At 47.2% G+C, this 129,139-nt stretch overlaps 1 protein-coding gene and 1 pseudogene across 8 annotated transcripts; one reads left to right on the top strand and one right to left on the bottom strand.

Moving 5' to 3' along the window:
• Positions 1 to 21,318: 21,318 nt before the first annotated feature.
• On the bottom strand, positions 21,319 to 61,123 carry Wscd1 (WSC domain sialate O sulfotransferase 1). 7 transcript variants are annotated; one of them, XM_087570483.1, is made up of 9 exons: positions 60,728 to 61,123; positions 50,142 to 50,825; positions 44,633 to 44,747; positions 42,692 to 42,876; positions 39,604 to 39,725; positions 28,162 to 28,321; positions 27,196 to 27,360; positions 24,325 to 24,525; positions 21,319 to 23,110 (listed from the first exon to the last, which is right to left on the bottom strand). In XM_087570483.1, exons 2-9 carry the CDS (start codon positions 50,557 to 50,559, stop codon positions 22,758 to 22,760), a joined length of 1,719 nt encoding a protein of 572 aa, XP_087426609.1. In that variant the 5' UTR covers positions 50,560 to 50,825; positions 60,728 to 61,123; the 3' UTR covers positions 21,319 to 22,757.
• Positions 61,124 to 109,889: 48,766 nt separating this feature from the next.
• LOC102547395 (uncharacterized) lies at positions 109,890 to 111,848 on the top strand (annotated as a pseudogene). The gene has a single exon (XR_015632421.1). The product of XR_015632421.1 is annotated as an uncharacterized LOC102547395 (transcript).
• Positions 111,849 to 129,139: the final 17,291 nt, after the last annotated feature.

The raw sequence follows: 129,139 nt of genomic DNA, 5'->3' as shown, positions 1-129,139 counted from the left end.
ACTGACGAGGAAAGGAAAATGGAAGTTTGATGGCTATAGAAAGTACCAAGGTGGAGATTTAGTTCTGGAAAAAAAATGTCCAGTCTTCCTTCTTCCTTTTTTTTTTCCATGCCTAAACTCCCATTTTATTAGAATTATTAATAGTACAAAGTTATAAGTTTTGTTATAAAATTTCATATATATATTTATATATATTTATTTATATTATATTTATATTTAGCCATCTTCAATTCTGTATCCCTTGTCAGTCTCTTCCCACAGATCCAGTATAGAGAGGTCTGAGGCAGAACGATTCCCTGATAGTGAAGACTGTGGAACTAAGCAGAATTTGTACAGGTGCCCAAGGATGCCACTGGCAAGTTAAATTCCTTCCATCTACCTGCTCAGTCATCCCAAGGCATATGGTTTTGCCCTCACTGACACAGGTTGGCTAGCTCTTCCACATACGTGTTTCTGGAAAGAAGACAGAAGTGTCTCATGAAGCTTTGTCTCTCCGTTCAAGAGCTGATACCCTCACCAAGAGTCCCATCTGCCTTTCCTTGGCAAGAACTGAGATGTGGACACATGGCTGCTCATTGCAGCAAGGGAGTCTGGAAAGAAGACTATTTTTCCAGGGCATATTATCACCTCAGTGGAATCCACGACTGTTGGGTACCAGCTAGCTATGTCTACATAGCATCTATTAACATCTTTGATCCTTACAGTAAGCCTATGCTATGGTTATCAGTGAATGCAATTTTATGAACTAAGGGACTAGTGGGACAAATGAGTTTAGATCATTTCCCAAAGTCTGTATAGTTATTAATTAGAGTAGCAGGGGATAGCATGCTTATTTGGGCTCCTAAGAAGCCTGAGGGCAAGACTGTGTTTTTGCACATCTTCCTGTACCTGCATTACTGAACATCCTGGTCAGCAGGAGGATTGAGGGCTTTCTTGACATCTTAATGAGAATCTATAATGTCCACCCCCATCTCAATACACAACAGCTGCCAGAAAGAACTCTGTCCTGGCATGATTTCCCTCTTGGTGTAAGGCATCTGGGACTAGGGTGTCTTGGACTCAGTTTTGTTGGTTGCCAACCTGGCCATGCTGAGTTGAGTACAACCAGACTCAGTTTCAGGGAGTGTCTTCTCAAAGTGGTAAATGCTTTTCACTGGGTCCTATCACTGGGTATGAAAGGCTGAGTGATTCCCAAGTCTGTCTCAGCCAATCACAAACATGCCTTCCAGGATGGTGCCCAAAGTGCACTTTTATTAAAGAAAACTGTATTTGATATCAACATATGGCAAAACTGTCTTTCATTCCACCTGTTTGCTGGCTCATATGGTCTGAGGAAGAGAAAAGAAGACAAGCTCATAATTACTATAGATTTTTTAACATACCCACAGATAATTACTCTTGACTGTAAACAAGGGCAGTTGTAAGAATGATTGTCTCATCTGTACTTGGTTTGCTTTAGGATAAGAAATATTGAATGACCTTGGAATGTCATTATTTGTGTACACATTTTTTTCTCTCATTTAAATGGATAGGATATGCCTCCTCCCAGATTACAGTCACACCTAAAGTGCCCTAGTGCCTTTGCTAAGTTTTAGCACAAGGGCACTTCACTAAACACATGAACAAATGAAGGAAGGAAGAAGAAAAGCTTCTGGAGGAAATACTTTAAAAACCCTGAAGGTAAAATAGTTCTTGTTTTTGTTTATCATCTGTGGTTATCTATCAGTCTGGGTAAACATTGGACTTGAAAGAGTGAGAGATTAGGCATTTGAAGTACTTAAGTTATATTAGTAAAAAGAAGTGTTGGTAGTGCTACATAACAAATAACCCCCAAATTCAGTGATGTAAATAAAACCAGTGTACTCTGTAAATATTGTGCATCTGCAGGTGGATGGAGATGTTGCCTAGCTTGGCTAGATGCATCTGCTTCATGTTATTGCTTGGCTGCCTTGGTTCCAGGGCCCAAGGCAGGTTCAGACCTATTCTGAATATTTCTTCTGGGATCTAGTATGAGTGGTAGCATCTCACTGGCAGATGATCTGTAGTGGATCCTAGAACATGGACCAAAAACCTCAGCTATATCCAGACATTTCACACTCTGATTTCATCATGTTCACCAGCTGCTTTCTAGTGTAATCAAGCTGTATAAACTCTGTGAAAGTCAAGCCAGGAAAGATTGTTCTGTAGACCACGGATCCAATATACAAGTAAAACTCCACAAGAGAGAGAAGAGGCTGTGGAGATGGCTCACTTGGTAGAATGTTTGTTATCAAAACATGAAGATCTGAGGTCAACCTGCCTAGAGCCAGTGAAGCACCAGATATTTGTCATCCTGGAAGGAGATGGGGACGACCCCTAGGGCTTGCTAATCAGCCAAAGAAAAGACCTATGAATGTCAGAGTCAGTGAGAAACCTTATCTCAAAAAATAAAGTTCAGAGTGGCTGACAAAGACACCAAACATTGACCAAGGTCACTGTGAGGTCCAAATTGGACCTCTACCTGGACCTCCTGAAATGAAACTCACAGAGGCGGTGATTAATGCAAAAGCAAGAGGAGTTTAATCATTCCAACATGTTGGGGTCCTCTCACTTCAAGAGAGAGACTACCCGAGCAGATTTTAACAGGGGGTTATATACGTTGCAAACAATTGGGGTAGAATTCAAACAATTGGGGCAGAATTTGCACAATGGTAACTAAGCAGGGTACTATGTGCATTTGGCAGAGTGAAACAACTTTCATATCAGACTCAGTGTACCGTTCAAGACTTTCCCAAGGTGGGGTGGGGGGGCGTCGGCTGGAAACCACAGGTAGCTTTGTGTGATATTTTGGCTTGCAGATGTTCCAGGAACTGAACCAGCTTTTTTTTTTTTTCCTTCCTGGAAGGGAGGGGTCCTTGTGCTCAGAGGTTTGTGGTGGGAATTCCCCACTGGCCTTAGATTGACTCCAACTCTGGCTCTTTCACCACTACTACCCCCAACTACAGAAGCAGGAACGAGTGGAAATGGACCACAAAGGAACCTCTAGAGATGTATAGAGTAGGGTGTAGAAAGTTGAGACGGCAGAGAGAATAAAGAAGTGCTGAGGGTAAGGAGAGAGGAGATATGTGGAAGCTCCATCTAGGTTATATGTTACTGAGTTGGGGGTCTTAATATTATGAAAAGATAAGATTCCCTCCCTCCCCCGTCAACCCAGCCTCAACCATCACAACGATCCCTCAATGAAAGCGAAACTGCTGCAGAAGCAAAAAACTGCACTCATTAAAAAAAATTCCGACTTACAATTTCCCGAGTCAGTAGGTCTGCTGATGAGAGCGAGGGCAGAGATGTGGGATAAAACGCCCACCCCAGCTCTGAGACTCAGTCTACCCCAGATGGGCTCACCTCTCCTGCTAATCCCACTGCTTCAGCCCAGCCACAGATCATGCCATCCAACCAGCATTTTTTTCATCAGTGCCCACCAGACTTACTTTGGTTTTAATCGTCTGAACTCTGTGACACTTGTCAGCCAGTTGCTTTCCGAAATACCCCCGTGCTTTTGAATCCGTATCTGTGTCCATATCTTGGCCCATATCTATGTTTCCCTTCTGTCTCCCTGCACATTTCTTCCCAGCAGCTTTTCTAGGCTCATTCGGATTTTTGAGAAGGAAACTACTGGTGACTGAACGAATGTAAAAATGCACTTGGCAGTCAGTGATCCCAGCACCTTCGCCTTGGAAGCAACCAGGGCTCCGTGCTGACAGTGCCTGCTGTAAGCTGGGATACAGTGAACTCGTCTGGATCAACTGCCACAAGGAAACAGTGACACCCACTTCCAACCTGAATTATAATGCCCACACAAGTTCAATCCACTGCTGGGTTGTGTGGCATCTCCACCTACTCTAGGTGGCCTTGAGCCTGCATCATCGTCTAGGTCTCTTACAAGGACCCAGCCAGGGTCTGGCAGACTGGTGTGCTGAACTGATGTCTCTTCATTACCTGTGTAGAGAGGAAGGCAAGTATGACCTTGGGCTACACATTTAATCTGTGCTTTCTGTACCTTGGTCAGGACTTCAGACCCATCTGTCTTCTCCATCTGTCACCACCCTTTGCCTACTTCCACACACTAAAGTCACCCCCATACTAGTCTGAATGAGCCTATCTCTAGCCCCACCTCCTCCATTATTCAAGGGTCAGCTCAATGCTACTCTGTACAGAGAGCTTCTCAGATTTCCCACAAGGAAGCAGCTTCTTCCTCTGAAAGACTGCTCACCTCTGTCTCTTCTAGAACACTGGTTACGCTCAGCCTGTATCCCTGTCATCTCTGCCTGCTGCTTACCTGCTCCCTTGCTTGATGGATGTCCAGGTCCGTGAGTTGGGATTTGTTTTGAAATTTGATTTAACTCCAGACTTTAGCCAGTGATTTAAATCAAACAAATTTTTAATGAACCAGTAAATACTTGACCACCAAATTGGGGTAGAGGGGCAGTCGGGAAAACACTCCTATCTCAAGCTTGCGCTTTTGGGAAAGAGAAGGGAGAATCCATGTTTGTTGAATCCACCTCTTTGCAGAATTATTTTTGTGGTCTCTTTCATTGGGCCAATTACATTTATGAAGATAAATTATGACAGGCGAGAACCCACTTGCATGGATTACTGTGTGCTAACTACATAATTAGCGGCCTCGTCTAGGAAGGGAGTTTGTTAGATATTTCCATAAGAAAAAAAAAGACATTATGATCCATAAAAACAATGAGCAATGATAATTTCATTTTTATTGGTCATTTAAAAACATTCACTGATAATTCTCCCCATGCTTAATAGGCATATGTGTGCTTCCTTCAGAATACCCATAAATGCATCGCAGAAAGCACTCTTACATAATCGGTCAGCCTCGCTTCCATCAACAAGGACTTTCAAAGACGGAGAGTATGGGTTCAGCAAGGGCATTTGAACAGGTGGTTCCCATTATCCTGAACCACAGCCCAGTATCTGGGGCAGGCCCAGCACTCACTCCCACATTGTTCTCAAGCCAGAGGAGTTGCACACCTGAAAGCTCTTATCCCTTGGCTTTCATTCGAACTAGCAAACAGCCAAAAGCCACAAACTCTCTCCGTTTATGATAAATAACCCTGATGCCTCTGGAAGTCCTTCCAGGAGACCTGGTTCCACAGGCTCAGCGGAAGGCAGGGATGATTAAATCTTAACTGTGTGACTGAAGGAGCAAAGGACTGGCGAGTGAATGAATGAAGTTGCATGATAGGCTCATGGGCCAGTTGGTCTGGGTGAGCCATTGCCAACCCTATCCTTTGAGATTCCGGCAGAGACTTCAGAACTAACACCACTGCTTCTCAACTTATCTAGAAAGAGAGCCCAATGGTTGAGCACCCTGGGGACTAGTTGACAGCCTCTTATGTTCAGAACAACAACAAGAAGATGCTTTCATGTGTTTCCAAAAACACTTCAAAAATTATTTCTATATCACTAGCTAAAAATTAGATTCTGCACATGAACTGTGTGTATGTGTGAGAGAGAGAAAGAGACAGACAGATGACAGACAGACATAGAGAGAGGGAGGACTGCTAGACTCAAGATATACTTGTCCATCATGTACAAGACCATTGAACCATTGAGGTAAGGGGATGGAGTTGCTAATTGGTGGCCCTTCGGAGGGAAGAGCTCACTGCCTTGGCAGTACGCGACTTCTTTCTAGAAATGGTATCTGTCCATTAACCAAGGCTCTGAAGCGCTTAAATGCCTCCTCTTCTGCTCTTTCTCCCTCCCCTCCCCTCTCTCTGTGACATAAAGGTATGTGTGCAGGCACCTGGGAACATGTGTGTGCATATGAAGATGTGTCTTATATGTAAATGTATGTAGGTGAGTACTTGTCTAAGTGAGGCAGAAATTGTGTGCATGTATCTCTGTATGTGTGCACATGTTCACATACTAGTGTACATGCACGGTCTGTATTTGTATGTGACTATGTGTGAGCTTTGTAAGTTTGTGGGTGAAACTAAAGGTCTTATATGCATGTGTGTGTGTGCAAAGGTGTATTTCTTCATTACTATGTCACCAGAATTCTCCCTGTGCAGAGCAAGTGAGGCAGAGGTCACATAGGGAATGCTCTTGAACCCTTCCTTTGTATCAGGAGCCTGGCCTTTGTCTTTGTGCTGCCTCTGGATGAGCCACACATAAGATCCTGTGTCCTCTTCAGGATCTGCATCTGCCATAGTTTTCTGTGGGACTTACAGTTCTATGACTACTGTCACAGTTTTGTCTCTCTAATTGTTGTATTAATGCTTCCTGCGGCATCTATGGTCTCTAGTGCAGGAGGAGGCCTGCTCAGCATCCACCCCTTCTCTTATGCCCTGCATGCTATTGGCTTGCTGACTGCACTATCTATCCTATGACATTGTATAGCAGCTTTGGGAGAAGTTTGTCCTGGAGGATAGTGTAGCATAACATGAAGGAGCCCAGTTAACCCACCTGTGCTGGAGATAGGTACAACTCTGTAGTCCAGCTTCCTGAGGATAGTCAGTTTCTTCTAGGCCATAAAGAATGAAATCCCTTGGCATGTCTTCGAAGTGACAACCATTATTGTGGCTGTTTCAATAAGTGCCTTGATGGAACTGCTACTAGTCAAACAGAAGGCCCACTTGCTTTCACTGCTTGGATTCTAGAAAATACCTCACTATAGTCAGTGGAATGGAAGCTTCTCTAGTGGGTTACTTTTGTCTTATTACTTATTTTCCAGTTAGCATGTGTCTTTATTCATTAATGGCCCCAAATGAAGCCACTGGTTGCCATTTGCGTTGGGGAACTCCATTGCTTACCAGTTAAATCCAAGTCATTATACTATCTTCCTCGTGGTATTGTGCTGAGGGACTGAGGACAATCACATCCTTACTCCAAAAATGCCTTCTGTTATTACTGCCTTTAATGTTGTCACTGTTACCGAGTGACAGTGGGGGTTACACAGCATGGGTCATGCCCATGAGGAATTCACAGCCTCGTTGCCAAGGCAGATAAGGAGCCAGAGGCAGAATGATGGAAATGAGCCTGAGGGGATGGATGCCACAGGATAGCTCCTTCAATTCTGCCTGAGAGAGAAGAGTCTCCCAGGAGAGGCAGGTCCATTCAGTTCAGGCCCTGAAGGATGTTTAAGAGTTGAATGGTCCGAGAGGGAAAAGGAAGATGTTTGAAGCAGATGGGAGAGCTGCCATCTAGACTGACTGAGGCAAACATGAGAAATTACACGCACGGAAAGGAGCGCTATGAGTGTGTGGTGCAGGTCTCCAGTGTCAAAACAAGTAGGTCTCTTGTGTTTTCTTCCACAGGTCATGGAATTGGTTCTAACATCTTAAGTGAGGAGTGGTGGTCACTGCCCACAGTGAAATCTGTCATTGTAAAAATAAATACATTTACTTAATACTGAGAAATATTTGCAGGATTAAGAGGTCAGCTTTTTTGTTCTTTGACCACGTGGGTTGTTTTCTGCCAAGGGTCAAGAAGGATGGCATTTTAGAGGAAGTGGGACTCTCATGTCCTGAACACACAGCCAACTTGAGCTTACCGAGGACCATAAAGAAGAAAGAATTTAGCACTATTTGAGATTTATTTTTTCCGATTTCTGCACCCCTGAGGGCCTCTGAGGGGGAATTACAGGTAGGAAATTAAGGCACACAAGGGGAATCATAGAAGTTACAGCCAAAGCCTCAGTTCTTTTCCTGCAGTCCAGCTCCTTTTGTCACATTGGGGACAAACAAATTCACTTTTTTTGAAGCCCAATTTCCTCATCCGTCAAAAGAGACTAACGCTGGCAGAAGTTTCACAGAGCTACAGGATGGTTCCATCTGGATGCTGGGCATACAACAAATCCTCAGTCAAACAGCAGCTATTACAAAGGCTGGTCACACAGGCCTTCCAATCCCGATGAACTCATTCTCCCTCAGCTGTACTCAGAGCAGGATGTGTCTGACTGTAGGATGTGCAACAGTGAAGAGGGCAGCCCCCTACCAGGAGCTTATAGCCCGAGGAGACCACAGCATATCACGTATCCTTCAGCACTTCCGATAAGAGACCAAGAAGCATATCATGTGTCTTTTTCCTCCTTTGGCCTTTGAAGTATGAGCTATAAATGGGTAAAAACACACCAACCACTCTCTTCATGAATATTTATTGAGATAGCACTTTTAATACAGAACCATTTGAAAAGTGAACCTCGGAGGAAAACTGCTTCTTTTGCAGCCATTGATCTTAAAATATTTTCTACGAATGCACTTGCACTTGAAATATGACACCCTGCTTTTTCTTATTTGTTCTGGGTAAAATCACAAGGACTTGGCCTGGGTGGTTTTTTTAACAAGCTGAACAGTATGGGCGAAATCATCATCTGGATCAAGTTCGACTTTTATTCTGGTCTTTGGTTTGTTAGTTTCTGTCCGTTTTCCTCAAGATGTCTCCGGGACTCACAACAGCTGGTAAAGGGGAGGCGGAACGCACGCCCCTAACAGGTGATCCCTGGTACTTGCTGGTGAGATCACCTCCACCAGGGCTAGAGGGGTTTTGAAAGTTATCTTGTCCAGTGCCCATCCTCACAGGTGAGGATGCTTTTAAAGATTCTCTCAAATAGAATATGCTTCACTGTGCTCCTGCTGCACAGGCCAAGGTTAAAGGCATAAGAGCCTTGAGGTCTGTGTGAGGCTCTGAAAGTCAGTGGAATCCATATCTCTACTGATGGCAGAAATATGAATTGTTATAGACATTCAGGGTAAGAGGCCACGTTTTGATTAATATGAAAATAGCATATGCCCTTTGAATGTGCAGTTTACTTTGAAGACTCCAGCGTATAACAGCCCCGTGGAGTAAGGCTGGCTGTGGCCTCTGTTGTAAAGGGTCTCATTTCAACATCAAGAAGCAGCCTGGACGTACACCCAGACAGACAGGGCGGGTGACTAAATCATCCACCGATTCTGCAGACTAGTGGTCTCAAGCCAGCACGTTTGACTGCTATTTGATGAGAGTGCACACCTCCAAAATACAGATATTTACTTGCACATATTCTCTCTTACTGGCAGGATGAACAAACGCACACATAAATTTTAAAGAGTTGAGTTAAAAATAAATAGGGGTCAGAGTTTGACTTTGTTTCTCCTCGTGCCGGTGGGGTGGAGTCACCGCATCAGAAGCTTCACCTGCAGGAGATCAGGCTGCACAGTAAAGGACTGAGAACACATGATTCAGCAGAAAAGATAAATTTGCTTTGTATGATCATAATTTTATTTTGAAAATAAATGCTGTCTCCCTTAGTTCTGTCTATTTGTAGCTAGAGGTAGAAGCAGACTGAGGGGAGCTGGTTACCACTTGTGTGATATGTGAGTTTATACGAGTGCAGAGAATGAAGTGAATGTTATTACTGCTTACTCTAACGAGCTAAATAGGAAAGTGGGAAGACAGATTTGGGGAATAGGTTTCAAAAGGTTATTGACAGTGAGAAATATTAATGAAAAGATGCTAAATGAAAAGAATTAGAAGCTATAAATAGATAGGCTCATGCCTATAATCCCAGCCCTTGGGAGGCAGGGGCAGTATGATTACCATGGTCGAGACCAACCTGGGCTACACATATAGTGAATCCAAGACCAGCCTGATGTTCAGACTTTGACCATGTCACAAAACAAAACAAAACAAAACAAAACGAAACGAAACAAAATGAAACATCTATGAGTCATTTTAGCTCATCTAAGTAAAAATAAGTTGTGGGGCGGTGGGCTGTGAGAGGTACCTTGATTCCTGTTCAAGATAGGTCGAATCCCCAGGAGACCCTAAAAGGGACGGCAGGTGCATTCCCAGTCTCCCAGGATATCAGGGCCTCACGTAGCTGTGCCCCCCACCCAGGACCCCTGTAGAGAGGTTTGAGACAGACCAGTCACATAGGGCAATGCCCCAAGCCCCTCCTCCACAGGTGAGGATGTGACTACAGGTTACATAGGCTCAAGATAGATCAATCATAGAAGCAGGACCACACCTCCAAATATGTAGATGAGGTCTTCCTAAGCTCTCAGGCCAAACCAATAGGAAGTACCTGCTGTCAGACACTGACCCATCCAAAAAACTGTATTTAGTGTTGTGTTCAGAATTAAAGGTGTGCAGGGATCATTCCTTTGTCTAAGAGTTTCTGTTATAAGAGCTGTGACATTGCCTCTTGGGGAAGAGATCTGCTCTCCTGAAATCATTGCAGCCAGAAGCTCCCCAGCAACCCTCTCTGGCTGGTCAGTTCCTGCTGGCTCATCCTGTTTGGAGAAATCCAAACAGCAGTGGCAGAAAAGAGAAGGACTGGCAGTGGGAGTAGCGGAAGCAGTCCCCACTCCCTCCTGAGTTCTCTCCCCCTTGCCTGAAGCCACGCACCTAGCTGGGCAAGAGATCTTTGTGAAGATCCCCCCTAGCTCCCTGGTGCCAGAGCCCTACAATAAGTTAGCATGAAAAGAGATCAAAAACAAAATGAATTAATGAGAAACCTGACCTGGTGAGGTGACAGTGTTTGTCTTGTTTCCAGATTGTCATTTTAGAATTATAGGAAATGTCTCCTCTCAGCACTTACCCACAGAGCACTCAGAAAGACCATGTGATGGGCTCCATGGGCCCGAGATTCCCATGTGTTCATTTCACACAGCTAGAAAACAGGCCAGGGTCCCTCATGTCCAAGACCAAGTCAACAAAAATAGACTCCAGTTGCTTCAGCCTAGGTTATAGGACTCCAAATGGCCCAATGAATGCTGGCCAGGGAGACATTGCCATGAGGTCAAATCCAATGTCTGCTCATGACCATGTTAGAGTTGTCCTAAGGGAAGGAGAGGGTGTCTTCCAAAGGCGTCCAGATAATTAGTGGTAAAATCAGTTCTAAATCCTAAGTGGGGGATTCTTCCACTCATTGGAGATGTTTCATTTTCTACTTCCCAGGACTGGTCACTCCAAGAATAGCTTGCTCATTGATTGACAAGGTCAGGGTAAACAAGAGGAACTGTCATGAGGCATCTCTGGGAAAGTGAAAGATTAACCCACAGGGCAAATGTAGTTTTTAACTAATAAGGATAATGATGGTGTCCCTGCTCGCCAGTTTTCTCAACTCCATACCAAAAATCATTTGGGAAGAGGGACATTCAGTTGAGGAACAGACCCTATCAGATTAGACTGTGGTCATGTCTGTGGGACATCTTAATTAATTACAGATATGGCGAGGCTCAGGGTGGGGCCACCTCTGGGAAATTTTGAAAATTTTCAGAGCAATTAAATATTAATAAGAAGGAGATTAAATAATTTCCTTAAAGATTACCCTCTACCACCCATGGTCAGGTAGAAATTGGAAGTAATGTAGTGCAAACGCCTGATCACTCCGGTGAACCCTAAGATGGTTTTGAATGGACACTGGATTTAACCCCATGACTTGTCTCCCTGCCCAGGGTTCTTTGGACCATTGGAGCCTTATAACTTAGGCTGAAGCAAGTGGAGTCTACTTGCTCATGGGTGGTCTTAGGTCACATAAGAAGTAAGCTGAGCAATGCATCGAAAGCAAGCCAGTAAGCAGCATCCCTCCATGGTTCCCGCCTCTGCTCACACTTCAGTTCCTGCCCTGACTTTCCTCAATGGTGGACTGTTAGTGGGGAATATAAGTTGCTTTGAGTGATGGTGTTTATCAGAGCAAGGGCAAACAAACAAGGACAGAAACTGATATAAGGAGGGGAACCTTTTCTCATATTGCCGAGCTATGCTGTCCTGACAGGACAAAGGGCTTCCTGAGATGGGGCCTTCTGCTGAGTATAAGAGTAAGAGCAAGTATGGGTGAAGGTGTTGCCTCTGCCCTCGCTAGGAATAGGACAAGTAAATAGCCACATACAGCCCTAGCCATACCAGCACAGGAGGATGGGCCAATGCATGCTGTCACTGGCTCATTTCTATCTACTGTTCAAAATTGAAAATTTGCATATGGCATCTCTGGGCCAAGGTAGCTTTCAAGTTAGAAGGTTTGCTCCCTGCCATCCCAAGCACAATTTGTTCTATATAGCATCACATGGATCTTCATGTAGCTCGTCACTCTGAAGTGCATCACCAAGTCAGTCCACTGAGAAAGGAGGAGGATGAGCATGGAGGGACCATGAGCATGGAGGGACCTCTGGTCGTACCTGTGGAGTGAATATCAGTATCATTGCTCAGGGTACTCAGAGGAGCAGAAGCCAGCACCAGGCCTAGGATGCTCCCCTAATCAGAAGTCAGCCAGAGATGGCCCTACTGCCCTTGGCTACTGGGCTGTTTGAGAGGAAAATTGAATTATAATCTTAACATCCTTTGTACATTTGGAAATTTGTCAGAACAATTAAATGCTAATAAGGCGAGGGAGATTAAATGGATAGTTTCCTTAAAGATTACCCTTTACTACCCAAGGTCAGGTAGAAATCAGAAGTAATGTAGTGATGGAGTCCAATCACTCTGGCTGAATAAATGTCACATGAAAGCAGGGAGTCATTCAGTTTTCTATATTTGAATATCTCATTAGAGTCTGTGTCATTTAAAGATGTATTAGGTGGCAGAAAGGTGACATTTCAGGTCTCTCATGGTAAGCCAAGCCCTTAATTATCTGACAGAGGTTAATGTGTCTATGGTATGGGAGAAATCTCGGCATAAAAGGGACTAATGGATTTTGTTAAGAATGGGTTTCATGGTGGGCCAGTAGCATGGGCCATCCACTAGAGTGTCTACCCAGAGTGATTCTTGCTTTTTGGTTCCCTGACACGTTGAGGTGGAGACTATGGAAGAAGTGATGACAGTGCTGGGGGGATAGCTAGTGGAGAAAGTGATTGCTGTACACGTATGAGGACCTGAGTTTAGACCCCCAGAACCTCTATAATGACTAGCATAGTATTCTTGACTGTGAGAAGAGAGGCAGAGGCAGTCAGCTTTGCAGTAGCAAGTGTGAAGAGGTTTTGCCTGAAATAGGTTGAAGGTGGAGACTGAAACTCAAAGCTCTCTTCTGATCTTTATGCATTGCTTTGACATGTAATGCCTGTATATGAGCCCCCCCCCCAAGGTTGTAAGAAATGAGGCTATAGAAAACCATCCCTCATTTTCAATAATGATTAAAGGCAGGCACCCAGCCACATTACTTGTATGTAAAAACTCAGCCAAAGATGCTGAAGGGTGTATAAGGGTAAGGTGAGGTCCAGTGCAAGAAGCCTTGGGTTGGGACAGGACTTCAGGCACCATCAGTGGGTAAGCAATAAGTCTTGATGTTGAATGCCCCTGGAGTCTGTGTTCCTCTGTACTCCTGGACTGGGCTGGACAATTTGCTTCCGATGGGTACAGTAATAATCTAAGCGATGTGATGCCATTTCCAAGAGCTGGCTGCAAAAGACAGAAGCTTGTGGCTTGCTCGCTGCCTCTAAGTATTACGGATTGAACCCAGGGATTTGTGCATGCTAAGCAAACAGTTTTAACCAACTAACTACATCCCAAGCCTGAAGGGAGACTTTTATCGAAAGAAAAATGTTCTGCTGCAAACTTAGTGACTGGTTTTAGGTAAGGAACTGTAGAACCATGAGAGGTAGGGAAGTTGCAGATCCTCACCTGTCCCCAGGCAAACAACCACAGCAAAGCTCTGGTGTAGAGCCAAGGCAGATAGGCTGTCGTTAGACTGTCTGGACATCCATGGACAGGGATTTTGCCAATTTATGTCCTGTTCTTTTCCAAGAGTTAGGAACAGATGGTTGGCCACAAACTAGTGTGGTGGCTCAAAACCGTCTTCCAACACAATTTGGTGTATGCCATATTTCTCTTCTATTCACACCTGCTGCTCTGAGCAGTTACAGCATTGATCCGTCTTTGAACGATTTAACCAACCACTGGTGGTGACAACTCATCAACTCTTGTCCACAGCATCTCCTGAAGAGCAAACGCCTGGCTCTATTCCTCAGGATAGTATTGTTATCTTAAAAACTCCTAACACTCAGATGATATTGACTTTCCATTCATTTCTCTTTTTATTCTACCTGTATTGTCTTGGCCTCCTGTGTAAACCAGGTTTTGTGCTGGTGGCTGAGGTTACAAAGATAAATACAGAAATACCACACCGCCCTTGTCTCTGGTGGCTTAAAACTCTAATGATGAAAATATATGGATACAGCCCTTCGAGTGAATGAGAAGTGTTGGAGAATATACTTATTGAATTAAAACAAGCAGGAAAAAAAGTGGAAGGAATAAAGAAAAATTATCACTAGTATTTTGTTTTGCCCAGACACTCTTCATTTGGGGAAACCTGATGAAAATAAAGAAGCCAAGCAAATAAGAAGAAGTTTGCAGTTTATCTGCTGCAGAGTCACCGGTGGGGTCCTTTGTTTTGAAGGGCTACAAGAATCACTCTTCTTCACATGCTTATGTTGATGGGTTAAGCCAAATCAATTTAGAATCTACAAACTGGATGGTGATTTACATGATTCTTAAACTTTAATTGTTTTTAAAAGAAGAAATTCAGTGAGGGGAGATACTTGCCCAAGACCCTCCTCCCAGATGGGAGCCCAGGTCTTCTCAGTCTGAGTCAGCATCTATATGAGGCTCCTAGCATTTCTGAGAGCTTCAAAGACCTGATATCGTATGCTTGGCAATAGATTAGTCACTGAATTAATATATATATGTATATATGTATATGTACATATTATATATATGTGTATATATGTATATATATATATGACAAAATATATGTTATGATACTAGGCCAAGAAAGCACATGCTTCATTCCAAGAGTCACTGGGGCTTTGGCATTGGCTTACTTGACCATTCTTCCTCCAGCAGACAGAGCTGCCATCCCCATGTGATACAGTGGTTCACTCCCACTTTGGAAGGAAGGGCACACGTCTAGCATGTGTCTGGATGTGGCCCAGAACACTTTCCTTGAGCAGCTTTCCAAGTAGTAGGAAATGGCCTTAAGAAGGGAACTCAAGGACTCACTGTAAAGTATCTTGGCAATGGATTAGCAGTGAAAAAAAAAGTGTCACTTCCAAATGAGCCTATAGGCACAATTATTTAATTTTCGTTGAGTTATTGTGTTTTGTATTTGCGTGTGTGCACATGTGTGACAGGGGACAACCCTTGGGCGTTGTTTTTCTCCTTCTGCCATGTGAGTTCCAGGGACTGAACTCAGATCGTCAGGCTTGCCAGTGAGTGCCTTTGCCCATGAAACCATCTCGCTGGACCTCCATTAACTTCTTGAAAAGGTCTCAAAGATGTAGTGTGGAGGTTGTGGGGTAGTTAGGGACAGAACTACCTTCCAGTCCCCCCATCCTCACAATTTCACCTTATATAGCACCCATTCTGAACCTCGTGTTTTCATCTGTAAGTTAAATGGGCTAAACTTTGGTCAAGCTCAGAAGCAAGAGTTTCTCTTTCCCCACATGGACACAATGTCTACCTCTCTCAGACACAGTGAGAACTTGGTGACCCATAAGACCAGTGATGTCATTACTATCTGTAACTCTACTTTCAAGCCAAGAATGTCATCATTGATGTCTGAACCTGAATACAAGAGATCTCAGGTGCTAAGGGGATAATTCATTCAGCTCATGTTGTGCTTACAGGCTCAACTGGAGTTATTGTCACTGGTGTTTGACACCAAGAATCTTTATTTTATAGAAGCAAACACATTCGCAATTTAGGGTAGATTTGCTCATATTCCCATGTTAGAAGCTGGGGTTCCTATGATGTTTCTTCACTGTGGGTAGTCTCAGGAGGGCCTGGGAAATCTAGCTTTAATGACAAAGGGGTAACTGAACAAGCATACTCACATTGACCTCCTGATCTTTGCTCTTCCTCTACACATCCAAAAGACCTCTACCCTGGCATACTGTAGACATTCAGAGCTCAAAGGAAGGGGCAAGATATCATTTCATTTGTCCACAATGGGGTTACAGGAGGCAGGGCAGAAGAGAGGGCTCCAGTGGCTTCACCTCAGCTCTCCTTCAATGACAGCACTTCGGCTCCACCAAACTTCCATATTCCTTTTGGCAAAAGCCTACAGCTCGATGGTTCACCACATGCTGCATTATCCATTTACTGTGACAACATACCTGTCAACGGTAATTTAAGGGAGGGAGTGTGCATTTTGGCCCACAGTTTGAGGACACAGGTCATCACTGAAAGTGTAGTGGCTGGAGTGTGAGGCAGCTGGTCTCATTGCACAGCAGTTAGGATGCACAGAAAGATGAGCGTTGGTGCTCGGTTTGCCTTTCCCCTTCACCCAGTCTGAGATCCCAGGCCATGGGAGTCAGGCCAGGTTTTCCCTTCCCAATGACCCCAACCTAGAACTTCCTCCTAGACACGCCCTAAAATTTGTCTCCACGGTGATTCTAGATCCTGTCAACTTCACAGTCAGTATTAGCCATCATACCTACCTCTCTTTGGAAGGCAGTTTATGGCCCATGACGTCACTGTTGTCTGCTATTTCTTGAAGTGGGCTTCACCTGCAATCTAAGTTAATTACCAAGAACACGCTCTAATACCACATGATTTTCTCCACCAAAGTATTATGGGAAACACAACAGGGCCAAGCTTTTACAGTCATTATAGTTGTTATCCTGTCTTATCTGTCAAGCAGAGACAGTAATCAAGTAGTAACATCAAAGGGTTTGTGAAGACTAACTGAGACAATGGACAGTCTAGGCTAAGTGTCCAGGGGAATTCTCTCCTAAGGATATTCAGGTCACCTCCATGCACTGCCTTATACATGCCATCCATCTTGGCACAGCTTCCTACTAAGTCTTTCACACCTGGCCTCATGTAGAAGAAAGCAATCTTCCAATCCTAGCAATTTTCTTCCTTCCCTTAGGGAGAGTGAGTCTATCAGGGTCTCAAGTCACCTGGCCACCCTGCCTCCTCTTACACATTTAGTCAAGGCTGATAAGTGCTGCCCAATATTCCCAGAAGTCTATGAACTTAGCTCACATGGTTGCACAAGGACCAGTCACTGTAGCCAGAGATGTGGACTATATTGTTGATGAAAGCTCAGGCCAAGAGTTCTACTTGACGATGGTGAGCATCTTTGTTGGGGTTCTATTGCTGCCGTGAAACACCATGACCAAAAAGAGAGTTGGGGAGGAAAGGTTTTATTTGGATTACACTTCCAGACCACAATCCATCATTGGAGGAAGTCATGTCAGGAACTCAAGCAGAGCTGGAACCCAGAGGCAGGAGCTGAAGCAGAGGCCATGGAGGGGTACTGTTTACTGGCTTGCTTTCCCTGGCTTGCTCAACCTGCCTTCTTATAGAATCGAGGACTACCAGCCCAGGGATGGCACAACTACCATGAGCTGGGCCCTCCCCCATTGTTCACTAATCGAGAAAACATCCTACTTGGATCTCATGGAGGCATTTCTCCTTTCTCTGTGATAACTCTGGCTTGTGTCAAGTTGACAGACACAACCAGCGAGTACAGCAAGAGTCAGATTATATGATAGTCCAGAAAAAAATAAAGGGGTTTGGGGACAGAAGAAGAGGTGAGCAGACATCGGGAATGAAGTCAACTGGCACCACACCTCTCATTTTTTGGAGAGATAGAAAAGTGCACAGATCATCCTGACCATCATACTCCCTGTTATTCAAATATCTATCTACCCATGCCTTCTTAAGACCAACACACCCAACAACCAGTGACAAGCAACATGGGGTCAGAGCCATCAGCTCCTCCCTAGCTCTCTATGGACAGCTTTGGATAGATTGGATTTTAACATCCCCCGTTTCTGAGTCTAAGGGAAAGTTGAGCTTTAAAGACTTTTGCAGGGGTTGGGGATTTAGCTCAGTGGTAGAGCGCTTGCCTAGCAAGCGTGAGGCCCTGGGTTCGGTCCTCAACTCTGGAAAGAAAAAAAAAAGACTTTTGCAGCCATAAGGATAACCTTCGCTTCTTCCTCTCCTTGCTCTTGGGGCCTCCTTCACGAGAACCAAAGATCTCTTGCTACTTTTAAGAGGAAAAACTGCATTCTGATGTGCAAACACGCTCGCATATTCATGCACTCAAAATCTAATTTTAGCTGCAAGAAGCTTCATTATAAGATGTTCACATAATTAAGCAGTTTTCTTCCCAGGGCCCGGGAGCCTGTCTATTCTTCTCCCTCATTTACACATCACTGAGATTATCAGAATGTGTTTTAGTTCTTTAAAATTATATATTTTGGTTTTTCCAAATTGATCCACAACAGGAGATAAAATCCATGAAAATTACATGTTTTAAACACAGGTTTGTGCCACTTCCTAGCCTTGCTACGAGAGTTGGAATCTGTAGTTGCTTAGGGTTTTGTTCTAATTGGGTCCTGATGCAGTTGTCACAATGCCTGCCTCCCAGACAGATTGGCTTTTATGATTTGGCTGGTGGGTATGGCACCATCCTCTACAGAGAAGCTGAGAGCTGCAGATGAGTCAAATGGACTTCTCCAAAAGGGTGGGCAGATATTCCCACATATCGGGGTACTGCTGAAGGTCAGTCACTACTTTTATTCATCCAACACAGGGTACCTCAAGGCTGGGTGAGCTGGTGGACACTGTGAGGCACATCACCCCAACTACCCAGCTAAACTCTCTAGGACTGCTACTCTCCCAGACTCCTGGGGTGGTAGGGGAAGTCTTGGCTGTCATACCCGGCTGCAGACACTGTCAGGTCTCCCTCCACACTTTGCTCTTCTCAGCTTTCCTTTGGGGATCTATTGGGTGCTAGCAGCAGGCCCTGTGTCATCTTCGGAGGAAGCTAACTACTTGCTTTCTGAAGTCTGCCATCATGTCTGCTACTTATTTGAGACTCTGAAATGCAGGTGTTTCCTGACTCCCCTTCAAAGTATCATAGACACTCCTAGGGCAGGCCTTAACTGCTTCTCCAGAGTGCACCACGGAGCTATCCCGAGCCAGTGCATATTGATGGAGACTCTAACCTTCCCAAATTTATGTTGAACTGAGTGATCCTGAGGGAGGGTCACCCATAGGTTTCTTAGATTTGGCCTTTGCATGGTGCCTCAAAGATCCTGCACATCCCATTTGCGTGATTTAAAAAAAAAAGGTATTTCAAGTAATTTCTTTCTCTACTTTGTCTTCAAACCCCCAAAACTGTCTTCCGTGTATCCATTTTGCTGACAAAGCTTTCCACAGAGCTTCTTATTTGATTTGATTTTTTTCCTTTCATTTCCAGTTTGATTTCAGTTTGGATTTTCTTTAGAATTTCCTCCTATTCACTGAATTCTACTTTCATATCCTAAATTGTCATTTCATTCAGTGGCTTGTTCTTGTCCCACACTTCAAATGTTTTACTCTTAGGTTCTTTGAGTCCATTCAGGTGTTTATCTGTGTCTAGTTTAAAATTTTTGAACATGCGACTTTCGTGAGCTCCGTGTTTTGTGTTTTCCCCCCTCCCTAGGTTGTTCTCATTAGGGACAATAATTATGAACTTGGCAGTTCTTGTGGGGGGCAGATTGTCTTAACTCTTATACCGATTATACTATTGCAGTGTGCCCTGGGCATCGGAAGTCAGGTTGAAGGGTGACAGCCTGCTTGGCTGAACAATGCTAAGTCTAATATCCAGGATTTCTTAAACAAAAATTCTAGTGCCAGATATGAGATACCTCCTTATGAATTGTTGGCCTTCTTAGTTAGGGTTTCTATTGGTTTGATAACACACAATGACAAAAGCATCTTGGAGGGAGGAAAAGGTTTATGCCACCTTTCAATTTGTAAGTCCTTCACTTAGGGACAACACTAGATTTTGAACTAGACTTCGTCACAGTTTACTTCAGTTGTCGGCTTGACACTCCTGGAAGAGGGAGCTTCAGTTGAGTTTCCCCCGTAAGATTAGCCTGTGGTCATATCTATGGGCACATCTATTTTCTTGATCACTAATTTGATGTGGAAGGGCTCAGGCCATGGTGGGTGGTACTAACCCTAGGTAGGTAGGCTTGGGTGGCTTAAGAGAGGCAATATTGGGTGAGTAAGCAGTAAACAGCATTCTTAATGGTCTCTACATCACTTCCTGCTTGGATTTCCCTCAAGGATGGACTGTAATCTGTAAGGCAAAAGAAACTCTTTCTACCTCAAGTTGCTTTTGGTCATGGTGTTTACCATAGTGACGGGAAAGCTAACTAAGACAGACATTGATGACTTTACCTGAGAACTCCACAAACTATGGTATCAACCTACCAGACGATACATGCCTACTGGCGCAGTAACAGCATGGTGGTTATGGGGGCAACCAACCACTCTAAACTTAGTTCTGATGCCCACTCTAGAAAAGGGGATCCAGGCCTGGTACATTAAAAAGCCAAAACCCATGACTAAAAAGGTCTGAGGCTGTAGGGAGAACTTACTAGTATTATTTAATTAGGTTGATGCAGAATCGGACTACCTTCTAAATGTGTTTATACTCATAGGTAAATGCTACGCAGTTTTAATTGGGAAAAGTACTTTGAAAGGTGATGGATAAAGAGACTCGGGGCTGCTCAGGACATTGAGAATAAGTGACGGCCATGTACTCAGCCCTAAGGAAGATGTTCAAGCTACCTGCCCTCTCTAAGCATCAGAGAACAATTCAGAAGAGGAGGTGGTAAGACTCCAGGAACTGCAAGTTGGGTAGAAGAACTATAGAGCTATGAAATGCTGTCCTCTGACCATGACACAGACAATGATCTCATGGCTCAGTGGTTGCGTACAGTGGGTCAGTACAAGACTAGGCTTGTTAGTCAGTCAATCATAGATGGGTGTGTGTCCCAAACAGCTCTACTCCTTTATGATGAACAATGGGCTACTGATGGGTCCTGAGGATAGGTCAGATACTCAGTACTCATTGTGAACTCACTGATGAGCTTTCCAGGTCCCAACAAATAGTTTCAAGCCTGTGGTTTCACAGATGGCCCTGACTAAACTTAGTGGGGTACAAAACAAAATAAAAGGAGACAGATGTGGGAACAGGGCTACCAGGCAGGCGGTGGGGAGTGATTTCAAAAGAATAGATTCTGCAAGAAAGGACATGGAGGCTTAGGAGTAGATATGCAGCTTGGGGAGGCAGTTCTGTGGTAATACCCAAGACTCCAGCCCCCATGGTCTATCCAGGGAGAAGGACTGGGCCTTCCCATAACCATCCTCCCAACTGTCTACAGTGCATTTTCTTCTCTCAGTCTTTCTGAAACCACACAGCACACATGTCCCTCTGTGACTGGTTTCCATTGGGACAACCCCACAGCTGGTGAGTTGGGTAGGAAGGGGCAGGAGGGAGTTGTCACACCCATCTTCTTCCCTTTGAGTAGCACAGAGGGCAGAGTGGAGGCAACTGAGTAAGACTGTATCAGTATTTTACCATCCTTCAGTGATAGAAAAGGACAAGGAGAGGAAGCAAGGTTGGCCACAAAGAGAAAGACCGAGAGTGTGGCAGAGGCAGTGACTTGGTGGCGATGTCAGAGTGGATGCAGCATCAAGGAGAGCTCTGCTACCTGGGGAGAGGCAGCAGTATGCCAAGCTTCGCCAAGGGATACCTAGCACACGTGTGTGTGTGTGTGTGTGTGTGTGTGTGTGTGTGTGTGTGTGTGTGTGTGTAGTTCAGCTAGCCTCAAATCCACTATGTAGTTGAAGATGACCGTGATCACTCAATTCTATTGCTTCCACCTCTTAAGTGCTGAGCATGTGGGAGGATGTCTCTATGCTTGGTTTTAATAGAATCTGTGTGACTTTCACATGGTAGGGGCCTGCTAACATGTGGGGCAACTGGTCCTAGTGGTCCCTGAGGTCTAGGGCCTCCCACGTCCACCACAAACCCCTCCTGCTGCATAGTCTCCTGTGACTCTGGAGATCCCCCAGAGGCCAAGCCCCGATCCTTTTCTCTGCCCTTCCCCCCCTTATGGGCAGGGTTTTGATGCTCTAGTTTCCCAAAACAGTTGGACAAAGAAGCATGTGGCCTTCTCTGAGCTGCCCTGATGTTAGTTGAAAAAGAGTAACTAGGCTAAGCTGAATAGTAGTGGGTGTCTTAAAGTCAGCATGTGGGCTTGTTGGGGGTTGGGGGGCAGTACTGGGCTCCATACTGCTATAGTGTGGCCAGTCACCATCCACGGAGAAGAGAGAGGCAGAGACAGTGTTTGCAGTGCCCAGGATGTCACAGCACACACATTTATGGGATGTCAGACAAGCAGCCAGGGTCATATGGTACCCATCAGCAACAGTCTGTCTGTGCACCTTCAGTCCCCAGAGTACTACACATATCAACGGTGCCTCCCCAGTACAGTATTCCAGAGCCAAGGGCCCCCAAAAGCCAGTCTGTGCCCAAATGAACCCAGGAAACCCAGGGCCTCCTGCAGCCTTGAGTGTATGCACATGTGTATGTGTGAAAGCAGATAGCCAGTCTTTGCAGGTATACACCCTGGCACATGTGTATGTGTGTCTGTCCATTTCTGGCTGTGTGTGCAAAGCTGGGAGTGTCTGACCCACCCCACTCAAGTGGCTTAGGCACATTAAAATGGTCACTGTGAGAATGGGGTGATGTCTACGTGTGTCTGAGGATGCGTAAGTGTCCGGCAAAGAGTGTCCTATGATGCGCATCTCTCTGGGTCAGCCTCGTTCTGCTCAGGATCCCCCGCACACAAAGCAGTCCCTGCAAGAACACGCTGCTGACTATGTGTCAGCCCCCACGCATCCCAGGGGTCCACAGATCAACGCACTAGAGCAGTGTCCAGCCCATAAGTGTAACCGCATCTCAGCAGGAGCAGGAAACCAGGATGGGCCTATCATCTGGGCACATACTCCCTGGGCAGTCCAGCCCAGTTGTGGTCACGCAAGGCCTGGTCCACTGTCCTGATATAGCCATTGATCAAGTCCTTCATCTCAGGGGTGAAGGGCTCCTGGTCGTGAGGGTGCCGGCCACGCCTCCTGAAGCTGCCCTCTTTGTTGTTCTCCACACAGAGAAGCCGCTCCTCACTCACGGACACATTGAGGAAGGCTACCATCTCCCGAAGCGTGGGCACCAGGCTGTGCCGCAGCTCCTCATAGTGCACGACCAGCAGCCGCTTCCCATACTTGAGCCAGTCTAGGACGTGTGAGGACCACCAGGAGGCATAGCTATTCACAAAGTCCGGCCATTCTGGAGATGGGAGAGAAGTATGAGTCAGGATTGCCTCTCCTGGCTACTCTCTCTGGAGGGCCTGACTAGGAGCAGGGTGCCTCCAGGTTTAGACTTCTCACTGCCCACAACTGACCTATTTGGGAACCAGTGTGAATCCAGGGTTCCTACCAGGTTAGACTTGGAAGAGTCCTAGGTCTGCCTGGAAAACCGAACGTGGGTGCCAAGTTCAGACAAATACAGTCTGCCACTTGACAAGCGAGAACTGGCTTTCTCCTGTATGCTGTGAGTTTATTGCCCTTTTGGGACTTTCCTAGACAGTGGGGAGTCTGAGTGAGCCTGTGGGACCCAGAGCCTGTTGACATAGCAGGATCAAAATTCGATGCGAACCCAAGCAATCCATCTCAAATCAGGAAACTAAGGTGGTGTAACTGAATGTTTGCAGCACACATCGAAGTCCCTAGACCCCAGTATGAGTGTAAGTATAGAAGAGACTTTGGGAAGGCAATGAGGGTTAGATGAGGGTTAGATGAGGTCATGAGGGTGGGGACCTTGAGACGGTATTAGTGTCCCTACAAGGAGAGGACCTCTGCCAGGAGGCCATGGAGTGAAAGGTGGAGAAAGGCCTCACTAAACACTCAATCACGCTGCTTCTAGAACCACGAAGAATAAAGAATTATTATTTAAGCATCCCTACCTGTGGTGCCTTGTTATAGTAGCCCAAGCTGACTAGGAAGCAGAGCTTGAGACCCAGCACTGCCAACTACCACCCAGCTATTCTGGGCTTATCTGGAAAATTATGTGGATTTACGGTGATTTTTCCTTAGATACAGTAGAGTCAGTGAGGGCAGCCTTGACAGGACCCTGATCACAGAGCAGGCACACACATCATCTTCCCATTTCTGAATGGCATGTGGGTATGGCCTCGTCTTCTAAAGGAGGGTTTAGTTGATTCAGACAGAGGGGCAGTCAGGGCCATGTGCATCTAGAGCGGGCTCAGCTCTGTGTGAGCTCTAGGTATACATGACCTTATCACACACCTGAGGGTGGATAGAGGAAATTTTTTGGCCTCCCATCTGCAGTCATAAAAATCATCACACCGTGTGGACAGAGCAAGCTTAGAGGAGATGGGGAGGAAGTGAGAGCAGCAAGACCTCCACAGCCAGGAATGTATATTCTGATCTTGTATCACTCTGCCACATGCCAGTCCCCTGCTCAGGCCACCCATCCCTCACCTTTGCTCTTCCAGTTTCGGTCAGGGGCGTAGCCCAGGTGTCCAGCGCATTTCCTGTTGAATTCAGCAACTAAGGACCGGTAAGGGTTCCGGATCAGCAGGATGGCTGAGTCAAACATCTCAATCTCCCTCCGGCCACTCTCGTGCGTCTTCACGCAGATGGTGCGCCGGCTCCGCCAGTGGTCCTTCTCACCCTTGAACCCTGCTCGGGAGGAATGAGAGGACCTTTGTGGAGGAAAGAACCCTCACTCTCATATGGGGTGATCCTACTTCTATAGTAACACAATATCTGGTGACATCTGAAGAGGTTCTGGGGGACAGAATGGAGCAGAGAGGCCTCCATGGGGGTGACTCTTGTCTCAGTGAAAGTATGCTCAGGAGGTGTCTACCAGCGAGAATGAGGTCATATCAGCATGAGGCAAATTACTTCCTGCAGTCTCCAGGAGCAGGAAGTCCTTAGGGGCAGGGTCCTGACCATAGATCCAGAAGGTGACACACATGTCCAACTTTCCAGGGAGACAATTTTAGAGTATTGTAAAGAATTTTGTCTTGGGGTTGGAGAGATGGCTCAGCAGTTAAGAGCTCTGCTCTTCCAGAGGACTCGGATTCAATTTCCAGCACCCACATGGCAGTTCACAATTGTCTGTAATTCCAGTTCCAGAGCTTCTGACACCCTCACATAGATACAAGTACAGACGAACATCAGTGAACATAAAATAAAAGTAAATTATACATAAAAGATGTCTTTTAAAAAAAGGATTTTGTCCAAGAGGAAGACTGAGGCTCAGAGTTGGTGTGTGACCTGCACAATATCACACAGCAGCCTGACAACTGTACAGCTCTGTTCCTATGCCCTTGGGTGTTCCTGTAAAGCCCCTATCTTCTAGCCAACTCTCGCTGGAGACAAGACAGCCATCATCAATCAGTGGCTGACCTCATGCCATATCCTACCATAGGTCCCTGAATTATCATATGATTAGAGATTCCCTACTATGGGCTCCAGGGCAGTTCTGTTGAAGGCCTTACCTGCAGCATTTGAGGACCCATGACCCAGTTACCATGAATGGGGAGTTGTCCCCCAGACCAACATCTCTGCTATCCCCATGCACCCTCCCTTGGCTCCTTGAGAAAGCACTGTGCACTCAGAACCTGAGTGACAACTGGTTGAAAAGACCAGAGTGTACTCATTGGTCCCCAGTGACACAGGATTCCATAAGTTGTATTGGACTTTGGATCATTTGATGGCTGATACTGTCAACTCAATAAGCTTGGACTTGGCTAGGGGACAAACCTGGGGGTGGCGGGAGAGGAACGCCTGTGAGGGATTATTTAGCCCATGCCTGTGGGGGATCATTTTGATTGGGTTAATTGAGGGAGGAAAACCCTAAAAGAAGGTGACACCATTCCCTGAAGTGGGGTCCTAAACCCCATAAGAGGAGGAAACTGGCTGGTTACTTCAGTTCTTCCTGACCACAGATGGACACGGTGTGACCAGTCATGTCAGTCTCCTGCTCCCTTGACTACCCTGATGGACTCCATCTCAAACTGTCAATCAAATAAGCTCTTGTTCTCTTGAGTAGCCTTTGCCAGGATGCATCGTTTCAGCAACAGCAAGGGTAAATACAGAAGCAATAAAGGAATAAAAACAGACCCCACTTTAGAGGCTATGGCCTAGAAGGTAGTGTGGCTCACATGCAGAGCACAGGGCCTCAAGGGACAAGAGCAGGAGAGACTGGAGAGTGGGATACTATGGAAGGTCTCTTTGGAGAGATGTTGCCTGGAGTCCCTACCCCATAGGTTAGCCTCACCCAGGACACCCAGCTCAGAAGACAGGCTCCATAAATCTCCACAAGCTTGTCTTGGGAGTTTTAGAAACAAGAGTTCGGATGCTTCCCTTTGGCGGTGGTCACAAAACACCCATTTTTACAATGGCAGCGGGGCTTCCTGGAAAATGCAACTCCCAAACCAGAAGTGGGGACTACCCACCAAAACTCGCTACTGCCATGGGCCAAATACCAGAAGCCTTTGCCTTGACTGACTTTACCAAACAGGCTAGGATGACAGCTAGGACTATCAATGGCAGGTTGTTGTCTGAGAGCCTACAGCCCGGGTGCCTCCTGGAAGCATTGAAACTGACTATTCCACTCTTCGCAGCCCACCTCCTCCATCTACTTGTATATCCAGGCAGCTAGTTGGTATGGGCCTTCTAGGAAAACACTAGTTACTGCAGTCTGGGCACAGGGGCCAGCTAGAGAAAGCAGGACCATGTGTTAAGTTGGCAACTGCCCCCACCCTCGCCCCATCAGCAGGTACCCTTCGCATCTCTAGAAGATGCAGCTGGGTTACACACATACACAACCAGTTTGAGAACTTGCTGCCAAACACAGACATATCCATCCCTCTAGGTTGTTTTTGTTTCTGACGGTGTTGGCAGTTTAGCAAACCAAATTCCGGCTAAGAAACCCAGAGCAAATACTGTGCCACTTGACAATTGAGAAACACATTTTGCCAAATTTAGATGCCACTTGACTTGTCTAAGGGTCTTCCTTCTCCAGCAGCATGCAGACTTGGGCCATTTAAGTTAATTTACTCAGTATAACGAGGCCTCTTATTTCTCCAAGGAAAGATTAGAAAACATAAAGTTCTTGACCATTTCTGGACCTATTTAAATAAATGGTTTTTGGTGGTGGTTGTTTGTTTTTTAATGATGATGAGCTACCCCTTTGCCTACGAAAAAAGAGGAATGAACAGATGAACTTTCGCCCTTAATGACTTGGGGGGGCTATGGCAAAATTCTAGTGCTCCAAGGAGGGCTGGCTTGTGAGAGGGACATAGATTGTCCTCTGGCCCCAACACTACAAGTCTGGCTTACCTTTGTTGTACAGGGTTCCATCGAAGTAGTAGCTTCCTGTGTAGAAGCCAGTGGCATGTTCGATCAGGTGCCTTGCCCATGTGTTCCCAGCTCCCGGGAAGCTTGACAGAGCCACAAACACCTTAGACTTGTTGGGCAGGAACTTCCTGTCTGTACACCGGGTGTCTGAAAGTCCACAAGTCACCATGAAGTCCCCAGCACTGTGATCTCAGATTGATTGTTGAAGTCCTCTGGACAGGGACTGAACATTAAGGGACCTGCCACCTACACCTTGCTCTGCTGATCTGATAAGGCCTCCCACCCCCGATGGCTAGGAACTGGGTGCTCCAGGGATCCTTGCCCCACTCTGTCTCTATGCGACAGCCAAAGCCTCTTGATAGAACTCCGAGGACTGGAGGACTCCAGGTTCTGCTAGGGGAGGTGGATAGGGCCGTGTCTGGACCCAGCCACTGCGGTTCCATGTTCTGTAGCTGGGCTAATTTAAGGCCAACACATGTGTTTATGTTCCCTCCCCAGGGCTGCTGGGAGAAATACAAGTTGTTGAGGGATGATCCCTGGAGGTACTGAATGACAGAGGGGATGCTCCTCCCTATGACATAGTCCTCCCTATCAGCCCCTAGTCCAAGACCAGCACAGGTGATGTGATGATGCTCGCCTTGGGGACTGCCAGGGCATGGGGGCTTCTGAGGCCTAAGCATCCCTCCAATGTCTCTGAATCTTAGCCCTTGCATTATCCCCCAGAGCCTCCCTCTCTCTGCTTTTCCTCTCTGCCTCTTACACTCATAGTTTCAAAGGGAGCCTGGTCTCACCCTAGCTTTGGTCTCCCTCATCCACTGAGAAGAGACACTGGAAACTCTATATACCCTATGCCCTGTGGTTGCACAGTCAGGCGTACCTATCCTTTCTAGCTGCACAGCTCTATGGCCGCATACCAATGGCACAGCCCAGGAAGTATTTAGAGCTCACCTTGCACAGGTGTCTGGTAGACCTCACAGTAGCCAGGTAGCCCTTGTGCCTCCGTGCCTTGGCTGCACAGTGCTCCATCCACAGCGTCCCGCAGGCTGAATTGGGGGGTAGGGTAGGCACAGTAGCAAGCCCAGCCCCGGAGGATGGCTAGAGGAAACTCCTGTGGAGAGAGAGAGGAAGAGTGTGAAGGAGTGGCTTGTGTGAGCTGGACCCTGTGGAGGCGCTGCCACTCATACAGAGATGACCACTAGGCTCTGTGTTCAAACCAGGGACAGTCAGAGAAGTGAGATGTGACTTCTACCCTGCAGGAGCCCAGAGTGGACAGTGACAAGTCAAGAGTCACTACAATGTGTGAGACACCATGGGAAGAGGCGAGCAAAGCACAGGAAGCTGGGCAGGTCCTAGGACTGGGTCCCGGATGTGGCTAGGCATCTGTCAGGAGCAGTATGGTGGGTGAGGACGTCAGGGGAGAGACTTGCATGCATGAGTGAACTTGTGAGGACAGGAAGCCAGCTCTGCTGCCACAGGGCAGCTCAGGGTGTGTTGTGTCACATCATTAAACAGACCTTGAGCCCCTATTGTGGGCCCAACTACCTTGGTCAGCTATGTCTCCCGGAAAGGGACAAACCCCTATCCTTGGCCTGGAGGTTCCACAGCCAAGTTGGGGACAGGTCCCTGTAGTCTTTTTTCCAAAGGTGGAAGATTAGAGAAACACAGGTCACACCTTCCTGACATGCTCTGAAAATGGAAAGGCTCCGCCAGGTGAAGAGACTGGAATGCCTCCTTTTGAGGCCCCAGCCAGCTCTCAAGTGGGTTCTGGGTCCTCTCTGGAGTGTCCACATCATACAGTAGAGAGAACATTCTGAGGACCTGGATGTGAGTTCTGGCTCACTTCACGTGCCACAGTGGACAAGACGCTTAACCACTCAGAATCTCACCGAAGATAAAGGGTAATAAAATGCAACAGGTAGGCTGAAGGCTTGATGAGAGGGACCCCAGTGGCTGCCATCCAGTAGGCATTCCACAAAGGCATGGCGCATTTTCTGCTCCTTATCCATTTGAGTGGTAACCACAGCTTATTAAAAAAGATGCACCCACTTCCCTCACACACGTCTGTGAGCACCCACTATGTGCCAGGAAGCAGATGGGACACACAGCCCCACCCCCTAGTATCCCAAGGGGAGTGGCAGGTCTCGTAGGCACTGAGCCTGCATAACAGAGGGAGGCAGTGGGTGGACGATGGTGTTTGCTGAGACGGGAGCTGGCGCTGCACAAACCTTTTTATTTTTTGCCCACAGCAAGAAATCTCATAAATAAATAAGGAAAATCAATAGCGTTTTCCGTGCGTGGCTTGGTAAAGCTGGGGAGCTATGCACTCGTGTTAGACAAGAGATAGTGTTGCAGCCAGGGGAGGTGAAGCAGAGCCTAGGGGATACAACCAGGAAGAAATGCTGATTGCTGACCCTCACAGTCCAGCAGTCCCTCTCCTCTGAACCCAGCAACCTCTGACCCTCACCCTCATCTTTCTTCATACCAGGATGACACCATGCTTACTGGCATAAGGGGCTGACAGATCCAATCATGTCTCTTTATGTAGATTCCACACGGGGCCTCCACACTGCTTCACAGATAAGCCCCTTTGGTGGCCCTGGCTGGGCCGACTCTCAACACAACTCAGCCAGCTTTTCTGGAAGCAAGTCTCCCTGTAGGTGTGAACTGACGAAAGTGGTGTGAACCTCTGAAGTTCCCACCATCCCCCTCCAGCACATCAGTGTCCTGCCTCATCCCTCAGTAGTACCTTCGTCCTAGCAGGGGCTCCCAGGCCCTCATGATGCCTTTCGGGAGCACGCAGTAGTGTGTTGGTGTCTGGCTCCTTCCAGCACACACAGGCTGTGAAGGTGGAGTTTCAGGGTGAGACTCCTTATAGAGTTAATCAAAACGAAGCCATTTCAGTTGGGATGGCCCTTCATTGTGATGGGTGTCCTCATGGACCCAAGCTCAGGAAAGACAAACACCTAAAGACAAGTATCTAAGGAGAGACTTTAGGAGAAACCAAGGTTGTGGGCACCTCCGCCTTGTGGTTCTAGTTTTAGGGTCCAGCCTAGGTTAAGGTTAATGGGTGCACTGCAAGTGGTGCTGATGCAGCAACCGTGATCAGCTAAGACTCCCTTCCTTGGTTACTGGGTCAGGCTCCCATCTCAGGCCACTGCACCTGCTATCCCAACTGCAACGTTCCATCCCGCACACCCTCTCTTGTTTTCTTCCAGCCACCATCTCAGAGAGGCCTCCTCTGTCTACTCCTTCCCAAACTACAGTTCCCTCCTTTCTCCTTTGCTATGCAAGAATTCCTGACCAAACACTTTCACCCCAAATGCACAGCTTGGTCAGCCTTGACGAAGAGACCTGGAGACAGGCAACACTTCGAGGTTCTACTGTCCTTTCTCCAGCATCTTTCTCTCCCTCGAGCTAAGCAGCCGCTCTCCTGCTTTCGATCACCGCAGATCAGTGGCGTCTATTCCTGAGTGCCGTATAAATAGAACCACCGGGTGCGTGAATTTTTTTGAGCCTGGCTTCTTTCATTCAGAAAAACATTTGTCTAGTCTGTCCTTGTTGCTTTACATGTTGGTAGCTCATTCCTTCTCCCCAGACCATAGAATTCCACGTATGGACGGACTGTGTGTTGACCGACTCACTTTTTGGTGGCTATCTGAGCTGTTTCCCATTCTTAGCCGCTGTGAATTAAGCTGCTATGAGATGTCTAAGGCTGAATATCTATCTCAGGTACAAACCTGCCTGGTTCTTCACCGATGTGCTCACTACCACACAGCATACGCATACTTTATTTCTTGTCCCGGCTTCTTGTCTGAGAATGTAAACAGGGAAGAGATTTCTGTGTCCTGTGTGTGACCACATGAGGTTCTGAAATGGTATCTAGTGTGCGGCAGGAATTTTAATAAAAATGTTTTAAATATGAGTGTATGTATGAATGAATGAATGAATGAATGAATGAATAAATCGAAAGCTCTTGGCAACCAACCATGCCATATTCTTTCAAGGCCAAGAGCATCAGGGGGTGTGAGGGAGGAGAAAGCGATTATATGAGATCAAGCCCTCCCAAGCCCTGCTATCTGGGATTCTTGCTGAGGCCAGCAGTCTCCTAGCCTAAGCATTCTGCTGAGGCCCATGGGCTGCTGGGCCTCCACAGTGACACTGGTGCTGCCGTTCACTTCCATTGTCATATCCCGGGGCTGCCCATCTCATATGCCCATCGCAGCCCCCCTACCAGTGACCCGAACCTTTCTGCTTCCCCGAGTGGATTAAACTGTCAACTTTCCGGGTGTTTTCAGAGCAACGGGAGAGCTGCAGACAGTAATGCAGTTTTATTTACAACACAACCGCCTCGGCGACATCACTGGATTCTGAAAACACAGAACGATTTTCAGCCCCGTGGGATTTCGAGGACACGATTTCCATAAAAATTAAATATTGATGAATCTTATCTTTCTGCCAACTTCCCAACTCTACCAGGCCCCTGCCCCCACTCCAACTTTCAATGAGAGAAAAAGACAGAGGGATGGGGTGGGGGGTGGGAGTTGAAAAAAGCCAAGCAGAAAAAGCAAGCAGAAAAGCCAGAGCACAGTGTGGGGCTTTTGGAATCAGGCAGAGCTGGGAGAGCTAGCTAGGCCTGTATCCTGGGACACAGGATGATTCTGCACCTCTGGGCATGAGCTAAGGTACCTGGGGTGGGGACTCAGTGGGAGTGGGCATCAGGCAAGGACCAGGTCTTGAGACAGAAGAGAGCTCTGTGGCTTGCAAGGAGCCATGAGCAAAGGCCTGGCCTCTGGCTGTAGGACTCTTCATTCACATGGGGTCTAGGGTCTGAACTGATCTCAAGGTGCCTTTCAGAGAGTACTTAACAGCTGCGATGGTAGGAGTGTTAGGGAAGACTCAAAGAAGAGTGCCAGGGGCTTTATCTGCAAGACCTCCAGCACTTTCTCAGTGCAGGTCCTTCCCACACATCCAACCTCAAGATGCTGGCGGCTCACACTAAACTCCCTCCTATGCACACAGGTAACTCTGAGCCTGATGGCTTGGGGGAGAAGTCAGAGTGTCCCCAGGGGACCTATGGGTATCAGTAGGGTGCCATGGCTTTGGGAAGGCCTGGGTCCACAAGAGGTAGACAGATTAGACCACCTCCCAGAGAATACCTTCCAAATAGAGCGCTGGCGAAGACCCACCCGCCCACCAGGAGTACAGGGGCCCCTGCTATCCATCCACCAAGGCAAGAACCGGCTTCTCCAAAGTCAGCCTCTCAAATGTCCCACCATCTAAGGAGCCAGGGCAAGCAGAGGAATCGCTATTGACACAATCACTGTCTGCACCGCAAACATCAGCCACGACATCACTGGATCCATGTCGTCTTAGAGTAGGCATTCTCACCCCATCCAGCACAAAAGGTGGAGGATGTGGGTGACAGGACCATCCAGCATCACAGATGAGGAGGTAGCCGTAGCTGGCAGGGCCTAGGACTTAAATGATCACAAGTTCAAGTCTTCTCTGGATCAATTTGAGAAGGACAAAGCACAGTTGGAAAACATATCGAAAGTCTTCCACGTGTACACATGAGACCACAAATCCTCAGCTCCCTTGTCAGCGGAGCTCCAGGAAACAATTGCGAATGCGCTCATAGGTAAGGAAAGAAAATAAAGAATACAAAAGAAGCGAGGAAGTGGGTCTGAGATGGAGCCCTCCCTAAAGTGCTTGTCTGGCAAGTCTGCGGACATGAGTTCCAGAACCCACACTTCAAAAGGGTAAATGGGGTGGTGAACACTCGTGATTCCAGGATGGGGAAGGAGAGTCAGCTTGATCCCTGTGGCTTGCAGGCCAGCAAACTTAGCCTACTTAGCAAGTTCCAGGCTAGCGAGGACCCTGTCTTAATAAAAACCCAAGGTAGATGACTCCTCAAGGATGATACCAAGGTTGTTCACTGGCCTCCAGGTCATATATGCACACATGAGCTCTTGTGTGTGTGTGTGTGTGTGTGTGCGCGCACATGTACACAGTCATATACACAAGACAAAAGAAAGGAGAGAATGGAGGAGGGAGGGGGAGAAATAAAGGAATAAATGAGGGAGGCAGAGTGAGAAGAGGTGAAAGGATGGGAAGGGGAGGGAAAGAAGGATTGAAAGCCACACAGCCAGAAAAATCACAGCATGGCGACAGAAATGCATAAGCCTTATTAAAGAAGAGGATGGATGCAAGATACAACCACCCAAAGTGTACATTAGGAAACAAAGTACTTGCACGCACACCTAGAATAAGGTCAAAAGACTGCTTATGGTTTTAGCTGTATTTTTCTAATGCAATAAAGTTATAAATAAGATTTATTTCTATCTTTTGCACCTTCAACTTCTTCTGTAACAGATACCCCTTTACCTTTGCAACCCTCTTAAACAATGCATGTTTTAAAATCACATTCGTGGTTCAAGATCACAGGTTTTGTACAGACTTTTAGGTGACTCTGCTATGTGCAGCACTAGGAATGGAGCCAGGGTCTTATACACCCTAAGCAAGGGCTAAGTGAATCACATCTTCAAAGCTCGCTCTTTAGAGATTACTGTGTAACTCAGGCTAGAATTACACTTACAACCAACCGGTCCCTGTGTCACTTGAGTGCTCGGATGGCAGGTGTGCAACACCCTGACTGGCCTAGAGCACCATACCCAAGCTGCTACTGGAAAGCACATATAAAAACGCAGCAAAAGTAACTCCCTTTCTGTCAAGGCTCACAGATCCCAGACTCCCACGGATGCGGCCATTGACAAAGACAAGAATGCTGCCCAGTTGCTGGGGGATCTCCCTGGGGCAGACCCCTCCCAGCTACTGAGACTCAGGAGGATTTAGTCAGAGCAGGTAAACTGAGTGGAAACAGGTGCAGAATCATGCCTGCCTTCCTTTCCAGTTCCCCAGGCAATATGACTTGGGGACGGCCACACCTTAGTAACCTGCTGCAGACGGTGTCAGACTTCACTGCTTCCCACTTTAGAAATCTCACTCCCACTACAGTCTCTGCTCCTGCACACAAATATCAGTCTTCAAATTAATTACCCTAGACGGAACCAGTGCATGGCAAGCCATCTAACCTCCCCCACCCCGGCTGCTTCCTTGTATGGAGTGAAGGCGGCATCAGGATCCTGAAAAGGAGCAGGTTTCCTTATATCCAATATGAACATCACAAATTAGACAAGATTGAGTTGCAGGGCTTTAAAAATGCATTATTTGGGGGAGGGTAGAGAGATGGTTGAGTAGCTTAGAGCCCTAGCTGTTGTTCCAGAGGTCCCAAGTTCAGTTCCCAGCATCCAAAGTGGGAGGCTCACAACTGTAGTTAAGTACAGCAGGGGAATCTGATGCCCTCTTCTGGCCTCTGTAGGTACTGCACTCATTGCACAGACCTCACTCAGACACATAGAATTAAAAAAAACAAACAAACAAACAAAAAAAAAAACAAAAACAAAAACAAAAAACCTTTGTTCTGTGTAGTCACTGGTAGGAGCCCTGGCTACTATAAACAATGCCTTGCTCAGGACCCTGTAAACAGCCCTAATGAAATCCACTGGGTCATCAACATAAATAAAGATGGGAAGGCAGAAGAGACCTGGGTGTCAAGAGAAAAAGGATCAACAGAACCAGGAGGGAAACAGGAGGTGGTGATGGGGTGCGTTTGATTAAAACACACCATTTGTACTGGGAAGATGGGAGATGAAATCCATTATTATACATAATTAACATATGCTAGTGAAAACGGATCATTAAGAGAGGCTGATTTTGCTCTCAAATGTTCTCCATCCTTTGGTCATCTTCTGGAAGCTTCTTAAATCCATGTTAGCTAACTACTGCAAAACTAGGGATCTTTATCTATGAACCCACAAAGAAGCTTTATCGGGTAGCTCAGAAGCGGGGGCACGGCAGGGAGGACCTTGCTCCTCTGCTTCCGAGCACCATCCCTCACATCTACTACTCTGGGCACACACACTCAGACTTAACGCTGCCCCGTTGAGCATTCTGCTGAGAGCATCCCCACCACAACTCGCTCCCACGGAAGTCTGGACACATTTTCACTGTCTGTAACACAGTGTACTGCATGGTTCTGGTAAGAGTTTGGCCATTCCCACTGCGTGTGGCATCTGAACTGATTTTCTGGATCAGTGAAGAGGTAATGAGGTTGGTGCTGGACAGTCCTGCCGAGCCACTGCCACTGGGCTGTCTAGGGAAGGAAGAACTGCGGACGGCCAAGTGTTTCACTGCTGCTGTACCACCACCACTCACCTTGTACAGGACAGAGGTCAGGAAATGGCTCCAGGAAATGCTCAGGCCAATTTCCAGTGCACTCCCTACCCCAGGCCTTCATGCTGAAAGTGGGATTCAGTGCCGTGGGGAAAGCAAGACACTGCTGTACATTTAAGTTGGCTCTTCAGGGCTGTGGGTCTTAACCTCCACAGACCTTGGTCAAAGTGTGTGGTCTGAGTCGTGACCCTTGAAAGGAGAGCTGCTATTGGCACATCATGGTGGGAAGCTGGGGTCCTTGCTAATATCTTATAATGCAGAGCTCTTGAAAACAATGAATTCTCCAAACCTCAAGATCTAAGGCTTGTAAGAGGGAGAGAAAGGAGACAGGCTAGCATCCTGGGGACCAGGGGTGTTAACTCTGATATATCCATCAGTGGTGTTTTACTGGCTCTGCTATGGCCACAGCTGGAATCCTTCACTCCTGAGGTGAGCCGAGCCCTATCATAAGTTGACCTCAGTGGCAGCTTTGCCAAGTGTCTCTGAGGCTCACCCTGAAGGAGCTGCCTCCAAGGAGGCTCTATGGGGGACTCTGGTCAGATCAACTCTCCACCCACATAGAATTCATCATACCTCCAGGTGGGTCCCACATCCTCTCAAGGGAATTTGGCTGACGTAGCACCTCTTACCCCTCCTCCATCAACTCCACTTGCCTCTCGGGTCCAAAACATCCTGTTTACAGATCGAGTGTCAAGCGACTCCTAGCACCTCACCCCCTTCTATACCAGCGGCGACTTCCTGTTTCCCATTGTGGAAAATTAGAAGCAAAACCAAACGAAACCAAACAACCCAGGGGACATGACACTAGACATCCAAGGCTCTTCGTAACTTGTCTCCACCCTATCTTCCTCACCGATTCCCAGATGCCCTCTTCTCCCAGTGGACTGTCCACTTCCCTTATCCTTCTACCTGCTTACACTGCTCCAGATCCTCCCAGAAGTTGTGGTCCTCTTCCCCTTGAAGGTATCTCCATCTCCCTCAGCTACCAGCCTCTCAGTCATGCAGCTTGGCTCCTCCCCAGCCATAAGCTCTCTCTTCCTAACCGTGTGCTGTGCTACACTCATTGCTAGGCTCTCCTGGCACCCAGCACACGATTTTTACCGCTGTAAACGTCAGCCTCCGCAATTTGGCCAAACCCTGCTCCGTGTGGGTTGCTAAAAGCCATTTCCAACTAGAATGCTATAAAAGGTGACTCTACCACAGCTGCAAACCCCTGCAGCTCTCGACAATGAGAGTCGAGGAAATGTCCCTTCCTGCTCGATCTGACTGGGAGGCTGGGGCAGGAGATGAATGGGCTGATTCCCACGCTTGATGTTGGGAGGACACAGCCACGTCCGAGAACCTCAAGCACCTTTTCCATATGGCTCTGGTGAGCCACGCCTGCTGCAAATGCTAACGCCAAGCCAGTAACTCGCCCTTGAGATGCATCTGCAGGGGAGTCAGACAAGGTGCTAAGGTGCAAAACGGCTTATGATACCGGGAGCCTGCGGGGATCTTCTGGCACACATCACTGTGAAAGTGTAGTGGTGTGGATTTGTGCCAGTAAATATGAAGGAGAGCTGAAAATAGCAAGGAGCTTCTCATCTTTAAATTATTGTCTGTAGCCACCGCGCAGAGAGCTCTCTGGGTTCTAGAGGGCTGCCCAGGGGGAGACACATCCACAACACTGAAACATTTTCCCAGGACGTCTGTCCCCTCCCTAAAGGAGGGGAACCCTCTAAGAGTGGCTGTGTCCCCGCCCACATCTCAGAAAGAGGTGTAAAGTTAGTACAACCTTTGCCAAGGGCAATCTGGCAGCCGAGACTGAATAACAAAGCCACCTCCTGAACCCAGCATTGCCTGGGAGAGTGTTTTGGTTTTGGTTCTTGGTTTTTTTGTTTTTTCTTACAGATTCACTCATACAAAATGACCTAAACGCAGTCTTTGCAGCACTGTTTGTAAAAGCAAACGACTAGACACAATCTAAAAGCTGAACAGTAGGGGATTTGGTTAAATAAATTATAGGACATCTGTGAGGCTGGGAAAGACTGGAGTTCACTTTCTTACACCCATATGGAGCGATCTCTAAGGGGTGGTGGTGGCAGAACCGGGTCAGTTCAGCAAAGTGCAGGCATTGTGGTACCAGCAGCCCTGGGGTTTGTAATAAGACGAGTCTAGGAGGCAACTGTTTGAATATTCAGTTTCTGGAAGTGGCTGTGGGAAGCTGGGGCAAAGAGCCGCCTCCCAGGGAGAAGGCTGGGAGGAAGAGAGGCAGGAGACGAGCCATGTGCCTCGGTTATCTCTTTCCTGTGTCCTACACAAACATATTACTCAAAGCTACCCCCGGGCGTGTCCAAGCCTGCAGTCATGGTGACTGAATGTTCCCTTTTCCCTGTTCTTTTTGTCATCTCTCCCTCACCTTCTGTCACAAGGAGAGGTTGCAGTGTGTAAAAGCACAGATGGCGGATTCAGGAGTCCTATCGGTGTCTGTGTCCAAGCTTACCCTTTTGCAAACCTGAGCTGCCTCCCACAGCAACGGGGGAGGTGAGGAGGTCCCCTGCTGAGAAGATTAAAGCAGATAGTCTTTGGAGAACTTCTGGCCCCTCTAAGCAGCTAATGCCCGGCTTTTCTCCTGCTCTAAACCCGTGACATTCCACATTCTGGGAAGCTGGGGTTAGGGATCCTCTGGGGGAATGGCTCAAAATTTCAGCAGCATTATTTCTTTTTAGCCACAGGCGGGGCTGGCGGTTATTTGGGTGTCCTTATTCCCGCCCCTGCTGAATTTTGTTCCCACCATGAATACGAGAGGAGAAAGTAGTTTCCCAGGCTACATGCATAAACTGACTTCTGGAGGGACTGTACTGTGTGACCTACGGACCCTGATGGCAGTGGCTTTGAAAATGCTGGTTACAAAGCAGAAGTAGAGGAAAATGCCTATAAGAGCTTGTTCTTGTCTACCTGGCAAGGGAAGCACTTCCAGAGAGCTGAGGAAGCAGGAAGAGGGCGGCACTCAGTGAGGTTGCAGGGGTGGGTGGGGCTGAGAGTTTGTGACCAGTTCACTGCAGCTGCCCCTGCTCCATCTCCCCCACCCCCAACACAAACCCCCCAACACATACAACGGGCCATGCAGCTGCAAGTTCCCAGCTCCACCACTACTACCTGAGCCTGTGCAGACAGCTTGGGTGCTCTGCCTTAGCTGCCTTAGTTTCCTTACCTCCCATTAGGCCTTAGGAACGTGAAATGAGTCAACGCAGGTAAAATGCTTGAAGTAGCACCGTGCATGGTACGTGCAATTTGTAAATGGCTGTTTCTGTCTGATCACTGTCATCGTCACCACAGGCAATGCCCTCTCCTCCCCTTAGTTCTGTTCTGTCACGCTGTCAAAACCCACATAGCACCGAGGCTCCTGGGCCCCAGCACAACGGAATCAGCCCCAGCCCCCAGCCTACCATCACCTACACCCAAAAAACCACACCATCCACCCATAGTTTGGTGATGGCTGAATCCCAGCCTAATACTCCTGGGCTCTGTGGACACAGAACTCCCTACCGCACCTCACATACTCCTGACTTTGAACTTCGCAATCCCCACCTGCCTTTGACAACTCCTCATCCTACCACAGAGTGAGCAGATAGAGTGGGGACTGCGGTGTCCTCCCCAGCCCAGACAGACCTAGCCGAGTTCTACTTCCCTTCTAAAGCCTGGATTGAGCCACCAGAGTGGTATGGCCCCTGCAGTCAGCCGCAGACCTCAGCACAGACAATAGAAAATCCATTAGCTGTCCTTAAGGGTTGAACTGGCATCTCCCTGAGTTGAAATAATGTCAATTTAACATGTGACAGGTGCCAAGAGCTTCCATGCAGAAAGCCACACAGACACATTCTTTCCAGCTTTAGGACCTTCCCTATCCAGCCTCAGACCACAGCAGGTGCTACCCGAGAACTGTCCAACACACCCTGTGTGACACTAGATCCATGCCTTGGCCCTGCCGTCTACTCCTTGGCTCCCACCTGGGCTATCAGAGTGGATGTGTGTGGTCCAGCATGGACCCTGGCCCTGCTCTGAAGACCACCATCACACGGTACGACTGAAGCACCACACAACGGTAACAGTTCTTACTTTCTGGGAACAGAATCCAGAACACGTCTCCACAGTCACGTTGGCCTGTGTCATGGAGGAGGAGAAGGTGCGGGTGATATTCTCAGGCAGCGGGAAGCACCCTCGGTAGGTGGCAGTCCACCCTGCAGGGAAGGAAATGGGGTGTTGATGAACAGTGGCAACTGTGCTTGGCTTTGGGTCTTGCGACCTATGTGACTGTACTAAGGAGGGGCAGGGATCACACGAGAGAGGAGAGCAAAGTGTCCAGATGGGATTGAGTCAAACATCTGAGAAAAACCCACATGGGGACCATGATCACCAGGGACTCTGACAAAGGTTACGTGGCTGTAATGCTGTATTAAGGGATCACTTTTCCTACCACAGCTCTGGTTGCAGGGATGAGGGGGTGAGTAGCTGTCTTTCTTTCCTTCACTTTACATTTTTTTCTTCATGTTAGCTCCCACAGTAGGTGATCTGACAGGCTGATAATCTGGAAAGTTCTACGACTCATGAGAATATGCCTGAAGGAGGAAGTGGAGCTGCGTATGTGGACTGCCACTGTCTCTTGCCGTGCTGTGGCAGACAGAGCACTCAGGAGCCTCCCAGCGTAGCTGCCTTCACTCCCACCTCGAACTCCTGCTTGGATTCTAGGAATACTCTGCAATCCTGTGTCACAAAGGAACCTTCTTGCCAAGTTGTTCTTCAACCTTCTGGTGGAAAAGCTCAGTTCGCTCTTTGGTTCCCTTGGTACTGAGCAAACCTTCTGGAATGTTCCAGCACCAACTGCTTGGGGATAAGTTTCTCATCCCACGGTCCTTTTCATAATAAGGTCTCCTGAGGCTTGACATCTTCTTCAAACTCGTCCCACCTGTCACATCTCCTAGCCAGCAGCACAAACTCTTCCCAGCCTTGGTCAGTGTGGGAATAACTTTTCCTTATAAACAGTCAAGTGCAGGTAAGATCTGGATGCAGAAGCCCATCCTGATTGACCACAGAATCAGGGGTTTGGGAATCAGTGCATAGAATTAGGAAGGCCACTTGTTGCAGAGACAACAGCTAGCTTTGAGTCTTCAGAACCTGGGCTGTCCAGCCCATCACTAACCCTGTGTCACAGACTAAGGCACCCTTCCTCACCTACATCCTCAACTCTGAGGACTGTTACGGAGACACTGTATATCCCAGTTCCAGATGCTAACAACGGTATCATCTCATAGTCACACATCTGCTCAGGACTGGTGCCCCAGCCAAGGGCAACAGCATCCTGCCCCCAAGGCTCTGTGCCACCCTGTGCCAAGGTCAGGCCACAAAGAACAAAGATTTCATTCAGGCCAGGGAGCTAAACCACTGGCATGGGACAGACACTGAGAGTGCAGGCTGAGGGGCACGTGGGAAGGGAGGGCCATCAGGGCAGACAGAGCATGGAGGAGGACAGTAACCAGTGACCCAGGGAGTCTAGGCCATGGCGGGGTGGCGGGACAACGGAGACCATGGGACTCTGGAATGGAGCACTTCAGAAGGAAGGTGTGGCAGTCCTCTTTGGTTCCCTGCATGTAGCCTGAACACTGAGACACAGCCAGCATCAAAGGGTGCTGAGTGAGTAAATGAATGGAATGAGGGGGTTCAGCAACCTATGAGGCTTGGCAGTCACAGGAGTGGTCTGTGTGCACCACTGACATAACGGTTAGTGGATACTGGCATTTAGTGCAAACTATTCTGTAGCCCCAGCTCTATGTCCTCAGGTGAGAGCCTTGGGACCATTTAGGGCAGAAGAACACTGTCCAAGGAAGACACTGCTAAGGTGTCGGCACTGAGCCTGATCCCAGCTGGAAGGTAATGGAATGTTTGAGCATGTCCTAGCAGCCACAAAGCTGCACTTTACAGAGGGCGGTCACCTGACCACCCTGGCAGCCTGTTAGTAGAGCCCCCTTGGAGAGGAAAGCAGAGCACAAAGGTCAGCCACACAGCTGGCTGTAGAAACGGCATCTACACCACTGCCAACATGAACCATGACAGCAGTTCCCGCCCACTCAAGGCCAACGGCTGGCCCAAATGACCAGACCGTCTGTCCCTCAGCCAATCAGAAGCAGAGGCGAAAAGAGCTGTCTCCAAGTTAGTGACTGAGCACAGTAGGAAGCTGGTAGGGTGGGCCAGAGTCTACCTCAGGCCTGGTCCTGCTGGGGCTCAGGTAGGAGGGATAAAGAATCAGGCCAAAGAAATAAAAGCTCTGAGAAGCTAGCATAAGGTAGTCCAGTCCTCAGAGAATCTGTGCGGGTGTCCAAGTGACAGGGTAAACTTCATGTCTGGCACATGTTGGGTACTGGTAGGTTTTTGTTGAGTTAATATACGCACTAGCAAATCCTTGAGCTCGTGTTTATATAGTCCATGTCTTCACATCAGGCCACTCCCTCATCTAAGCCCTCTTGGCACCCAGGCACATCTGCCTGAGGCAGGAAGCACCTGAACAGTGGTCAGTCATGAGTCACTCTCCCCGTACTCTGGCCCTATTCACAGTGGCTGTGCTCCACCATGGTCCTCAGGACTGGGCTAGTTCTTCTCAAGCTGTATAATCGTGAATTGTATGCTCATCTTTGGTGAGAACTTGTCTGGAGAACCCTCGATGCTCAGGTTTGCTGGCACAGCTCTCCTGAGAGAGATTTTGTATTTGTTCCTTTAAGAACCTCCCAAACCCCAGAACCAACTTTTGTGTTGAGCTTGCAGACCTCGGCAGATGAACCCCCAATTATTCACAAGTGCACAGCTGTAGTTATACGGTCTCAAGTCTTCTGTCTCCTTGAACCAGTTTCAGATGGTCCAGCCACCACCCTGCTGTTAGAGGTCTAGCTCTATTGAGAGAAGTTAGCGAAGAGAGAAGTGAAACGAGCCTTCTGCAGCCACAAAGCATGCCCAGTCTTCCTATTCAGCTCGTCAAAGGACAAGGGAAGGTGCCTGGTCATGAAGCCAGGCAGTTAGGTTTGGACAGCCCTCACTCTCTGTCTGCAGCATGCAAGGGGACAGTCAGGTATGGGTGACAGGGAAAGAGGGAATAGATTCTGGCTTATAGGATGTGGGTTAGGTGAATGGGACATTGACATGAGGTTGGGACACTCACGCTTCTTGGCTCCTGACTGCTGCAGCCCCACACTATACACGGAGAGTCGGTGGAGAGCCCCACACATGGAGCCTTTCTCCCCCTTGCACTCCTGGTTGCACTCCTTCAGGCTGACACGTGTGGCCGGCAGCCTGTTCCCACAGTAGCACTCTGCTCCAGCCTCCAAGCCAGCATAGACATAGGACCTGCAGGGGCACAGAGTGTGGGTGAATCCAAGCTGGGCCCAGAGCTAAGACTGGAGTCCAAACTATGGAGAGGTCAGAGTCAGGTGATGGCTGTTGGATCTCAGGGATGGACTTGAAGTTGAGATGAGGTCTGGGTGAGCAGACAGGGGCACAGTCATCGGCATGGCCTAGAGCAGTGGTTCTCAACCTGAGGCATGCAATCCTTTTGGGGAGTCAAACAACCCTTTTACAGGGGTTGCATATCAGGTATCCTACATATCAGATATTTACATCACAATTCATAACGGCAAAATTACAGTTATGAAGTAGCAATGAAGTAGTTTTATGGTTGGGGGAGGGGTCACCACAACAAGAGGAACTGTATTAAAGGTTTGCAGCCTTACGAAGGTTGAGAACCACTGGCCTAGGGAATCAGGCTCCATCTAGAGTTATAGGTCATAGAAGTGTAGGGATAATGTTTTCTCATCAGCTTGGAGAATGAATTTCAGTCTCATCTATGGCCTCAAGTTATAAAGGATTACCCAGTATAAAGGATGTGTGGGAACGTGGTCCTCAGTAGGTGTGCAGAGCTCTGAAGTAGAGCATTTGCCTCTTGCTATGGTATAAACACACAGATGACCTCAAGCTGCCTAAACGCAGATCACAGGTGCAGATTTAAGCGTGCTCAGTGCCAGCACAGCACTGGCCTGAAGCCCACACAACAGATGAGACTATGGGCCCTGTTGGCAGCCCCCTTCTCCTCATCCTTACTCATAGGCACCACTACAGCATAATAAGAACAGCATAGGAAACAGAATCTATAGAGTATCATACAGGGCCACAGCTACAGAAAGTGGACCATGGGAGAGCCCGGAGTGAAAAATCACAGAGTAATGAAGTCCCATCCGGCTGCTGTCTCTCTATAGAGTGATAGAAGACGTCATCACTTGCTACCTCTGAGCCTCAGTTTTCTTAAATAGAAAGAGGCTAAAATGAGACGCTGGCATCCTCATGTTCAGCCTTACCTTTCTCTCAGCTACCAAGCATGGGGAAGGCGGCCCTGTCATTGCTTTCTCCAGGTATAAAGTGGGAAACAATTCATGACTACCTAAAAGAATAGGGGTGGGACTTGACTTACAGAAAAAACATAAACGAATCTAAGGTGATAGACATAGGTGAAGAATGCTGTGTGTTCATGCTCTCTGCCTGTCTTCTGACGTGAACGCGCACACACACGTGCATACACACATACACACATATGCATGAGCACACATGCACACACACATGCACAGATGCACATGCACACTTGCACACTCGGGCACACCAGCTGTGATTGTCCCGTTAATAGGGACAGAGAGATGGCTGAAAACCACTAGGAAAGCTGACAGTATCTAGAAAAGTAAATTGTGTTGTAATACAAGTAGAAATGGATTTTCTAACCGCTGGACTGGCCCTCGACTTTATTTTAATTGAGGCCCATTTGTCCCTTTATTTAATTTTAAACAGATGAGTAAACTAGTTTTCGATGGCTCCTCATCCTCAGCTATAGCCTGCTCAAAGAACTCCACGGGTCACAGGGCATGTCCCTAGCACAGCAGGCATGGAAGCCAAGAAAACTGCTAGCATACTGATGCACTTTCTCCTGGAGATTAGAGTCTGATGAATGGATGTGTAATGGCGTCGGGATGGCCAACCGACAGCCGTAATGTCCCTTGGTTCCAAGACTGCCTTCTAACCTCTCACTCCAGCACAGTCAAAAGCCCGGATCAACACTCACCTCTCAGCACAAGCTTCCTGGCAGTGGGACACAGTCATCTTTCTCAAGTCGTAAAACACTGCCCCCTTCAGGGTTCTCTCCTGGCCCTCCTCACTGAAGCATCCCAGGTAATTGCCTGCAAGGAGGAAGCACAGCTGAGGTGATAGGCCCAGGAGTCAGGGAAGGCCCCAGCCAGGGGCTACCATCCCTGGGGAAGTCTGCCCACCCACCAGTGGGGGAAAAGCTGGGGTCTCTAGCCATGGCTGGCCCATGTACTTCCCCAGAAAGGAGAGGGGATAAAGGATCCTCTTCTACTTCCTTCCCCTCAGCACAAGAGCCAAGTGGGCAGCTGGGCAGCTTTCTGCTCCTTTGCTCAGTTAATAGCCTACTGTGTACATAGTTAACAGCCTACTGTGCACCCAAAGGTAGTGCCAAGAACCCATAGTCAGCCTGACTGCAGCTTTTCTCTACCACCCCTCTTCCCTGTGCTTGGATCTGAGTTTTCAAAAGAAATGATTATTCACTGTATGTATTGGTGGGATAGATGATTACACATGATTCAATACATGTGTAAAATGGCCAGATCAAGGTAGTTAGCGTTTTTACACACTTGAGTCCTTGTAACATTGACTTAATGAACTCACCCTCCCTTCCCTTGCTAGGCGCAGAGGGGTCTTCTGCCTCTACTAGGGTCCCAAGACAAGGTTTTATCACCTGCACATGAGCCACAGGGAGCTTAGAACCCAGGGAAAGTCTGGAATTAGTTAACCTAAGAGTTTCCATAAGCAGAGGACTCTTTAAAACAAATCTGCTGTGTTTTCCTAGCATAAGGGTAAACAGAGTCTGTCGGTTTTGAGGCAGGTGTCCACGTGGAACTGATACAGCCTTGTGACCGAGACGCCCTCTACCATACCCTTAGCAGTTCTTCAGTCAGAGACACTTGGGCATGATTCCAGAGGGTAGTGTCACTATTGATCCAAGCATGCCGACACCAGTGGGAGTTGCTGGTACGCCTACCCTGTCATGGACAGGAAGGAGATGTCTCTCAGACTTTCGGAGAAACTTGGAGAAGGCAAGCGCAGCCCCAAGCGTGTAAATGTCACACGCATCACTGTTTTGAAGAGATGGCATTTGGGAATTTGCAAACACACTCTCACATGGTCTGCAAACCGGGAAGGCGCATCCACAGCCGCTATGTTGGGAACTGGATAGGACACCTGCGCTGAAGCTGTACACAGCCTGAGAGTGGGCTCTGCGGCTCAGAGCCTCTGAAATGGTACCTGGAGTGTGCACCAGGCTCTCTAGCAGCCTCACACTGGCTAGAGAAGGAGGTCACGATTCCTCCGAAGGAATAGTGGCTTCTGGAAGGAATAGTGGCTTCTGCTGCATAGCAAGGGGAAGGGTGCCACACCATTCGTTCCTGAAGCAGGGGAAGGACTCTGGGATTCTAAGGACAGGTGAAAAGCTCTGGCAAGATAGGAGGAGGGAACTGATCCAGAGCAAAGATGCGCATGCATCCTCCTGACAGTTGGGGAGACTGAGGCATGACAATTGAGATGATTCAGCAGAGTCCAAAGCAGCCTTTACTGTAGAAGCACTCCCAGACAGAAGAGCCCCTCCCTGTTGGAAACAACGGGTCAGCTCCCACAAACCATGCTGGAAGTCCCAAGGCCTCAGGAGTAAGAGTAGAGGAGCCCCCGCACAAAGAGGGTGTGCCAGCTGACCACATCCCGATCTGAGTCTCAGGGGTCTGAATTCCTAGAGCAGATGGCAACCATGAGAGCAGAAAGCTGAGCTTTCACCACCCAGGTCTCTGGGGATCTCAGGTCAGAAGATGCCAGTAAGAGGAAGCCAACAGTCTGACGGGCGTGCAGAGGAAGCCCCCACCCCACCCCCAGGCATCCCGCAGCCCCCATCTTGGGGTACAGCCAGGGCTTGAGACACAGATGGCCCCTCTGGGTTGTGGGGGAGCAGAGGAGTCTTTGTCACTTAACATAACAAATGACTTTTCCAAATCCCTGACAGAGGCAAGAATGTGCAGAAAAGCAAGAACTTTGGAGGGACTCGCTGGGACGCTCCTGAGGTGGATTTATTACTGTGGGCTGAAACGAAGGGCGAGCAGACGCATTACCGCCTGTGACTCTGCATCTGTTCATTTGCACATCAGAACGGACAAGTCGTGAGGCTATTAACGATGGCTTTCGAGATATTGGAATGCCTTTGGAAATTACTATCAATAAAAAACAAACTGGCTATGGAGAAGTTACTATTTTTCCCCTAGTAAACTTACTGACATTTTATTCCATTATGGATGTTGTCCAAGGTATAATGAAATGCGCTGTGATTGATGGAGACTCCTGCAGCTTCCGTGGCTTGCAGGATCCCTTTCAGGGGATGGCGGGATGCCCAGGCTGCAAAGAGATGCTTGCTTTGTCTGCAGTCCTAGCAGCTGGTCTAGGGCTACACTGTGGGGCACTCTCTAGACCAAGGAGGTTGCTTGGCCATGCACGCTCAGAGAGTTCCCTAAGAGAAAGGCTCAGGGGTTCCAAGGACAGTGTTCTGCCTTCCTCTGGGTTCTCTGAAGATGTCCAGCATGTCAAAACATCTCCCTCAGATGCTGCTCTTTTAGAGTCTGTAGGGAGACCAACTTTACCTTTAAAATCCTGAAGAAGATTAAAAATATTTAATATCTCATGGAGTGATAAGTGCCCATTGACCATTCGAAGTCCTCACTGCCAAGCCCTGGCCCTAGACCTTGGATGCTGCTTTGTACAACAGTGCGGCCAGAGTTAACCCTTTATTTGTTTGGTAATTGGGGTACTGCAGGAATCACGGGTAGGGGCTATCAACAGGTAAGGAGAATCAACAGGTATTTTTATTCATAGCCGAAACCATGTTGTTATACAGCAGGTGATTCCTGTCCTGCTTACATCTAACTGTGTTTTCTCCTGCTTTTATAGGACCTCTTCCATCAATACTGCGTCTTTGGAGATAACTAAATGGTTCTCTTGGACGTAATATATGTATGGCCAGAACCAGATTACCAGGCCACTTAGTTCCTTCTCTGAAGACAAGCTATAAGGCCTTCTCTACCTCAAGTTCCATGCCATGCCTTAATCCTCCTTCAGGAAGTCTGCACAGGAACTCCTGTACAGTAGTTATTTAGAAACATAACTGACTCCACCCCAGACAGAGCACTCAGGGGTCCAATGCAAAACACATATGGGAACTAATGCATAGTGAAGACATCTTGAAGACTAATGGCCTTCAATAAATAATGACAGAAATGAAGAGAAGACTCCAGGTCAATTGGTCCAAGGTCATAGAGCCATGAAGTGGCAATAACAAGAAAGGAACTCAGCTCTGTCTTCAGCAAGGATTCACGTCACAAAACTTCCTCTCAGGAAACCCACGGGCCCTCTCCTGGTCATTGGCACTTTAGTCTAAATTAATTACCCTGGTAATGTCTGCTTAGAGACCCAGTTTCTTGGTGTGTTGGAGAGATTGCAGAAGGCACACATAAAATGAGCTATATCACCAATCCCTCTGTCTCGTTACATATAGGCCATGCTAAAGAATCAGCATGAAGAAGATCAGCTAGATGATGTCTGGTCTGAAATGCATCCTTCCCTGGGGAAAAGAAACCACAGCCTTCTAGTCTTTCCTTTGATGGACCTACTAAGGCATTTCCCCGAGACAAGAGAAGCTTGGATTTATGATTCTCAGAATAAATCAAGGATTCGGGATGTGATTCAGCCACGGAGGATGTGCCTAGTATCCTAAGGTCTGAGATCCGAGTTCCAGCAGCACACGGATCAATCAGTAAGTCGATCAATCAACCAACTAATCAATCCCAAATCTTAGGCCTGGCATTTTCTCTTATGCCTTCCCTACCATAAGTCTGATGCTCTACTTGCCTCATCTCCTACAGTCTTCCACTAAGTCCTCTGGGCTAAGAACTCTGTACTCTGTACTCTATACTTAGTACTCTGTGTGCTATGCTTAGTACTCTATGTGCTATGCTCAGTACTCTATGTGCTATGCTCAGTACTCTATGTGCTATGCTCAGTACTCTATGTGCTATGCTTAGTACTCTGTGTGCTATGCTTAGTACTCTGTGCTATGCTTAGTACTCTATGTTAAGTACACTATGCACTATGCTTATTACTTATGATAGGTGCCCTATAGACTACGCTTGATACTCTGTTTAGTAATTCATGCACTTTATTTTAGGGACAGGAGCACCACCTCCTCTAATGACTTAGGGCACAGAACCAAATAAGTTGGTAAGAGGATGATCAGAGATGACTGAGTTCAGCTGCCACCCAGGCACAACTTTAACACTTACTGTGTGCTCCCCAGGCGCCCAGCATGTTCCCCGGGCCCTGTAGAGAGAATCTACAAAACTCAGTGCAAAGAGCACTAGGCCAGAGAAGGCCATCTTGACTTGGGAGTCCCAGCAGTATGATGATGGATCCCATCACCACCCGCTCTCAGGCCTGCCACTCCCGGGTGCCCTGAGGTGTGTTCTGCTTTGGCTCTACCCACCTCCCACTCAAGCAGGCTCCTTCCGCCTGCTCCTGCTCCATAGTACGCCTCTCCTGGCTGCCTTCCTTCCTGGTCTCCCTGCTACTCCCCAGCCAGGGTTTCCTGAGGTCATCGCCTAGATCTACTCTGCCTGAGTTCTGGCTGCAGGGTTAGGTTCTAGAGACCCCAAACTGTGAGAATGACCTTCACTTAGCCTTCCCATGCAATGTCTTCCTTGTGAACTGAGGCAGTGACGGTGTCAGATACAGCAGCTTCACAGCAGAGCAGCACTGTATAGACAAGCTATCTTTACCCCAGTGATATCAGAGACCAAGTCATACATGATGTTCCCTTGCCTAGTGGTTCTTGGCTTATGAGTACACCAGGATGACCTCGAGCCATGTTTGCAACGTGTGGGGCGAGACCCTTTTGAATGACCCTTTCACAGGGGTCACATACCAGACATCCTGCCTATCAGATATGAGCATTACTCTTGACAAGAGTATTAAAATTACAGTCAGGAAGTAGCAATGAGGTAATTTTGTGGCTAGGGGTCATCACACCATGAGGAACTGTTTTAAAGGTCACAGCAGTAGGAAGGTTGAGAACCGCTGACTTAGAGAGCAGATCCGGGGATTGTTGGTGGCAACCAAAGTAGGAGATTGTGCTCTGTTCAATGTATAAGAACTTGGGACTGTACTGTCACCAGCTCCTACAGGCAACAGCTGCTGCTGCTCTGGGACCACCCTTGACACCCCGTGACACACTGCTCCAAGCTACTTTAATACATTTGCACAATAACCCTGGGGTCAGTGTCTCTGTCTCTACTGAGAGGACCAGAGACAAGTGACATAATCGAAGTCACCCAGGAAGCTGCGACTGAGCCAAGATCAAAGTCAGAGCTCTGAGGGGACAATATCACACCTCTCGGCTACCACAGGGCCAAGAATAAGATGACACACATAACCCTGAGCAGGGCTTGTTGCAGCAGCAGGAAACCTACCTTGGTTATGGCTGGCTGGTCCAGAGGCCTCTGGGCCCAGGGTGGGTGGCCCCTGCGGGTCACTGGTCAGGTGGTGGAGCCAGCGCCGCCGCAGTGAGCTGCGGTTTCTCCGGGGCCAGCGGATTCCAGGTGGCACTCGGGCCAGAGGACTCCTTAGTGTGTCCACATCAAGTAGTAGGTCAGGGCTACTATGGGGGTCATGAAGGCTCCTGCTGTCCAGCAGACCCACACCCAGTGCCACAGTGGCCACTGGTAAGGCCTGCAGGCTGCCGGGAGCCCGGAGGGCCTGTGGGAGGGCCACTCTGGCCCGCTGCAGGAGCAGCAGGCTGCCGGTCATCAGGTAGGCGGCCGTGAGGAAGAGAAGCAGGAACTGTGTTCTGCGGAGAAACTTCTGGAGTCTGAAGAAAGGTTTGGCCATGCCCCTGGGCAGCAGGGCTCCCAGTTGGAGCCTGGGGACGGCTCCTAGCACCTGGGCAGGGGGGACACCAGGGCCTCCAAGGGCATCATCCCAGCATCCTGGCTCTTGACACCTGTCAGCACACTGGTGGGCTTCTGTCCCTGTGGGTTTCAAATGTCACCATCACTTCTTTCTGGCAGCCGCAAGCCCCTTGTTGGTAGCTTCTGCCCAGGGGCCACCATTTCCCCCATCCCTTAGCTCTCCTTGCCCTCGTCAGTCTCAGGAACCTAGAAAAGTGGAGAAAGAACATTAAGATGCAACAGGATCCATTACCCTCTTCCTGGGACAGGGTCCTCCCTGGCCTTGTGACTGATTTACCAAAGGGGTAACCTCTGTGTCAGGAACACTGGACAAAGGTTTCAGATCCCACTTCTGCTGCTGGCCAGCTGTGTGACCCAGGAGAAATTGCTGAACCTCTCTGGGCTTCAGCTCCATCTGTGATGTGAGGATGATACTGGTTTGGACAGTGGCAATGACGGTCCAGGAATGATAACAGCAATAAGGAAGGAATCAACCATGGCTTCCATTGAGTCCCCAGTGACCCCACGCACTCAGCAAAGTGAGTTATGAAGTCATGCCACTGTACTCTCACCAATCTAATGGGATAGATATTGTAACATCCCAATTATACTGATGGGGAAAAAAAGAGAAAAGAAAAGAAAAGAAAAAAGGAGTAATTTCCTGAAACACCACAGCTGGCAAACACAAGAGCCAACATTCCAATGTTTCTCTCCAGATCCGTGCCTCAACTACTGCACAGCACAGCCTCAAACACAGTTTTACTATAGAACGCAAGTATGCCCCACACAGGCAGGTGCATACTGAAGGTGCTTAATAAATGCACACAGCGGGCTACCTCCCTGTGATGCTGTGAAGCTGTGATCCGTATTCCGGGAGCACCTTTACAGAGGCTGGTCGCTGACTCTCACGGAGGCAGAGGCAGGCTTGCGCGGTGTTCATGTTGACATTAAGCTGTGGTTCCCGCTGGCGGCATCTCTAAAGTAGCTATTAGGGTTGGTGGGGGCTCTGCAGCTGCCTCGAGCTGGGCTGCTGTGTGAGGAGGGCTCTGAGCACAAGGGCAGGCTTGTCCCAGAAGAAAGGACCCTGGAAGCGTGACTAAGCCGCTGGCCGTAACTAACACGGCAAGGGCAGTGTTTCAATGGCTGTTCTGTGCACTGACACGGCCTGCTGGGTGTGAGAAGAAAGACAATGTTTTGGCTCTGGGGCCCAGCATTTCAGGCTGTAAGGAGGCTGGGGGCCCAGCAGACTGTCCGAGGGGGCCCAGACCAGCCTGAACCTTCCGGATTAAGTTCTGAGAGCTAAGGGGGCTGAGACCTCCAGGAGGATAGGGGTATGGTTACACAGGTCCTCATCAGCAAAGGACAGTGGGATCCAGCTGAGTGGGGAAGCCTTTGCAGATGGTCTCGGAGATTTTCCTTTCTGTCTAAGCTGGTATGTCGCCAGAACCGCCCCTGCCAGCCTCAGATTTGTAAAACCATAGAGAAAATCCCGAGAAATCCGGACTGATCTGTCTGTCCCCAGCTTGGGCTCCTCCAATCCACAGCACACAGGCTGCCAGGGTGAGCCTCCTTAACACGCGAATCTGATCATGGCTGGTGTTCTGCTTAAAACCTCTTTTCAATAGCTCCCTGGAGCTTGGGGATAAACTGCAAGCGTCTTAGCATGGCACACGAGGTCTCCTTGTGGTCCAACCCACTGAGGTCCATTCTCTATGCCTCAGTAGCTCCACCGTGCATTCATAGGCATTCTCTAGGATTGCAGCAGGGCCTCCTGCACACAGTGTCTCAGCCTCTAATCCCCCCACCTCTGTCTGGTTAATCTCTGTGTGACCCCTAAGGCTTAGCATAAATGTCACTTTCTCCAAGCTTTCCCTGATCACATCCACCCAGAGAGAAGGAGAGAACTCTCTGGTTCCCAACAGCCTGTGCTAAGCCCATCCCAGAGTGCACCACTTTGGTGCAATTAACATCGTCTATCCACTTTTCGGTCATCCCCAAAGGACTCTGATCAATTTGAGAAGATGTCATCCCCTATTTACTTTTGTCACTGTCACACAGCCTGCACAAAGTGACACCTCAGTTGTCTTTGCCAGTGAAGATATGTGTGTATATATATGTATATACATATATGTGTGTGTGTGTGTGTGTGTGAGAGAGAGAGAGAGAGAGAGAGAGAGAGAGACAGAGAGAGAGAGAGAGAGAGAGAGAGAGAGAGAGAGGGAGGGAGGGAGGGAGAGAGAGAAGAACTCTTGACAGCAGAAGCATGTTCCTGAGGAGGAGTCTGAGAGCAGTGAAACCTCAAACTCCATTCATCCATGGCTGGGAGGAAGCCTGAACCAGAGAGCAACCTGTGCAACCATCGGTCTCAGGATCACAAAGCTGCTGTGTAAGGTGCATGTGGGTTATCAGGGAGCCCTCAGCGTTGGATCTCTCCTGTGCTATAAGGAGGTTCTCAGGTGTGTTTGTGGAAGGGTTCTGGATGCAAGAGATCCTACTAGTGTAAAATCCTATAAGCTAAGTAATAGGCGAAATGTAGCACATCGGCTGCACCCCTGCGCTGTGACTTCCCTCTTACGTAAGAGCTTGGATCTGTATACATGAGACAAGTGGGGTAGCCTCCTTGTCTACAAGTAGGATAGGGGGTGAGAGAGAGATGTCAGGTGTCAGAGATGAATCCATCAGGACTCAAAATCACCCAAGCTTTTCAAGGTCCTGCAAGTCCTCTTAGAGCCTGCTAGACCCATTCCTGAAGTGGTTTTTCTAATAGAGGCGGCGGTGACCATCACTTACAGGCCAGAGTTCCACATCCCAGGGCCCCAGAACCAGATTTTCATTCTCAGGTCTCAAAATGGCAAAGCTGATTCCCAGGTTGGGAGGGGCCACACACTCAAAGCATCAAGAACTTGCCTCGTCCTGATCCTCCACCACACTTTATGTAGTGCCCAGCCCTGCTTATCTGTTAGGCTGATGAGGTCCCTCCAGGTCACAGATCCTACCTGGTCCATCTCCATCTCCCCAGATCCCAGCATACAGCTAGTCGAGTAGCATCAGCAAGAATTTGTTAGCAGAACTTGAAAGCAGTCGAGTCAGGGTCAGGTAGATTTGCAGCATAGAGCTCACAGACAAGCTTAGAGGTGTAAGACAGCAGAGAAAGCTGAGACCCAGCAGAAATCTGGCCACTTTTCGTCTGCAGTGGACGTGGATGTCCATTGGCTGGCCCACTGTATCCCAAAGTCATTGGGCTTTTATTATTGCAAACCTAATCCCAGGGCAGGACCTCAGGCCCCTTGTCTGTGCATAGGTAAAAGTGAACGGTTGTAGAACGGTTGCCTGGACTGTGACTGATACCGGTTATGAATGCCAAAGAGGCACACTGGAGCCGCTGGAGGACAAACCCACAGCAGGTGCTCCCAAGAACCTGTCTCCTTCATCCTGGACCTCCTATTCCCAGAGGGTCCAACAGCCTCCTCTTGCTTGACGTTGAACTAACCGCTGTTGGCAACTGCTTAATTTTCAGTGACACCGTTTATTAGGCTCTTGCGGTGTGAATAAATAGATTAGGTGACCTGTGTACCTCACGGGCCCCTGGATCCTCATGGGAGGCAGACAGCTTGCTTCCTATCAGCTGAGAACTGTCCCCATACCTGGAGCCATCCTGTGGCCAAAAATCTCACTGCCCCTTTCCCCAGTTGAGTTCTGGCTCTGCACGTGGTAAGATTTATTCTTAAAAACTTAGTGTGTCTCCATCACGGGTTTGAAACTATGCCAGGCAGAAGCTCCTCCCGTTCTGGCCTTTCCAGTCAAACCTAAGAGGCACTGCCAAGGGCAGGCTCTGAGATTGCCTTTGAGCTCTTTCCCCTCTTCTGGAAGTCTTCCACATCCCCCGAGTCTTGCTTCACAGCTGCTTTCCTTGATCTGGAACCCTCGGGGAGGGACTGCCAAGCACATCCCCTGTCCCAAAACCTCCACTTGAGGCTCTGTCCAGATGGGATGGATGTCCATCTGCCACCTTGCTCAGTGTTCTATACATCCTTGGAATTATTTTAGGGCTTAGGGAAAGAGTCCCTGAGATAGCCCAGGAATGAGAGGCAAATAATTGAACCAAGGCTTCAAGGAGTCTCAGAGAGGAAAAGCAAGTTCCTAGTGCAAGGGGGACTCAGAAAACCTGGGCTTTGAAAAGGGTGAGTAGCACCTACCTGAGGGCCAGGTTGGGGTGGGAGCCCTAGGAGTGCTAGGAGAAAGAGGAAGGGAAAAGAGAGGAGTAGGGATCACCAAGGCTAGCTAGGACTGGTCCCTAGGGTTCAGTCATGTGACTCCACCTCCCTTCTACCTTCTGGCTATTGACGAATAGCATTAATAAGAGAGAAAATGACCAGTGCCCCCCACATGGATCCCAGCCACTGTGGCCACCAAGAAAGGGTGACTCAAAGCTGTCTGCACATAGGGCAGCATCCTAACGACAAAACATAGGTCCAGCAGGCTGCTTCTCAGCAAGATAAGGACCTATGCCACAACTGCTCAGAGTCCCAGGTCACTGACCAACTAGAAGCTAGCAGCTCTGTGCTTTAGGGCCTCAGGGAAGGTGTAAGTGGGGCTGGGCTGCAGTGTTCTCCCACTCCTCAGTTCACCTTCTCCATCCTCTGCTGCTCTCTTCAATGCTTGTCATCTGAAGCCCATCGCTCTCCCAGAGGCTGTGTCCTCCCAGCATCCCAAGAAAGCATCTACCCTACTGCATAGCACTAATTATGCTACAGCTTGCAGGGGCCACAGGACGAGGAGGAACTGGCCCACACTCCTCCACTGTCATTCAGTGTGTTGTCTTGGTCTCGCTCCCAGCCCCCTCCCTCAGACTACTCGTTACAGAACCCTATGTCCAAACCAGTGCTCCTGGTCAGCGGGAGATGTTTCAAGCTTCCTTAAGGTGCATATTATTCAACTAGTCGGGGATGCTCTTCCTAAATCACAGGCCTGAAATACTTCCCCACCCTCAAGGCTCAGCTCAATAACACTTCCTCCTTAAAACCTTTTCAACCCCTAAAGCAGATTGGTTCTCCAGTACTGACACAGACGCTAGATGCATGGTGACCTGTGGCTGGGCTTTCGTTCTACTTTGAGTCTGCCTGTTTGTTAATATCTCTACATCCTCTCCCAGCCTGCGAGCCACTCCCAGGCATAGTCAGTATCTCTGACTGCTCCTGGGAATACTGCCCTCCCTCCAGGGTCTGAGGCTGGAAGGGGGGGGATTGAGATACCCACAAAACACAAACCTGCAGGCCCTTGCTAAAACGGGGTAGGGATTCCATTTTTGAAGAGGTGAAAATTCTTTGAACTTCAGAACTCAAGAAAAAATTCAAATAAAAATGTTTCTTGGGGCTTGGGGAGATAGCTCAGTGAGCAAAGTGCTCTCTTGGGAAGCATAAGTTCCTGAGTTCAGATCCCCAGCGTTCTGGCAAAAACCAGGCATGGTAGTGTTTCTATAACCCCAGTGGTCGACAGGGGGAGATAGATGGATCCCAGAGACTTGGTGACCAGACAGTACAGCTGAAGCAACAAGCTCGGTGAGGTAACCTGGCCTGCAAAGTAAGACAGAAGCCAGAGGTGGTGGCACACGCCTTTCATCTCAGCATTCTGGAGGCAGAGGCTAGCCTGGTCTGCCAAATGAGTTCCAGCAAGCCTGGGTTGTAGCAAACCCTGTCTCAACCAAAACAAACCAATACTGCAGAGAACAACAGAGAAGACCGCCCAACGTTGACTTCTGGCCTCTGCAGGTGCTTGCGCACACAGATGGGCACACCCACATACAAAGTTTCTCTAAAAGTATAAAACGTGATAGTTACTTAGATTAATCATTTCATATTATATACATAGGTCCAATGTCACAGGGTAGCCTGTTAAAATGTACCATTATGACTTCTCAATCACAAACAGTAAGAGTAGTATTACTAAGGTCGAACTCCATTTAATGCAAGTGGGGTATATAACCGTCAGGGGACTCAAGGCTGAAGTCCTTATGAGCAGTAAAGTTTTCGATGTCACATTCGAGGTTATCCGTGGTTTCCCCGAGTACCATGTGTGTACCATGAGTAAGCAGATAAACAAATGAATGAGTGATCTTCCCACGGGCTCATGACGTTAATTTATGAGTCATGATCCCTGTTACATAGAAGCAAAAGGTAAAACGCCGGGGGCTAATTAACTCGGACAGAGATGAACAGTCAGTGTAGTTGGAACTCCAGCCTTCATCTCCACGGCGTCAGATGGAGACCCTTCTGTGCATTGTGCTGGAGTGCCATGGGCAGCTGGGACTTTTTCCTCTCTATTTGGTTGACCCAGGGCCACATGACACAGCCAATCACAACCCCTTCAAATCAGCACCCTAATGTGTTCATCTCCCTCCATGTTTCTATTGACAGTGAGTCCCTGAGGGTGGTCTTGGGCCTTGTGCAGAGTGCAACAGGTTAAATGGGTGTTACAGCACATTTCAGGCTTGGATAAATCTGGACACGTGAGCCAGTTAGCCCTATCTTTCTCTGACTCCTTTCATGCCGAAGGACAGAGACTCAAGCTATGGGAGAAGGCTCAAGACACCTTGTACATCCCTGTCCTTCCTTACTCTTGGCCACTTCATATCAAGGCAATCACCTTCCGGGAGGGAGCTCCCATCCTAATGGAGAGGAGGAGCCTCGATACAGAGGCACACAGCATTGCAAGATTTACAAAATGAATCCTGTCCAACTGCCATCCACTTCTATCCCCTCTGGAACGAAGTACACGTGTAGAGTTTCTCCCTAACCATGGCCACTCAAGGGGCACCATGGGGATTGTGTTTTAGATACAGGTCGACATGGAGGTTATTAAGTCAAGGTGTGGAGAAATTAGGGAAGAGAGGGAGAAAGCAAAATTAAGAGGTCCAGAGAAAGATTAGGTCATGTCCCCCAAATAAGCAGTGCTGACCTCGGGGACGCCACCCCATGAGTATGACTGCCACTCCTGTTGTGTGGACATAGATCCCCAAGGTTGAAGTGCTGAGCTGCCAGCAAGTACTTGGTCTTGATTTCACAGAGAGCTGGTCTCAGGGAGACCGGCCAGGATGGAGGCAGATGGGAGTCCAAGCTGGGAGTGTCTGGAAAGAGAAGTCTCTCTCTCCCACTAGACCTTGCTCACATATGGCTCAGCCTGGACCTGGAGGCTGTGGGTTCCCAGGCTCTGCTCAGTGACTCTACTAGAACCATCGGTGAGACTCACTGATGTGTGCTGCGGTCTTTGGGTTGAACTGGCCAGGCTGAGGCTCACATTGAGCAGCAGGCCAAGTGATGGCCCAGAAGGTGCCACCTGCTGGGGGAGGCAGCTAGGAGAAAAGGACAGGGGTCTCATCTTCTGTCTAAATCCAAGTTGTTCTCTCCACTTCTGGTCAGAACATAGGACAGTACTGCCTATGCCAGGACTCCAATGCCCACTGAAAAGAGGGATCCCCTCACCCCTAGATAAGTTTCTTCTAAAGATCTATGAGGACAATTTTGGGATGGCTGGGGTGGTCATGGTGTCGGGGGATAAAGGGACAGTTGTCCTCACTACTCCCAGGTGGGCAGCTGGCCAAGCTGCCCTCAACCACTACTAAGGAGATGCCTGGCTCTTCAATGAACCTGGGGGCTTGACAGCCCCTCCTCACAGACATCTTTGGAGGGGATTTCAGTTAAGGCTGTGTGTGTGGTAGGAGGTCATGCTTGGAAGAAACGAAACCTGCTCCTATACCAAGAAAGCTCTCCCTAGCTCTCTGCCCAGCACGTGTAGCCATTCAGTTAGATAGCCACCAAGTGAGGACACTGTAGACTAAAGAGCCACCCAGCCCAGCACTCTAATTCTTACACTCCCCTCCCATAGAGAAGGCCCCTCCCTCTCCCCTATCTGATGCTGGGATCTTGATCCCCACCTATGGGTTCCTACAGAAGCTGGCCCCAAGTGTCTCCCTAGACTTAAGTATGCTGTCCCGGCAACAGGAGAGAAGAGGTGACAAAAGTACAGTGGAGTCCCGAGTTTGTCCATTCTGTCTGGAAAGTAGTCCGCTACAGAGAGTGAGGGCCGGGTCCCAAGATAGGGCGGTGGGGGCTGGAAACTGCCAGTCTGCCTTCAAGCAGATGGGGTAGAGGTCCTCTTCCGGTTCTGACTTCCCATGGATTAGCTGGTAGGACTAAGACCATCAGCGGAGTACAGATACCCAGAAAGGCAGTTAAGACAAGCTACCCTGAAGCAGCTGACCCAGCCAGGGATGCTTCTGACTAGCAAAGAAAAACACCACACACAGCATCCAGCCACGAGTCTCCTTCATCCACTCCTTAGGAAGAAGCAAAGCGCAACACCGGGTAATTCTCCCAACAAAATACATACGTTTCGGTTTTGTCTCAGCCTGTATTCAAGTTCATCAAGAGAAAACCCTTCGCTGACCGGAAGCCTGGCTTAGGAACGGAACGAGAGAAGGGGGAGCAGCTTCTGGCGAATGTCTCCACCTAGGAGGAAGGCAGTGCGCACCCCAAATTCTGCCCTCAGCCTAGCCGGTGACTTGGACTCGGCGTCCCCGGTCTCCTGGAGGAGAAGCGGCTGGTGCAACTGCCTGTGCACATGCAGCCAAGACCAGACGTGGTGAGATGCTCCCCACACATCCGCCACGGTCCTGGCGCGCCGGCCCCAGGAAGGTGCCTCGCCAGCGCGCCCCGCGCCCCGCGCCCTAGCAGGTGCAACCGCGCGCGCTCCCAGTCGCATCTATACAAACTTGTTTGCCCGCGGCGGGGGGTAGATCCAGCTCGCAGCCTGTGCTAGGGTCCTGGCTGGGAGACCCCGAAGACAGGACTCACCCCGGGATCACGGCCGGCTGGGGCACCCGCCTTCCGGGGCGCCAAGCCCGCAGCCCCGCAGTGCCCAAAGCTCAGACGCCCGCACGCTCCCGGTGCCCGTGGCAAGCGCACCCACGATCCCAGGCCCACGTCGCCCAGTTCCCCGAGGCTGCGGACTTCCGCGCTGAGCAGTGGCGGAGCGGGCGGGCGCCGAGCTGAGCCGCGGGCGCGGAGTGCAGCGAGTGGCGGGCGCGGAGCGGGCGAGCGGGCGCCCGGTCTGCACATGCTCACTCGCGCGGCCCGGGGACAGCGGCCGGCCTCCGCCGGGTCCTAGAGGCTTCCGCGCACACCCTCTGCTAGGCTCCCAGGAAGGGTCGCAGCTTGGCTTCTTAGCCGGAGGTGTGTGGGTGATCTTGCGAGACAACGCATACACCGCGGGTGACACACACTACTCGCCACCGCCAAGATAAGACGCAGACACCACTCTGTTGCACCCTCACAGCCACTGCCTACCACTGCAGCCTAGCTGGCTCCAGCAGGCACCATGGTGCTCACACCAGCCGCACACAGGAATACTCTGGGCATTGCCACTCGCAGCACGCCGCCACACTCAGATGCAGACGTGGTGGCAGACGCACGGTGGCTGATACAGATACATACTGAATCACCAGACACCCACACTCACACACTCTGTGGCTCTGTTCCACTCACTCAGAAACAAGCTAGGACACCGACAGGTGCAAACACGTACACAGCCACGCAGTTTGTACCACTGTAATGTAAATACCCAGACACACACTGGATTGCTGTCCCAAACTGGGGGACTAGGCACATTCACTTAACCCTCTTTGTCACACACACACACACACACACACACACACACACACACACACACAATTTGAGACAGTACCACAGAATTACAACCTCAATGGCAAAGATACTCACACCAGCTCCTTACACACCTGGGCTTCTGCCAGTAGCTTATCACCCTGCCCACATCGACACCTTCTTGATATCCTGTGTAAAGGACACTGCCTCACCAGTACGTAGTATATACACACACACACTCACACGCGCACACACACACACACACACACACACACACACAGAGAGAGAGAGAGAGAGAGAGAGAGAGAGAGAGAGAGAGAGAGAGAGAACAATATAACCCCTCTCTTTAAATAAAGGCTTACTCCACTAAGAAGCCCTGCTCCCCATCTCAAAGCCCCCAAGTCACAGCATCTACCCTGCTCTTCCAGGAACAGCAGTAGACCTAGTTCTCACCCAGGACTGACAGCCGAGATGCTCCTGGACGCTGAGAACAGGATGAGAGGAGGCATCAGGAGCAGGTAGCAGTGGCTCTAACCGACTTCCTTGAATGGAAGTTTCTTACTGCCAACTTCCGCTAGGGGCAGAGCTGCTCAGCCACTCAGAGAAGTGGGCTTTCAACAGGTGCAGGGCAGCAGTGGGACTTGGAAGGGGACCAGTAGGAGTCTTTTGGCAGGCAGTGGCAAGGCACCCTGGTGGGCAAAGGACTTGGTGAAGTTTACACAGCAGAGTCTTGGGTCTGGGGATGAAGGCTGAATTCTCGAGCCTTGGGAGTTTGGTGTAGGAGCAGAGGGAGGGAGGGGTTCTGTGTTATCTCAGCATTCCAGCTCTGCCCACCCTCTCCACAGCCTTTAATTGTTATCAGCTGCAACTCGCTGCGCCCTCTTACAATGTTGTCTTGTGTTTGAACCCTCTTCAGGACCAACTGCATAATTTATAGGGTCCAGTACAAAAGGGAAATGTGCTTAAAAAATGGTTAGAACTTCAAGACACAAAGGTGTAACTTTTAAACAACGTTTAAGGTCACTGGGAAACAGAGAGTCTTGTGTCTTGCACAGGCCTTAGGTCCATGAAGTCACCCATGGCCCTTGTATATCCGTAGTCCCATGTAATAGTTTCAGCAAACTACCTTCACATGCATCCACTTCAAAGATGTTGTTCTTGGTGCACAAAACAAGATGGCTGCCCAAGGGTTGCAGCGAGGTCAGCCCTGGGGACCCCCAGGTAAGGGTTCTGGGCACTCCCTTGCAGCTGCTGCTACTTGGGAGGAGATGTCACCTAGCACAGCAGCCACCTGAAGCACTGAGCCGAGTTGTCTGTGTGGAGTTTGTGAAGGGTGGATGGGATCTTATGGGACAAGTTCCTGGTCTGACTGCACCTGCAATCCGCAGCACCTCCTGGTCTCCGTGTGTGGAGTCCAGTAGGTATGCCTGCCGTCTCTGACAAGACCCACTAAGAAAGGAGGTGCACGGAGGGACACATAGAGTAGTTAGTTGAGAAGGGCGTGGGAAAGGCAGTTTGGGTGTCCAAGTGGGCAGGAGTATTTCTGTGCTGAGATGAAGCCCTCCTCTTTAGCACTGGCTGCAGATAAAGATTCAAGAAGTCACCTTGGAAATCCCTGATAGCAACGTCCCTTTCCAACCATGCCAAGCCCCTCCTTGTGCTTAGATCTCCTTGCTTCACAGCTCAGATCCACTGGTCGTCTGTACCATATCACCTGTCCCCATATACCGAAGGCATTCTAATGCCCCAGGGACTTCTATGATGGTCCCACCACAGTTTTGACACAGATCCAGCTATTCCGGAGGAATACAGTCACCCCTGCTTCCCCTGCAAGGCTGAGAATTAAAATAGTCTCAGCTCGCGCTACTCCTGTCTCTCTGTGTCTGCCTGTTTATTCCATCTGCTCTTGTTTGTGGGTTTAATCATTAGATTCCAATATATATATATATATATATATATATATATATATATAGTCTCCTAAGTTAAAGCCAGCTGCCAGGGGTTTCCTCTCCCCTCCCCTCCTCCGCTGCCCCTTTCCTTGCCTTGCCCTCTCCTCCCCTTCCCTCCTCCCCTCCCCTCCTCTTCCCTTCCCTTCCCTCCCTTCCCCTCTCCTTCCCTCCCTTTCCCTCCCCTTCCCTTCCCTCCCCTTCCTTTAGCTGCCCTCCCCTCCTTTCTCCTTTCATGTTGTGCTTTCTTTTACTCACTGAGAGAGACGCCCATCCTGTGTTAGATTCCTGTTGAGTACTGGATACTGTTGAGCCAGTCCACTAAAGAAACATCCGGCATGGGCAGCTGGACAAGGAAACAAACCCCATATCTGGACCAATATGTGTGTAAATAAAACACCACTGGACACAGCATGCAATCTATTTTTGTAAGTATCCCATGCAGGGGTTTTTCCTGAGGACCAGAAATGCCACGTGCTGTTCAGTGTTACCCAAGCCCTCAGATCTGTAGTGTCTTCTCCTTCTCCGAATGGCACATTGCCCAGGAGGCAAGGGAAGTCCAGCTAGAGCACCCACCCACTGTCCCCTCCCCAGTCCTCACAAGATTGACCACTAACTTCACTTTAAGGCTTGGCAGGCTCGTAGTCCTTTTTTTAACCTTCAAAGGCCCCACAGCTAAAATTTGAGCCACCAGACAGCCAGGGGGAATCTCTCTCGTATAGAGCTATTCCACACATAATCCTTAGTGCACACACATACTCACTCAATATTCATTAAGACTTATTTGTTCGTTCATTCATTCATTCATTCATTCATTCATTCATTCATTCATTTGGCTTGTGAGACAGTTTTACTTCATATTCCAAACTTGCTTGGAACTCACCCTATATAATCCAAGTTAGTCTTGAACCCACCAGCATTCTCCCACCTCAGCCTCCCAAGTGCCGAAGCAGTGTTCTCAACCTATAGGTCACAACCCCTTTGAGGGTTGAACCACCCTTTCAATATTTACCAGATATTTGCATTACAATTCATAACAGGAGCAAAATTACAGTTATGAAGTAGCAATGAAATAATTTTATGGTGGGGGGGTCACCACAATGTGAGGAACCGTATTAAAGGGTCACAGCTCTGGGAGTGTTGAAAACCACTATGCAAAGGTGACAGGTTTGAACCAGTTTGATGGTTAACACCGTAAATTTGATGAGCCCTAGAACCGCCCATCAGTGTCTCTGGGCATACTTGTGAGGAATTATTTAAAGTAATCCTCTGGACCTGGCTGTGAACAACTGTCAAGATGATCTTGCGATGAGAAGACATATTCTCAGTATGGGTGATGCCATTCTACTGGACAGAACAGCTATAAAGAAAGGAGTGATCTGAGCACCATATTCAGTATTCTCTGTTAACTAAAACTCATACAGAGTCTCCACCCGCTTCAGGTTCCTGCTGCCATAGCGTCTCCACCGTGAAGAACTGTCTGCCTCCAAACCATGAGCCAAAACAAACCCCTTCTTCATCGAGTTGCTTGTTCCACATTTTGTTTTAGCAGCAAGATAATCCACCATGCCCGACTCAAGCACAATCAATTTCTAAGGTTCAATGTGTGTAACACGACATTTTCCAGGAACCCTGGTAGGTCCTTAATGGATGTTGTATTTCTTCTGAAGAACTGAAGAGACTGCTTACTCTTGTCCTGGCCCCTAGCCATCTCGTGATTGGCTACCAGAATCAACTAACTCCAAGCCATCTTGTGATTGGCTACCAGGATCATCTAACCACCAGTGAGACTCTGGAGAAAAGGAGGTGGCTCGCTCTATGGTATCTACCTGTTGGGAAGGAGGCTGTGCCAAAATGAGCAAGCCAGTGTCCATTAGCACTTCGAGCTGCCTGAGGCTTCCCTCTTTACCCATGCAGCTGTTGCTCCATTGACCTAGCCTTTAAGGTCATGTGGGGATGTTAGTCCTCAAGTCGTTTGGAAAGGTTGCCTTTCAGGCCTGTACGTTTTCTGTGGATGTGACCTTCAAGGATGGAGAGAACCTTTGACAACATCTCCGAAGGGAGGACACAGTTTCCTTTGTTCCCCCTAGTTTTTCGCACGGTGCCGTAAATGCTTCTTGTCTGTGTGTACAGTGAGCTTCAAGGCTGGCTTTGACACTTTGCTGGGCTGTAAGTATTTATTTGCTTTCTCCTGTGAGTGCAGCAGTGACTTAAATGTGCCTCGGTGAAGATACCAGCTACACACAGACAGCAGTTGCACCCCCTGCTGACAGGGGCCTGCAGAATGCAGGGCTGTGGGGGTGTGCAACAGGGCAGCAAGTCTGTGCTTGCCTGGGACCAGGCAGCCTCCCTAAATGTTAGTCTGACTTCAGAGAAGCTGGATCCCCAGGACAAGACTTCCTTTGTTGGCCTGATCTGAGAAGGCTGTGGTGCCTGGTACAAGCTCATGCCTCGGGATCCTGGTGTCTAGCTGAGGAAAGCATTTTACTTCTCTCAGAGGTAATATTTGGGTTTAGTTTTGTTTTAATTTCATTCCCATTAGCACAGTATCTAGGCTGCAGCTCAAAGATCCTGGAGCAATTTCAACTTTCAGTCTTACTATTTAAGAATACTTTTCTTTGAGGCTATGGTTGCTCCAGCTGTGTTGTCTCTGATGGACCCAGGGAAAGTCAACCAAGAACTAGAAAGTTTTCGAGGTTCTAGGTCCCATTGAGAATGTTAGTGATCCACAGAAGAGGTCAGAATAGTAAGATTGGCTAGAGTTTGGAAGGAGCTGTTCTACATCTCGTGGATGACTTTGAGGAGTTCAAGACAACAGTGGCTGTGGTGGTGGGAAAAACTAGAGCTGGGCAACAAGAACAAGAAGCTTGAGGATGAGGCAGTTTGCTCCAGTCTCTGATGAACAAAGCAGTTTCTCCAGATGGAATCTGCTCTGGTGACCATGAGGTGATCACTGCTAAAATGACCAGGGGTCTAGAATGTCACATTACCTTGGCTGACAAGCAGAGGTGGGGTGAGAGAGGGTTCACTTTGCTTTGGAGGGAAATTCTCCTATGGGGGAAACACTACAGCATCGTGGTGCAGGCTGCAAAATGGGAGAATGTCTGATGCCCAGGTTGTACTTCTAGAAGAGTACAGAAGTAGGAAACCCCTGATGATTCTTCCAAGTCCTCATCCCAGCACCGAACCTAACAGCACAGCGTGTACTGGAATGAGAGTCCTTAGACGGGGTTACAGACATTTGGTCCCATCTTCCATTGGTATAAAGGCAGAAACTGGGTGAGTCGGAGGAACGGAAAGCCATGAAGAACGTGCCAGCGTGGGCTGGAGTAGGAATGAAGTCCGCGGTGTCAGCTGTCAGCCAGAAGGTGCAGTGCTAGCAAGCAAGCCCTGGGTACAAGAGGATAGGGCACGTGCCTCCACCCTGTTTTATTCTCTCTGCCTGTCCCATCTGCACCCATCAGACACTGATGCTTAAAGAAAAAGCAGCTCAGCTTTGTTCCACTTTTATGGATCTCCCTGTAAGTCTGTCACCAAAGGTCTTGAACCTGCAAAATGATCTCAATTAAGCTACTGGCATACTTCTCGAATATAGCACTAAAAGTATAAGTATAGTATAAAAGACCATGTTTCAGTTTCGAATAAGTTAAACCTCACAGTCAAGTTGCAAAGAGAATGGAATTCCCCCCATACCCCCATTCATTTTTCCTGGGGGCCAGCGTCTTATATTTCTATGGTTACTTTTGTCAGAACTAAGACCTTGACTGACATTGGTACATGGCTGGTAGCTAAACTCTGAACTTAATTTGGATCTCACCAGTTCCCCCATTAACGTCCTTCTTCTGCCCCAGAGTGCCATGAAGGGTTTGCCGAATGCTAAGAGTAGTCCTGTCTGCCCAGTGTCCTTGGTTGATGGTTTCTCATGGTGCCTGGGCTTTACATGACCTTGACAGCCAAAAGAGCACACTGTTCAGGCAGAATTTCCTCCAAGCTTATATCACTGGGTATCTCAAACTAAGGTGGTGGTTGAAGCCCCTGGCATGTTTCCATAGACACTGTCTCCCAGGCTCCAGGAAGGGAGAGCAGGGCAATGTCTTGAGGAAAAGCAGGGGAGAAATGCTTCGACAGAAGAGGTTCTAACAGAATCAGGGCTGTCAGGGGGCTGGAGGTTGAAATAATATTCTGGAGATATCAAGTTCAGAGTGTGCCGCTGGCAGATTATCAAGAGATATAGCCAGGAAACAGGCCATGTCTTCATTCCCCATGCCTCCTGTACCCCAGGCATCTTCAGGGCACAGGTAGGGATGCTCATTCTCTCCCTGTCTCTCTGTATCTTAGGTGACCCAAGGGTACTGGTGGGGCCTTTCGATAGAAAGATCAACTCTTTCCAACCTCCATGTCTAACTCTGACCTTTTACTCCCTGTGGAAAGATCCATCCATTTCCTCAGTGATGGGGCCTCTTGTTTTCTCTGTGTATCCACTTATATCTCCAGTCGTCCCTTCATACATACTTCTTCCTGAAGTCTCCTCTCCATGGAAGACTTCTCCTAGTAGACCAGGGAGTTTTCCCCACTCTCTCCTTTCCTCAGACATCTAATTGACTATGACAGAAATCGCCTCCTTCTTCTTTAATGCCAGTCAGAGGCTAGCCACTCCTTTCTGATGCCAGTCCAGGGAGGCTTCCCGGTCCCTTCCCACACTCTGTAGTGGGGTCACTCCTCACTGCAGTCACATAAGGCTCCGATATCCTCCACTACTGACTTGTTCCCTGTCTCATCCGCTGGTTCCTCTTCTCTTTCTCATCCATAAGGATGACCCTGAAAGTTCTGTCCCTGATCCTCTTTTCTGTTTGCTTCTCTACACTAGACCTATTCTTTTCTCTACTTCGACTCTACCCTCAGCCACAGCTGTCTACCCAGGGTCTCTTCTAGAAGGCTCATTGGCTTCTAATACCTCTCATCCCTAACCTTGCACTGAGCCTCCCTTTCCAGTCCCCAGGTCTCTTCTATCCCCTGAATACCTCCCTGGAATCATGATTCTACCATCCTCCAATGACCTGAAGTAAACTCTCAAGTGTTAGCTTCCACGTTTCCTCCTCTTTTACCCATCATCTCATCCATTGTCTCATCCATACCAGACTCCTAAATGCTGTTTGAATGCCTGTCACCTTCTCAGACCCTCTCTCAGTGCTGCCTGTTCAACATGGATGAGGACTTGTCAATTCCCATGTACCCTTGTGGTGTTCGAGATGTGCACAGTTAAGCTCAGCTTCCAGGGCAGGGCCCCAAGCTCATCTGAGTTGGAGACTTAAGGGTTCTTTGGAAAGCTGTTTGGATGATGTTTTGCTGAGACAAACACGTGAAGGAACGTTTCATTAAAGTGGACACAGGTGCAAATGGCTAAGGAAGACTCTTGAAGGAACATTTGGCTGAAGCAGACACAGGGGGAGAGGATGTTCTGCTAAAGCAAGCACACGAAATGACACATGATGAAGGATTCTTTGCTAACAATACTCATGTATTGGTCCTTTTCACATTGTGTAGTTGAGCTGCTTTTGTCGTTTGGTTCACCACAGAGAGAAGCGCACCAAAAACCTTCTGGTGGCGTGCTGCAGTTTGTTGCCGCTTCCACAGATTCCGACTGATTGGATGCGAGAGCTGAGGCAAGACACATGCTGAAGCAGGCCCAGGAGAGAGGATGTTCAGGTACATCAAGTGTGTGAAATGATGCACACAGAGGACATTGGAGGGTATAACTAAGACTCCACGGAGTGACAGACAGAGCCAGGCTTGCTGGTACAGACAGCTAGCTGTGCAATGCTTGTGGGTCTCCAGTTTTCGTTGATCTTTGCTTCCCTGAGAGAGGCACAGCAGAGAACTTCTGGCGTTCAGCTGGTCCCTCCTGATGACTCAAGCGAGGCTGAGGCCTGGCTGTCTCTGCTAGGTGGTGCCACCGCGGTTGTTAACTTGACTCTACTGAACTGGACTGCTAGTGTATCAGTGAGGTGTAGGTGTTTGCAAGTGGATTGAGCTGCTGCAGCCTGCTAACCTGTGAACTGAACTGATGATTACCAAACAACACAGATGGGAAATGCTACAAAAAAAAAACAAAAACAAAAACAAAAAAACAAAAAACAAACAAAAAAAACCCAATCCTTTCTAAACAGGTCCACTTCCCCCATATTGTTTCTTTTCTACTACCTCTGATGAGTGGTGGGATACAAGGGAGGTTAAAGCACTTAAGAACCATCATTAAAAATAGGATTTGAAAAAAAATAAAGTTAACTCATCCTCTTTAGTCCCTACTCCCCAGAATCCTGTGTTCTTTTTCTCATTTTCTTTCAAACAGCCCATGATGCATGCTATCTGTTTCTCATACTCTAACCCCCTGTTCCTTCTGCCTGAAACCCCATTTCTACACTGTCTTGATCTCTGAGACTTTCATCTTTCAGAGTCCTGGGACACATTTCTATCTCCATCTTATATATCATCCCTTCAAGACTCTGTAGCTGCAATTAAACCTCTGCCTCTCTATCGGTAGTTTTATGCTTAGGCTAAAATGGAGAGACACAGGTATCAAAGCAAGGAGAAATGAGGTGTGTGTGTGTGTGCATCTGTGTGTATGTATTCAGTATGTGTGTGTGAGTACGTGTGTGTGCGTGCGTGCGTGCATGTGTGTGTGTGAGTGTGTGTGTATTGTAGTACTTGGTGCTGGTCTTTACTATCTAGAAATACTGATTCCTCCTCAGTCATGAGGATAGGGGGTGCATTATTACTTAAGACAAATCCGTGGATTGCCGGGGTTCTATGGGAGGTGTTTTCATGTCATTTGTTTTGACTCTCCCCAAAGCTTTATGCAATGCAAGCTTTTTGAGTTCCTTTGTGCAGAAAATTGCAGCTCACAGGAGAGGGGCTAAGTGACTAAGCCAAGACCGCACAACTAGAAACTAGAAATGCTGTGTAACAATTAGTGTTATTATAAATTTATGCAAGAAACTAATACAATGGCCATTTTTCTTAAACCTAGCTAGTTTTTAATGACACAAAAACCTTATGACTACAAATGCTGGGGCTAGAGAGTTTGTGTACTTGGATCCAAGAGGGTTCCTTCCCTATGCGCTCAACCTTAGTCACTATGTTTATCCACACACTTACACCCGTGCCATCACCACTGGGGCACAAAGGAATCCTTGTGGCAACTCCAGAGAAGCCTTGGGCTCATTCTCTGTGTAGTTAGCTTCCAGGCAACACAAATATATCCCTCCCCATCCCCCGCCAATCTCTCAGATTGGGAAAGAACCTCAAGGGCAAAGGACTGCTGAGTTCTTACTTACCAAGGGCATGGTAATGTCACTGCCTGAGTACAGGGGACCTGGAGGAGGGAGCTATCGGTCTCTTAGAGGTCACTGAGCTGCTGTCTCTCTGGGAAGAAGGAGACAGGAGCTGTGGAAGGAAGACATGCATGCAGCCCCCTGCTTCATATCCATCAGGTGCCAAACCCCAGGCAAGCAGAAGCTACCCCACAGCTGGACATAAAGATACTCGCCCAAGGGAAAGCCTGCCCCTCCTTTTCCCCTCTGACTCCTCCGTGTTCTCCCTGCTTTTTCCTAGAACAAGAGGGAAAGGCAGTGAGGACCAATGGAGAGGAGGTGGCTGAAGGCAGTCCTAGGATTACAGTAGACCTGGTGACTCTGCTACTCCAGAACCACACGACAGTGTGTCCTCTTCCAAGTCCCTTCTCCTAGAGACTTGATCTCCTCACCTGAGAGATGGGGAGACGGAGATTAAATGGAAGGAGGTTGGTTGGGTCCTTGGCACTCACTGTGTCACCAGCCTTTGCTTATCTCTATTCTTGTGGACATTTTATCAGACTTCATGGCTCTATTTTCATCCAGAAACCTGCTAGTTAACATCTACTTACGACTTGACTTTAGGCTGCCTTCCCAGGAGAGGCTTGCTGGGTTTACGGCACCTGCTCCCTTGCAACCTAAGGCTGCATCTGCATAGATGGGACACAGGGAAAATATGTCTGTCCATAGCTGGTGCTGCAGGGATCTCTCCTCGCTATATTTCTGCCCACACAGGATTATGTATGAGGCAGAGATGGGTTCTCTGTGCTGCTGTGAGATTTGACCACCTGCTGGGTACTGAACTGACAGTGGGCGACGGCTGGTGGCAGGCAAGGGACCTGGGGACACAGAACGTGTCTGTGTAATTCAGGAGAGCCTTCTGGTCTTGCTTTCATTGGCCCAGGCAGCCCCAGAAGAGAAAGAAACACGTTTTAAAGGCAAAACAGATTTTTGAGAACGTTTAAAGTAAAAACTGTCTGAAAAACAAAATTTTCGCATTTTTATTGTGTGTGTATGTGGGTACCCCCCCCCCTTTGTGTGTGTGTGTGTGTGTGTGTGTGTGTGTGTGTAAGTCAGAAGATAATGTGTGATTTGTGGGTCCTACCACATGGGTCCTGGGGATTGAAGTTGAGTCATCATGCTGGTGGCAAGAGTCCTTACTGCTGACCATCTTCCTGGCTCATGAACAACATTCTAGAATGATTCAAGGAAAGTGTGGGTCCATTAGAAGTGGGAAAAAATTTACCGTGTTCTCAGAGGAGGACAGGGGCAGCCTGGCGACAGACTAGGAAATGCTAGGGAATTAGAGTTTCTCCCCGAGCTCAGAGCCTCAGCACGTCTTTTGTTAGTGGTCAGGAGCCATGATCTGAAGAAGGGAAGGATGGTGGGTCCTGACTATCATTCCTGGGCCTGTCTGACTGTTGCCATGACAACCAGTTGTGGGGCACATGGAGAAATACCTTTCGCTTTTGTATGAGGGTGATTCTCACAGTTTCAGACTGAGTTTGGGACCAATGTCTGAGGTTCCCACTTTCCCCCTTGAAGGGTCCCTTGGGTTAGGAGCAGTTTCAACATTCCATTGGCAAAGCACAGGGCCCTACCTGGTATAGGTCAGGAATGATAGGGGTTGGTGTAAGGTCAGACTCTCTGGCCAGCCTCTACCCAGTTCTATCTGCCCTGCAAGGAGCAGGGAAGTGGGAGTGACAGAAGGTGCCAGAAATCACCAAGACTCTGTCACCTTGATTTGCAGGCAGACAGAACTGCTCTTAGTAAGTAAGGCACTTCAGAGACTCTGTGTCCCTAAAGGATCTGCCTAGGACAAGCCAGACTATGGTTCAAGTCCCTACTCTGTCTCTGTGCCACCCACTCCTCTCACCTGTCCCTGCGTACTGTCCTCGACCAGCTCAGCTGTTTCCCTGGAACACCCCACCCCCACCCTGCCGCTGCTGCCCCGTGCAGTCATAGCCTCCTATCTATCTTCAGAAATCCCTTAAATCGCACCAGAACCCTCTTTTATTGTCCATAAAAACACCTGGATTTTCTGTGGCAAACCCCAAATACCCTTTTACCCATCTTGAGGACCAGTCTCCTAGGAATAAATAACTCTTCAGTGTGTTTTTTAAAAGATAACCTTTACAGAGCTGGCTTATAATAACATCTAACAATTATAGGGTCAGACTCCCAGGAATAATGAATTACTCCATCTGTGTTCAATGTCTTTGTTGCCTTTTATTTTCTCTGACAGATTGAGAGGTTTTCAGGCTGCAGCATCTTTCTCCACACAGCATTGTGTCGCTTTCTGAAACTGGCTAGACAGTGCCCTGCTTGTTACATGACAGACCTGGGAAGGAAATGTTCCAGAGGGAAACATTGGAGAAAAAGAATTTCATCCTGTGTGTAGGCATTTGCAATAGTCCTTTCCTGCTACAGCCCAACTCATCCCCAATGTTTTTGCTACCTCTACTCAAGACATGACTCTCAGCCCTGCATTAAATTTGCTGAAAACCTCAGACTGGATTGAGATTTTCAATCTAATCAGATAGAGGTGTAAGTGCATATACACACAGGTACGCGCACATGCTGTATCATGCATACATGTGCAGACACACCCCGTATATGCACACAAGCATGGGCACACATGCATGTATAAACAACACACACACATATGCATGTTGAAACTGCTTGGTGGTTGAACAGGAGCCCACAAGCTATGTACATACCCATATGCATGGTATATAAAGGTACCATGCACCCCTACAGGCTTGCACGCATGAATACACACATGCGTGTACATGCTCCTGTGCTTACGTGCTCATTTTCATCCTGACGCTACTGTATGCAACATTTTTTTTCTTGCTACAGTGGTTAGGGTTCCTCTGGTTTTGGTCTTTCCCTCCTCAACTCAAGTTCTGGGCCCTCAGGGTAGAGGCAGTCACAGCACCTAGTTGCAACACTAGTGGGCTCTATAATCAGGGAGGAAGCAAGACCTGATGCTGACTCAGCCGCTGCTGAGCCACAGGATATGGCCAGGGCTCTGCTTCTCTCTGGAACTCAGCATCCCCCAGAACACAGTAGGTATGAACCAGCAAGGGCAGGTGCTGCCATCTCTGAGCCCTTGAGATTCCACGGGGAGTAGGCTCTGTGCATCTGGAGGGGGCAGTCACAGACCACGCTAATTCTCCCCACAGCCAGCACACCTCTGTCTCCCAACCCAGCTTATTTACGATGCTTTTAGCTCCAAGCCGACCCACTTCCAAACTCTTGCCCCTGACATAAATTACCTTAAAGGCCCGATTTGTATCACTGTGGTTGGATGGCGCCTAACCAGAAAGCACTCTGGCTTCTCCAGGCAGCTCTGTGGATTGTTTTTTTTTTTTTTTTTTTTTTTCCACCCTAATCGAGCACTTCAGAAGGAGGGGGGGCATTGAAGATTTTCAGTAGGTTTCATTTTTAGGGAAAGCAGTTTTGACTTATTAGGCACTGTTGGCTTCAAAAGTGTGCTCGCTAATGACTTCTATTTAAATATTTTCCTCCAGCTGAGACACTTTAAAAAATATATGGTGTTAATGGATTCAACATTCCCTAAATGAGGATTTCCCCACTGTGGCCTCTGAACTTTCTTGGACAGATCGTCTCCAGTAATAAGAAAGTACCAAGCAGGCCACATGAAAACACTTTCTATGGGAAATCCCTGGAGCACGGGCGATGGCCACTGTCTCCTCTTTCTATTGGTTACAGCCGTTTATGCTTTGCTACCTGGCGGTACACGGTGAGATAGGATTCCCTTGGCTGAGCATCCCTATAGGTTTATGTCCGAGCCATTGAGCCCGTGGACAAAGCCCCGGCCTCTTTTTTTTAGACAATGCTTCTCACTACAGCACCTCTCAAGTTCCAGACGAGAAAGATGTGGTGTTGAAAGTGCTCCAAGTCTGTCTTTAAAAGTGGGACTTGTGTGGCACCAAGAGGCCTACAACTGCTCCCATCTTCAAACTCTCATGGGTTAGTGAATGAAGTCCCACATTCTCAATCTGCACTGGGTTCTGCATATTACGTAGCTGCTCATGGCCAGGCTCAGGGTTCTCCACACCGCCCACTTTCCTCCATTTGTATAGGCAAAGCCCAGCTCTACTGTTTGTAGTTCACACAGTACTTTGGGAAGGATGTAGTGGTGAACAGGAGAGAAGGGCCTGAACGACGTCAGAGACCAGAGCATCGACTTAAGCATGGACAACCAAAAAGTCCACCTGAAAAGTAACACAGACATCTTCTCCCCACTTCCTGAGTTGTTGCAAAGTCTGAGGAACAGTAGAAGAGTGCATGGAAGCGTGTCTGGCACAGGAGGACTGGCTGACACTGACTGGCACTGTTACTGTCCCTTCAGGACCGATTTCATACTGACTCTTTATGAGGCCTTTCTTAGCTGTCTGGACTCCTTCCCTTCCAGGTAGCTGGCTCCCGTTTCTGTTCCCCAGTCTCCTTTCCTGTTAGAACTACAATTACACTGCTGTGTCACTACTGTCTGTCAGGAGAGCTTAAGATCATTTCTGTTTGTGAGTGCCAGGAGCTCGTTCAGACTTGGGCAGAGAGAGAACCTCCTTAGAAAGAAGGGCGTCTCATAGAAGGCAGGGTGAGAATATTGTTTGGCCTTACTGGAAGACTCCAGAAGTGCAGGATGTAGCCGCTTCTGTCTAATTTTATTTGCGTGTAGGATCTTGTACTCAGTCTTCTTCCTGTCTCCCTTCCACCTCCCCCTCTGCCCTCTTCTTCTCTCCTATCCTCGGCCTCTTGGCTTCCTTCCTCTGTCCCTACCCCTCCCGTCAGTTGCCTTTACACAGCCTTCTGGCTTTGCTTCCTGATTCTAGGCACTGCAAAGCTGGGCCACTCCTGACTCAGTCTCCTGCAAAGGTCTAAAGGATTCCCCTGGCTTAGACCTCAGTGTGGCCAATGTTACCAGCCAGCCAATCCTACTCTCCCTGCTGCTCTCCGCACTAATCTACCTTCGCCTAAAGAACCACAAACCCTCATCTTTGCCTCCTACAATATCCACCCCATGCCTAGACTATAAATTGGCTTCGAATATGGGAAGCCGTTAATGATGGAGGAGGGCCTGACTTCTAACCTGGAACACAACTTGAGCTCCTAAGTATTGTGCTTTTTGTGGGAATGCAGTGCACGAGGCTGTGCAGGAATAAAAGCCTCTGAGGCAGCAGGTCACCAGAAGGATGCTGGAGGACTGTGCTTGGTTCCTCAGCCTCTTCAGAGAGGTTCCTGGTGACCTTTTCTTTTCCCCCTCCCCAATTAAACCTGGACTCAGTCTTCCTGAATATGCAGTGTGCTGCTTCAGGATTAAGTTGATTTTCGCAGGAGGGAACCTGCTCACTCAACAGAATCTATACTCTCAGAAATTATTAAAGGAGCAGAATTAAATTCACTAGGGTCAGAGGTCCAGGAATGCTGGAAATGCTATCCCAGCAGAACTCCAGTTAATTGGCGCCCAGGAACATATTAGGGGACCAGAAATGCAGCTGAACTGTGTGCTCTGAGACCAAAGCTGGTGACAGATTCTTCTCCCCTGGTGTGGCCCCAAAACTCATAGCCAGTTGGTGGTTGAGGGGTCCTTGGGACAATCTGCTCCTCTCTTGCTTCTTTGCAAAACAGAACAGGTACAGAAAGGAGAAAATGTTATGCCTGGGTAGGATTCCTTAGACTAATCCATGCAGATGTGGAATTTGAAACATAGGACATACCTGCTTCTGGGAAGCAGCCTAATCTTCCCCTTCCTGGGTCCTGTCATCCACAGCATCAAGAATGGCTTAGAGGGGTTGGGGACTTAGCTCAGTGGTAGAGCGCTTGCTTAGGAAGCGCAAGGCTCTGGGTTCGGTCCCCAGCTCCGGAAAAAAAAAGAACCAAAAAAAAAAAAAAAAGAAAGAAAGAAAGAAAAAAGAAAAAAAGAATGGCTTAGAAGGAATGTCTTCTCCCCTTTCTTGGTTTCTATGTGGCAGGCTTTTTAAAGCTCTCTCTAGCCCCTTGCTGCCTCTGTCCCCTCGGGAATGAGCTGACTGAACGCAATGGGTGCTAAGCTGTTCCAGGTAGCAGACCCAAGTGAGGTCCTTCAGCCTGGCTCAATGCGTGATATAGAGACCTCCATTTTTGCTCTTCCTCCAACTTGTTCAAACACAAGGCTGCACATAAGAAGGTTGCACATAAGGGTGCTATTTGCCGAAGTGGGCTGCTCGGAATCACCAGTTTTTGCAGCAAAGGTCAAAAGCTACAAATATCTTCTAAAGTCAACATATTGCTCCGTCTAAGTCACAACCTTCCCGTCTTTCATGCAAGAGCCATTAAAGAAAACCACAAAACCGCAAGGCACAACTGGTCTAAATTCAGGCTTTTAGAAACAAAAGTCAAATGCCTTCCCAGGTGCTATGGCTGAATACCGAATGTCCTCAAAGGCCCATGTATTGGCCATAGGCGTCATCTTCAGACAACACTGGCAGTGACAGAAGCTTTAAACTATAGGCCCTAGTAAGATGTCTTCCAGCCATGTTGGGATGTGCCTTTGAAGCTGAAGGAACACTCCACCCTCCTGTTCCTCTCTGCTTCTTGGCCACCATGACGGGAGCAGCGTGCCCCACCATGTATTCTCTCCTGCATGCTTTGCCGTGGGCCAGAGAGCAATAACGTCTACAAGATCTCAGAGATCATGAGCCAAGACAAACACTTCTTCTTCTTAAGTTGATAATCATGGGCATTTTACTACAGTGACCGAAGGCTGACAGACAGATAGGACACACGGCCACGACCGGCTCTTTTTTTTTTTTTCATACTCAAAATAAACTTAAATCCCAGTTTTGTTTTCCTTGAATGCACTGAAGTTTTAGAAACTGCAGGCAAATCCAGAATAAACTATACTGCACTCTGTCTCTCTTTAGGTTCTGAACACATTTGGAAGTAAAATGAAAAAGTAAAAATAGAGGCCAAAATGTCAGGCTACGTAACTGCTGGAGACCAGGTGGAGAATGTGGCCGCCTGCCTGTTAGACAACTGTGTTGCTAGCACTAAACTCTGAACCTGGCAGACAATCCTCCATTGCAGACCATGCCAGATTGCAGCAAGCCTCCCACACAAAGGCAGGGTCATGGCTGAGTGAGACCTGCAACTGGGAGAAGTTGAGGAGAGCTATTGCTCTCTCTCTTTCTCTCTTCTCTCTTCTCTCTTCTCTCTTCTCTCTCTCTCTCTCTCTCTCTCTCTCTCTCTCTCTCTCTCCTCTCTCTCTCTCTGTGTGTGCGTGTGTGTGTGTGTGTGTGTGTGTGTGTGTGTGTGTGTGTGTGTGTTCCTGCATGCCCACATACATTATGTGGACAACAGCCAACATTTAGATGTCTTTTTCCATTGCTTGCCACATTACCTGTCGAATTAGGTCTCTCGTGGGACCTAGGGCTAACTGTTAGGCCACACTGGCTGCAGTGAGCCTTCAGGGATCCTCTTGTCTCTGTCTATCAACACCAAGATTACAGGTGAAGGTGCCACATTTTCTGTGGTTGCTGGGGATCCAAACTCAGTTCCTTGCGCCAATTTGGCAGGCATCTTACTGACTGAGCCTTCTCCCCACACTCAGCTTTTGTCTTTTGTGGTTAGACTTGATCTTTAGTGGAGGGGCAAAGCCCAGCAGAGAACATGCTGTCACTTAGGGAGAGAGGAAGAGAGGGAGGGAGGGAGAGGAAAGAGAAGGGGGAGAAAGGGGAAGGGGGAGGGGGAGGAGAGGGGGAGGGGGAGGGAGAGAGCAAGAGTGAGAGTGAGAGAGCACCTTTGGGGGTCCAGAGTTCCCAACACTTCACCAGCCACCCAGAGCATCATTCTCTCCTTCTCCGTGTTCACTCAGCAATGAGTAAGTCCTGTTGCCTTTGCATTTGCTTCCAATCTGCCTTCTCTGTGGTGTACAACTGACACTGGTCCACACCAACTCTATCTCCCAGGAAATAGCAATAACCATGACATTTGCCCCGCCCCCGCCCCCAATCCAGTCTTCACCTAGCAGAATAAACCTAGGATGAAAGTTTGGTCACATGGGTTCCCGTCTTAGGATCTTCTGCTTCCTTCAGCTGTGCGTTCATCTCTGTGCTCAGCTCTTTCCCGTTCCTCATCATATGCTCCCATTACAGTGATCTCTCACCCCGGACTGCCAGATGCATCCTGTCTCTCATTCTCTAGAGGCTTTAAAATATGTAGGATTTTTTTCCCCTGTTGGTTTATTTCCTTGGTTTTCTTTTGCTTTTTTTCACCTGGAAGTTTTTAATAATCTTTCAAGGTTAAAAAAAAAAAAGAAAGAAAACATGTAGGGAGTCCTAATAGCTGTATGGCTTGAGTCAGAAATGTCTCCCACGGGTCCCTCTGTCGCCAGCTGGTGACGCAATTTTGGGGGATTATGGCATCTTTAGGATTGTGACCCTGATAGCAGAAATGATAGTGAAATACCCCCAAGTCCTGTGAACTATTAGTTAAGTGAACAAAGTGAGTATTCAAATACGCAGTTAAAAGAATGCCGCCATCGCAGTGAGAGATGAGCCTGGCCAGCTGTCGGCAGAGCTCCCCAGAGAGCTGGGGCCACAGGTTGAGTGCCTGTGCAGAGAAGGCACCGCACAGATTTCTGGAAATGTTGAAGGAACTGGAAAAGATGTGACACTCTGTCTTCAAGGGTGTCTTAAATGTCTGCCAGGCTGTCATGGGAATGAGGAGACAGACCTATTCTGGAATCCCCAAGTAGCCCATGGAATGATATTCAGTAAGGCAAATTTTATCACAATTTAAAAATTAAAACCTCTATGCTCTGCACACCAGCCACACAGAAGACATTTGTCGAGTTTTGATTATCTATTTAGTAGTTCTCACGGCTGCCTGTCAGGGGCACGACACCCGACACACACACACACACACACACACACACACACACACACACACACAGGAAAGAGCACATGCACTTTGCTCAGGGTCAGTTGTGAGAGGATGGGCCAGGACAAACACTTAGGACCAGCTCATTCCAGAGCCTACACTATTAGGAGCTGGCCCTGGGGGATACAATTTCCCTGTAAGATAGTGAGTTTTCACTCCTGTACGTGTTCAGTGAAAGGCTTGATCCATCACTTAGCTGAGAAGAGAGAACAGAACGTGCTTGGGAGGCATCGGAAGGACACAGTGAACTGGAGGCCCTCTGATCCCTGGGCTGCGAGCCCACCTATTCTTGTTATCCTAGTATCATAAAGGTTATTACAGCAATGGCTTTAAGTAAGATCTACCTATCCTTGGGCGCTCAGTGTTTAAAGCATTTGCCACAGTACACATCTCAAGAACCCATTCCTGTGCACTTGCCTGGTGGTCATGTTGGTTTACCTGTCATCCCAGCCTAGAAGGAGGGCCCAGAACTAGCTGGCTATCTGGACTAAGCCATATTGGTGATCATATTGGTGATCTCTGAGTTCGATTGAGAGACCTTCCTCAAGGAGTATGGAGGTGAGAACGAGAGTGATTCCTGACATCAATCTCAGCCTTCCATATGGATGTGCTTACATGTATCCATGTAACCCCATAATACATGTGCTTACACATGGGAAATATGAATACATACACATATGCAACACTCACACACACTCAGAAGGGGAATGGAGATCCTACCTGTCCTCTAGGCTGTCCCTACAAAGTAGACCACATCTAGATCCTACTCTACAAAACATTCCAAAACTTCCAGTAACCTCTATAGAAAAATGGTACTTTGGTTGATTAGTGATGTCTATCAAGGTACAGAATAGTAGCTAGCAGATCCTTGCCACCCATTTGTCACCCTTGTTTGCTCCAGAGCATACATTTAAGCTCTAAAGAGGCATAATTGGATAATAGCTGTAAAGCCACATGCATGGAAGACGAGACCAGAGAACATCCTCTTAGAGCCAGAAAACGGATTAATTTCAACATGGAGATTCGCAGCCATCCAGATTCCAATTCCCTACATTACTCAGCTTGCTTCCTTGTGGGCCTGTCCTTTAATTAGGAGGCTCTGCAAACACTTCAAAGCTAAGCAGCTCCCCAGCCCAGTGCCTGTCCCTGCCAGCTCCCAACCTCCCCCCAGCAGCACCCCAGAGAGTCAGACTGGATTTTGATCACACAAATCAGGATGTATGTTTCCCACTGTGAAATAAATAGCCATCCCCCAACCACATCTTTATCCCTGAAGCCAATTAGAGGCACAGCTGGCTTCCCAAGCAGAACTGGGAGGGGGCCACTCTCTCTCGTCTTCACCTTGCCGCCAAAGCGATGCTGTGGCCATATATCTTCTTTGGCCTGGCCTCCAGAAAATCAGGAGGTTTTTCTTGAACAAATGACCCTCACAGGGCTTTTGTGACACCTTCACCAATCCAGTGACACACATTCTCTTACTGATGCCTCAGATTTAAGATGGCACAGCTGGGAGCTTGGTAGACTCAGATTCAAGGGATAATTCTACCATGAACTTGCTGTGTTGCTCTGGGTAAGTGGCCTGACTCATCTGAGCTCACCACTATTTCTGAAATAAGAATGATATAGTAAACCTCATGAAGCTTCTGTCAAGATGGTTTCTTTTTCTTCATCTGTTCCACGTCCCCTGAACAAATCCCTATTCTGTGTATCCTCTCCCAGCTCCTGCTACGCCTTTCACTCACATCTCAGTGGCTCTCCTCCATCTAAGGTTTCTGTCTGGCTACATAGAAGTCAATTTCTTGGGTTGGGTGTACTATAAGCCAGAGAGGCTGCTGCCTGAAGTTGTCACAATCTCTATCTGTGCAGGGACATTAAGTTACCCTTGGGGCAGGTTTCCCCATTCACCTGCAGAACTCCTGAAACGGGAGGGAAAGAGTTTGCTGTCCCCTTTCCCAGCCGTACCTCTCAATAGAGCATAGCTGGTTACTGGGAACAAAGGGACAGGTTAGAGTTCTCATGGGAGGAAAAGATTCACGAACTCAACTTCCTCCTCATACTGGTGGCTCAGGGTCACAGTCGGAGGGATCTAGACAGGATCTTCTGGGAGCCTGAAAGGGCTCACTGGAGAGGAGGACGGAGCTGGACTCAAGCCCCAGCATGGACCGAAGGCTTGCTTGGACAGGGAGAATGTAGCAGGAAACCTTTCTTTCCGGAAGATGTGCCCTGAAGACACTCCTGCAGTTGAAAGTGAAGCTTGTCCTCAGGAATCAAGGGAGACTCTCTGCAGCCTGCTGAGAGCAGAACTGGTCCACACAGCTGCCATTAGCCAACCGCATGCGGCTATTTAAGGTTAAAAATCAAATTAATTAAAATGAAATAATCTTGAACATTCAGTTCTTCAGTCGTGACTGGCCACGTTTCAGGGGCTCAATTGCTGTATGTGGTTAGTGGTTAGAGGGGTGTGGAGTGGCAGCATGCTCACTGCAGTGGAAGGTCCAGGTGTGTGTGTGTGCGTGTGCGTGCGTGTGTGTGCGTGTGTGTGTGTGCGTGTGTGTGCGTGTGTGTGTGCGTGTGTGCGTGCGTGTGTGTATGTGTGTGTGTGTGCGTGTGTGTGCGTGCGTGTGTGCGTGTGTGTGTGTGTGTGTGCGTGTGTGTGCGTGCGTGTGTGCGTGTGTGTGTGTGTGTAGAGAGCAGTAGTTCTCTACCTTCCTAATGCTGAAACCCTTTAATACAGTTACTCATGTGGTAACCCCAACCATAAAATTATATCATTGCTCCTTCAGAACTAAAACTTTGCCAGCGATATGAATCATAATGCAAATATCTGTGTTTCCCAATACTCTTAAGTGACCCCCCCCAAAGGAATCTCAACCCACAGGTTGAGAACTGCTGTCCTAGAAGATACTGCTGGTGGGTGGTGCTGGTGGCCATATCCCATCCCCCAGCCAGACAACCAAACCCCTCTAGATGGAGCCAGCTGTCTTTTTAGCCAGTGCAGAATCGCCCCATGTGCGCATGACTATAGGCCTTACTTCCCATAGACAAACCCACAGTTGGGCTGGATTCATTTCCTTCAGGGCCCCAAGGGAGGAACAACTGAGAACACAGCTGCCCCGTGGGAGGGGCCTGAGCCAGTGTCAAGGACAGTTCACAGGCAATGGGAATCAGTTCATCAGTGAGGAGGTAAGAGCCCTTGTAATCTATACACTTCCCCCAAACACCCTCTCTGAGTCCTGTTGCACTGGGGATAAGTCTTCGACATGAGCTATCGGGGTTGGAACACCAACTCCACTGTTGTATGAGCTCTGCTTAACATCTAAGGTGTCCTGGGCCTCAGTTGCTTCACCTGCAACAAAGACAGTGAGGCTACTGTTACAGAAATGGATACAGACAGCATCTACCTATCCAGAACCCCTCAAGTGCGGCAGGCTGGCATCTCTGAATGCTACCACTGGCATATGGGCTTGGTTCAACTGACCGGTAGAATGGGCCCTATCTGGAGCATCCGACTCCACCTGGGGTGGCCTGTCACTTGGGCAGTGACTCTGGCTATCACAGGGACCAAATGACCTGAGTCCCGGGATATACTGTATTCCTCGGGCTTCTTGGTCCATTCAGCTCACCTTGGAAAGCTATCTAATACCTCTTGCCAAATGAAAAACAACCCCAGAGACTTTGGAGGTAACCATGGCAACTGTCTTCTAAACTGGATTATTGTTACTTTATCAGAAAGTTCTCTTCCTCCAGTATCCCAATGCCCTGAAGTTGGATGAATTTTTAAATGTGCTTTTATTGTATCTCGGAGCTAAATCTTTTCTGTGTGCAGCAGAGATCTGTCCTCAAATCACGATGAAAGCTGACAGGAGACTAAGATTTTTTTCTTCAAAGCTCAGCTTTCTTCTCCACTGCAACCCACAACTGCCATCTACCAGAGCACCATACCTTCTGTGTCAAAGGGTAATGTTACACTTTCCATTGCTTTCTCATTGGCTGAGAACAGATGTTGATCACTCACGTTTATGGAGCGAATCTGAGTGAGGGTTGTAACGACCACAGCGAGTATAAGCAGAGCCATCCCTACCCTCTTCCTGTGGCTGACCACCTCCATCTCCCAGATTCCTTTAGGCTTCTGCGTCTGCTGGCCCAGGAGTGGAGATTGTGGGGTCCCGACACAGAGACCTGACCTACTGGCTCTGCAGCTGATGGCTCAGGACGCCGAGCAGAGGTGAATATATGAATGGTTGAAGCCATTCTGGATTGTTTTAGCAGTGGATGGTACATGAGACTGCTTTCTCTTTGGTTTCCAGGTTCCAGATTCTGATAGGGGTAGCCTACGAAGCTCAGAGCCCACGGACTAGCTGTGTCTTACAAGTGCTCTGTGACTGAATGAATGTACTGGCTCTGCTAATTAATTCCTTGCTGTGTCTCTTGCAAGTTTTAGATGACAGAATGATTATTGGAGTTCATTATGAGCTACAAAGTGCTCCTAAGTGCATGGGAGTGTTGTGTTGGATGGCAGTAAGAAGTTCACCAGCAGCTCGCCGGGCCTGTCAGCTAAATGGCCTACAAACTCAGCCTGGCTCAGGTTGGTGCCTTCGGGTTGGCCCTGCCACAAAACTGAATTCAACCCTTCCATCCTTAAGCTGATTTTGTCAGATATTTCATCACGGGAATAAGAAAAGTAACGAATACAGAGTCCATTTGTGAGATAACCTGTCCTTGAGGAAAATGGCCAGGCTGGCGCTTCCCTTCATCCTCAGTCCTAAGCTTAGTCTTAATCCTAAGGCCTAGCTCTATCCTTAACCCTAAACCCAGCCCCATTCACCCCTAATTTCAGAGCCTTTACAGGGGAGATTTGTTTTCTATTGATGGAAGGTAGGTCCTTGGACAGTAGAAGGGAGGAACGTGGTTACCTCCACTAAGACAAGGGTCCTGGCAGGTCCTAGGACAGTAGCTACTGGGAGAGAAGTGTCATACAGATCCACAGGCTGCGCGTGGGGGACAGTGGGTGCAAGACACCTTCTAGCAACTGTGCAGATGGATGCCCTCAGTCCAGGCTCAGTGCCAAGGGAAGTGAGCTGGCACACCAATCTCCTTCTATTTAGGGGTCTCCCCTTCTCAGAGAATGAATTGATGGTTTCTGGTCTTCCCATCTGAAACTCCAATACTCACTCTGTCCTGTCCTCACCCAGTAATGCCTTGGAGTTCATTCTTGGGCTCTGTGGCCCCGCCTCTGTCTCTTTTTCTTATGCCTCAAGCCCAGGCTTCTAAGAGAATTGGAGATGGAGTAGCTGAGAGCAAGGCTGGAACGGACTGGGGACAGAAAGCTGTGGAAGGAGAGGTGATGACATCATGTAGAGGGTCAATGGCCAACCAGAAGAAGGTCTGGACCTGAAACCCAGGGGCCACTCCTTTTTAAGGGACATCTTGCTGGACTAACAAGGTCAAGATACTGATACATGGATCATCATTGTCTGTATCAGCCCCAGGCTGGCACCCGGAGAGCAGTGTCTTCATCCATGAGCGATAGTATTTTGGGGAAAAACTCACTGCTATTTAGGGGAACTGAAGTTAGGCTGCCTATCCTGGCAAGAAGCACAATGTGGCATAAAGTCTTTCTCCCTATAGAGGCCAATAAGTAAAAAGAGAAAGGAAGGGTTCAGGGTCCCTGTAGCATCATCAAGGGCATGCCTACAGTGATATGACTTCCTTCCATTAGGCTTGTCCTGCTAGTTTCATTTCTATAGCTATGATACACCCCCGGCCCACCTCACACACATACACATACATAAACAATGTAGTGGAGAAAGGGCTTAGGTTAGATCACAACTCCAACTTATAATTGTTCATAGCAGGGAAATAAAAGTGTCAGGCGCTTAAAAGTCATATCTTATCCAGGCTCAAGAGCTAGACAGAATGAAGACATTCCTACTTTCCAGGGCTCAACTCCTTCTCTTATTTATTTGGCACAAGATCCCCTGCCTAGGGATTGGTGCCACCTACAGTAGGCTAGATAGCTGTACTTTGGTCTTGGCTTTTCTACCTTTGGAACCATGAGGGAATACATTTCTGTCATTTTTGTTAACCAGTCTCTTATACTCTGGTACAGCAGAAGAAAATGAACCAAGACAACCCCTAATTTACACATGGGGGAGTTGAGTCTCACAGAAGTTGACTAAATTGGCTGAGGGCCGTAGCTACTCAGCAAATCTGGGTTTCCAGTTGATACCGGTGTGGCTTTACAGCCCTATTCTTAACCCTTACGTACTATTCAGTCCTCACGTCAGGGTCAAATTAAGTTTGTCTCCAGAGACAAAAAGTCTCAGAGAACTGAGAAATTGGTGACATTTGGAGCTGTTGAGATTGAATGAAAGGCTGTGGCAGATGTGCCTGACTGCTGTAGCTGGAGGAAGAGCCCACTGAGGCAGTGAGGATGGGAGGATAAGAGCGTGTTATGGAGGGGAGCATCATGTTGGTAGACACATGAACTGACAGAGGCATAATGGATATGAATGGGACAACTGCTATGGCTGTCAGCATCCCAGTACATGGCCAGCATGCTGTGCCTCAAGCCTGCGTCATTCTGAACTCAATCAACCACAGCAGCGTGCCTCAGATGCTCTGACCAAATTTTTGTGTCTTTCTTGACACTTTGTTCTTATTAGTCTTACACCCCGGCCATCAGCAAACCCATTCAACTCTAGTTCCAAACTGTGGCTGGAGACTGGTCTTTCTCACCACCCTTCTGCCCCAAGACTTGCTCCAGCCCTCACTTTGACCTTAGAATGCTGCAAGAGATTCTGAACGTGTCCTTGTAATCAGGCTATTTACCACAGCAAACAGAAGGTGATGTTTTAAAACTCAGCCAGAGGATGGGGAGATGGCTCGGTGGATAAAGGGAGGTGCTGAGCAGGCATGGTGACCTGAGTTTCATCCATAGAAAGGTAAAAGGAGGAAAATCATCCTACAAAATTTCCTTCTGACCTCTGTGTGTGTGCATATGCATGCACACACATCATGCACACATGTACCTCATACATACATACGCATGCTCATCATGCGCACACACACACACACACACACACACACACACACACACACACATCCTGCACACACACAATAGTAATAACAAGGGTGATGACAATAGCAAAGTGAGTTGGGTTGTGTCATTCTTTTCTCTCCTTCCCTCTCCCTTTCTCTCCCTCTCCTACTTTCCCTCCCTCCCTCCTTCCCGTCCCTGCCTCCTTCCCTCCTTCCCTCCCTGCCTCACAGACACACACCACCAATGACTGGGAAGATGGCTCAGTTGGTAAAGTGCTTGTGATGCAAGAATGAGAGCCTGAGTTTTGATCTCCAACACTCACATAAAAAGCCAGGCGTGATGGCATGTGTAACCCTAGCACTGAGTACAGGGACGTGGAGACAGGTAATCCCTGGACTTTGCTGGCCAGGCACTCTAGCAATCAGCGAGTTCTGAGCTCAATGAGAGAGCCTGTTTCAAATCTTAAGTTGTAAAGAAACAGTGGTAGTCAGTCAATGTCAACTTCTGGGCTCCATGTGTATAGCATATGCACGCGTGCGCACACACACACACACACACACACATACACACACACACACATACACACACACACGCATGCATGCACGTGCGCATGCAAATTCTCCAGTGGCTTCCATCAGTGAATCTGGAAAATTGGCATCTATACCACCTTGTTTTCCTGATTTCTTTCTTTCTCCCCTTTGGTCACACTGCCTCCATCTCTTCCTTGAACCCCAGCATGTTCACACACACCCCCATTGCTGCACTTGTCCCTTGTCTGCTATCACATGCCTCAGCTTCTCACTTCCTTCACGGGGTCTTCCCTCAGCTCTTCTCCTCTTCACTGAGACCTTGTCTAACATCCTTTCTCTCTCCACAGTATTCCCCATCCCTCCTTTCTTTCCCTAACCTGTCAAATATCACTAGCTAACGTTCTAGTGCTTACTCTGAATTGCTCAAATTCTTGAGACTGGAGATATTTTATTTTATTTTACAAATCACTCAGGGACTGATTTAAAGAGGAAAGGTTTGTTGGAATGGAGGGAGACACAGGTTTGGGGGAAGGGATTTTGAGGCCCCAGTGTTCAATATTTGAAGGGAATGTATGCTGTGACAGACATGCGCACACACCAGTGCTCATCCACATACACGTAAGCTAATGTTTTCAAAATAAAAAATGAAACATTAAGGCTGAGAGTTATACAAGAGGACATCTGATGTAAACCTCTGTCCTTTACGCACAGGGGCACAACCTCCACATCCACATTAACATACACTAAATACACAAACAAGGAAACACGTACACAAAGTGCTTAGCGGTGTATAGAGCTTGCGTAGTGGTTGTTTTTACTACTCACCTCTCAGGATTTGCTGCCTCTCAGGATCCAGTGACACCAGTGTATGATGAGTTTGTCATTAGGACTAAATGAAAAAAATGTGGCTGGTGATAAACGTTTTCACAAACAAGTTTGTGTGATGTGAAAGGCACCCTACACACCAATTACACACATTTTCCTGAGCATGCCGTTTTTTCCATCACACCTTCACACTCTCAGCTCTTTTTGTTCATTTGGATTTATTTCACTTTCTGAGACAAGGTTTTGTAGTCCATGCTGACCCTAAACTCAGGGCAGTCTCCTGTCTCAGCCCTCCAAGTCTGAGTCACGCGTGAGTCCCCATACCTGGCCACACTCCTGGTTTTTGGCCAAGCTCTCTCTTCTCTTTGGTTGGAAGTTCCTTCCCTAGATCATGGCCCAAGTCCTAGTCTCTCTTAAGTGCCAATTCCTCCCAGACATCTCCCTCAGCACCCCTTTCCCAGAACTCAGCCTTCTGGGAACCAAGGCTGCACAACAGCTTCTTGGCTCCCTCCCGGCTCCCTGCTGGTGTGGCACTGAGGGGTTTCTCATACTTGGGGCCTATAGCTCTGTGCCCCAACTGCACTTGCTTGATAGATGCTGGTTTAATTGGATTATAGTAGTGGAATACAGGGAGCAACTATCTCCTCCTTCACTGTTCCTCCAATCAGATGTCTAACTGCCTCTCCATGAAAGAAATTAATTGACTCGAGGGCCATTTTCCTAAAGAAAAGAAGCCAATTTAGAATTAAAAAAAAAATCGCAAGTCTGTTAGGTCTCATTTGAGGGAAACAGGGGACTCAAACCACAGATTCGCAGCACGAAGGCAGAGATGGCACAGTTTCTCCTGGTAAATGGTATATTTAGTGTTTTAAGATCACTTTAAAGTGCCCCCTACCAGTTGAAGTTCCTTCAAAGGACTAAACATGCCACCCCACTCCACTGGGGGGTTAGAAAGGCAGACCCTGCTAGCTCTGCTCCAAGTTCCAGTAGCCTGTGCTGTCCTTAGGTTGGCACTTCCCAGCCTCTGCTAAACTCTCACAGCTGTTTCCTAGACTGTCCTCTCAAACTTCATTTATCTCCATCCTGGACCATCCTGTGGGCTCCTGTGCCATAAGTTATTTCTTCAGATCTCCCTATCCTGTCATCCATGCCAACTGTCATAGAATTTTCTGGAATGCATGTCTAGACATGTTCTTTACTGTTGAGGTTTCGTCTCCCGTTATATATTGTAATGCTAAATTCTGTATCCCAAGATCTAGCTGGACTGAATTCTCACATATGCCATGTTTTTGTTGCTATTGTTTTGTGCAAACCTTGCTCCTTGATTTAAAACTATTGTCTAATAAAGATGTATACACAGAGCCTATAGCTGGGCAGTAGAGAGGTAGGCTGGGCTTCTGTTCCTGGGCTTGAGGTCTGAGGTGAGACCACAAGGAGAGGGAGGAGGAGGAAGGTGCCATGGGGGAGGTGGATTTTGAGCACATCCCTGGGGGCCCGCCTGTTGGAGTAGGAGCAGCCCAGGAGGGCTGTGGCAAGTGATATCTTGGGGTTACTGATAGGGAAGTAGACAAACTAGCATAGAGGGTTGATATCAGCCCAGCTCAAATGCTTTAAGGCTTACTATAAATATAAAGGTTTTGTGTCTTTTATTTGGAAACTAAATGACCTATAGTGAGAGAGAAACCCCCAAATACCATTTACAGCAACACTTTATTGTTCTTATTTTTTTTCCAACTTGGAAAACTATTACTCATCTGGCTTTCCCTAGCTCTAGTCTGAAGTAGCCAGCTGTACTTGGGGGTACACAGGTGTTCAGCTTTTGTCTCTGAGAAGCAGCAATAGCGACATCTACTCACCAAGGATTATCTCTGGAGGAGGGGCTTTCGGGGGAGCTTTGCTTAGTTCTTTATTACTTTCAATGTCTTCCTAATGTTGGTAGTATACTCATTTGATAGCCAGAAAACAACAAATGCTGTCTTTACATGTGAGAAGCTATTCCCAGGTTACATTGGAGGCTATGTAATTGGAGACTTGGAAAAGAGGAAGAAAGATGGTCACAGTTCTGGAGAGCTGGTGCCAGGGAAGAGTAGGGGACCTGCTTGTAGCCTTAGGAAGTTCTGGGATGGAAGGGAGAATGGACTCCGACACCGTGGGACACACACGTGGCTGTCACAGAAGGATGGGCTGCAGCTCTCAGAAGTTCTGTGTGCTAGGAGAGAGGTGTGAATATGACCTTGAAGGAAAGCTTGGGAGCTGTCAGGGGTCATGATCAGTGGTGCTTGAGGACTAGGCTGTGATGGACTTCTCTGGCTGTGGCATTCAATTAGAATGTGGCTGGCTGTCATAGTCAGAAGGAGAAGGGGTAGGAGATTGAGCTGCAGTAGCAGGGGTCTGGGGAGAAAGACAACCATGAAAGGGAGTGCTGGAGTCTGTTGGTACAATGTTCTGAGCTCAAGAGATATCAAATTCCAGTTGAAGAGATGACGTTGTGGGAAGGCAGGAGTGGAGGGGAATTTGGGAGCAGAGTGTAGCATGCTTTTAATACTCTGAGTGGATCTATCTATAGTTCTCCCGATTCAGGCTCTGTGTGTCTCCAAAGCAGCTCTCCCATCCAATTTCCAAGAGCAGCCACAGAGGACTTGACAAAACAGGCCTGTTCACACCAGTCAGTACTCATGAGTCCTTAAAATGCAGATTGAGGGATGTGAGTTCAGATGAGGTTGGAGAACCTGCATTCCAACAAGCCCCAAGGTGGGTCTCAGCCCACTAGACCTGGGGTGAGACCTTGAATGGTCATGGGCATGGCCTACACAATGAATTTGCCATATCCCACAGACCAGCTGACGGAGGCCAAGATATATCACAACCCCTGAAGTGGGCCAGACCTCACTTACCCACTTCTCCATTCTCATCCAACTTGCTTAATCCTTCTCTCTTTTCTCCCTCACATAAAACATTCTTTGTTCGTTTGTGAGCTGCTGTGTAATCTCGTGTGTTGCTGTCTGTGATCCCAATTCTTCTCCATCCCCATGGAAGTCTTCTCATCCCCACCTCCTAAAATATGTCCCACCCTTGTAGCACATGCTTTGTCTGTCTTCACATGCATTCTGTGTTTCCCCCATCAGATAGTGGTAGGCACTCAGTACATTTCCCCTCAACAGGTCTAAGTTCAGTATTCAAACAAAGTCAATGAAACTCTCAGGCCAACAAGCAAGAAGTTCAGAGACTCTAAGACCTTCCTACCAAGAGTCACTTGCTCACTCACGATTATTGCTATTTTTGGTTATCATAATAACAGAAACCAGCCTCGACATCTGTCAACAGATGATCGGATGAAGAAGGCATGGAAAGTATACGTGGTGGAATTTTATTCAGTCACAAGTAAACATGAAGTCATAACAGTAGGGAGATGGATAGAAGTGCAGAGCAAGTGAAGTAATCTAGGCTCAGAAATACAAACATCATATTTTCATTTCATAAGTAGAGCTTATATTCTAGTTTTATGTGCACATACATGGGTGGTGGATTGGGTCATAAAGCTAGAAAGGGGATATGAGAGGGGAGAAAAGGGGGAATAAATGATGGAGTAGAATCCATATCACAGAAAGTTAAATGGGAGTGTATTAGTCAGGGCTCTCTAGAGAAACAGAACTGAGGATAGAGATGTGTGTGTGTGTGTGTGTGTGTGTGTGTGTGTGTGTGTGTGTGTAAATTGGATAAATTGCCTTACAAGATATGGATTCAGCAGTCCAATAATGGCTGTGTGTATACCACAGAAATCCTGTGTTCTGTCCCCTAGGCTGGATGCCTGAGCCGTCCCAGGGGCGCACTAGTCTTTAAATCAAGTTGGAAGACTCAAGAAATTGGGTTCTGGCAGCAGCAGTGGCAGGGATAGTGTAGCTGCACTCTCTAACAAGAGGTGAAAGCAGGCAGGCAAAAACTCACAGCTTTCCTCTCAGAAGATGCCAGTTACACTGAGGGAGGGTCTTTCCCACTCAGTTAATCTTTACCCTCCCAGAAACATGTCTTATAGTTGGTTCCAGATATAGTCAAATTGAGACCCAAGATTAATTATCACAGGGGACTACAGAGGAGAGGAAGAGGACTAGCAGGGGTGGGAGGACAGGGAAGGGAGTGGGGAGGAAGCAGAATAAAACGACAGTATTATTAAATGCAATGATGAAGACCCACTCTGAATTTTAAAAAGTCTACCTAAGCAGGGCCCAGCCTGCCACAGGAACATGTGAGCATCCAAACTCGAATTCCAGAATCTCTTTCCAGAGCTTATAGTCAGGGTTGGCAGACATAGCTCTGAGACCCCTCCCCTTCCACCCACAGCCTTTGCTCTTCTGGACCTGGGACCCAGGTGACACTGACCTTCTTCTGACCAGAGGCCTGAGTTAGTACTGACACACTGGCTCCCAAGGACTTCTCACTCAGCACCTCTTAACCCTAGACTCGGTGACTTCTCTCATATTCTGCTTGCATCTACCAAGGACTTCAGGCCTTGGTTCTGCTGTCTGCTCCCCCTGGATCTGAGGCGCTGTTCTCATCACATGCAGAATCTGCTCCTACTAACTGCCTGGCTCTGGGGAAACTCTGTCCTCTTGACTGGATTTCCCGGATACCCTTTGGCAGCCTGGATGATGACCACCTTTTCCAGAGTTGCTGTCAAACTGGTGAGGCTCGAGATCTCCCTTTTCCTGGTCAGCTTTATATCAACTCGTTATGAGGTAGAGCCATTTGGAAAGAGGGAATCCCAATTGAGAAAACAACTCTATAAGATTGGCCTGTAGACAAGTCTGACATTATCCTGATCAATGGTTAATGGTTAATATCTGAGGTCCTAGCTTACTGTGGGGGCTGCCACTCCTGGACTGTTGATCCAGGGATCTATAAGAAAGCAGGCCGAGCAAGCCAGTAAGTAGTACTCCTCCATGGCCTCCACATCAGCTCCTGCATCCAGGTTTCTGCCTTGAGTTCCTATCTCTTAGTGACAGACTGTGACCTGAGAGTTTAAGCTGAAACAAACCTCCTTTTCATCCAGATGCTTTTTTTATATCACGTTGTATAGTCACAGCAATAGAAACCCTAACCATGATGCCCCTCTTCAGTGAGAGCTGGGCACCTCCCTTGTACCAACCACTTCTGTGCTATCATCTCCAATCCACGGAGGCAGATAATATTCTTGTGACAAGCAGGCCAGGAATTGTTCCCACTGTGATGGCTGGTTTTAAATGTCGAAATGCCACAACGTAGTGTCACCTGATCAGAGAGCCTTGATGGGGAAATTGTCCACGTCAGGTTGCTCTGTGGGAGCTTTGTGAGGATTTGTTCTGACTTATCTTAACTGATGTGAGAATACCAATCCTAAGTGGAGGCAACATCTTTTGGTAGTGGCCGGATTTAAAAAGAAAAGAGGACACAGAGGAAGGAAGACATTGTTGTCTTGGCCTCCCCCTCACCACTAAGTTCATTTGCCCTGTTGCTGCTGCTAAGATGATGATGATGGTGCTGCTGGTGGTGGTGGTGGTGGTGGTGGCGGCGGTGGCGGTGGTGGTGATGGTGATTCCACCACTGTTATCAGAACAGCAGTTTCAGACTTCCAACGTGGACTGAGAACAAGCAGCTGCCTAGGACCCCTCCAGACCCCAGAGAGATATTGAACTGCTGAGGCACCCAGTCTTGTGAACTGACTTTAGCCTCTCCCTGGTGTGAGACATCTGTTGTTTGACTATTTCAACTATATTGCTCAAGCTGATTTAATAACTCTCCATCTTCTCTCTCTCTGTCTCTCTCTGTGTGTCTCTGTCTCTCTGTCTCTGTCTCTGTCTCTCTCTGTGTGTTCATTCTACCAGGTCTCTTTCTATGCCTCTCTTTGTGTCTCTCTGTCTGCCTCTCTGTCTCTCTGTGTCTGTCTCTGTCTCTCTCTGTCTCTGTGTTTCTGTGTCTCTGTCTGTCTCTGACTGTCTCTGACTCTCTCTGTCTCTGTGTCTCTGTCTCTCTCTCTGTGTATGTGTGTTCCTTCTATCATTTCTGTTTCTCCAGAAGCCCCTGACCAATACACACCTCCCTGCTTACTTGAGGATTCAGAGCCACGTCTTTTTTATGAGGCAGTGCAGACCCACCACCCTTTTGCATGTGGATGATATTCACTGGCATGGTGTACATGTCAGCCTGCATCCTAAACTTCTTGCTTCTTTGGTCTTTCTGTAAACAAAACCCAACCTAACATGAGGATACGAGACACCCACACCCTCAAGGATCTCTTCTCTTCTCTTCTCTTCTCTTCTCTTCTCTTCTCTTCTCTTCTCTTCTCTTCTCTTCTCTTCCTTCTCTTCCTTCCTTCCTTCCTCTCCTCTCCCCTCCCTCCCCTCTTTCCTCTTCTCTTCCTTCCCATCCTCCCTTCCCTCCCCCTCCCCTTCCTTCCTCCTCCCTCTTCCCTCCAATTTCCTCTCCTCTCCACTCCTCACTTTTATTTTCCTTTTCATTTCTTCCTTCTTTCCTTCCTTCCTTTTCCCCTTCTTCCAAGAGAGAGAGAGAGAGAGAGAGAGAGAGAGAGAGAGAGAGAGAGAGAGCAAGCACATGTTTGAGTTCATGTATATGGAAGCCAAATGTTAATGTTAAGTGCCTTCCTCTGTTGCTTTCCACCTCAAGCTTTGAGACCAGGTCTCTTCCTGAGTCCAAAGCTTCCTGATTTCATTTGTTTAGTTGGCCAACAAGCTGCAGGGACCCTCTTGGCTTTGCTTCCTCAGTGCTGAGATTACAGGTGTGTGTCACAGCACCTGGCTTTTATTTAGGTGGTAGGGATGTAAACTTAGGTCCTCGTGATTGCTTGGGAAACACTTATCTAGCAGAGTCATGCCCCCACCCTACTCCTAAGGATCTAATGTAAAATCCTTGGAATGCAATGCCAGCCAAACCATGGCATTTTGCCTTCACAAATTGCCTTCACTTGGAACCTGAGAGTTTCCTAGTTTTGTCATTTGCTGAGATCACGTTCCAGATGCAGGTGACCTCTCCCAGGCCTGGGAAGGGCAGGAGAACAGAGGGACTGTTATCAGGAGGCTGATGAAGAGTTGATTGCTGCTAACCAGACTGGATTTGCCTTTTAAATTATTCATAAACACTAGCTTACATTGTTTATGTCCAGGCAGCTATCTAAGAACTAAATCAGTGGCTGCAGTTGAGAAAATGGCCTTGTTGGAAACACCAAAACCAGATTCGACATCTGAATCATTCAAAGAATAAATTTTCTTTGTTTAGGGGATTGCAACGAGATTTTTGTAATCTCATGATGGAAGGAAGGAAGGGAAGAAGGGAGGAACGGAGGGAGGGACATCCTATGCTTGCGTGGGTTTTGTTTTTTTAACCTTGAATAATACTGACCTAAGTTTTTGCCCGTTTATCCTGATGACTGATCCTTGTCCTGATTCTGGCCCTTTAGTCCTGGGCACAGTGTTATCTAGAGTCTTCTTGGCTTTATGTGTAAGAATGCTGCATGTGTAAGGTGCCTTTGTGAACTATTGGTTGGAGAAAGTGGAGACTTCCTAGAGTCAGACAAATCTCACATTCAGGATTCTTTAGTAAGGAGACCAACCCCAGTGGCATGGTAAAGGGGACAGGAAGCTCACTGGAACAGTATCTATAATAGACAGTTAGCTCAGAATGTCATCCGGTTTGGAGAACAAACACCAGAACTCTGCATATGACAAATGGGCGAGGTGCTCACAGAACCCCAGACTTGTGTTGAGACCTCTGGATTGCCACATTGAAGGATTAACAATTAAACTGAAACAGATCAGATTTTAAGCGATTAAAACCAGGTTCAAACTACCACATCAATGGCTACATAGAAGGATTAACACATAAGCAGACATAAACCAGGTTTTAAGAACTGAAGGCCAGCTTCAAGTTGCCACAATAATGAAATAGAGGGAAAAGTCGCATAATTGCATTACCACATGTGACAGTGCATACAATGAGATTTAATATACATTGATGACTGAAAACCAACAGAAAACCAAGTGTTGACAAGGACTTCCTTGCTCTCTCAGCATGGAGCATGTAATCTTCTTAGCGGAAGAGTATTCTTCTTTTCCCGGAGCTGTGAAGGATTTGCTGAGAGCAGTTCTGGTCTGCATGGTGTTGAAGGTCCTGCCATATACAATCAGGTCATCTCGAAATGTCCAGAGTCAGGAGGAAAACAGAGTTGTCAATTTCACTAATAAAGTAGCTGCATAAATGTGAACTAGAGAAACTCTAGAAGGAAATGTTTAGAGTAAACATTCAAACTTAGCAAGGCCACTGCACGAGACTAATGAGGTCAGTTATGTTTTATTTGGCATCAACAAAACAGGGGGAAAGTTCACATGTACCTGTTACAGTATCTCTAAGGTCAAATACTTAGAAATAAATGTAATAGAAAGTTACTAGGCAAATCACATGGCATTGCAGGGGCAAATCGAAGAGGCCTAGGCAAACACAGGGCCCAGATGATGCAAAGTATAAAGATGTCAGTTCTTCCCAAATGAATCAGTAAGTTTAAATAACACTGTAGAAAATTCCAGAATGCAGAGATACACCATCCTAAAAGTTACATGAAATGAAATGAAAAGGACTGAGAACTCCTACAATAGCCATTTTCAGATGTCCGGATTGTATAAAGCTCTGGTGATTGATAGTATTAGTACATAAGCCAGAAGTACAGTACTAGTACACAGATGGGAAGCTAGACTGGAAAGAGCTACCTACAGGGTGTGTGTGTGTGTGTGTGTGTGTGTGTGTGTGTGTGTGTGTGTGTTTACATGTGTGCATGCATACATGTGCATGCATGTGTATGAGTGTGTATGGATATGTGTACAAGTACTTCATAACAAAGCACCACACAGTCATGGAGAGGAGGTCTTCTCATTAACCAATGACAGCTCATGTCCACCCATGGAAAATGAATGATGACCTTTGCCCTAGCCCCCCCAACACACACACACTAATGTCAGCTGAGTTTCATCTCTAAACACAAAGGATCTAATGATAAAGTTTCTGGGAGGCAATAGGGAAATGATCCTTATGGACTGAAATTAAACTGGAAAGAAAGCACTGGGCCAGCTGGACAATGCTAACTTCAGAGCTTCTCGGATGATCCCCTGAGAGAGTAAAGGACGATGACAAGACGGTGTGCAGAGACATTCAGTGTGCGGACAGACTGTCAATGCGTGCGGTTGATGGAGTCCAGTACAGTGTACGCTTAGCCATCTAGAAGTAAATAAGAGAAAAACACCACACAAAATGAAGCAAGCCACTGGAACAGCATTTAAATGGCCAATATGCTACAACAATTATGCTCAAAATCATTGGGAATAGGGGACACACGTAAACCACAGTGAGATCTGCGAGGCGGCTTGAAACAGAAACATTTTCAGTGCTGAAGAAAAAATGTGGAAACGGCCGACGTTCCATTGTTTGTGGGGTTACGTTTGATACATCCACTTCGGAAAATAACCTTACCTGACGTTAGAAAGATGCATGCCCTATTCTCAGGCACTCTGCTCCAGTGTATGGTTAGCAGAAATACCCAGATATGAAAGGCACACATGGGACTGTCCAGGGCAATGTTACAGCCATAGAGCTAAATGGGAGAAGCCTCAGGTGCTCAAATGCAATGTCCACTGGAAAGAGTGGGTTAATGAGGGGTTGCGAAGTGCAGTGAAAACCAGCAAGCCAGACACAAGAAAGTACATACCCTGAATGCCTAGACTAAGTCTAGGAACACAAAGCTAACCTATGGTGTGGTCAAGATAATGGTTACCAAGTGGGAAGGCTGGCTGAGTGGGTTTGGAGGCTGGCGATGTTAACTCTTGTTGATCTCAGCAGAGCTCCCGTGGATGTGATTGTTGTGAGAAGCTGTATTGAAGTGTCTGTCTGAAATTTGTATATTTTCGTGAACATACTTTGAGCTTTAATAAAACAGTGCTTTGTTGTTTTAGAGGCAGGGTCTCATGTAGCCCAGAACTCTGGAAATGGGAACTCTATGTGTAGCTGAGGCTGACTTTGAACTCCTGATTCTGTTGACTCTACCTCTCTCAACAACAATAAACGGACTCAGGGGCGATAGTTCAGTGGGTAAAACCATTGCTGTGCAAACACGAGGACTTGAGCTTGGGCCCCACTCACATGAGAGCTGGACTTGAGGTGTGGGGCTGTGAGTCCATCACTGGGGGTGGGCGGAGTAAGAACTTGAGGACCTCGAGGACTCCATGATCAGCTAGTCTAGCTGGAATGCCAAGTTCTAGAGTCAGTAAGACCTTGTCTCAAAAAGGAGAGGTAGACGGAGGGGGTCATCCCTCTCTCTGAGGAACTATTGGTTATTGGTGGGTGTTGAGCGTGGGAGTCACTGTCGTCATCTGGTGAGTCCCTCAGGCTTCAGCAAATAGCTCCACACCCATGTGAATGTCCCTGCTTATATTCAGCAGATCACAAAGCAAAATAAAATGAAAAACAGGGGAGGGATAGAGGAAGAGAGGAAGGGAGACATACAGCAATAGGGAGGTGTTGACAGGATTAGGAAGAAGATGAAAGAAGGTTCAGGGAGAGTAACTAGATTGTGTTATATGCATGTATGAAGTTGTCAAAGAATAAATTTAATTTAAAGACTCAAAATCAAAATGAGGGAGAGAGTAGTAGAGGAGTGTACTTGAAGTCGAGCTCTGGCCTCCACAGATGCGTGCTTATACAGGGCACCCACACACACAGGGCACCAGCACACACAGGCCACCAGCACACACAGGACACCAGCACACACAGGACACCAGCACACACAGGACACCAGCACACGCAGGGCACCAGCACACACAGGGCACCAGCACATGCAGGACACCAGCACATACAGGACACCAGCACACACAGGACACCAGCACACACAGGGCACCAGCACACACAGGTCACCAGCACACACAGGTCACCAGCACATACAGATCACCAGCACATACAGGCCACCAGCACACACAGGCCACCAGCACACACAGGCCACCAGCACATACAGGGCATCAGCACATACAGGACATACAGGGTACCAGCACACACAGGGCACCAGCACACACAGGACACCAGCACACACAGGTCACCAGCACATACAGGACACCAGCACACACAGGTCACCAGCACACACAGGCCACCAGCACACACAGGGCACCAGCACACACAGGTCACCAGCACATACAGATCACCAGCACATACAGGACACCAGCACACACAGGGGCACCTATACTTAATTTTGGTCTGTGAGCAAAATAAGCGAGAACAGAGAAGGGAGAGAGGGCAATCAAGCATTACTGCATAGTGGGATCCGTGTAGCTCATTCAGCAAGGAGGACCCTGCCTGACAGAGTTAAAAAAATAAAGAGGAGGGAGCCTTCTCTCCTCTCCTCTCCTCTCCTCTCCTCTCCTCTCCTCTCCTCTCCTCTCCTCTCCTCTCCTCTCCTCTCCTCTCCTTTTCTTTATTCCAGTGAGAGAAACCATCCACTGGGCTGATACCACCCCCTGATGCATGGTCCTACCCTGTTCTGTGGTGAGTGGGCGATGGGTTTATTGCCCAGGCAGTTGGATTTGCTTCTTGTTTTCTGCAGGTGTTTCACTGCACTGTAGTCACAACACAACAAGTGCTGAAGAGCAGAAAATCAATAGAGAACTTGAGTTTATTGGGTCTGATCTTATGACTTCCTATTATGAAATAATTTTTAGAATCGAAATCTAGAAAGTGAGGCAAACCCACAAGTATATACAGGATTTGTAATAACCGCTTCGCTGTTTTCTGTATCTGATCCACCCTGCCTGTGATTCTAAACACCATGTTTTTTTCTATTCCAGCACACACACACACACACACACACACACACACACACACACACACACACACACACACACACACACACCACATGGACATTTGCATGTATTCTAGCATATGGCACACTTGCTCACACACCATGGGCACATAAATTCCTACCATGTTCTTGATCTCAGTTTCCCTACATGAGCAGTGATGGGGGCTAGGTGAAACAGCTTCTCTGATTGTACTTTTCTCAGACTCTAGATCATTGATCTGTGATCCTTGGGTCTCTTTTGAAAGCAAATGGTTAAGCTTGAGGTAAACACAGGCAGAGTTAAAAGCCCTCAGAACTGTGACTCTGGGAGAATCAGCTTGGTCCCAAGTACGGCCACATGGTTTCAGTTTCATCCTAAATAAAAATCGAGGTTTTTCTCCTGCCTATAGCAGGGTTGTGGGTTGGGTTGGCTGGAACTCAGAGACATCTGCTTTCTCATCTCCAGTGCAAACAGCCCAGGATAATAACCTTCCTGCTCACAGAGTACTAGCTCTATCCACTCATGCTTCTCCTTCCTTCTTTCCTTCCGTCCTTCTGTCCTTCTATCCTTCTGTCCTTCCATCCTTCCGTCTGTTCTTCCTTCCTTCCTCCCACACTAATTTTTTACACTATGCTGGAAGCCCAAAGGCTTGAACAGAACCCCCAATACTATCAGACCCAAATCCCCATTTAGAATTGATCTATAACAACACACCCTCAGCAGGTGCGATGCCTTTGGCGGTGTAATTGGCCAAGGACTGCACAGCTCTCTTAAAGAGCATCCCCAAATGGGGACATCATGTGGGTCACCAAGAGCTGACCCTGAAGTGTCCATCACTCATGGTTGTCTAACTCAAGTAGCTGCCTGTGCAGCTTTCAGTGTTCCTCACAATGCTTCCCTCCCTGAGCGAGTAGAGAAAGCAAAGTCGCCCCTCCCCCAGCAGGGCTGATGGAGACACCCTCTTCCCTCGGGCAGAGCCAGGGTCAGTCTGGGTAGCCACAATCAGCCTTCATGTGGTTCTCATGAGCAGCCGCATTAATGCTGCTCTTGGCTCAGTACATCACATTACCTGGCTCCCTTTCAGCACAGAGGCTGCTCAGCGAAGGGTATAATTTCCTGACTCTAATGCATGACAAGGTTCACTTAAAGGATAAAATAAAATTACCTTGGGAGGCAGACACTGGGAAGTCATAGATATGACTTGGCCCACAGGGATACCCAGGGCTGGGCAGACTGGAGAGAGCACGAGTCCCCACTGCTAATGAGAAGCAGTTTCCCTGTGACCCGAAGCCTCAGTTCTACTGAGTCAAGGCTCAGTGTGGCTAGAGTAAAGATTCTTTTTGAGACTATGGGTGTCACCCCCAATAGTCCATTGAACTGGCTCTTTCCTGACTGGAATCCATGGATTTGGGTATATTTAACCCATGCTTTACCCACTGGCCTGCCAGCCCACTTTTTTCTTCTATGGAGATCCCTTGCAGAGTTTGGGCACTCTGCAGTCACATGCATAATATTACCCAGCTTCCTGAACTGTGCAGAACAACGTGGGTCAAGGACAGAGAGGGGCTGGGGATATGCAAGGGTTGTTGGGTAAATCATTGACTTTGAATAGAGCTTTTGAAATTGGAGACAAGTGTGTGAAACAATGAAGAAGCCATCCTGGGCATCTTACATTATCCCAGTCTGTAAAAGGACAAGGGGCAAGAGTGAAGGGGGTAGAAGACACTCAGCAGGAGAGCTTCTGTCTGGAGGTGGCAGCATGCAGAATCCAGCTTCTCTCGGAGCCTCTAGTGTCCGTAGGGTCCAGTGCCTTGGCACGGTGGTTAAGTGAGCAAGATGTTTCACAAGATGCAAGTGGAAACTAGATCGCCAGCTCTGGCCTCAGTAGAGACTCAGCAGACCTGATTTAGTCACCCATACATGGCAGAGCTACAGTCAGGGTGGAGCCCGGACTCCCACTCCCTCACTCTGGGGTCAGGGTTGGAGTTAACTCTTGAAGCATTCATCTGTGCCCTGGGTCAGAATCAGTGGATTTTGTGTTGCAAGAAGGACAGGGAGCAGCTGGACCCAAGGCATAAGTTTTCTCTGTTTCTGTCTGGGCTTGGAGAATATTGAATATTGCAGACCTATCTCCAGCCTGTGAGTAGAAGGTTCTTGATGACCTCTGAACTTACTGTGGGGATTGCAATGGAGAGAGACAATGATTTTTAGACCTGCATGCAGACTTTCCCATAACCCCCTGAGGATTGGTCCCCTTATCATGATGTCCAATTCATAGGCCTTTGCCCCAATCACCTCCTTCTGCAAGAGAGGAACCTTGGGTAGGCTCAAGGTCTGTGGTTAAGTGTTATAGTTGTCAAGCCACTGATTATTGAAATAGGAAGGGGGTAGGATCTATATCAGAGCAACAGCCACAGATAGACTACTTGGCTGGAGTGAGACAAGAGTCAGAGGATCCAAACTTGGCCACAACATTCTTGGACAACATTGTCAAAACCATGTCTCTCTCCAGATTGCTACTTATAAGTCTCAGTTTTCAAAGCAGAGTCACCAAAGGCTTAGGCAAGGGATCAGTAAATGCAAGGCATGATGTTAGGTCTGCAGACTGGCAAAGGATGCTTTCTCTGGACTACTGGCTCATTTACTCAGCACCAATGATGTGCTTGGGACAGCCCGAGTCTCACTCACACAAAGGACTGGTCCCTTTGAGGGGACTGGAGTTTGGACGGAGACAGGCTTCAAGGAGGAAACACCGATTATGTGAATATTCATGGAGTGAATTTCATGGTGGGGGGTTAGCACTGAGCATAACAGCTGGACGTGCAGGTTGCAGAGAGACCTAATTTTAGAGCTGTTTTGACATTTTTCCAAGGTTTAGTCACTGGTGCCTGGGATAAGAGGGATCCTTAAATAGAGGATGCTGCTTTCTAAAATGTGTGTCTGTCTAGTTGCTTCCTAGGCACAGAGAAGGTTCTAGCTAGAAAGGGGAAGAAGCAGCCATGGCAAACTGACTCTTTAAGAAAAAATATTTATTTATTTATTTCATGTATGTGAGTACATTGTCTCTGTCTTCAGGCACACCAGAAGAGGGCATCAGATCTCATTACAGATGGTTGTGAGCCACCCTGTGGTTGCTGGGAATTGAACTCAGGCCCTCTAGGAAGAGCAGTCAGTGCTCTTAACCACTGAGCCATCTCTCCAGCCCCAGGTGACACTTTCTTAAGAGTTGAGTGTATAGCTATCTACCTCGTGGGCCTATTTCTAACAAACACTTCTACATAATTATGTGAGAGAAATGAAAACATATGCCCACAGACATCAAGACTACATAGCTTTCTTGCCATAGCCAAGAAGAAGAAATCACTTAGAGATCTACCATTAAAATGTACAAAGTCCGATAGAGCCAAGCAGTGGGTCTGAAATCATCAACAGTGTAGAGAGTGGAGACCTTTGGGCACATACTCCATGCATGGTTCAGTCATCCAAATTCACATGCAGAACAATTGAAGCCAAAGTAGAAGGGAAGGGACATGAAAGGGGGTCTTGTTTAGATGGAGTCCCAGAGCAGGCAGACTTGCCTGTGATAGAAACCAGATCAGAGGTCACTGTGGAGTAAGGAAAACTGGCTAGAAATGGGCATAAGGGAAACTTGTAGAATGTTGACATTATCTTGTCTTGGAAACATACTATCTCTTCTCCTTTGTGCCTTTGGGTCAAGTAAAACAGAGTGTGATTTTGTATATTTCCAGTCTTGACTCCTGGCATTCATTCATCCATGAGTCTCCCTTCTCTGTGGATCCAGAACTGGTACCCTGTAGGAACCTGGCACAGGTATAGCCTTCTCCTCCTGCCCTGTCCTTTTGGAATGCTCCTGTAAAGCTCTCTACTCCTTCTTTCTGGCTCCTGATTACTTTCTGTGTTTTGTGTTCACAGTTGGTTATATCCATGAGTTAATCCCTTTGCTATATGGATTCTATCTGGTCCCTGATAGGTGATAAATAAATAAATAAATAAATAAATAAATAAATAAATAAATAAATAAATATGATGACTAATCTTAGTTGTCAACTTCTCTGGATCTGAAATCAACCTAAACAAAAGTTTCTGGGAATTCCCTTGAGTGATCTTTCTAGGTTAGATTGCTTGAAGTAGGAAGACCCAACCTAAGATGGGCAGCATCTTCCAGTGGCAATCTAGACACGAGGGAAGAAGAAGAAAACGATGTGTTTAGTCTGCTTGGCTACACTGTTGCTGGCAAGTTCATCTACTCTGTTGCTGCCTCTACCACATTACTTTGCTGATAATGGAACCAGCATCTTTGGGCTTCTAAAATAGACCAATGGTGAGCAGTTCTCTAGGAAACCTGCAGACTTCACAGCTCTAGACTGGGACAACAGAGACATCCAGCCTCCTGAGGTGAGAATCTCCAGGATTCTTGCCCTGTGCACTGTGAGGTATCCATTGTTGGACCACTCGGATCTTCTTTTAATATACGCAGTAAGCGTGTGTGGTGTGTGTGTGTGTGTGTGTGTGTGTGTGTGTGTGTGTGTGTGTGTAATTATTGTTCTGGGAATACTGAATCTGCTGGGTAAGCACTCTATCACTGAGCTACAAGCTTCCCCCTCCCCCCAATCCAACTCTCTCCTACTGGCTTTGTTCTGTATTTGTTCTTCTGTATTTATCAGGACTGCATTGCATGGTGCTCGGGCTCCCGTCATTTTTCATCCATGTAGGATGCGAGGAACACTGAACTTTGCAGGAGCATCCTCTGGGCCTCCTGAGAAGACTAAGCTGCCAACATTTCATGGAGTAATTAAATGACAAATACCTGCAGGCTCTCAACTGGAAAGCTTGCAGCAGCGCAGCCTTTCCATATTCATAGGAGTTAATCAAATCTGAACACACAGAGGCCCTTCTCAGCCTTTGTCCTAAGGGTCCTAACTAATAGGTAGGGAAACTGAGGCTCACAGCATCAAGACAGTCTCTTTCAAGGACACACTGGGCTTGTGCAGGGGAGGGCGTGTATCAGCGTTTCTTTTCTCCCATTTCCATGGAGAGAGGGCACATCTGTGCCTTTCTCTGATGGGACAGAGTCAGAGGTATTTCCATCTTCTCTCCAACCCATTCCTCTTCTGAGAAGAGGAAGCATTATTAGGTTGGGAGATTGCTGCAAAGAAGAGCTGCTGGCAGACACTGCCCAGCTTTCAAACATCCCAGCTTCTTCACATGTAGTGGGCTCAGGGTCAGGACTTCCTCATGCATGCCAAGGAGATCCAGATTCCCCAAGCTCCTCAGCCCTCACTGAGAGAGGAGATAAAGGAGGAAGAGAACTTTGATGCTACAGTCAGGCCTCAGCCCAGGGTGAATACTTCACAGCATCTCTATTGGTGATGCAGTTGCTAGCGTGTGGTGATCTTATGGGGCTTCCTGTGTGGGTTCTCAGAGTTAGGTGCAAAGAGCACTTTTGTGCTGTTGAAAAGCTTCTGGACAGGGGCTGGGGTCAGCCTGATTCTGGCTGCCTGCACAGACAAAGTCTTTAAGGGCGATGGGAGAACTGGATAAGTGAGAGGAGTTGTCAGGAGAGAGCTGTCTCAGTTTCTTGTCTGAAGGACCAGATGGATGGGGAGGTTGCTTAGAACAAAGTAAGGACCACGGGAGTTAGGGAGAGGAAGGGTTAAAGATAGTGCAGTCTGCAGAGGCTGCAGAGCATCCTGAGAGGAGTCCAGGAAAAAGGCGGAGACATAACCACATGGAGGTCCTAGGAGAGGCCTGGGCTGGTAGGAAGCATTTGGGCATGTGGGTGTGGAAATACATATATATGGAGGGGACAAAGAGAGATGGGGGAGGGAGAGAGAGAGAGAGAGAGAGAGAGAGAGAGAGAACACACAGAGACACAGAGAGAGACAGAGACAGAGACCAACAGAGAGACAGAGACAGACATACAGAGAGACAGAGACAGACATACAGAGAGACAGAGACAGACAGACAAAGGGACAGAGGGACAGAGGGAGAGGCTAAGAGGCAGAGAGTTTGAAGGCTGGAGTGTGAACACAGGAAAGGCTACACAGGGACTCTAAGGTTGAGCAATGGATGAAGAAGGTGAAGGGTAAGGAAATGGGGACCAGTAACTTTGAAGCCGGGAGTGTGCTGTGTTTGGAGCACTAAGGGTAAAGCCCACAGGCCAAAAATCACAGTCTCTCGGGAAATCTTTAGATATGCAAATTCTTTCACTCTGCTTCAGACTGCTTCAGAGGCCCAGCTATCTCTGGCTGAACCAACACTCTAGTTTAAGATTCCATGGTGTCAGAGAGAACCTTCGTACACATTCCTCAGATCTGTTCCTGGCTGCATTAGACGAGTTTTAATGCTACAATAAACACCATTTTTAAACTGATACTTGCAGTTGCTTATTGCTGGTCTGTGTAAATGAGCTGATTTAAACTGATCTGTAGTGCAGCAGCCTGGCCAAATTCCCGTGTGAATTCTAATAATCACATGATGGATTTGTTCCTTTGGATTTCCCGTGTGACTCCTGAATCAAATAGGGAGATGACAAGGAAGAGGCCATGGATTTGGAAATCAGCTCTCTCTCCACAGACTTAGGTGCTTAACTAAGAGGTGGGGAAACTGAGGCTCACAGTGTCAGAACTGTCTCTTCCTAGGACGCACTGGGCTTGTGCAGGGGAGAGCGTGTATCAGCCTTTCTTTTCTCCCGTTTCCATGGACAGAGGGCTAGTCTGTGCCTCCCTCTGATTGAACAGAGTCAGAGGTATTTCCATCTTCTCTCCAACCCCTTCCAGTGAAAGCTGGGTCATGGGAAAATGGTGGGCCCCAAGTTAGACTGCAAAGCATTTTGCTAAAGGTCCTGTGTTTTCAAGAGAACTTTCTTCGTATGGACTGGATTACAGACAAGCCCGATTCTCCCTTTTTGTTCCATTAGGACTGCCATACTTGCACAAGGAGCCGAAGTCAGAAGTTGGCCTTGTTGATCGACATATTTTCCATGTAAGTGGAGGGACACGATTTCTCGAGTGTGGGCAGGATATTATTCTGGTTACTGTGGCCAATGATCCTGAGTTCCAGAGATGTGAAACCTTCAATTCTCAGCATGAAACCAGCATGATTAGTCCTGCTTATCTCTGACTTGGGTGACACATGACAAGGCCGTAGAGATGTTCTGGGTGATGTTCCCTCTCGACTCACAGGGCAAAGTCTTAGGTGTAGTTTCCATCTCGTGCAAAACATCGTTACTTTCTATCCAGTAATCACAAGCAAGAGGAGGTATTCTAGGGACAACCTAGAAGTGCCTCTGATTTTCAGTTTAAAACATAAAATTGAAAAAAAAGCCAAAAATTAGAGCAAGTATGAGACTATGGGTTTCATGGCAGAGATATTCCCTGGTGTGTTCAGTACTTCCTGGCAGGGCCTTTAGATTTGAAGCCAGTCCCTTGGAAGATATCTGTCTGTGGAAAGATGACGACTGGGATGTTAGAGGTGACCAAAGGTACTACAGTTGACACTAGGTTCTGATCCCACAGCCAAGATAGAGATCCCAAGGCCACATGTCCAAACTCATATTGGTTTTCAGTGACCTCCTCCCTGCCTTTCTCACTGTCTCTGTGGAAGGCTGAGTCCTCAAGGAATGAACCTTCCAAGTTCTCTCACCGTCAGCCTGGGTGCTTGAGGATCTGGGTGTCCTGGTATCTGGCTCAGTAGGGATCCTGCCATGCCTCACCACTCTAGGTAACTGGTTTCAGGTCAGTTCTATTTCCATTAGGAAGAAATGGGAATGGTTAGATGTCAAGTCAGAAGCTCCAGAGTCAGACAGTTTGAAGCTGGGCATGGTAACACATTCCTGTTCCCAGGAGACAGAAGTAGGCAGGTTTCTGAGAGTTCAAGGCCAGCCTGATCCACAAAACAAGTTTCAGGTCTATCAAAACTACATAGTGAGACTTGTCTTTAAAAATTCTTAAGCTTGGGTTGGAGAGATGTCTTAGTGTTTAAGAACCCTGACTGCTTTTCCAGAGGTCCTCAATTTAATTCCCAGCAACCACATGGTGGCTCACAACCATCTGTTATGGGATCTGGTGCCCTCTTCTGGAGTCTGAAGAAAAAGTTCTTCAGCTTGGGGTTTAACTTAACTTTTCTGAGTCTGAGCTTCCTTATGTCAAATCTCTCAAAATAAGCCTACAAAACCCACCAGGTCACAGCCAACAGAGTCATAATAGAGGCAAGGACTCAGGATGCCAGACCATGGGATGGCAGAATGTTAGAAGACAAGCGGTTCACACTTTCTCCACTATCATCCTACAGACACACCTGTCAGTCATTTACAAAGACTTGAACCCAAGGCCCTGTCTACTTGAAGTCTTGAAGAGGACCTGGCTCTCTAATCCTGGGAAGGTAATGACCCACTTTTGCTAAGGTTGCAGGGTAAAGGAATCCAGTGCTGAGCAAGGTCTGCATTATATACAAAAGTCACACACTCTGGAGACATTCATGGAGCAACCCTCTATGGCTATACAGATCTTGCAGTATGTCTAGCGACCCATTAAAGACACTGCTGCTGAGGCAGGGAGAGCCTTGGTCTCCTAGGTTGGGGAGAGAGTGAAATCCACTAGGCCTTGTGACATAGTAGCTGATGCCAGAACCCAGCTCTTTCTTTCCATTCCTTCCACTCCCTCACACTCTCTTTTCCCTCCTCTCTCCTCTCAGAAGCTCCCAGGCCTCAGGTTAAAGGTCAAAGTCACAGAACCTCACCAGGTCAGTCATAAGTCCTATACGCTGAACCTGTGGCTCAGGACACTGACAGGTGAACAGTGCTGAGGGCGTTGGTACATAAGACAGAGAGAGAGAGAAGACATATTGTCTTTAAATTGTAGGTCATAGTTTTGGTCCAGAGGTCAGGCAGGCTTTACGGCTTTCAAAAGAAGCCACAGTTTCTGGGTTCCAGAAACCAGAGCTAATGGGATACAGGTTTCAGCTGCCCACAGCCAAAATGATTTCTCCTTTCTGACTTTTAATTTCTTACGGGGCTAAACGGAAACAGTGGCACCTGCATCTTAGAAAGTTTCTGTAAAGGTGGATGAGATTCTTCCTGGAAGCAGGATGGGCCTAGTTAGTACAGAATCCTCCTCCATTATAAATACCCAAATGCAAACTAATTGGTTAAAACAGAACTCAGCACCAAAGAGAAAATTCTCAGGATTTTAAGAGTGTGAGTTAAGAAACATGGACATCATAATCACACCACTAACCAAACTGAGCCATGGCAACCTTGTTTCATTCTTGTCATTGCTTAAGTAAAGGTCTTGCTGTTACACTAGAACTTGCTACATAGACTATTGACTCAGAGATCCACCTGCCTCTGCCTCCCTAGGACTGGAATTAAATGTGTGTACAACCATGCCTGGCTACAGCAGCGTAATTTCAAGAGTTCCAAATTGGATGCAGCCCAAGCATCCTCCTCAGACAGAACAAGTAGAGATAAATTCAAATGATAGAACGTTGCAGACAACGACAAGAAAGAAGCTAGTTATACCAACAGCGTGGATGAAATTTGCAAACAAAGCCAAGTAAAGAAGACCGTGGAGTGTTTGTGTTCTCTGAGTTTGTCCATAGATCGAAATAGAGATGGAGACAGGAACTCTGAAATCAGGCAGCTGATGCACGACGCTATGCATTTGTCACAACCCATGGAAATTTATGTCACGAACACTGAACTTTAATATATACAAGGCTTTTTTCTTTCTCTCTTTTTAAAAAAATAAATTAGGATGGCAAAACACAATGTTATCTGTAACAAATAAATATGTTAGAAATACACTGCGTGACAAAACTGAAGCATTGCGGGATGGTGAGAGCTGACCTGAGAAAGGCTGGAAAACGATGCAGCACTAACGACAAAATGACCCGTCCTCAAGGATCCTATAACTGAGAACTGAACCTAGGATGGACTGTACCAGAGGATTAGCCAGTACCTGAAGACTGGCCATACCCGAGGACAGAACTTTAGCTGACCATTTTGCTTCTCATTGGGACATAGGCTGGCTATTCTAAAGTTACATTATAAGCAATCTAGAATTGAACATATACGTTAGTAAGTGGTAAGATTTCGGAAGCCAGATTTCTCCCCATAACAGAGACATGCACATACAGGGCGGTAAGGCTAGGATGTATGCACTGACATTGGATTCAGGCCAGGGTATAATAGGGATACAGAAGGAGGCAAAAATAATTACAACTCTGGATGCACAGAGGGGTTACGTACAGTCGTACCTTTCTTAGTTGTGTCCATCGACAGTTGCATGATTTGGCCAAGCTGTGGGCTTAAACAAGTGCTCTGAGTACATTCGGGGCAGGCTGGGCATCTTTTATTTTCTTTTATTTTTCTTGGATATTTTATGTATTCACATTTCAAATGTTATCCCCTTTCTCTTCTCTCCCATATCCCCTCCCCTGTTTCCCTGCTTCTATGAGGACGCTCCTACTCCCATCCACCCACTCCAACCTCAACGCCCCAGCATTACCCCACATTGGGGAAATGAACCTTCATAGGACCAAGGGCTTTTCCTCCTATTGATGCTGGACAATGCAATCCTCTGACACAGATGTGGCTGGAGCCATGGGTTGCTCCATGTGTACTCATTGGTTTGTGGTTTAGTCCCGAGGAGATCTGCTGGGGTCTGGTTAGTTGATATTGTCGTTCTTCATATGGGATTGCAAACCCCTTCAGCTCCTTCAGTCTTTTCTCTAATTCCTCCATTGGGGTCCCCTTGTTCAGTCCAACAGTTACCTGCAAGCATCCTTATCTGTATCAGTAGGGCTCTGGCAGGCCTCTCAGGAGACTCCCATATCTGTCTCCTTTCAGCAAACACTTCTTGGCATCAGCAATTTTGACTGGGTTTGATAGCTGCATATGTGATGGATCCCCAGGTGGGACAGTCAGTCTCTGGATGAACTTTTCTTCAGTCCCTACTCCACTCTTTATCCCTGTATTTCCTCCTATGAGTATTTTGTTCTCCCTTCTAAGAAGGAATGAAGCATCTACTTTGGTCTTCTTTGAGCTATATATGATCTGTGAATTGTTTCTTAGGTATTCTGAGCTTTTGGGCTAATATCCACTTATCAGTGAGTGCATACCATGTATGTTCTTTTGTGCCTGGGTTACTTCACTCAGGATGATATTTTCTAGTTCCATTCATTTGCCTAAGAATTTCATGTAGTCATTGTTTTTAATAGCCGAGTAGTACTCCATTGTGTAAATGTATCACAGTTTCTGTATCCATTCCTCTGTTGAAGGACATCTGGGTTCTTTCCAGCTTCTGGCTATTATAAATAAGGCTGCAATGAACAGAGTGGAGCATGTGTCCTTGTTATATGTTGGGGCATCTTTTGGGTATATGCTCAAAAGAGGTATACCTGGGTCCTTAGATAGTTCTATGTCCAATCTGAGGAACCTCCAGACTGATTTCCAGAGTGGTTGTACCAGTTTGCAATCCCACCAGCAATGGAGGAGTCTTCCTCTTTCTCCACATCCTCACCACAGGCTGAGCATTCTAAGGTATTAAGAGGAGGTATACTAAGTGCATTTCATCATTCAACGTTGCCAGTGCAAGCAGGGTTTGTTGGGATGAGTCCTATTATAAATTGAGGAGCATCTGTACATGACATTCAGAGACAGGTAAATTGAGAGATACACAGTTGCAAGGGGTGGTGATGTAGGAGAGGCTTAGCAGCTATGACACAAGGGAAACTTCTAAGGCAATGAACTGTTCTGAGTGGTGAATACGTGACACTTTGTATTGATTGAAAGTCTTGTAACATCACAACACAGCAGAGCATCCTAAGGTGTACAGTTTTTACAAGACCATTTAGGAAGCTGAGATACCTACTGACTATATCATAAATGAACGGAACAGCTCCCTGAAAGAGACAAGGGGATGGCAAGGTAACGAACCTTGGAAATAAGTCCATAAGACAGACAACTGCACAAGAACTTTGTATTTGAAGAAGTAGCTTTTATGGGGCATGGAGCATTCATTCTGAAACCTCTATACATGCAGGCGAAACAAGTGCAGGGGGCGGCGGGGAGGGCCCAGCTCTCTCACTCTTAGTGAGGAGGCTACAGATAGATGAGAGGGGGAACTGACAACCCACATGGTAACTAGTTAGCATTACAGACACAGTATGCATTTGTCTTTATCTCATGAGAGATACAGAAACCTAAGTATTTGGAAGCATATGTGCATATACACAGGTCAGCACACACAAAGATCTCTTATTATCATGTAAGTTCAGATGAGAAGCAACTCCATTGGCCTCCATTTACCCCAGGGAATATATCCCAAATACCCCCACGTACTGTGGATTGTTGCCAAGCTCTGTGTATAGACTCGGGGTCTTTATGTACAAACCTAGCATACTCTATACTATGTATACATACTCTATACTGTAACTATATGTGTTACACACAACATGCCTCCTCTTGTGGATCACCATATAATCTCATGGCTGACCCTGCCCACTGTGCCTTCGTTCCACTATTATGAACTCTGACCCTCTGAAACCTTATCAAAATCCCTTTTCTGATATTCCAGTAGAATTTGTAAGGAAGTTAAAATTACATGTATGATGACACCAGACGACTGAGAGTGTCTGTAGCAACAGGACACATTCCTGTTACTCTTCCTACTATAGCTTCATGGGAAGGGGAGCCCTGTGTTTTGCTGGTTAAACTGGGTGGAGTAGAACTCACGGAAGCTTATAAGGTCCGGTTACAGGAAGAGCTGACACTGGTTCCAACTTCTCAGGCAGGAGAATTCAGTCTCTCGTTACCTTCTAGCAAACAGGGGTGGGGCATTTCCGTGTGAGTTTGAACGAGGCAAAACTGTTCTTGTTAAGGGAGCAAATTATGACTCTGAGACTCATTGGGAAATTCACAGATGCTTACTTAAAGCCGAACTGACAGCCTTAAAGAAAGGAGGAGGAATATGGATGGAAGACTCTGGGGGAGAAAAAGTGTTTGGGAAAATTCAAAAATTCCTGGAGAGAGAGATGGGAAAAGAGCAATTAGTGGAGCTCGGGGAATTCTGCAGAAGAGGGGAGGGGAGGAAGTAAGAGGGACAGGGGTCAGGGACATTGCAAGAAAACCCATAGATCAATCAACCTGGGCTCACAGAGACTGAATCCATAATCAGAGAGCCTGCATGGGACTGACCTAGGCCCTCTGCGTATGTCACAGTTCTGTAGCTTCGTCTTCCTTGGGGAACCCTAACAGTGGAAGCAGGCGTTGTCTCTGACTCTTTACATTTCTATTTTTTTTAATTTTATTGATGGGCACATATAACTTGTACACACTTATGAAGCAAAATTTGATACACACACACACACACACACACACACACACACACACACACACACACATACACTCCTAGTGTTCAACCAGGGCAAGACTATCTAACATTCTTTCCTCATGATGCAAATATTCAAAATCCCTTTTGATAGAACTTTTTTTTTCTTTTTTTTTTCTTTTTTTTTTTTTATTAACTTGAGTATTTCTTATATACATTTCAAGTGTTATTCCCTTTCCCGGTTTCCGGACAAACATCACCCTCCCCCCTCCCCTTCCTTATGGGTGTTCCCCTCCCAAACCTCCCCCCATTGCCACCCTCCCCGCATAGTCTAGTTCACTGGGGGTTCAGTCTTAGCAGGACCCAGGGCTTCCCCTTCCACTGGTGCTCTTACTAGGATATTCATTGCTACCTATGGGGACAGAGTCCAGGGTCAGTCCATGTATAGTCTTTAGGTAGTGGCTTAGTCCCTGGAAGCTCTGGTTGCTTGACATTGTTGTACTTTTGGGGTCTCGAGCACCTTCAAGCTCTTCCAGTTCTTTCTCTGATTCCTTCAACGGGGGACCTATTCTCAGTTCAGTGGTTTGCTGCTGGCATTCGCCTCTGTATTTGCTGTATTCTGGCTGTGTCTCTCAGGAGCGATCTACATCCGGCTCCTGTCGGTCTGCACTTCTTTGCTTCATCCATCTTGTCTAATTGGGTGGCTGTATATGTATGGGCCACCTGTGGGGCAGGCTCTGAATGGGTGTTCCTTCAGTCTCTGTTTTAATCTTTGCCTCTCCCTTCCCTGCCAAGGGTATTCTTTTTCCTCATTTAAAGAAGGAGTGAAGCATTCACATTTTGATCATCCGTCTTGAGTTTCCTTTGTTCTAGGGATCTAGGGTAATTCAAGCATTTGGGCTAATAGCCACTTATCAATGAGTGCATACCATGTATGTCTTTCTGTGAGTGGGTTAGCTCACTCAGGATGATATTTTCCAGTTCCAACCATTTGCCTACGAATTTCATAAAGTCATTGTTTTTGATAGCTGAGTAATATTCCATTGTGTAGATGTACCACATTTTCTGTATCCATTCCTCTGTTGAAGGGCATCTGGGTTCTTTCCAGTTTCTGGCTATTATAAATAAGGCTGCGATGAACATAGTGGAGCACGTGTCTCTTTTATATGTTGAGGCATCTTTTGGGTATATGCCCAAGAGAGGTATGGCTGGATCCTCAGGCAGTTCAATGTCCAATTTTCTGAGGAACCTCCAGACTGATTTCCAGAATGGTTTTACCAGTCTGCAATCCCACCAACAATGGAGGAGTGTTCCTCTTTCTCCACATCCTCGCCAGCATCTGCTGTCACCTGAGTTTTTGATCTTAGCCATTCTCACTGGTGTGAGGTGAAATCTCAGGGTTGTTTTGATTTGCATTTCCCTTATGACTAAAGATGTTGAACATTTCTTTAGGTGTTTCTCAGCCATTCGGCATTCCTCAGCTGTGAATTCTTTGTTTAGCTCTGAACCCCATTTTTTAATAGGGTTATTTGTTTCCCTGCGGTCTAACTTCTTGAGTTCTTTGTATATTTTGGATATAAGGCCTCTATCTGTTATAGGATTGGTAAAGATCTTTTCCCAATCTGTTGGTTGCCGTTTTGTCCTAACCACAGTGTCCTTTGCCTTACAGAAGCTTTGCAGTTTTATGAGATCCCATTTGTCGATTCTTGATCTTAGAGCATAAGCCATTGGTGTTTTGTTCAGGAAATTTTTTCCAGTGCCCATGTGTTCCAGATGCTTCCCTAGTTTTTCTTCTATTAGTTTGAGTGTGTCTGGTTTGATGTGGAGGTCCTTGATCCACTTGGACTTAAGCTTTGTACAGGGTGATAAGCATGGATCGATCTGCATTCATCTACATGTTGCCCTCCAGTTGAACCAGCACCATTTGCTGAAAATGCTATCTTTTTTCCATTGGATGGTTTTGGCTCCTTTGTCAAAAATCAAGTGACCATAGGTGTGTGGGTTCATTTCTGGGTCTTCAATTCTATTCCATTGGTCTATCTGTCTGTCTCTGTACCAATCCCATGCAGTTTTTATCACTATTGCTCTGTAATACTGCTTGAGTTCAGGGATAGTGATTCCCCCTGAAGTCCTCTTATTGTTGAGGATAGCTTTAGCTATCCTGGGTTTTTTGTTATTCCAGATGAATTTGCAAATTGTTCTGTCTAACTCTTTGAAGAATTGGATTGGTATTTTGATGGGGATTGCATTGAATCTGTAGATTGCTTTTGGTAAAATGGCCATTTTTACTATATTAATCCTGCCAATCCATGAGCATGGGAGATCTTTCCATCTTCTGAGGTCTTCTTCAATTTCTTTCCTCAGTGTCTTGAAGTTCTTATTGTACAGATCTTTTACTTGCTTGGTTAAAGTCACACTGAGGTACTTTATATTATTTGGGTCTATTATGAAGGGTGTCGTTTCCCTAATTTCTTTCTCGGCTTGTTTCTCTTTTGTATAGAGGAAGGCAACTGATTTATTTGAGTTAATTTTATACCCAGCCACTTTGCTGAAGTTGTTTATCAGCTTTAGTAGTTCTCTGGTGGAACTTTTGGGATCACTTAAATATACTATCATGTCGTCTGCAAATAGTGATATTTTGACCTCTTCTTTTCCGATCTGTATCCCCTTGATCTCCTTTTGTTGTCTGATTGCTCTGGCTAGAACTTCAAGAACTATATTGAATAAGTAGGGAGAGAGTGGGCAGCCTTGTCTAGTCCCTGATTTTAGTGGGATTGCTTCAAGTTTCTCTCCATTTAGTTTAATGTTAGCAACTGGTTTGCTGTATATGGCTTTTACTATGTTCAGGTATGGGCCTTGAATACCTATTCTTTCCAGGACTTTTATCATGAAGGGGTGTTGAATTTTGTCAAATGCTTTCTCAGCATCTAATGAAATGATCATGTGGTTCTGTTCTTTCAGTTTGTTTATATGATGGATCACGTTGATGGTTTTCCTTATATTAAACCATCCCTGCATGCCTGGGATGAAGCCTACTTGATCATGGTGGATGATTGTTTTGATGTGCTCTTGAATTCGGTTTGCCAGAATTTTATTGAGTATTTTTGCGTCAATATTCATAAGGGAAATTGGTCTGAAGTTCTCTTTCTTTGTTGGGTCTTTGTGTGGTTTAGGTATAAGAGTAATTGTGGCTTCGTAGAAGGAATTCGGTAGGGCTCCATCTGTTTCAATTTTGTGGAATAGTTTGGATAATATTGGTATGAGGTCTTCTATGAAGGTTTGATAGAATTCTGCACTAAACCCGTCTGGACCTGGGCTCTTTTTGGTTGGGAGACCTTTAATGACTGCTTCTATTTCCTTAGGAGTTATGGGGTTGTTTAACTGGTTTATCTGTTCCTGATTTAACTTCGGTACCTGGTATCTGTCTAGGAAATTGTCCATTTCCTGAAGATTTTCAAGTTTTGTTGAATATAGGTTTTTATAGTAAGATCTGATGATTTTTTGAATTTCCTCTGAATCTGTAGTTATGTCTCCCTTTTCATTTTTGATTTTGTTAATTTGGACACACTCTCTGTGTCCTCTCGTTAGTCTGGCTAAGGGTTTATCTATCTTGTTGATTTTCTCAAAGAACCAACTTTTGGTTCTGTTGATTCTTTCTATGGTCCTTTTTGTTTCTACTTGGTTGATTTCAGCTCTGAGTTTGATTATTTCCTGCCTTCTACTCCTCCTGGGTGTATTTGCTTCTTTTTGTTCTAGAGCTTTTAGGTGTGCTGTCAAGCTGCTGACATATGCTCTTTCCTGTTTCTTTCTGCAGGCACTCAGCGCTATGAGTTTTCCTCTTAGCACAGCTTTCATTGTGTCCCATAAGTTTGGGTATGTTGTACCTTCATTTTCATTAAATTCTAAAAAGTTTTTAATTTCTTTCTTTATTTCTTCCTTGACCAGGTTGTCATTGAGTAGAGCATTGTTCAATTTCCACGTATATGTGGGCATTCTTCCCTTATTGTTATTGAAGACCAGTTTTAGGCCGTGGTGGTCCGATAGCACGCATGGGATTATTTCTATCTTTCTGTACCTGTTGAGGCCCGTTTTTTGACCAATTATATGGTCAATTTTGGAGAAAGTACCATGAGGAGCTGAGAAGAAGGTATATCCTTTTGCTTTAGGATAGAATGTTCTATAAATATCCGTTAAGTCCGTTTGGCTCATGACTTCTCTTAGTCTGTCTACATCTCTGTTTAATTTCTGTTTCCATGATCTGTCCATTGATGAGAGTGGGGTGTTGAAATCTCCCACTATTATTGTGTGAGGTGCAATGTGTGTTTTGAGCTTTAGTAAGGTTTCTTTTACATATGTAGGTGCCCTTGTATTTGGGGCATAGATATTTAGGATTGAGAGTTCATCTTGGTGGATTTTTCCTTTGATGAATATGAAGTGTCCTTCCTTATCTTTTTTGATGACTTTTAGTTGAAAATTGATTTTATTTGATATTAGAATGGCTACTCCAGCTTGCTTCTTCTGACCATTTGCTTGGAAAATTGTTTTCCAGCCTTTCACTCTGAGGTAATGTCTGTCTTTGTCTCTGAGGTGTGTTTCCTGTAGGCAGCAGAATGCAGGGTCCTCGTTGCGTATCCAGTTTGTTAATCTATGTCTTTTTATTGGGGAGTTGAGGCCATTGATATTGAGAGATATTAAGGAATAGTGATTATTGCTTCCCGTTATATTCATATTTGGAAGTGAGGTTATGTTTGTGTGCTTTCATTCTCTTTGTTTTGTTGCCAAGATGATTAGTTTCTTGCTTCTAGGGTATAGCTTGCCTCCTTATGTTGGGCTTTACCCTTTATTATCCTTTGTAGTGCTGGACTTGTAGAAAGATATTGTGTAAATTTGGTTTTGTCATGGAATATCTTGGTTTCTCCATCTATGTTAATTGAGAGTTTTGCAGGATACAGTAACCTGGGCTGGCATTTGTGTTCTCTTAGGGTCTGTATGACATCTGTCCAGGATCTTCTGGCCTTCATAGTTTCTGGCGAAAAGTCTGGTGTGATTCTGATAGGTCTGCCTTTATATGTTACTTGACCTTTTTCCCTTACTGCTTTTAATATTCTTTCTTTATTTTGTGCGTTTGGTGTTTTGACAATTATGTGACGGGAGGTGTTTCTTTTCTGGTCCAATCTATTTGGAGTTCTGTAGGCTTCTTGTATGCCTATGGGTATCTCTTTTTTTAGGTTAGGGAAGTTTTCTTCTATGATTTTGTTGAAGATATTTACTGGTCCTTTGAGCTGGGAGTCTTCACTCTCTTCTACACCTATTATCCTTAGGTTTGATCTTCTCATTGAGTCCTGGATTTCCTGTATGTTTTGGACCAGTAGCTTTTTCCGCTTTACATTATCTTTGACAGTTGAGTCAATGATTTCTATGGAATCTTCTGCTCCCGAGATTCTCTCTTCCATCTCTTGAATTCTGTTGGTGAAGCTTGTATCTACAGCTCCTTGTCTTTTCTTTTGATTTTCTATGTCCAGGGTTGTTTCCATGTGTTCTTTCTTGATTGCTTCTATTTCCATTTTTAATTCCTTCAACTGTTTGATTGTGTTTTCCTGGAATTCTTTCAGGGATATTTGCGATTCCTCTCTGTAGGCTTCTACTTGTTCTCTAAGGGAGTTCTTTATGTCTTTCTTGAAGTCCTCCAGCATCATGATCAAATATGATTTTGAAACTAGGTCTTGCTTTTCTGGTGTGTTTGGATATTCCGTGTTTGCTTTGGTGGGAGAATTGGGCTCCAATGATGCCATGTAGTCTTGGTTTCTGTTGCTTGGGTTCCTGTGCTTGCCTCTCGCCATCAGATTATCTCTAGTGTTACTTTGTTCTGCTATTTCTGACTGTGGCTAGACTGTCCTATAACCTGTGTGTCAGGAGTGCTGTAGACCTGTTTTCCTGTTTTCTTTCAGCCAGTTATGGGGACAGAGTGTTCTGCTTTCGGGCGTGTAGTTTTTCCTCTCTACAGGTCTTCAGCTGTTCCTGTGGGCCTGTGTCTTGAGTTCACCAGGCAGGTTTCTTGCAGGGGAAAAATTGGTCCTACCTGTGGTTCCAAGGCTCAAGTTTGCTCGTGGGGTACTGCCTAAGTCCTCTCCGCTGTGGCAGCAACCGGGAAAATCTGTGCCGCTCCTTCCGGGAGCCTCCATGCACCAGGGTTTCAGATGACGTTTGGTGTTTTCCTCTGGCGCCTGGATGTGCACAGAGTGCAGTCTCTTCTGGTTTCCCAGGCGTGTCCGCCTCTCTGAAGGTTCAGCTCTCCCTCCCACGGGATTTGGGTGCAGAGAACTGTTTATCCGGTCTGTTTCCTTCAGGTTCCGGCAGTGTCTCAGGCGCAGGGGTCCTGCCGCTCCCGGGCCCTCCCCTACGGGAACCCAGAGGCCTTATACAGTTGCCTCTTGGGCCAGGGATGTGGGCAGGGGTGGGCAGTGTTGGTGGTCTCCTCCCCTCTGCAGCCTCAGGAGTGCCCACCTGATCAGGCGGTGAGGTCTCTCTCCCACGGGGTTTGGGAGCAGAGAGCTGCTGCGGTCCGGGATCTGCCGGTGTGGGACTTCCGGTAAACACAGGAAGTGCCCGGCCTTAGAGGAATTTTGCCTCTGTGTGTCCTGAGTTCACCAGGCAGGTTTCTTGCAGGGGAAAAGTTGGTCCTACCTGCAGTTCCAAGGCTCAAGTTTGCTCGTGGGGTACTGCCTAAGTCCTCTCCGCTGTGGCAGCAACCGGGAAGATCTGCGCCGCTCTTTCCGGGAGCCTCCGTGCACCAGGGTTCCAGATGGCGTTTGGTGTTTTCCTCTGGCGCCTGGATGTGCACAGAGTGCAGTCTCTTCTGGTTTCCCAGGCGTGTTCGCCTCTCTGAAGGTTCAGCTCTCCCTCCCACGGGATTTGGGTGCAGAGAACTGTTTATCCGGTCTGTTTCCTTCAGGTTCCGGCAGTGTCTCAGGCGCAGGGGTCCTGCCGCTCCCGGGCCCTCCCCTACGGGAGCCCAGAGGCCTTATACAGTTTCCTCTTGGGCCAGGGATGTGGGCAGGGGTGGGCAGTGTTGGTGGTCTCCTCTGCTCTGCAGCCTCAGGAGTGCCCACCTGATCAGGCGGTGGGGTCTCTCTCCCACGGGGTTTGGGAGCAGAGAGCTGCTGCGGTCCGGGATCCGCCGGTGTGGGACTTCCGGTAAACACCTGTCTCTGACTCTTTTGCCTGCTTTTTGGATCCTTTCCTCCTACTGGGCTGCCTCCTCAAGTCTCAACAGGAGGAGAGGTGCTTAGTCTTACTGCAACTCGGTATGTCATGGCTGGTTGACATCCATGGGAGGTCTGCCTTTTTCTGAAGAGGAATGGAGGAAGAGTGGGGTTGGAGCAGAGGAAAGGTCTGGGGAGGGGCTGGGAGGAGAGGAGGGACAAACTGTGGTCAGAATGTAAAAAAGAAAGAAAAAATTTATATAACATTTTATATAAAAAATTGAAAACAACTGGAACAGAGCTCAACTACAGACAGAGCAACATTGTTGCAGACTTTGCAGGACTTATGGCGACTTCAAGGACAGCACGGGCAACTCTTCTTTAGCTCAGAAACTCTGGGCATTTATGAGCTGCTTGCAATTTTAGAGAAGAGGAGGAAGCATCCATGAGGTCTACAAGCGAAGTTTAGAGAGGGGAGTAAACAACTTTGTGAATGTTTTTCACTCAGTCAAAATGGAAATGCCTTGAGGTGATCAAAATACGGATCTAGTGGTGTTTAGACAATGGAAATATTACAATACCAGGCTTAATTTAAAATAATTATGATTAATGTAATATGCTCTGAAGTTAAATGACACACTGTAAAATATTACCAAGTAGAAGGATGTGTACATATAGAATTAGTATTTGTGCCCCTCCTCACCCAGAACTAGGGCCTGAACTCAGGACCTCACACAGTATAGACTAGAGCCTCCACTGAGCTCATCCCCAGCACTTTAGTAGTGATATCTAAAGAGAGAATTTCAGTTTTGTTGGCCTAGTTATTTAGGGCAGCCATAATTTAATGGTTTAATAATTGTTTACTTTTTCAGCTTTATCAACTTACTTATGCCCAGAAAATGGGTAGTTAATGAAATACTATAATGAGAAATGATCTTGTTCTTTCTCTTTTACACACACAGTATCGATACACTAGAGGAAGAGCTGGTTCTCACCTGAGGTGGGATGGGATGGAACAAGGTCTCGCCACACAGAACATCACACAACTTAAACCGTGAATTGTCTACTTCTAGGTTTTCTATTTAATATTTTCCGACTGGGTAGCTGACATCTTGGAAAAGAACACCCTTGAACTGGGTAAATCATTTCATATCCTCATAGCACTGCACACAGCCAACACACACCTCTTGGTTTGCACTCTTCTCAAAGTAACAACAGCAGGGCATCTTGGAGAAATGATTAATGCTAAGACTAACTCAGGAACTGTGACTGTGGACCATGTAGTGCCAGAAGGTGAAGAGATATTCAAAACACACAATACAAGGCTGCAGAGACATCTTGGTGGTTAAGAGCACTTGCTGCTCCTCCAGAGAACCCGAGTTTGGTTCCCAGTACCCACGTCGGGCAGCTCACAGCTACCGTAACTCCGACCCTAGGATCCAAACACATTCTTCTAGCTTTGTACACTCATAAAAACACTATATACATGCACATATAAACACACACACACACACACACACACACACACACATATATATATGTATATGTATATATACCAAAACACTGCAAGCACACATATACACAAAACATTGAAAAGACAGAGGAACCACCTAAGAGACTCAAAATGGCTGTGGTTGAAATAGTTGTAGCCACGAAATAAAGAAATAAATAGCAATGGGTCCACACTAGCATAAATAAGTGGTTGAATGAATAAGTGGTAGAGAAGAGACAAATCTCTCCTGCAGAATAACTCCAAGTGATTTAGAGAGGCACCTTGTCCTCAAAGACGTGAATACCACCTCTCATCCCTACACTGCAATCCTGAGGCTCCATGGCCATTAGTACAGTTTGGGGTGTGAGGGGTTAAAATAAAATATTCTCACAGCAGAGAAACCTGACAAACATCAGGTTTGTTCTCTTCAGGACAGCAAAGTTGACACCAACAGCCACATGTGGTGCTGGTCTGAGGGGCCCTTGCTCTACTCTTGGGAGAATGGCTCTCTTTCTGCAACCTTCTTTCCCTCCAGTGAGTGTCTTTAGTCAAATTATAAGACCAATGTTAGCCAAGGATAGCCTATGTAGTACTTGGTTAGAACTCTTCGAGACTGTAATGTTCCAAAACAAAGAAGGCTGAAGAAGCTGCCATATCCCAGAGGAGCCAGAAGAGACAACGGTGATGGTTTAAAGTAAGGTAGTATTTAGGTGGGATCCTACGACAGAAGAATATTTGGTACAAATTAATAAAATACGAATGAGTCCAGGCTAGGGAGATGACTTAGCAGTTAGGAGCACTTATTGCTCCTGCAGAAAACCCAAGTTCAGCTCCTAGCACTGATGTGCTGGCTGAAAACCACCTGTAAGTCTAATTGTAGGGAATCTGATGTCCTCTTCTGACTTCACAGGCAGGCACATGGTGCACGCACACACACACACACACACACACACACACACACACACACACACACACAGAGGAGAGAGAGAGAGATTAATCATATACATAAAAATAAAATAAATAAATCTACAACAATTAAAATATGAGTAGAGTGTGGGATTTAGTTAATAATAAAGTATCAGTATTGATCTGTGCATTGTAACAAATGTATTGAAACAATAAAGGCAATACTGATGCCCAAAATGGTGGAAGAATGAGGGACCATCCAGAAACTCAGTACCATTTCTCCAAGTGTTCTATAAATACAAAACTATTCCACAATGAAGACCTTACTTTAACATATACAGAGACAGAGAAGAAGAGGATCATAGTGAGAAAAATAGACTAAATCCCGAAGAGAGACCTAGATAGAGGAAAAGCTGGGGAAGTCTGTGAAGGGATGCAGGAAATGAGCAGAAGCAAAGACGGCAGGCACCGATGGACAAGGTGAGCACAGCCTCAGCCATACTGTTCCCTAGTGGAACTCAGAATTCACTTCCAAAAGGAAAACCGCATGACTGCTGGGCACCCCTACCCTCAGGGCAAACCCATATCTACAAATATCAAACCAGATAAAGATTTTGGTGTGACAGTGACTCCGCTGGCATTTGGGAGGACTCTATTGGTGGCAAGTGCCAGGCCCCATCTTCAGAAATCCTATTGTTAAAAACTGAGCTGTATCAGGGACCTGAGATCAGGGAACATCCACAAGTCAAGACCATCAGTTTGGCTTGCTAAGAGCTTTGGGGTGAAAGAAAGCTGAAAGGCAAGGGTGGGGAGCAGCTGGACAATGATGGACGGAAAAGTGCAGACAGCGAGAGGCTGGCTCAGGCAGGCAAGCACATAAGGAAGGAAGGCTCTGCCCTTGGGTGTGGGAAACAGTCACCATCATCAGCTGGGAATCTCAATGGAGTCTGAGCGCTCTCGGCCTGAGGTAGCAGGAGGTAGGATGCCGGGGGTACTTTATCTGTCAATCACTGCTGGAGAGCTGGAGAACTCCGAAGTCCCAGGGCTGTACATGGTATCTCCAGGGTCACCCCTCCAGCAGGGTGATTAAAGCTCAGGAGGACTGGGAAGCACTTTTTCCCCTTTGATTTCCTTACTAACTACACATCAGGCAGGATTAAAAAAAAAACTAAGATATACAAAGAACTGTAAAAATTAAACATTAAGCCACCTGATTATTCAGTGAATGAATGGGATAACTGACTCAATAGATGGTTCTCAAAAGAGGAGACACAGATGTTCAGTAAACACTTGAAATGGCATGCAGCATCCTCCGCCATCAAGGAAACACAAACTAAAACTGTTTGAGAGTTCACCTCATCCCAGACAGAAAGGCCATTACCAAGAAAATAAATGGCAAGAAATGCCACCAAGGACTTAGAGAAAGAAGAACCATTATACATGGATGGCAGAAAGGTGTGGAGTCTTGTAGCCACTATGGAAATCAGTAGGAGGTTGTGGGTCTCTGTGTTCTCATGGATCATCAGCTGATACAGTCCACACTGGGCAGTGGGAGCAGAGACATTAATCAGGGGCTTTCAGAAGCTCTGTGAGTACATACGGTGACTAAACCACAGGGGACTCACAGTCACTAGGCAGATCAACTTTATTTAGGGTGATTTAAGGCTTACAAAGTTTTGGGGGACTGAGAATAGGGACATTCAAGATGGACTTAGGGTACCTAGAATACCTCATTGGCATGGGGAAGCATTTCAGGATCCTCAGGTGCTGGTTGAACACGTTTTGTCAGGAGAAAGGACATTGGTCCTATAAAATAATTTAGTCTATGTGATACTCCTCAGGTAGAGGTGTATATTGGGCTTAGAACTCCCTGGAGGAGGTCAGAGAAGGAGAAACCCTGCTAACAAAACTATTGCACAGAGCCCAGAGGCTGTCCTGTCATGGTGGACTTTAGCCTTAATTAGCAGTTTCCCCACAGGAGATCTGAAAAAAGCAAGCAAGCTAGCAAACGAACAAACAACAACAGAGGAGAAGGAACTACACCTATAAAGTAGTTATACTCCTGGCAATCTATCCAAGGTTCTACGTTGATGTACAATATAGATACTCGCACACCAGCGCTTTCAGCTATGCTGCTTACTGTAGCTAACAAATGGAGCCAGCTTTAATGTCCATCATCTGACAAACGGTCAAAGTATGACGACATGAATGTATGAAGGTGCTGTGATGGAACCCAGCATGCTGTACACTAACCTAAAAAGCTAACTTTAAAAAAAAAGAGCAAGATTGTACCTTAGAAAAGTAATTGTCACACAAACAGCAGGGGAACATAATTTACAAAAAAAAGTCTTTGTTTCTGGGTTTGAGTGTATAGAATTTCAGACTATTGAATAAAAAGTATTAGAAAAACACCAAGGCACATGTTCACAATCAAACCTTGGCAGTTGGTGATGTATCCTGTAGTGTTAAAGTCCTGAGGAAAATCCAGAAAGTCCCTACCCTAAAATACAGCAAAATAATTAGCTCTGGTGAGGGATGGGCTGGACTCTCCTGGGGAAGCTTGTAGTGATGTGTCTCTAGGGTTGTGGTTATATGGGTCATACCTTTCACAAAATTAAAAGCTGTGTTTCCATGCTTTGTAAACTTTTCTGAATGTGTGTTACAGCTGGCACATGGTTAAAGAAAGGGCTAAAGACAAAAATGTATAGAGATGTTCTGTCATTGATGAAAGTCACAAACCGCTAAGGATTCAGTAAGTAAAATTATTTGTTTGTTAATAAATAACATACTATTTTTCTCTCATACTATACATTCTGACTGCAGTCTCCCCTTCCTTCACTCCTCCTAGTTCCTCCCCCACATTCCTGCCTCACCCCTTATCCACTCCATCTCTGATATCTTCAGAAAAGAGCAGGCCTTCCAGGGATATCAAAAGAGCATGGCACAACAAAATGGGATCAGACTAGGTACAAACCACCTCACATCAAGGCTGGACAAGACAACCCAGTAGGAGGAAAGGGTGCCAGGACCAGGCAAAAATAAAACAAAACAAAAATCCCAGAGATACCCATGATCCGAGTGTTAGGAGCACCACAAAATCACAAGGTAAACAAGCACAACATATGCACAGAGCGCCTAGCGCAGTCCCACAAGGCTCTCTGATTGCTGTTTCAGTCCCTGTGAGCTGCTGTGAGCCCTGGTTTGTTGATGCTGTCCACCATGTTCTCCTGGTGAGTTTTCAAGGCCAGGAGTAAAATTAAGTACAGGTTAAACAGCCTGAAACTCCAAGTCCAAAATATGACACACTTTAGAATATGAAACTTTTTGAATGTCTGGGCACCAAGAATTGGGGTTTTTTCAGATTAAAGTTACTCCGCTGGATTAATAATATACAGTTGTAAAGGTCAGTGCAAACTCTCCAGCATCAAAACAATTCTGACTCAGAAGCCCCTCTGGGCCCAAGCACTTTGGAGAAGGGACATTCAACCTCTGTGATAGAATGCTCACACTGTGTTCTCCCCGGAAATTGCATCTACATAGGTCGTGCTGTTTTCTGAATGGAAAATTTTAAGGAACATATATTAAATTTGTTCTGTGACAATTTTACACACGTGTCTAATGCATTCTAATGATTCCCACCCCTGCCCTCTTTTGTTTCCTCCTCACTGCTGCCAACCCCACTTTCTCTGCAAGTTCCCACACTTGTGTTGAATGGAGTGTTTCTCATTAAGTGTTTTTGTTTGTTCTGTTTTGTTTTTTGTTTGTTTTGGCTCTGGTTTTGGTTTTTGATGTAAAAGAACAAATAAGAGAATGTAGACATGTTTCTTATACTGTAAGTCAGAAGAGCAGTTACCTAAGAAGGGCTAGGACTGACCAGATTGCTCAGTTCTGGGGGCCATTGCTTTTGATGTTTCCAACCTGCCACTATTGTGTTAATGTACACAGAAATTACACATCACAGTTAAGATAAGTGGACTCTGTGTGCTTTTACTCGTGTGGATTAAACATTGATCAAGAAGTTGAAAGTAACACTTTAGGCCCATGCCTGCAGCACCCTGTAGGTATTGGATAGGGTTTTTCTGCAGGGCAAGCAAACATTCGCTGATACCTGAGTGAAAGGGAGTGTATGGCAGACACAGTGCTAACCCCATAACCCGTGAGTAGGGAATGCCCAGGCCACAGGGCTGGGGGAGGGTATTACCTGAAGAACCATTCCCTAGCTCTCCTCTCAGTCCATCCTCCTTTTCTCTTTTCCAGATTCCTTGTTTCTCTGACACCAAATGGGACCTGAGTCTCTCTGTAGATGCTTATGTAGGGGATATGGCACTTACGTGAGTTTTCTTTCAAATTTCTAGGGAAGGGCTTTGCTTCAGTGGCTAGCCCTGAACTGGCCACAGGAGTGGGCACTCTGGAACCTGTAGCCGGGGCAGGTCAAGTCAAATACACATCAGTGGTGAGCAAGGTGACAATGTGGGCTCCTGGAAAATGGCTTATGTAACCAAAGGGCATCGTGGGTAGAGGTGGAGTCCCAAATCTAACAGATGTATTGTATTCCATGGCAGTGACCCACATACTCCACGTGCGACCCTGCTCCCTTAGTTCTAGTGCCATAGTTATGACTAATGTTTTCTCTCTGATGACACTTTCAAGTTTGTGACTACCACTTGGCCCTTGTAGATTTGGGAATTTTAATGTTAAGTCCAATCTGTACATGAGATAGTAAGTTCCTGGAAAAGAAATGACAGTAAGCAGACACCTCAGTCAGACTTAGCTCTGGGTGTGCACAGTGATGTGGCCCCTAAGCCTGGGCATCGCCACTGACCCCTTCATGGTGAGCTACAACTGCAGCTGGCTTACTATGGAGCCAGCGCCCATGGTCCTATGACAGGGACTTTTCAAGACTGAGAACTCTGAACATTTAAGCAGTGACCCCTGGAAGAACATTCACTGCCAGTTCACACATCTCTCCAGCCACATCCAACCTGCTTTTCTCTAGTGGGCTATGGAGTCTGGGTGCCCAGTAGCAGAGTAATAAGATATTTGCATAGAGTAGAGCACATTGGGAGCTGCAGAAAGAGCTGGGGGCAGGGCTGCAGATAGAAGCTATTGGCAGTGGTCTCTCTGTCGTCCCCACTGTGAAGAAGGCCAGGCTTTCTGGGATACTTTGGACTAGCCTGTCTTGACTAACCACACTGTGTCTCACAACTACTCTGGAAGGTGTGATGACACCAGGAAACCCAGGCTCTTTTTTTTTTTTTTTTTTTTATTAACTTGAGTATTTCTTATATACATTTCGAGTGTTATTCCCTTTCCCGGTTTCCGGGCAAACATCCCCCTCCCCCCTCCCCTTCCTTATGGGTGTTCCCCTCCCCACCCTCCCCCCATTGCCGCCCTCCCCCCAACAGTCTAGTTCACTGGGGGTTCAGTCTTAGCAGGACCCAGGGCTTCCCCTTCCACTGGTGCTCTTACTAGGATATTCATTGCTACCTATGAGGTCAGAGTCCAGGGTCAGTCCATGTATAGTCTTTAGGTAGTGGCTTAGTCCCTGGAAGCTCTGGTTGCTTGGCATTGTTGTACATATGGGGTCTCAAGCCCCTTCAAGCTCTTCCATTTCTTTCTCTGATTCCTTCAACGGGGGTCCTAATCTCAGTTCAGTGGTTTGCTGCTGGCATTCGCCTCTGTATTTGCTGTATTCTGGCTGTGTCTCTCAGGAGCAATCTACATCTGGCTCCTGACCGTCTGCACTTCTTTGCTTCATCCATCTTGTCTAATTGGGTGGCTGTATATGTATGGGCCACATGTGGGGCAGGCTCTGAATGGGTGTTCCTTCAGTCTCTGTTTTAATCTTTGCCTCTCTCTTCCCTGCCAAGGGTATTCTTGTTCCCCTTTTAAAGAAGGAGTGAAGCATTCACATTTTGATCATTCGTCTTGAGTTTCATTTGTTCTAGGCATCTAGGGTAATTCAAGCATTTGGGCTAATAGCCACTTATCAATGAGTGCATACCATGTATGTCTTTCTGTGAGTGGGTTAGCTCACTCAGGATGATATTTTCCAGTTCCAACCATTTGCCTACGAATTTCATAAAGTCATTGTTTTTGATAGCTGAGTAATATTCCATTGTGTAGATGTACCACATTTTCTGTATCCATTCCTCTGTTGAAGGGCATCTGGGTTCTTTCCAGTTTCTGGCTATTATAAATAAGGCTGCGATGAACATAGTGGAGCACGTGTCTTTTTTATATGTTGGGGCATCTTTTGGGTATATGCCCAAGAGAGGTATAGCTGGATCCTCAGGCAGTTCAATGTCCAATTTTCTGAGGAACCTCCAGACTGATTTCCAGAATGGTTGTACCAGTCTGCAATCCCACCAACAATGGAGGAGTGTTCCTCTTTCTCCACATCCTCGCCAGCATCTGCTGTCACCTGAGTTTTTGATCTTAGCCATTCTCACTGGTGTGAGGTGGAATCTCAGGGTTGTTTTGATTTGCATTTCCCTTATGACTAAAGATATCGAACATTTTTTTAGGTGTTTCTCAGCCATTCGGCATTCCTCAGCTGTGAATTGAAACCCAGGCTCTTAAAAGGATTCCAAACCAGGTCTCCTGACCTCTGCCCCGTGCTCTGCCCACTGCCCTGTTGTGTCTCTGAAAGGACTTTTAGGAAGACAGAACAAAGCTGCACATGGAGAGGGTGATCAATATCCCAAGACAATGTCCTGTGAGAGAACATAGACATGTGATGTTTACAGTTAGGTGTGTCCAATCTGCCTCACACACTAAGGTTTAATTTTGATTTGGTGTGGTGTGACATGTGTGTATGTGTGTGAATGTGTGCATAGAGGTGCATGTACGTGTGTGTGTGTGTGTGTGTGTGTGTGTGTGTGTGTGTGTGTGTGTGTGATTTCTTTTGTAACTCAATTCTACAGGTTTGGAGTGTTGACTTTGTAGATAACACATTGTGTCACAATGCAAATAAATCTGGACACTTCTCTAAACAACAACCACCACCAGCAGCAGGTACAAATCAAAGGACCCTCCTGCCACATCAACCACTCCCCCCATTTCTCTGAAGCTCCAGGGATGAGGCAGTACCATGCTGTCTGCTTTTTAAATAAGCTTGCAGCAAGAAGGGAGAGGCAGAGTCCAAGACTGGAAGGCTGGAGGTCATATCATTAGGACAGAGTCTACTGCTGCTATTAACATAAGGGATCCTTGGCTTTCAACGCCTTGGTAATCGTCTCCTAAGAATCTCACTGAACATCCTGGGTACTTTGATCATTTTCTATAAAAGTGACAACTTAGAATGTCCTTGCATTTCACAGTTGCAGACTCGAAGCTGAAGCTTTAAGACGGGTAATCAGCCACAGGGGAAATACGCAGGGGAAATACGTTGTTTGTTGTTCTCGCTTCTTCT

This window comes from Rattus norvegicus, chromosome 10 (genome assembly GCF_021556685.1).
Source record: "Rattus norvegicus strain SHRSP/BbbUtx chromosome 10, alternate assembly SHRSP_T2T, whole genome shotgun sequence".
Taxonomy (NCBI): domain Eukaryota; kingdom Metazoa; phylum Chordata; class Mammalia; order Rodentia; family Muridae; genus Rattus; species Rattus norvegicus.
This window is presented reverse-complemented; position numbering and strand designations above follow the sequence as displayed.

Bases quoted from the DNA above. Each gene is read 5' to 3' on its own strand.
- Wscd1 (XM_087570483.1), bottom strand. From the start codon at position 50,559: ATGGCCAAACCTTTCTTCAGACTCCAGAAGTTTCTCCGCAGAACACAG. The intron at 28,322-39,603 runs GTAAGAACTGTT...CTCTCTCCACAG, and splicing joins CTGGATTCTGTTCCCAGAAA to GAGTTTCCTCTAGCCATCCT. The intron at 27,361-28,161 runs GTGAGCTCTAAA...GTGGACTTTCAG, and splicing joins CTACCAGACACCTGTGCAAG to ACACCCGGTGTACAGACAGG.